The sequence below is a fragment of the Trachypithecus francoisi genome, unplaced genomic scaffold (assembly GCF_009764315.1).
Source record: "Trachypithecus francoisi isolate TF-2019V2 unplaced genomic scaffold, Tfra_2.0 Lachesis_group3, whole genome shotgun sequence".
NCBI classification, from domain to species: Eukaryota; Metazoa; Chordata; class Mammalia; order Primates; family Cercopithecidae; genus Trachypithecus; species Trachypithecus francoisi.
In genome coordinates, this window is record NW_022681468.1 from 108,607,591 (window position 1) to 108,751,769 (window position 144,179).

A 144,179-nucleotide genomic window follows, 5' to 3' on the forward strand; every position below is an offset into this window, starting at 1 on the left:
TTTTTGGCATCCTTATCAAAATTCAATTGACCATAAATGTATGGGTTTATTTCTGAGCTCTCAATTCTATTCTATCGATCTATATGTCTAGCCTTATACCAATGCTACTGTATCTTGTTTACTGTAGCTTTGTAGTACATTTTGAAGTCAGAAAGTGTGAATCCTCCAAGTTCTAAGTTTATGGAAATATAAACAATTTGTGTATATTGATCTTTTATCCAGCAACACTACTGATCTTGTTTATTAGCTCTAATAGTTGTTTTTTGGATCATTTAGGATTTTCTACATATAAAATTATATAATCAGCAAATAGAGACAGTCTTAATTCTTTCTTTCCAGGCAGGATGTCTTCTCTTTCTTTTTCTTGCCTAATTGCCCTGCCTAGAACTTCCAGTACAGTGTTGAATAGAAGTGGTAAAAATATATCTGATATTAGTAGGAAAGCTCTCCATCTTTTAGCATTAAGTATGATATTTGTGGATGGTTTTCAAAGATGTCCTTTATTAAGATAAGGAAGTTGCCTTCTATTCCCAGTTTGTTGAGTACTGGATTTTGTCAAATGCTTTTTTCCACATCAATTGAGATGATTATGTGATTTTTTTTCTTCATCCTGTTAATGTGGTTTATTACATTGATTGTTTTTCACAGTTTGGACCAAGCTTGCATTCCTAAGATAAATCCAATTTGATCATGTTTTAAGTGTTGCTAGATTTGCTTATAAATGTTGCTATTATTTTGTACAGGATTTTTGCATTTATATTCATAATAAATGTTAGTATATAGTTTTATTTTTATGTGATGTCTGTGTCAGTTTTGTTATCAGAGTAGTACTGGCTTCATGGCAGTACTTCATGCCATGGCAAGGCAGTTCTCCTATAATTAGAAGCTGTGTTTTCAGACAGTGTGAGGTCTGGTATGTTTCCAATTTTCCCTTTCTACTACTTTCAAGGATTGGAGTTGAAAGCCTGCCTGTCCTTAGTAAAATGCAGGATTGCCTGTCCTTAGCAGAATGGAGCTTTTATATTTGTCTCCTTAGCTTTTAGAGACCGTTAAAGGCTCTGTTGAGCTTCTCAACCTCTGGGCTGTTACTGAAGACTCAAAGGGAAAATATGAGCTATATATCAGGCTCGCTTTTCTGAGTTTCCCCACATTCAGGCTTTTAAGTTTTTCATCCCTCAAGTACTCATTGCCTTAATGGTTATTTCATGGCTTGAAACAGTTTGCAAAAATATTATTATTTTATAGCATTTATGGTTGTTCCTTGTGGGAGAGTTTGTGTGATACCAGCTAGCTAGTGTCATGTCTAGTTAGCTAGATACCATCATAGTTAAAAAAAAAAAAATTATTTTTAAAGTTAGTAATAAGATAAGATGGCTTGCTTGATTTACTATTTCTATTGACATGGTACTAGATAATGTTAACCCTAGAGCAGGGAATTGTAACATTTTTTTAAAAGTTATTGCTTCCCTAAGGAGCCTTTTTAGGTATTTTTTTCCAATAACTGCCACTCCTCCCCTGATATTTTTATACCACAGAAATACTGTACACATGTATATGTACTGTAGCCCTTTATAGGGTCACAAACTATATAGGTCACAGTTTGTGACCTATATATAGATCACAACTGTAATATTCAAGACTATTTTTATCCCCCATTGAATAACCAATTTTTGCCTCCATTGAAAATGTATGTCCTATTATCAGGTTGACCATTGATTGGAAAGGAAGAAACATAGCTGTCATTAACCACAAGTAAATAATAATCTATATAAAGAAGTATTGTCAAACTGTAGCCCAAGGAGCTCCTCTTTCTGTAAAGGTTCAATGGAATACAGCCATGCCCATTTTTTTACGTATTGTTTGTGTCTGATTTCTTACCACAAAAGCAGTTGAGCAGTTTTATCAAAAAACAATGTGGCCCACAAACCTAACATATTTCTTGTCTGGGTTGTTAAGAAAAAGCATGACAACTCCTGATATCAAACACCCAAACCGACTTCTAGAATGAATGAGAGTCTAGAATGAATGACAGTTGCTAAATATAAGATAAATGTACAAAATTAAGTTGCATGTCTATAATGGCAATAGGGAATGTTCTGATTATTGTTACTGTGTCAAAATTATCTAAACTTAGTGATATAAAAATATAAAAATTTGATAATGTTAACAGAATCTGTGGACCAGAAGTTTGAAAAAAATGGGAGAATGAAATGGCTCTTCTTTGCTTTATGATACATGAGGATTTACTGCAGAAGTCTCAAATAGCTGGGAGTGCTGGATTGGAAGAGCTCCATTGGCATGGAGGATCCTTTTCCAGGATGGTCTTCTAATTCACATGTGTCTTGCTATGCCTGGAGATGAGTTCAACTGGAGTTGTTGACAGGAGCACCTACTGGTAACCTTTCCATAAGGCTTACAGTTCTCATAGCATGGTGGTTGAGTTATGATATGAAACATCTCAGAGGGAGACTTCAGAAAATGGGCATTCCAAGAAAACTGGGAGAAAGCTGCATGGCCTTCTCTGACTTTGCCTCAGAAGTCATACAGCATCACTTCTGCCATAACCTACTTGTTAAAAGCAAGTCTTAAAGCCATCCCAGATCTAAGGCAACAAGAATTAGCCTCCATCTCTCAAACAGAGACATGAAGGAGAATGTACAGTCATTCTTAAAAAGCTGCCACAAAGAATAATTTGTCAGATAGTGTGATTTACAATGGCACTCCACACACACATTTTAAATATCAATAAAGATGTTCAAGATCTGTTAGAAAACTTTTAAAAATCTTCATTGAAAAATATTAGGAACATCTTAAGTAAATACATAATTAGATTGTGTCCTTGGATGGCAAATAACTCCATATTTTCAATGACATCTGGCTGTGGTAACCTGTGCCTGTAGTCCCATCAGCTCAGGAGGCTAAGGCTGGGAACGTTTGAACCTAGGAGTTTGAGTCTAGCCTGGACTACTTAGTGAGACTCCATCTCCAAAAAACAAATTAAAAATAAAGATAGCCATTTCCCAAAATCAATCTATAAATTCAATATGGTATCAATCGCAATTCTGCCAGAGATTTTTTGTGGGGAGAGGTGGGGTCTAAAAAGCTAACTCTCACAGCATATGTAGAAAGAGGACCCAAAAAGTTTTTATAGAACAAAATGTTTGGATTCACCCAACTGGAAGTCAACATTTATTTTAAAATGGTAATAATTAAGATATTATAGTATTGGTGTATAAATAGACCAAACTTCCCCAAATTAAACAGACTAGAGCGCTTAGAAGTAAGCACACACTACAGAAATTTTAATCTACAGTAGGGTTGTAATTACAAATGAGTGGGGGAAAGAATTATCCAATTGTCTTTCTTATCTCATACCATACTTAAAGATCAATTCTAGGTAAATTAAAGACTTAAGGATATTAAAGGCAAGGAACAAAATACCTAGAAGTAAATATAGGAGAATATACTTGTGCCCTAGGGAATGCAAAGGATTTTTTAAAGAAGACCAAAAAGCATAAGCCAGAAAGGAGAAGTCTGATAAATTTGACTCTATTAAAACTTTAGCACATTGAAATTGCCCAGGAGCACAGATGGAAGTCCCGAATGCTTAAAGACATGTATATTTGTGTAACCAACACAAGATTAGTATCAAGAATACATGAAGAAACTCTTAATGCTAAATGAGAAAAAAAAATAAGAAGTTGAGTACACAGTATAAAAATCATTTTACAGAAGAACACCAAATACCAGTAAATGTGAAAATGTCCTCAATATTTCTAATAATCAGCAAAATTCATATGACAACAACATTGTGGTACTATTTCATACTTCTCATGTTTAAAAAATTAAAAAGACTGACAATGCCTGTTCTTAGGTAAAACTAAAAATTAGTAAAATCAGTTGAAGACAATTTGGTAATATCTAGTAATGCTGGAGACGCACCATGGTAAGAGCTAGGATAGCTAATAGATAAATGTTTCTTTCTCAAAATGGGAAAGAGCTATTGGGAGTGTAGGAGATTTCTTGGGCAAATGATTTTTAGAAGAGATAAGAAAATTAAGAACATGAAAATGGATTCCCTTAAGACTGTGCCCATGCACTCTTCAGAAAGATTCTGCTTTCCAAGTAATGCAGTTTGAAGACCTGTGCTCTAGTAATCTTCTTTACACAGTTTGTTTATTGGATCAGAATGTGTTGCTCAGTATAATGTGAACATCTAGTCTAATCAGGTCTATTTCTTATAAGTTTATTAGCCAGAGTCTGGTTTCTCTATATATCTCTCTGGTGACATGTATGTCTGGTCCATTCTAGGTATTTCTGAATAAACAAGACTAGGACCAGATTATAACACTTGGTTATATCACTAAAATATTATTTTGTGTCTTTTTGGTGGTCATTCTGCCCCTCCTGGACAGCTTCATGCCTGACTGGACAATGAAAAAGAGGTGAAGAGATAAGAGGAGACAGCACAGAAAAACAGTAAAATAATGATGCTGAGACTAGGTAAGTGAAAGGTGAATAAAGTTCTCTGGTGTTGACTTGCAGAAAGGCCTGTGTAAAGTGTGTTTCTATTCATTAACTGAATTATTTTGTTCATTCATTCAGTCATTCATTCATACTATTTGAATTAATTTATTTGAATAGGTAATACATTTACATGATTCAAATCCAAAAAGCATAAGGGGGTACAGTGTCCCCCTCTCAGTTCTACCCTTAGCTTCCCAGTTCCATTCTCCAAAGGAAACAAATTGTTTGGTATCAAAATAGAAATGTTTCTATGAATATACAAGGAAATACATATATATATATATATATATATATATATATATATATATATAAATTCTTGCCTTTTCCTCTTGTTTACACAAGTGGAATCATACCATATACACTGTTCTAAACCTTGCTTTTTTTCCACTTAGCATAATATCCTAGAAATATTTTCATATAAGTACATTAGAATGTCCTCATTCTTTTTTATGCTTCCATGGTGCTTTATTGTGTGGATGTAAATTTATTTTTCCAGTCCCCTAATGGTGAACATTCGTTTCAAATATTTTGCTGTTCCAAACATGCTGATTTTGTGCATACATAATTATGAGCACTTTAGTGAGTGTACCCATGGCATAAACTTCCAGAAGTAGAATTGTTAGGCCAAAAGGCATGTGCATTTGTAATGTTAATAAACATTACCTAATGCCTTGTGTAAAGTCAAACCTGATGTAATTGTATCAAGAATGTATTTGAATGCCTGTCACCTCTCACTCTTGTCAATACGGTGTGTTACCAACCTTTTTGACATTTGCCAATCAGATAGGTGATAATGTTCTCTCCTTTCACTTCTGTTATTATGAGTGTGGTTGAGCCATTTATATTTCATTTTTTGTAGACTGTTTCTATGTTTTGCCTGTTTATTAAAATTTAATGTTTGCTTTATCAAAGTTATATGTGCACTCAGTTTGAAGAGTCAACTTGTTCTGTAAAACTTGTTAAGGAAAACAGAAATTCCTTTCCCCATACCAAAATTTTTCCCACTCCCTAGAAGCAACCACTCTCAAATTTTTTATTTAATTATCTTTGTACTTCAGTTTATATCTCAAATTAATATGTAGTAGAATAAATACCAATGAATAGACATGTATCCAAGAAGCTTAACAGCTCCAAGCAGGATAAACCCAAAGGGATCCACACTGAGACACATTGCAGTCACACTGCTGAAAGCAAAAAACAGAGAATCATGAAAACAACAAGAAAGAAGCAAGTCATCACACACACGGAATTCTCAATAACATTAATAGCATATTTTTCATCAAAAACCCTGAAGGACAGAAGGAAGGACAATGACATATTTAAAGTGCTGAGAGAAAAAAAAATGAACTGTCAACCAAGAACTTACATCTAGCAAAATTTCATTCAAATGAAAGAGAAATTTGGATTGTCCCAGATAAACAAAAACTGAAGTTCATCGCAAATAGACCCGTCCTACAACAAATGCTAACAGGAGTCCTCCATGTTGAAATGAAAGTTTGTCAGGTTGCAAAGAGTGGTCTATGGACTTCAGCAAGCCATTTAACCTGTCAGAGTCATAGCCTGCTGTTCTCTAATATAAGAAAATTAATCACCCTAACTTTGAACAGCAGCTTTGAGAATAAAATTGAATATACACACACACGACTTTGGCTGACATATTGTGGGTAGGGCCAGCCCATAGAATTGTGAAGGTTATGCACTGTACAACTCAGGAAATGTCATTTGCGTAGCCTGTGAGAAAATGCCAACCCCTGGAGTTGTGCAACACCATGGTCTTGGTCATGGACGTTCAATCAACGACAGCAGAAACTCACAACATCTGTCCTCTATTTTACAATTTACAGATCTGCTCATTTTCATAATGCTAAAACTACCTCCTTTGCTGTCCTCTTTTACAAAATTGGAAAAAAGAAAATGTAGAGATTATGCTGCTCTCATATATTCCTTTTTACTCATTTAAAAAACTTGTGAAGGATAATGCTTGAACTGGAGCAGGATTTTTTAAATTAAATGCCTTTTGTGCATTTATACACACCACCAGGCCAGGGTATATCTGCTCAAACATCCTGCAACGTGCATGCAAGAAGCAGAGTATCTCTCTCCACAGACAAGTGAAGAGTGCCTGGTTATTCAATTAGTATTGAATAGCTAGAAAATTTTATTTTTTTCAGTCACTTTATTATACAAGCTCTTTCCTCATTGTATTTAATCCTGAGTTAGATGAGTAATAGTCTCTATTTCCTTATCTTTGTTTTCACTGATGTAAATAAGGAGAGCAGTACAAATTTAGCAAACTCATCAGCATTCATGAATTCATTCAACAAATATTTTTGAGCACTTCCTAGGTGCTAGGCACTGTCCCGTGCACCAGGAATATGTGAGAAACACAGCAGACAAATTCCTGTCCTTGTGGATCTTCCATTTTTGAGGAGGAGGCAGATGACAAGCAATACAACACACAAATAATGTAACCAGGGAGTGATACCTATTATTTTACGGCTGTGTTTCTCTGAGTTCTCTCTTTGCTGTAAACCTGGGTAGACACCTTGAAAAGATTACACCAAATAAATATGAAAAATAAATTTTATTTCAGTTTCATTTTATTGTGTTAACCTTCTACCCTATTGGCTTTTGTATTTTTTAAACATAATTATGTATGCAGCCGCAAGTGGAGCACAAAGCAATTACTGCTTGTGGTAATTTGAGAGATGCTCTTTGAAGAGGTGTGAGGGAATCAGCAATATTTGCAGTGACTTTTAAGGAGGTGGAGTGTACTGATGAAGATGCCACAAAGAACTGATGGGAAGTTATTCCTCTCCCCAACTGCTATTGCATCCTTCCTGTAATGCTGTCTCTGCTCTTTGCATCTTGCCCAGTATATTATGGCACAAATAAAAATTCTCTTTTCATCGTATTGCAACTTGTAAGAGGCCTGAGAGAATTCTTGTGCAGGGCCCTTAGAACACCCATGGGAAGATAATTTATAAAACATTAAATTCGCATAAAATTTTCCTATGTTTTCTTCCTGTTCCACCTCATTTTGGGCTCAGATCAGAAGCTGCCTAACTGCATGGCTTTCAGGGTGTCTGTTGTAAAAACCTCAGCTCACTGACATTACACGAAGTGAACGAGAGGCTGAGAGGGGCACAGGGAGTTGAGAAAAGGAAAGAGAGAGTTCTAGACATTAGGAAGGTGCTGGCCTGTTTCTGGGAGGTGCCCTGGAGTAGGTGGCAGCATCTGGAGGGAAACGGAAGTGCCTAGGGGAGCCCAGCCTTATCATGGTACTCCTGGGTCTGCCACAGTGCTTGTGCTCAAGCAGGATATGGAAGCTGCCAACCAATGTTTCTAGAGACACCACACATGACGGGGGAAAGGCTGTACTGAGATTCTTCCCCAATGCCTCTGTTTTTCATTAGACCCTGGGAGTCACTGCACAACTCTGGGTGGGGAGTAACCTAAGAATAAATAAGCTTAAATTTTCCATCAGTTTGGGAAGCGGAGATCTGAAGTTGAATTCAGTTTATTTAAAATGTGTAAAGAAGATGGTTTTTTGAGCAGGTGGTTTTATGCACAGATTCACACCTACATATACATATCATTCATTTATTCACTCAGTCAACAAAGGCTTACTAAATAATAGCTATATGTCAGAACCTATACCAGATAATATTGATACAAAAATGATGAAGCAGAGGTTCCTGAAAATCAAATGAGGGAAACAGCCAAGTTAACAAGTATATTAGGCATCTTTTGCTATGCAACCAATGACCCAGAAATGCAGTGGCTTGAAACAACAACCATTTAATGAGCTCATGATCATGTACCTTGGCATTCTGAAGTTCTGTTCTAGGCCAGGCTCTACAGCTCCAGATGGACTTGCTCATGTGTCTGCAGTCAGCCGCCAGATCTGCTGGGGGTTGGGTCAGCTGAGGGCTGGCTGCTCAAAAAATAACTCAGCTGCAACAGCTGGATGCTGTCTCTACATGGTCTCTTATCAACCAGAGGCCTGCCCTGGGCTTGTTCCCATGGATTCTCAGGGTATGAAGAGCATCACTGCAACCCCACACATAAACTCCTTTCAAGTCTCTGCTTGCATCAGGCTTGTTACTGTCCCAGTGACGAAGGCAATCATAAGTTTAGCCTCATCCCAAAGAGGGAGAAAGACTCCTACTCTTCAAGGAACAGTAGAGTCACATTAAAAGGGTGTGGATACAGAAAGAGGAAGAACCTGTGGCCATTGTTGCATCCACTACAATTAGTAAATGCAACCCAGTGTGTTTACAGTTATGGCAAAGGGTTGTAGTAGGTACCAAAGAGTGCACATCACAGGGTGGGAAGCTCCATCAGGGATGGCTCGGAGACAGTTTTAGCTTGAAAATGATACTTGAGCCAGATTTGGAAATACAAAATTGTGGAAGGAAGCAATGATCCAGGAAACCAGTAGGGCACAGTACAAGGTGAGGGGTGCCATGGGAGGCAAGAGCCCAAGGAGAAGGAGGGGCCACTGGGGCTTTTCCCTGCATTTCTAACCAAGCCCAGATCTTCCCTGTTCTATTGTGATTCCAACCACTTGTCTCTGTCCTGCCCTCTGGAGTCACACAAATCACACCCCTCTCTTCCCTGGAGAGAGCATGTATTTTGCTGTGTATATTCAGCTTCTCCCTCCCACCACCTCAGCATTACAAACCCTTCCTCAAAGGGTTCCCACAATTTGCTGCTTCCTGTTCTAAATGGCCTACAAAACAGAAACAGAGTCTGACTCAAGCAGATCTCAGTGGGCTTTCCCCAAGTGTCTTCCTAACCCCTAAGACAGGTTGAGAACAGGGGTGCTGAGCCCCAGTACTTGGTTGTGAGATCATAATGCTATCACTGTCTAAGCAGCCCCAAGGAAAAGCATGGGCGTGCTCATTGGAGCTTCGCATTTACCCTTCCTAAGGGTTCAGGGATGGGTCTGGGGAAGTAGGGAGGGCAGTGGCCCTGGGTCCACACTTGAGGGATGGCAACTCAGGCATCTGATCAAACAGTCCTGTTCTGCACCAATGCCCATAAGGGTAGGTCTTGTGTGGGATTGTTATTCATTCACTTATTCAATAAATGCACACTGATACCTGCTCTGAATCAGGCACTGCCCTATTCTATGGGACTAAGGCATGAGGCAGACCTGTTCTCTGCCCCAAAGTTCATTCCAGTCCTTTAAGAGGAAGGGACAGGTTTGTAAAGAGCCTCCCCTCTGGCCCTTGAGTGACATGATGAGGGCTTATCAGGCTCTGAATCCATAGGGCAGGGACATCACCGCATCTGGGCACCCTCAGCAAGCTGTGACCTGCAGGGTTAACAACAGTGAGCGTTTGCATGACCATGTCCTATGGCAGCCACTGTCCTAGATGTTTTCCATGGGTCCACCAACCCTGTGAGGTGGACAGAGTGCTCTCTATCTTAAGATGTGGGGAGGGAGCAGGGAGAGGACGCTCAGGGGTCCCAGACCCCCTGGCCTGGGGTGGGGTTGGGACACAGGCAGCAGCCAGTGCAGGCAGCTCTGCGACACCCCAGGTTCTCTGAGGGAGGGCAAGGACAATTTTCCAGTCCAGGAACCAGCTGTGAGAAGACTCAGGCGTGGAGACCTGAAGGGATTCAGGGGGATCTTGCGTGACTAAGACTAATGAGAAGAGTTTCAAACAGAAGCAGGGGGAGGTCTGGGGAAAGTCACACCCCACCACAGTCTGTCACCATTCCCTGCGGCATCTCTCTCCTTGAGAAATGGAAGCTCCATGGGAGCAAGGAAAAGTTCAAGTCCATTTTGATTAAAAAAAAAAAAATTATATAATTTCCCAATTATATAATTTCCCCCTTGCCCCAAGCCCCCATCACCAGTTGCCAGGTATGCCTGTCGCTGTGGCCCACGGCACCGGATTAGGTCAGCAATGACGTCATTCAGGGCCCTGGAAGCTTGTGCTCACTCAGCAACTCTCAGAGGGTGGGGATCCCACATCTCCTGTAGGACGGGCCCTAACTACCGAGTCACGGAAACCCAGGACTGAAGCAGAGTCCCAGTCCCAGAGAGGCTGGGGCACACCTACAACTGAAAGGAGGCTTAGAAATCCTTCAGAGACTACACTATGGGTTCTTCTCCACCTGGACAGGATGAGCCAACTACAAGGAAGAGGCCTTCCTCTGAAAGGTAGGGGATGAAGTTGCCTCTCAGGGATCAGAGCTGGGCCACAGGGCTCTGATGTCCCCTGGACACCTCGTCAGAAGAGGGAACATGTAGGGTTTGGAGTGTGGGATGAGGCTGGCTGAGGTTTCCCTGAGGAAGTTCTCACTGTTGTCTAGCGGACAATTAACAAAAGTGTGTAAGGGGAAGGAATAGCTGAAGGAATAAATGAATGGGAGAACCAAAAAATTCTCCTGTGAGTCTGAAGGGCTTTCCTGAATAGGGGCAGACAACTGACTCAGGTGTTTAAGCCTGGGTCGTTATGTCCATGGAAAGGAATAAGTGGGCAATGGGACACAGGGCATAGCCAGAATGGGCGGGTAGGGGGACCTGTCCTTCAGTTCCTCATTTCTTATGAGAAAGAATTCATATGTCACTTGAAGAATTAAGGAAATAACAGCAATAGGTATGGAAGTGGGAGCTGGAGGGAGCTTACACTGATCCCGGGCCCCCGACACTGACAGGGTGAGTTCTGCAGCCACCCCCAGCCTGGATGGGGAGGAGGGCTGGGCAGACCCCAGTCCCCATGCTGCAGAACCTTCCCTTCTCCTCCTCTGTTTCCTGCCCACCTCTTCCTAGGGCTTCACAACCCCTCACAGCCAAGTCTCGCTTCAGAATCGGATTTTAAATTCTTGCTCTAATTAACTGAGCTTCTGCTATTATCCTAGTTCCGTACCCTTTCCCAGGCCAGTGTCTGAGCCCCACACCTTCTCTGGCCAGCACCTGGGCGCCTTTCCCTGGCACAGCCCTGTGTCTTGTTGTTTATTTGATCCTCTCAGCCCTCCCAAGAGCTCCTCTTCAACTGTGTCTCTCCTTGAAGATTTACACAGTCCCATCCACAAACTGCTCTCATCTGTGTTGATCCTGAACCTCCAATCTACTCTCATACCCAGAAACTAGCACAGACCCTTAGGCTGACGTATCCAACCCCAGGTCCACTCGGTGGAGGTTTTTATGTCTGGGCCATTGGCGCTTGTGGCATCAAAAGGCTCTCAGATACGGGTGTCTGTTTTCTGCCTTTTCCCTGATGGGGTCCATCTAACAAGGACATGTGAGGGAGTTTCTGTTCAGAGCAAGGCCATTTTAACTTTTAACCGTTACTTAGAAAAAGCACAAGAAAGACGTACACGTGGCAGAGTCTTAAAGTCAGAGAAGTATTCTGTGAGCATAATTCTTCCTATAAATGCCTCCTCTATATAGAGGTTGAAGCAAGGTAAGCAATTCTCCTGTTTCAATGCTAACACTAAATTTGCTTTAAAAATCACTTTTATAAACACATCTCAGATAATTACATATTATGTATGTTCAGGAGAAATTAGATTGTTTCCAAGTCCCAAAGAAGCAAATTCATTTGGCATTAAACAAATGTTGCAATACAGGAAAGAAATTATCTTGAAGATCTTCCATTACAAACCAAAAAAGTCCCAGTATGCATGATAATGTTTTCAAACAGTGTAGCTCGTTACAAGGCACTGCCACCACTTTTACTGCTGTGCACAGGAACTCTGTCTCCCACAGTGGTTCCCCCAAATATTTGCAGGCCAATGATAGATGTCGGGAAAGATGAAAGATGTCATGGGATTTCAAAAAAGGGGGAGGACAGTAGGGATGGAGAAGTCCCCAGGATCCCTGAGACCGGACAGGTTTCCCTGGGCTCACAGACAAGGACACAGGGCCAGGGAGTTCATGTGCGCTACTCTCCAATCTCAGAGGCCTCCACCCCAGGGCAGAGGGCCACGCAGCCTTCAACATCCAAATCCAAAAGCCCAGGCTTGCATTCTCCTGATGATGAGGAAGGAAAATTTCTGATTCTTAGAGGCACCGAAGTTGAAGTTCAAGTCTGGCATCTCCAGGGTGAGTACAAGCTGGGGTTTTCCAACTGACCAAAGTGATTTGGCCAAAATCTTTTTCCTTAAAATCTGCATCTTTCCAGTTAATGTCCTCCAAATGCAGTCCTGGAAAGTAGCCTTGGATGCACCAGGTTGGGTTTTCCTTTACGGCCGTCAGGAGAGGAAGGTGGGAGTGGCACATCAGAGAATCTTCTAGAATCTTCTAGTGGTTACATAGTGAGTTGCACATCGTGTCCAGTCTTCTTCCTTCCAAGTAGACAGGTACACTCCAGAGTTGTTTGCAAAATAATGCATTAACCTTTACATAGTTCTTTTGGTCATTTATAGGTATAGAGGCCAGAAGAGGTCCTTGTCTCCAAAAAGCAAGCAAGAAGTCTCTGACTTTGTGCAGTTTGTAGGTGTATTCATTCTGTGGCTCAAATCTTTAAATCTAAATTTAAAGATACTTTTATCCTTATTCAAAAAATATATCCAAAATTAAAAATATATATCTGTACTTTTAAAAACTTAGAATAGTCTTATATTCCTATTTAAACATGTTTAAAGTACAAAACTTTATAAAGACAAAGTCATAATCAGAACTGTCCCTCAAATGTAAATTGCACCTCTCCTTGAAGGTACCAGTGTGAAAAAGCACTTGTATATCCTTCTATATATTTCTCTTTGTTCAGACACACACATATATATAGTCACAGGCACACATGTACAGCTGTTTGCTTTCCTCTTTTGGAAACTAGGTCACACTCTACCCACATTGCTCTGCACATTTTTTCAATTGACTACCATGCTTTCCTGTTAAGTCAGTAGATACAGTGCTTACACTGTGTTTCTTTGTTCTAACTTAAGTCGTTTAACATAAATTAATTTCATCTATAACAAAAATATAGTATACCTTGTATACACTTACATATAACTACAGAATGAAAATACATATCTAATGCTCCACTTTATGTCCCCGTCCCACAAGTGAATCATCATAATTCATACCAATAATCTGGTAAGCAGTCTGTCTTATTATCCTTGCTTGAACAATCATACACACACACAAACGTGTATCTACTCTTTTACGCACACATAAATACATATAGGTATTCAAATATATTCAAGTATTTGTTACTTTTACTCAAATGGCCATATTTTATATATACTAATCTACATCTTGATTTTTTCCTTAAGTTCAAGGAGATTTCTGTTGCTCAATTGCTGTAGCTCTATTTCACTCTAGTGACTACCAAACACTATTGAATGATGTGGCTGTGCTATGTATTATTTTCTTTCCTTTTCTTTTCTTTTTTCTTTTTTTGAGACGTTGTCTCGCTGTGTCCTGCAGGCTGGAGTGCAGTGGCGCATCTCTCTTCACTGCAAGCTCCTCCTCCGGGTTCACTCCATTCTGCTGCCTCAGCCTGCTGATTAGCTGGGACTACAGGCGTCTGCCACCATGCCCGGCTAATTTTTTGTATTTTTTTAGTAAAGACGAGGTTTCACCATGTTAGCCAGGATGCTCTCGATCTCCTGACCTCGTGATCTGCCCACCTTGGACTCCCAAAGCTATGAATTATTTTCTTATTCCACCATCAATGGGCAGTCATTTTATTATCTCTTGCTATTATTTTAAAACTAGTACTAAACATCCTTTTGTATACGATAGCATTTATTTCTGTGGGAAATATTCCAAGGAGTAAGATTTCCCGCTCAAAGAATGCTTGAAAATTGTAGAGCCATAGCCAAGTTGCTTCCCTTAAAGCCCTATAATAATACCCATTTCCAGCTATGTCTGACAGTGTCCGTCTCCTCCGCAGCCCAGCTAGCATCAGGGGTCACTGATTTTTAATTTTGCTAGTTTCACTGACACTTTGATGGATATTTTCTTTACTACCAGTTTTTTGAACAGCGCTGATTATGTTTACTGAGCATTTGGATTTGCTCCCAGTGATTAGCTTCATTTGTTTATTTTTCAAGTGCCCAATTTTGCCTGTTTCATATGAAATAGAAAGTTATGTTGTTGCCATCTACATATAAAATAATCTTCCAAGTCTATTGTTTGTGTACTACATTGTTTTCCAAGCTTTTTTTCTCCACTTGAATTGCTTAAATGTTTTTGCTTAAATGTTTTATGGTCAATTACATCTGTTTTTTCTCTTATAGTTTCTGGGTTTCCTATCCAGGTATATTCCTATATTTCCCTTCTAATTTTCTATTAAAATTGTTAATTTGTTTTTTCTTTAATTCTGTAAATATATATGGTACAATGGTATTTTTTCCAGAATAATGATCGAGTCAGCATAATTTATGAAATAAATTACAATATTCTTGAGTTAATATTCCACCTTTGTATTTATGGTTATTAGGACCTTCTTTGAGCTCTTGATTTTGTTCCTTAGATCTATTTTTCCAGATCCTATGCTAATATATTGATTTGTTCTACTATTTGATGAGGCAAGCCTCTTGTTGCTAGTCTTTTTTATGTTTTTCTTGTCTATTCTTTGGTATTTATTATATTTTGGATCTTAATACTGCATATCATTCAGCAACTATGCCAATGTTTTAATGGAAATTGCATTACATTTATATATTCTTTTAAAGAGATGACATTCATTTGGGGAGTCTCTCCATTCAGGAATATCACATATATTTTGCATTGACTCGAGTGTTGGTTTATTTACTTCAGTAGATTGGGCTTCTTCATATAGGAACCTTACCTATATACTGCTCTAAATCCTTTTTTAAATATTTTACAGTTTTTGATACTAATTGATATAATAAAGTACAAAGGAAGAGAATGGTTTATCCCCCATCTGCATTTCCATTTGGGGGAGCTTATTTCTAGATGAGTGAGACGGCTTTGATTTTAGTATATTTGTCTTGCCTCCAGCCACTGTGTAAAAATTTTTATGTGAGTTTTATTAGTATTCGAGTATATTTCATTATAAAGAAAATTTTGTGTCTTAAAATTTGTCCTATTATGTAAATTTTCTATTATATTCATTCTCTTACACAAGCATATTGAATTTTATGTGTCTTTGTCTAGTTGCATATTTTTTTTTAAAAAAGATATTTTTAATTTAGCTCACATGCTAAGTTTTGGGATAATTTGTTATACACCAATAGATAACAAATATGTCAACCTTATTGACCACTTTGGTATTTATACCAAGTTTGCTTCTGACTTTTAAATGCTTCTACTTGGTGTCTGTTAATCTAGGATCCTAGTATTCCCATTGCTACTGGACAGCTCATTGCCTAATGTAAAACTCAGCCTGCAGCGGTTAGATATCACTGAGCTTTCCAGTGGTACTGGTGTTCCCCTCCCCTGTGCATTCCTCACTGTTCTAGTAAGAGGAGTGCCTTCAGGACCTCCAAAGAAATGATCTTATAGACAAGATCCATTCCACATACCCGCTTACTCAGACTTTCAATTCCTCTTCCTCTGTCGACCACAACAGTTCTAGCATCTCCACTTAAGAAATGTAGTCCCTTCCCTCTCAAGAATCTAAGCAGCATAATGGGATTGTTTCTAGAATCTTTGCCATGGACACAAACACAGTGTTACAAGAGATCTCTCCTGTAGTGACAGATCTTCCATTCCCAACTTTATATTCAGCCCTCTCCCAAATCAGTGAGTTCAGGATCCATTCCTAAGCATACTCTCCTGTCTTACTGGCCACATTAATCAGGTCCCGCAGCTCCTTCACTGTAGAGTCCTCTTTACTCTTAGTAGAACCAGTAGTTTCTCAGTTGTGTTATCTGATATTTATCCAAATTATGCCTGGGGACCAGAACAGGAGATATGGGTAAACACTGATGCAGTTTTCTTAGGGCTGCCATACAAATTACCATAAACTTGGTGGCTTAAAACGAGAAAAATGTATTCCCTCACAGTTCTATAGGCTAGGAACCTAAAATTAAGTGTTGGCAGAGCCATATTCCTTTTGAAGGTTCTACAGGAGACTGCTTCCTTGCCTCTCTCCTAGTTTCTGGTGACTTCCGGCAATCCTTGGCATTTCCTGACTTGCAGCTGCATCAATCCACTCTCTCCCTCCACTTCACATGATGATAGCAGAATAAAGATGACATGGGAAAAATTCACTGAACTTGAAGCTAGTTCAATAGAAATTGTCCATTCTGAATAACAGAAAGCAAAAATGATTTTTAAAAATGAACAGGACCTAAAAGGCCTAAGCACCAGTATAAAAAGTCTAACATTCATTCAACAGAGTCCCACAGGAGAGGAGAAAATGCAGTGGTACTTAAAAATGTTTTGAAGAAAATTTCCTAAGTTTGGTAAAAGACAAGCTTACAGATTTCAGAAGCTCAGCCACTTCCAAAGAGAATAAACTCAAAGAAACCCACGTCCAAACACATCCTAACCATCTATCCAATACTAAATAAAAGAAAAATGCCACGAGAAAACCCAGAGAAACAGGATACATTTCTCATAGGAAAACAACAATTCAAATGACAGCAGATTTATCATTAGAAACCATGGCTGCCAGAGGCAGCACAACCATGTTTCTTAAATGCTGAAAGAAAAAAAAAAAGCTTTCAACTCAGAATTCTATGCCTCAACAAAATATCCCACAGAAATAATCAGAAAATTATATTCTTGGATGAAAAATAATGAAGAGAATCCATCACCACCAGACTTACTCTTTCAGAGTGCTGAAGGAAATTATTCAGGCAGAAGGGAAACGATGACTGGGGAAACTGAGAATTAAAGAGACATAGAAATTGTAACTACTGGGGTGAATAGAATATATTTACATTCTTCTAAGTTTCTAAAGGTATGAGTTATGGTTGAAAGCAAAGATGATAACATTGTGAAGTGGGGTTTTCAGTGTATGTAGATGTAATATACATGACAGCTACAACATTCAGGGTGTGAGTAAAGAGACTGACATGATGGTCAGGTTTCTAATCGAAGTGCAATGTGAAAAGTTAATCATGACTCTTTATATTGGGTGGAAGAAGAAGATCCTGGTCCTTAGGCAGACTCCAGGAGTTTTAACATCCCCATCTAAGAATCCAAGTCCTGCTGTGGCAGGCGATGGTCTTAAGGAGACCCCTTCCATCCTGGCTCCAGGTCACTCACTTTGCATTCTCTCCTTAGCTCGCTTTCCTCCAACTGTTTTTAGCTCTATGTGGAAAATCCACCAAATGATCTCATTTTTGTTTACCACTCAACCTCAGTTTTTGGTGCATCCCTGGTTTGGGGTTCGCTCCCCTGCCTCTTTCCCTTCATGGTCCTCTGCCCCCACAGACCTCTATCGCCTCGTCATGTTACCCTGTCCCCTTCTTGGTGTCCCAGGCCCATTTTCTACCATAAAGCCCTTCCCCCAGGACTCTTTCTCTCAGTTCTCTGTTCTTCCCTCTCCTGATGCTTTCAGGACCTCTTGCATAACACCACTTTGACCTCACATGCACATGCTGAACTCACATACAAACATAGTTTTTCCTTGGATTCACTTTGTAATACAAAGCCTTAAATTCCAAGGCTTATACTCAGTAAGGAAAGAACACTTCAAGTTTCAATGGCCATGGACTATGCCTGTCAGGCGACAGACTATTTGTGGACATCCAACTACTTCATCTCCCCAGATAAGTATTGGTACCTAAGTAGCTGTGCTGGAAAGCTCCGTGCTGATGCCAACAAAGCCCTCACTGGACATCACTGTGCTCTCTGCCCTTTGGGAAGCTTTTCTAGTCTATGGGCAATATTTTGGAATATGCTCTCAATGGCAACTCATTATTAGAGAATGGAATTGATTTTGGAAAATGTCTGAGAGATGTGTGAATTTAGGCAAAAAAACTAGAGAATAACATTTTAGGCCCCAAATGAGAGTGCTTTCAAAAAAAAAAAAAATTGAAGCTGAATACCATGCAGCCCATAAGCCAGCTCTAAAGGCCATTTCCAGAGAGGCCTCTCAGGAACATCTAAGCCATAGCAGCATTACAAGATTTGTGAATAAACTTCCCATGGGCCTTCTCAGAAGGGTAACCAGCCACTTAAGTACAAGATTAGTGCTTTATATTGTCAAACGGCATAGTCTTGGTGAGAATTAGAATGCTTCCTTGAGTGGAGTGTATTTTCATCAGCAGAGTACCTCAAGGACAAAGTTGAATTGAAAAGCAAAGCAATTCCCATCAGCTCCTTATCTGAGACAGCTTTTGTGATGATTTCATGACACACATGAAAAAGGATACAGAAAATTCTGCCTTCTTTTTAACTCTCCATAAGAAGCAGGGACTGATGCCGAGAAGTCAGGGCCCCATTGCCCCCAAATTCCACTTCTTGTCCAGTTTCTCAATTAGATAATAAAATCAGGAACTGGCAGCCAGCTGTGAGAAGACAAACCCAGGAGATGTTTGCAAGCGGAGCACCTTTCATGTGCAGTGAAATCCAAGTCTTAAGATTAGCCAGGGAGCTGAAATCCCTGATATTCCATCCTGCAGGAAGTATGGGGTGTGGACTGGCAAGGCCTTCTCGACCCATAGTCCACCTGAGAGGCTTTGGAGGCTCCCTTGTATCATGAGTCAAATGGCACTTTCAACCCAGTCAAATAAGTTGTAGACAAAGACTTTCTCCCTTGGAATGAGAAATGGGCCAGGACCCACAAGTTTAAGGAGCTTCCCCTTGGGCCAACTTTGCAGGTTCAAGTCACACTGGTCCCTGGCTGCATTCACACCTTGCCTTTCCACCTTATCCACTCAACCTCCTCCCCAGCATTCCTCTGGCACTGTGTTCTCAAGGCTTCCAGTAATAAAGGTGTGGTTTACATAGCTCTTTGACCATTGGAGATGTGGCATAGGGCACAACCCCACAGTGCCTATTACATATTCATAACAGAGAACCTGCTAAGAAGGACAGAAGGGCCACAACACTCATCCTGAGGCCCTGATGTGGAGGCATCCAAGAGGAGGGCTGTGATGGGGACGTCTTTGGCTTCCAGAAGTGTCAGAGCCCTCAAGGGCTCATAGTCACCAGAGTTATCCCCAACTGCTGGGAAACTGAAGAGACTCTGATACTCTGTGCGTTGAATGTACAGTCTGGTAGCTCAGACCCTGCAGGACTTTTCCCACTCTCCACTCATCCAGCATTGGAGAAAGTCCTCAGCAGGGGAAGAAAATGGTATTCCTGGGAATCTTTATCCCAAGCAACTAAAAGGAGCATACACATTATTGGGAGGTGTTTTGTGAGAAAGCTGGAGGCCAAGGAGGCTGGCAGATAAAAAGGAAGCGAATTTTACTTTCACTTCCTAGAAGTCTTGTTTAGGGCTTTGCTTAGGGCCTCGAAATAACTAAGCCTCCAAACAGGCATTTATTGCTAATGTTGAAATTCCCTTTGTCACTGCATAACCCATATGTCGAATCTGGAGAGTCTGTTTTGAACTTATTTTGACAAGTTCCTCTTTCCTCTGATGGTCTGTTGACACCTGGAGATGACGGTGGAAGAAACTGAAACTCCTTAGGCCAGACCAGGCTTTGCTGCAGTAATCCTCACGGTTTAGTTCCACCTTCCTCCTAAGTCCCCCCTGGACTATGCACAGTAGGGGAGCACCACGGAAGACCTGCTCACAAGCACTCCTGAAAATCAGGGCATCTCCCACTTTAGCAGCATCAGAGTTCCCTGCAGTCTTCTAAGAAGTGCAGGTCCACAGAACCCCCAGCTGCAAGGTCCTGGACAGTTATTGGCACATAGGCCAGTTTCTAACATCTTCCATGGGCCCCTTCCAGGCTGAGCATCCAGAGCAGTCACGTGAGAGTGGGGACAAAGGAGAACCCGTGGATTCCACCTGAAGAAATAACACGGGGTCAGGAAAACCAGGCAATGGATCAGAAGCAAGATCTAGGGTAGTGTGTCACTGGAAAGGATAGGTGAAAGGATAACTGTGGCTCACGGTGCTGGGAAGAGCTGTCCTGGACAGGCACTGGCAAAAACAACTGGTGGTACGAGCTTCCTGAACCTGTTCTCCCTGGAGTGGCCATTCCGAGAATGCTAGGCTGATCATAAAACATTCAAAAAAGTCCATCTTGGCTAAATGAGCCACTTACAGCAAGAATTGTGGCAAGCAGATGACCAGGCCCATCTTCACACTGTCCCCTTGGACATGCAGCAGCTCTGGGAGCCTCAAGATCGGTGCTGTCCAGTCACAGTGTCCCCAGCGATGGGTGAGCACCCTGGGAGGCGCCCTCAGAGGACCATGCAGGCAGTCTGGAGACAGTGGTCCATGCTGCGGTGTGGCCTCTGTGGCTTTGCCTTCTACTCCGGACATACAATCTGAGGGCACAAACAAACAAACAAAATGGTCCCCAATTTGTACTATGAGGTTAACCATGTTTGGCAAGGTTAGTATTATCTACTGTGCATTAGTTAATAGATAAGTAGATAAATTAGTTATCTATTGGTACATAACAGATTAGCCCAAAACTTAGGAGGTATGGGGTCAACTGCAAAGTATTCAACATTTTAAAATAAAATTTGCAACTAGATAAACATGTGGTTATGTTTATCTCTCAACATAATCTTCATGAATTAATAAGCTAGAAAATTTGCATATCAAGTGTAAGCATTAAGAGTTTTTTTGAAAAGTTTAATGATTATGTAATGGCATACGTAGAAAACTAAAATGAAAATTTGAGTAATGTGGCTAAATACAAGACAAATATACCAAATAAATGAATTCCCTCTAAACTACAACCAAGCACTGAAAAATGGAAATAGGAGTAAGAGATATAGATTATCCTTTTTACTCTGCAACTTTTTTGTACCAAATGACTCAAAAATCTATAACTTTTATAAGAGAAAATCCAGAAACTATAAGAAAACAGAATTATCTACAAAAAATTTAAACTGTTGAAGAGGAAATGAAAAAAGCTTGTAAAATATGATATACACAATAGATTTGGCAAATTATTTGTAATGGAGATGGCAAAGGATTAATAATCATTTCTATTTTATATGAAGAAGACAAACATTAAGCACTTGAAAAATGAGCAAGGAATTTAAGCAGACAATTCAAAGCAAATCCAAATGCCCAAGAAGCATAATCAAAATTGTTCAAACACAGTAGTCATGAAAATATCCAGCAACAGTATCCATGAAATTGCCAAAATTTAAAAATTAATTACACCTATTGTTGGCTGGATTGTGGGGAAAAGATATCCTTAGAAATAGAAATGTGCATTATTACAGCCTTTTAGGGTGAGCAACTTGAAATAGCTCTAAAATTTTAAAACACTTTTAACTGAAAACCTCACTGCTGGGAAACAATCTCACAGAAATAAATACTCTAATATACACAAGCATGTTTACTGTTGTATTGTTAATGTGACAAAAAAAAGGAAAAATAAAATGAGTGCCCTTTGATGATCATACTAATAGAATAATGGAATAATCTACAGTACAGCTACATCATGTAATAAAAGTTGGTAGTCATTAGAAATAAATAGGGGTACAGAAGTTGAGTAAGAGAATCCCCATAAAATATTTATTATTGTAGGATAAAATCAAGATGCAGAATATATAAAATGAGTAAATCTGGGTGAAAACAATAACAAAACCTGAAATTATTTGGATATATGTATATGTACTATGTATGCATAAATGAGATGTGTCTATTTATATATGTGTTTGATTGTTAAGTAAGGATAAAAAAGATACAATTCACAAGGGTTCTCTTTTCTTCCCATCCACACCAACCCTTGTTATTTTCATCTTTTTAATAATAGCCAGTCGAACAAATGTGAGGTAATAGCTTATTGGGTTTTGATTTGCATTTCTCTGATGATTAGAGATGTTGAGCATTTTTTCATATACCCTTTGGTCATTTTATAATGTCATCTTATCAAAAATATTTATTCAGGTCTTTTGCTCATTTTTAAATAGGGTTTTTTTTTATTGAATTGTTTGAGTTTCTTATATATTTTGGATATTAGCCCTTTATCCATTTTTTTTTTTCCTGATCTGTGGGTTGTCTCTTTGCTCTTTTTTTTACTTTTTTTTTAAAACTCCTCTTACTCCTATTCCCAAACACTCTGTTGATTGCTTACTTGACTGTGCACACACATGCTTTTAGTTTGATGCAATCCCACTTTTCTCTTTTTGCTTTCATTGCCTGTGCTTTTGAGGTCATATCCAAGAAATCACTACCCAGACCAATGGCATGGAGATTTTTCCCTATGTTTTCTTCTAATAGTTTTACAGTTTCAGGTCTTATACTTCAGTCATTAATATATTTTTAATTGATTCTTGTAAAATGCGTTCATTTTTATTCTTTATTTGGATATCCAGGTTTCCCAACATAATTTATTGAATAGACTACATTTTCCTTCTTGGGCATTCTTGGCAACTTTGTTGAAAATCAATTGACCATAGATGTGTGGGCTTATTTCTTGGCTTTATATTTTATTGGTAAATGTGTCTGTTTTTATGCCAGTATCATGCTGTTTTGATTTCTATAGATATGAAATATATTTTGAAATCCAGTATTGTGATCCTTCCAGATTTATTCTTCTTACTCAAGATTACTTTGGCTTTTCAGAGTCTTTTGTAATTCTACATAAATTTTAGGATGTTTTCCATTTTTCTGTGAAGAGTGATTTTGAAATTTTGATAGAGATTTCACTGAATTTGTACTGGGTAGTATGGACATTTAAACAATATTAATTATTCCAATCCATGACCACAGAATATCTTTCCATTTATTTGCGTCACCTTCAATTTATTTCATCAATGTTTTTAGTTTTCAGTTTTCCTGTCTCCTCCTTTGTTAAATTTATTCCTAAGTATTTTTGATGCTATTGAAAGTGGATTTGTTTTTTGAGAATGAGTCTCACTCTGTTCCCCAGGCTGGAGTACAGTGGCATAATCTCGGTTCACTGCAAACTCTGCCTCCTGGGTTCCCTCAGTCTCCCAAGTAACTGGAATTATAGGCATGAGCCACCATGCCTGGCTAATTTTTGTGTTTTTTAGTAGAGATGGGGTTTAGTATTTTTAATAGAGACCATGTTAGCCAGGTTAGTCTCAGACTCCTGACCTCAGGTGATCTGCCTGCCTTAGACTCCCAAAGTGCTGGGATTACGGGCGTGAGCCACTGCACCCAACCAGAATTATTTTCTTAATTTGTTTTTTAGTTGGTTCATTGTTAGTATATAGAAGTACTACTGATTTTCGTACGTTGCTTTTGTATCCTGCAACTTTACTGAATTTATTTATTAGTTCTACCAGTTTTTTGGTGGAGTCTAGATTTTTCTATATATAAGATTATGTTATCTGCAAACAGGAATAATTTAACTTCTTCCTTTCAAATTTGGATGGCTTTTATGTCTTTTTCTTGCCTAATTGCTATGAGTAGGACTTCTAGCACTATGTTGAATAAAAGTGGCAGAGAATGAGCATCATTGTCTTGCTCCTCATCTGACAGGAAAAACTTTCATGCTTTCCTGGTTGAGTATGATGTTAGGTTTATGCCTTTTGTGGTGTTGAAATATGTTCTTTCTATGCCTAATCTATTGAGAACTTCTATCATAAAAGGATGTTAAATTTTGTCAAATGCTTTCCTTACATTTATTGAGATGAAAATATGGCATTTGTTCTTTATTCTTTTAATGTGGTGTGTCACATTATTAGGTTTGCACATGTTAAACCATTCTTGAATCCTTGGTATAAATTCCACTTAATCATCCTGAGAAATCTGCTGCTAGCCTTAACAGTACTCCTTTATATGTTGTTTGCTTGTTTTTTCTTGCTGTTTTCAGGATCCTCTCTTTGTCCTTGACTTACAGTTTAATTACAATGTCTTAGTGTAACCTCATTTGGACTGAATCTGATTGGAGACCTTTGACCTTCTTGTACCAGATATTTATGTCTTTTTCCAAATTTGGAAAGTTTTCTGCTATTATTTCTTTAAATAAACTTCCTACCTCTTTGCCTTCTTCTTCTCCTTTATTAACCCCTAAAACTAAAAAATTTGCTATTTCAATGCTGTCTCATAAATCTCATATGCTTTCATTTGTTTTTCTCCTATCACTGTATATTTTCAAATAACGTATGTTCAAGTTCACAAATTTTTTTGTTCTGCTTGATCACTTCTGCTATTTGTCTTCTCTATTGCACTTTTCACTTCACTGATTGTATTTTTCAGCTTCAGAATTTTCATTTGATTTTTAAAATAATTTCTCTGTTAAATCTTTTGATTGGGTCACTTATTGTTTTTCTGATTTCATTAATTATCTGTGTTTTCTTGAAGTTTGCTGAGCTTCCTTAATACAATTATTTATAATTCTTTGTCAGACAGTTTGTATATTTCCATTTCTTTGGGCTCAGTTTCTGGGAGATTATTGAGTTGTTTTAGTGGTGGTATGCCTACTTGGTTTTTCGCGTTTCTTGCAGCCTTATGTTGATGTCTGTGCACTTGAAGAAATGAAGATTTATTCTAATCTTTGCAGACTGGTTTTTTCTGGGAAAGTCCTTTACTAGTCAGCCCTTCCAGAGATTTTGGGCAGACTCTTTGGCATGATCCAAGAGAAGGCTTGTTGCTGGAGTCCTAAGGCAGGCTGGCCTAGTGCCTAGGTCCACAGAGTTCGGCCTGAAGCCTGTACCCACTGGAGTGGACCTGTTAAAGGTCTTCCAGGATGGGCCTAGAGCCTGAGTCCACAAGGACAGGCCTGGGGCTTGTATCTGAAGGGGCGAGCCTAAAGCCTGGGTCTGCAGGGGCTGACCTAATGCTGAGGTCATCCTTGAGTCTAAGTCCACAATGGCTAACCAGGTACTGGAATGGGTCTGAGTCCACTGAGATGGGGCTGGAGCCTGAGTACATGGGGGCTGGCCTGGAGCATTGCTTTGCAGGGTTGGTTTTGGAGCCTTAGTCCATGGAGGTCCAGCCTTGCATGATGGTCTTTTGGGGTGGGCCAAAGCCCCAGGTCAATAGTAGTCTGAAGCTTGCCTGGTCCTGGGGCCAGAATGGAACCTGGGTCCTCAGAGGTTGGTTTGGTGCCTAAAGCCTCTGGGCCTGGCCTGGAGCATGGGGATGTGGGGACCAACCTGAGGTCTGTGTCCCATGGGAGGAGCCTGGAGCCTGAATGTGCAGGTGCAGGCTTAGAGGCTAGATCTGCAGGGGCTAGCCTCTGTCCTGTGACTTGGAAACCAGCTTGGAACCTTAGTACACAGGCGTAATCATGGATCCTGGGTCCCTGGGAGCCAATCCAGCACTGGACCCCACTGGGACAGGCCTGAACTCCAATTCAGCTGAGGTGTGAGGCTACAGTGGACAGCTTGGCACTGGGAAGGCCTGAAGTCTCTGTTCATGGGTGCAAGCATGGTGACTGGAGCTGTGGAAGTCAGCCTGGTACTGAGGCAGGCTGAAGACTGGGGCCATGGGGGCCAGCCTGATTCTGGGGGCTGTCTAGAGCCTGAGGGGCTGTGGGATATAGCCTGGATCTGGGGCAGGCCTAAAGGCACAGACTGTAATAATCAGCCTGAAGTCTGGGGTTGTGGGGCCCTACCTGGTGCTGAGTTTCAGTGGGGCAGCCTCAGTGCCTGGGTAAAAGGCAAAGTCTGGTGCCCACTTCCCTCTCCTTTCCCCACGTGGAGAAGATCTCTCACACACTATGCTGCTTGTGGTTGGAGTATGGGTGACATGGGTAACGTAGCACTGTCTTTTCCATACTCTTCAATGGGCTTTTACTTCTGTACTACAGAAATACTATAACTGGTTACTATAACGTCTCAGCTGATTTCCTTTGCTCTTATGAAAATATTAACATGAATGAATAGTTGTTTGTATTGATGTTTCTGTGGAGATATGAGTGCTGATGTCCATCCCTGTTTTCTTTATTGCAACATGTATTTCTTGAGTGCCAAACACATAGTTCCTTTGGAACACAGAAATCACTTTGTTTCCCTAAATCTTGGCAGTAGTGTGTGATTCTCTGAGATATGCCTATGAAAGTGGTTTTCTTAGTAAATGTAGAGCATTACTATTCAAATAAGAGAATTGCTCACCTCACTTCAAACTCTTTAGAAAAGGCATTCATAGAAGAATTGTACTTACAGAATATACTTTAAGTTTCTTCCACATATAAATCTTCCTTGTGCCCTTCCTAACCAAGCAACAATAGGTTAAAAAGGCTTTTCTCTGAACACAAATTCCCTGGATACCTTGTTAGATGAGCCCCATCAGGGAGAAGGCAGAAAACAGATGTCACGTTTCTCTGATAGTCCAGACATGAAAACCTCCACTGGGTGAACCTGGGAGCTGGATATGTCTGGATATTTCAGCCTAAGGGTCTGTGTGAGTTTCCAGGTACCACAGTAGATTGGAGGTTCAGGATCAACAAAGAGATGAGGGCAGGTTGTATGGGGGGTGGGTAAAACTCTAGGGAGAGACGCAAGGTGGAGAGGAGGAAGCTCTTGGGAGGGGCGAGAGGATCAGGGAGAGAACAGGACTGAGGGCTGTGCCTGGGGAGGGCAGCCCAGGTGCTGGCCAGAGAAGGTGTGGGGTGCAGACACTGGGCTGGGAAAGGGTACGGAACTAGGATAATAACAGAAGCTCAGTTAATTAGAGCAGGAATTTAAAATCCAATTCTGAAGTGAGGCTTGACTGTGAGGGGTTGTGAAGCCCTAGGAAGAGGTGGGCAGGAAACAGAGGAGAAAGGAAGGCCCTGGAGCATGGGGAGTAGGGTCTGCCCAGCCCTCCTCTTCATCCAGTCTGGGGGTGGCTGCGAGCTCACCCTGTCAGTGTCGGGAGTCAGTGTTCTGTTCTTCCCGCCCTGTTCTGGTCACACCTTGTGTCCCACTTGCCCATTTCCTTTCCATGGACATAAGGACCAGGTTGAAACACTTGAGTCAGTCGTCTATTCAGGAAAGCCCCTCTGACTCACAGGAGAATTCTTTAGTTCTCCCATTCACTTACTCCTTCACTTGTTCCTTCCCATTACATGTTTTTGCTAATTGTCCGCTAGGCAGTAGTGAGAACTTTCTCAGGGAAACCTCAGACAACCTCATCTCACACACCAAACCCTTCATGTTTCCTCTTCTGATGAGATGTCCGGGGACATCAGAGCCCTGTGGCCCAGCTCTGATTCCTGAGAGGCAGCTTCATCTGCTACCCATCAGAGGAAGGCCTCTTTCTGTGTCACTGGTTCATCCTGTCCAGGTGGAGAAGAACCCACTGGGTAGTCTCTGAAGGATTTCTAAGCCTCCTTTCAGTTGTAGGTGTGCCCCAGCCTCTCTGGGACTGGGACTCTGCTTTGGCCCTGGGTCTCTGTGATTCAGTAGCTAGGGCCTGTCCTGCAGGAGATGTGGGACCCCCACTCTCTGAGAGCTGCTGGGAGCTGAGTGAGAGCCAGGTTTCCAGAGCCCTGCATGACCTCATTGCTGACCTAGTCCAGTGGGGTGGGCCACAGCGACAGGCACACCTGGCAACTGGTGATGGGGGCTTAGGGCAAGAGGGAAAAGTGGGTGGGAAATTTTATGATAATTATTTATGAAAATGGACTTGAACCTTTCTTTGCTCCTATGAAGTTTCCTTCCCTCAGAGAGAAAGATGCTTTAGGGAACGGTGACAGACTGTGGTGGGGTGTGGCTTCCCCCAAACTCCCTCTGCCTCTGATCAAAACTCTTCCCTTCCACCCTGGTCACACAATGTCCCACTGAACCCTCTGAGGTCTCTGTTTTTGAGTCTCCACACAGACTGTTCCCTGTGACCAGAACACTGTCCCTCCTTCCCTCAGAGAAGCTGGCAGGTGGAGCAGAGTTGCCTGCACCGGCCCCTGCCTACGTCCCATCAGCACCCTGCTGCCCAGGAAGTCTGAGACCCCTAAGAGTCCTCTCCCTGCTACCTCCCCACACCATACAATGTGGAGGACTCCACCCACCTTGCAGGATTGTAAAAGGCTGCATCAGTGGACCCATGGAAAGCATCTAAGACAGTGACTTCTACAGGACGCATCCATGAGAACATTCACTGTTGTTAACCCTGAAGGTCACAGCTTACTGACGGTGCCCAGATGTGGTGATGTCCCTGCCCTATGGATTCAGAGCCTGATAAGTGGTCATGACATCACAGTGGGGAGGCTCCTTTACAAACCTGTCCCTTCCTCTTAAAGGACTGGAATGAACTTTCAGGCAGAGACCAGGTCTGCTTCATGCCTTAGTCCCAGACAGTAGGGCAATGCCTAACACAGAGCAGGTATCAGTATGCATTTGTTGAATAAGTGAATGAATAGCAATCCACACGAGACCTGCCTTTATGGGCATTGGTGCAGAAAGGGACTGTGTGATCAGCTACCTGAGTTACTGTCCCTTAAGGATGGACCCAGGGCCACTGTCCCTCCACCTCCCCATCCCCATCCCTGAACCCCAAAAAGGGTCACTGTGAAGCTCCAATAAGCACTCCCATGCTTTTCCTTGGGGCCACTGGGACATTGAAGGCACCACAGCCTCGCAAGAAAGCACTGGAGCTCATTACCCCTGTTCTCAACCTGTCTTAGGGGTTAGGAAGACACTTGGGGAAAGCCCACTGAGCTCTGCTTGGGTCAAACTCTGCTTCTGTTTTAGAGGCCATTTAGAACAGGAAGCAGCAAATTGTGGGAACCCTTTGAGAAAGGGTTTATAATGGTGAGGTGGTGGGAGGAAGAAGCTGAATACATAGAGGAAAATGCATGCTCTCTCCAGGGAAGAGAGGGGCGTGATTCGTGTGACTCCAAAGGGCAGGACAGGGACAAGTGGTTGGAATCATGATAGAACAGGGAAGATCGGGGCTTGGTCAGAAATGCAGAGAAATGCCCCAGTGGCCCCTCCTTCTCCTTGGCTCTTCCCTCCCACAGCACCCCTCACCTTGCTCTGCACTGTCAGGAGAACTCTTGGCACTTCCTGAATGCACCAGGCCATTTCCTCTCCTCGTCATCCACTTGCATTTCCAAATCTAGGCCAAGCATCACTTCCTGGTGGAAGCCCTTCTTGAACCTACTCCAGGTAAAATTTTCTACCTGCTACTCTGTACTCCCTTGTACTAAAATGACACTTTGCTGTATCTGAGAACATCTTTGATTTCATTCACTTCTTGTGATTGTTTGCGAGAATGGCCACACAGTCTTCTTGTCTTGTATCCTCTTCCTTCTAATATCCCTGTTCAACTCTTTTCAAGAACTGGAGTCTTTTTCTCCCTCCTGAGTTGTGGCCGGCCTCGTGATTCCTTTGTTTACTGGGACAGTATAGTAAGTCTTATGCAAGCAGAGATTACAAATTAGTTTGTCCATTGGAATTCCCTCTGCTGTTCTTCAAACTTGGAAAATCAAGCCCAGGGCAGCCCTTTTGTTGATGAGAAAACATGTAGGAACAGGATCCAGTGGTTGGAGCTGAGTTATTTTTTGAACAGCCAATTCCTAGCTGACCCATCCCCAGCTGCCCTGGCAACTGACTGCAGACACAGGAGCAAGTCCAGCTGATAGCAGCTGAGCACGACACAGACCTAAAGAACCCCAAAATATCAACCTCCAAAACTGTGATCTCTAAATGGTTATTGTTTAAAACCACTATATTTTGGTGTCCTTTATTACACAGCATTAGATAACTGATACACTTGTTAATTTGGCTGTTTCTCGCTTACAATAAGAAGCCTTCTCTTAGTCATTTCTGAATCAAGGACATCTGTTGTAGGGGCTGGTATGTAGCCATTATAGAATAACTCTATCCTGAGTGAATGGATGAGTGAATGATATGAATATGCAAATGAGAATTCATGCATAAAATCAGTAGTGCAAAAAGTATATTTTTTATGATATTAAATAAAATAATTCCATTTTAGATCTTCTTGCTTCCCCAGTAGGTAGGAAATTTAAGTCCATTATTCTTAGGGTACCCCCGTAGTGTTGTGCAGTGATTGCCAGGGTCTAACAAATGACCCAGGCATTGGAGAAGGGCCTTAACACAGCCATTACCCAAGCCTGTGGTGCCTCTAGAAGGGCTGGTCCTGCAGCTTCCATTTCCTGCTTGGGCACAAGCCCAGTGGCAGGGGTCAGAGCACTCTCACAGGGTTTGGCCTACCTGGGTGCTGCCATTGCACTATGAGGTGCTGCCACCTATGCCAGGGCACTGCCCAGAGACAAGGCCCACCCCTTCCCAGTGTCTAGAACTCTCTTCCCTCTCCCAACTACTCCATGCCCCTCAGCCTCCCATTCACTCTGTGCTATCACGTCAGTGAGATTAGACTTTTACAAAAGACACCCTGAGAGCCATACACTTGGGCAGCTTCTGCCTTGCTAGCCCAACTACCTTCCTGAAATCAAATTGGGCACAAAGAAAACATAGAAAGGTTTCATGTGCAATTTTAATGTTTCAATAAATTATCTTGCCGTGCATGTTCAAAGTGCCCTGTAGAAAAGTCCCCTCAGGCCTCTTACAAGTTACAAGAGGATGGAAACAGAATTTTTAATTGTGTCGTAATCTATGGGGAAGAATTCAAAGAACAGAGTCAGTTCCATGTGAAGCTCCTAGAATAGCTCCCCATCCATCCCTCCTGGCATCTTCCCTAACACATTCTACTCCCTTGGAAGCTACTGGAAATATTAGTTAGTCCCTCACACTTCCACAAAGAGCATTTTTCAGATTCCTTCAAACAGTAGTTGTTTTGCATTCACTGCCAGCTGCATCAGCTGCATAATTATATTTTTTAAAAGCCAGAGAAATCTGACAGGTGGCTAGGTAAAATCAATAAACTGAAACTGAAATGAAATTTCTTTTTCCCATTTTTGAGTTTACAGAGTCCATTTAGAATAGCTTATTCCAGTTCACGGTAAAGAGAGGACTCTTAGTAAGGGAGAGACAGCTTGGGACACCTCTAAAACAATATGTATTCCTCCCTGGTGTTATATTATGTGTTTGCTGTTTTCCTTGGGTAGCATCTGCCTCCTTTACATAAATGGAAGGTCCATGAAGCCAGTGACTTGTCTGATCTGTTTCTCAGTGTATTTCCTGATACGTGGAACACTGCCTGGCTCCCAGGTAGGAAATGCTCAAAACTATTTGTTGAATGAATGAATGTTGGTGAGTTTGTTAACTTTGCACTGCTCTTTATTCACATTCATAAAAACAGAGATAAGGAAAGGAAGACAAAAACTCATATAATTCAGGATTCAATACAGTGAGAAAAGGGCCTCTATAATGGAGAGGTAGAAAAAAATTAAGATTTTCTGTCTGCATTAATTGACAGCAACTCTTTGCTTTCTTTGGAGGGAGACACACTGCTTCTTACACTCACATTGTAGGATGTTTGAGCACTAGGGTCCCTTGGCTTGGTTGTGCGTATAAATACACAAAGTCATTCAATTTAAAAAAAAAAAAATCCTTCTCCAGCTCACACATTGGCCCTAAGAAGTTTTTTAAACGGATAAACAAAGAATATCTGAGAGCAGTATAATCTCTACATATTCTAACTTCCAGTTTTGGAAAAGAAGAGAGTCCAAGAGGCAGTTTTAGCATTACGAAAAATGGGCAGATCTGTAAATTGTGAAAGAGAGGGCAGAAGTGATTTTCTGCTGTCGTTAACTGCATGCCTATGACCACAACCACGGCGCTGCATGACTCCAGGGGTTATTTTGTCACAGTCTGTGCAAATGACACTTTCAGGGCACAACCTTGACTGTACGTGGCGTGGCCTTACCTACAATGTGTCAGACAAAGTCTTATCTGTGTCTATTCAATCTTATTCTCCGACTTTCTTGTAAGTCTCTAATTTTCTCTTCAGTTGCGTCTAGTCCACTGTTAAACCCACCCATGGAGGTAGAATTTAATTTTTTTTTTCTATTTCACGGTTTGAAGTTCTCTGCAGATTTTCTCCATCTTGCTCTTTTTTTTCCTTGGACATAACAAGCATAGATATTTTTAAACCATCTCTGATAACACCAGTAAGGAAACCTCTGAGTCTGTTTCCACTATCTATTGTTTCTGTGGTGTTTTATCCATGTTGCTGTGTCTCCCTCCTGGCCTGCTTGTTACTGTTCGGTGCCAATGGCTGTCTTTGTAAAATTGTTCACAGAAATCATTTGGGGTCTAAAGGGTTCTTATGTTCCTCTAGAGAGGATTTGTTTGCTTCTGCCAGCTCCTTAGGATTAATATCAATCCAGGATCCCTTCAGACAGGCATAAGCACTGACATGATTTGGAGCTGAGCTCAGTCCTAATGAGAGCCTGTCTGCTGCCAGCACTCACTTCCATCTCACAGTCCTTGAAGGCACAATCCCAAACAAGGGGTGCTTACCAGGGTTTCATCCTTCCCAGATCATGGCCCAGAAATTCTTTATCTTCTTAGCAATCTGAAGCCTTAAGTTGATGTTTCTGTTTTGATTTTGCTATTTTGTGCAGCTTTTACAGTTCTCAACAAGAATATTGATCAGAATCTCCTAGCTCACCATTAGCAGGAGCTTAGCTATGCATTTTTCAAAGTTGTTTTGTTCTCTTTTATCCACCATTTGTATGTCATTGTAACAGGAGGAATATCTCCATGTCTGCTCAGCCTGATGTGTTGCCAAAACCCTGCTTTCCAAATTCTCTGCAATGAATATGTATTTTTTAAAGTTAGTAAGCAGTTATTTATAAAAATTGAGATCAAATTACTTTACAAATAATCTCACAATCCCTAAGATGAGAGCTCGAGAACTATTTTTTTTCATAGTAACCACAAAGGGCTATATATAGTTCATTTGCATTACATGTAACATTTATTAATTGCCATGTGCCCCAGGGCAGAGTGGCTTACATGCATTAAAATATTTATCTTCTCCCAAACCCCATAAGATAGACACTGTTATTAAATGCGTTTTAAAGCTGAGGAAAGTGAGCTGAGACAGTTATTAGTAACAGAACTCGAATTTTAACAGGCAATCTGATTTCAAAGCCCATACTCTTAATGCAACTCCCATACTCACACTCACTAAATCTGTGGTGCTGGTTTGCAAAAATCAAAGTTTTCAAATTAAAATAGGACCCTTTTGAGCCTCACTGAATTAAAAATAAAAGGTGTATTTGACAACATTAGTTGGTAAGATATTCCATATACACCAAGAAATATACATTGCTGAAATTTATTCCATGAATGTTGGCAGGGATATGGAGAAACTAGAACTCTCGTACCCTGCTGGTAGGGATGTAAAATGGTGCAACCACTTTAGAAAATGGAGTTTGACAGTTTAGTAAAAAGTTAAACCTGTTCCCACCATACAATCCACCCATCCCACTGTTAAATATTTACCCAAAAGAAATGAAAGCATATGTCCACCAAACACTTGTATATGAATGTTAATGGTAGTTCTATTTATTTATAGCTGAAAACTGGAAACAACCCAAATGTTCAACAGGCAAATGCCTAAATAAATTTTGAAATATTCTTACTATAGACTCAAAAATAAAATAGGAACAAAGCTATTGATACACACAATAGCATGGTTGCATCTCAAAATAATTATGTTGGTGAAATAAGCCAGACAACAACAACAAAATATTAGGTGGGTGCAGAAGTAATTGCGTGTTTTGCCATTAAAAGTAATACGTATGGAATAATTCCTAGAAAATTCTGGAAAATGCAAACCAATCTATGATGTCAGAAATCAGATCAGTGGCTGTCTGGAGACAGAGTGGGGTAAGGACCAGGGTAATTGAAGGAGGATAAATACAAAGGGCACAAAAAAATTTTGGGGGTTGATATAAAAATGTATTTTTTTATTGTGCTGTTGGTTTCATGTGTGTGTATGTCAAACTTCATCTAATTGTACACTTCAGAATGTAAAATTTATTGTACATCAGTTGTAGTTCAATAAAGCTGTAATTTTAAATATGAATGAATGTTGAGTATATGCATTTGACAGCATTCATTGGTCAGGTATTCTGTGAGTAACAAGAAAACACACATTTATGAAAATTTCTAACATGGCTTTTTAGCTTCTGATTACTTTAATTCTGAAATATATCTGTCACCTCTGTGTTTATCTGATGTCTATACTACTAGCTTAATTATGCAAATGATATATTCTTAAAATGATTTAAAGTAGCATAATTGATTTCAATGAACAAAGACTGCTTTTTATGATAAAACGTTTCCCACCATATGTTTCATGAGTCTTTTGTTTTCCCTTCCAGTATAGCATAAACCATCCTAAATATGGATGCTTTTTCTCCCTTAAAAGGAAATTCTCTTTTCTCTTCTTGGTACTCTAGGTAGCTTCCAAATAACATTTTATATTGGTTATTTGTATTTTCATCAAGCAAAACAGAGACAAAAATTTGCATATAAACACAATTATAAATACATAATAATGCCCTTCCATGTTAATTTTGTGCTTTGAGTAAACATTTAATTCCCAAGAAAATATCTGTGTTAAGTGCAATCTTTGATTTCATTGGAGTTTAAGTCTCGCATTTCTGTGCGTATTGCTAAGCTGAGTTTTTATTTTGATGCAGTTTGCACAAGGCTAAAGTATTCTTTTTTTTAATGAAAATATAGAGTCAGTGAATCAGCTTCAAAAAGTACATCAGGCAGCATCTGCGTAATGAATGGGGGAATAAAGCACAGTTATGGGTTTTCTGTTCACTAAATCCTAAGCAGCTTAATTAGATGATAAAGATGCATTTGTAATGGATGAAGTGCACTTTGTTGGGCACTGCTGCATCTGAAAGTTAATTTCTGGTTGGAAAAGTGCTGCCAAGTTTGAAAACCAGAAAGAAACTTCTAGTCCAATGGTTCTCAAACTCAGCCTGGATTAATGTTGGTCCCTGAAGATATGTTTATTAATATAGATTTTAAAAGTGCAATAATTTATCATAAAAATAAATTGATTTCAAGTGTGGTGGCTCTTGCCTATAATCCTAACAAGGCAGAAGGATCATTTGAGGCTGGGAGTTTGAGACCAGTTTGGGCAATATAGCAAGATCCCATCTCTACTAAAAAATTAAAAAATTAGCTGGGAGCAGTGGCATGTGTCTGTAGCCCCAGCTACTAGGGAAGCGGGGGCAAGAGAATCTCTTGAGCCCAGGAGTTCAAGGCTGCAATGAGCTGTGGTTGCACCACTGCACTCCAGCCTGAGTGACAGAGCAAGACCTTGTTTCTAAAAATAAATAGTTTTTTTAAAGTGACTCAATTTAAAGTCTAGAGGTCTACAAACAAACAAAAAGCCAAACATGAACAACTACTTTAGGACAAAACTATCTTCCTCTAAAAATAGAAGCGCATATACTGACATAATTCTATCTCTCTGGCAGACAGGTTTCCAAGACAGCCACCAATGGGTCCTACCTCCTAGTATTCACATCCTATGTAATCTCATCCCCAGTGTGGGCTGGACCTGGTGACTTGCTTTCAGTGAATAGAATATAGCAAAAGTGATTAACATCACCTCCAAGATTCAGCTACAGAAGACTATGACTATGACTTCCCACTTGGCCAGCATTCTCACTAATTCTTCCTGCTTACTTGTACTGAGCTGCCCTATGAAGAGGCCCATGTAGGCCTAGGTGGGGGGACCTGTGGCCAATAGCCAGCAAGGAACTAAATCCTGTTAACAACCACATGAGCTTGGAAGGAGATCCTTCCCCAGTCAAGCCAGGAGATGAATAAAGCCCCAGCCTACAGCTTCATTGCAGCATCGTGAGACACCCACAAGCAGGACTCAACTAAGCCACAGCCAGAATTCTGTGCCATGGAAGCTTCGAGACAACTAGTGCTGTTGCTTTTCAGCTGCAGAGTTTTGACATAATTTGTTGTATAGCAATAGCCAGCTAGTTATCAATAGCCACTTCTACTTTTATATAGTTATCAATAGCCACTTCTACTTTTTCTCACCACATATACATATAGTAATGAGGAAACCTCTTTAAACGAGACAAAGAATCAGAACTAATAAACAATAAGCAAATTCCTTTGAATATACATTTTAATTTTACATGGTAAAATATATCAAACTGAAAGCAACTGATTTCTATTTGCAGTTTCACAGAGAAACTGGATATAAGTTCAGCAGATGAATGGTAGACTAGAGAAAATTCTATGCATATGGTAGATAATAAATTAATATCTGTAATATACAAATTAATTTTTAAAAGGCTAAGAATACCCATTACAGAAAAGCATAGCCAAATGGCTAATCAGCCTATCAAGAGATATTCAAAACCCTTTGAAGTCAGAGAATTGTAAGACAAATAGTGTATTATCATTTTCAGCCCACCAGACTGAGAAAATTAAAATGAATTGTAAACCATCTTTCTGGTAAGCATTCAGGGAAGCCTGAAAATTGTTTTAGATCATTAGCAAACAGTCTGGCAATATGTTTTGAAACTAAAAACACACTCTTTGATCCTATAATTTCATTCCTAGGATTCTAACCTTAGAAAACAAAATGCACCAAAACATAAAATTGTATGGACAAGAATGTTTATTACAGTGTATTTGTAGTGGCTCCAAACCAGAAACAACGTACATGTGTGTCAGTAAAGGGGAAGTTGAATAAGGTGCATGAATATCCTATGCAGGATACAAAATCCTGTGTAGCAGCAAATGAGTTTGTGCATAAGTTTCCATGTTGACTGAGGACAGCAATGTTCAGGGTAGCATGCATGAGGCTATCTCATTTGTTTCTCAAAAGCAATGATCCCTCAAATCTGATTTTACTCACACACATGGTATATGTAGATAGATCAGATAGATGCATAGATACATAGACATAGATAAAAACATAGACACAGACACAGACACAGACACAGACAGAGGCATAGACACAGACACAGGCATAGACATAGACACAGACACAGACACAGACACAGGCTTAGACATAGACATAGACACAGTCACAGACACAGACATAGACACAGACACAGACACAGACACAGACAGAGGCATAGACATAGACATACAGACACAGACATAGGCACAGACACAGACATAGACACAGGCATAGACATAGACATACAGACACAGACACAGACACAGACACAGGCACAGGCACAGACACAGACACAGGCACAGACACAGACACAGGCACAGGCACAGACACAGACACAGACACAGACACAGGCACAGACACAGACACAGACACAGGCACAGGCACAGGCACAGGCACAGGCACAGACCCAGACACAGGCATAGGCATAGACACAGACACAGACAGAGGCGTAGACATAGACACAGACAGAGGCATAGACATAGACATAGACACAGACATAGACATAGACACAGACAGAGGCATAGACATAGACATAGACATAGACATAGACACAGACACAGACACAGACACAGACACAGGAATAGACATAGACATAGACATAGACATAGAGATCAGAATGGAAAAATACCCATTAAATTCTTAACATGTATTGGGCATGAGGTGTAGAGAGAAAGTGGGGAGAGTGAGTGAGAGATAGAAGAGAGGAGGGGGAGAAACAAGCAAAAAAAAATGAGAACCTAAATGAGCATTTAAAATGAAGTCTACAGTAAATGCAGCACGATCCCACTTGTGTAAATGTTATATGTGTGTGTACACAGATATGTGTGTGCATAAGGACGTACACAAAACGATGATGATTGGAAGGGTTAATGGTGACCCTGCCAGGAGGTCTGATTTCACAGGCTTGCCCCATCCCCCTTTTTTCGTTATACTGTTATGTATTGTTTTATTTTTCCCCCAACAAACATGTATTATTTATATAACAGGGGAGAGAAAAAAAAAGTCAATTTCCACTATGGAAAGAAAAGAATCCATTTGTCACTTTTATATGCTTTGTGTATTGGAGTCTCAAGTGAAGAAGATTTCACTTAAAAAAAAAAAAGAGTTATACCACAAAAAAATGTTTGCCAAACTCTGCTCTAGACAATATCAACTTTCTCCCTCACCCTCAAGCCTATGGAATTGCAGAATAGTATCTCTCTTTGCAGGAGAAAAATGAAATTTGCAGAAATGAATAATAAGCAAATGCTTATTATTAAATTATTACTTAATTGTTATAAATTATTATTATTTAAATTATTAAAACACATTGCAAATGACAATTTACAAGACAGGCTGAAACTGGCAGTCAGAGGCTGCATCCAGCTCACAGATGAGTCTGTTAAGCCCACACTGAGCTATAAAAAATGAATTCGTTAACAACATACAAAGTTAGTAGAGTCCACGTTTTTATTTTTTATTTGTATTTTATTTTATGTTATTTCATTTCATTTTGAGACAGAGTCTCTATCACCAGGCTGGAGTACAGTGGTGTGAACTTGGCTCACTGCAACCTCCGCCTCCTGGGTTCAAGTGATTCTCCTGCCTCAGCCCCTTGAGTAGCTGGGATTACAGACACATGCCACCACACCGAGCTAATTTTTGTATTTTTAGTAGAGACGGGGTTTCACCATGTTGACCAGGATGGTCTCAATTGAGTCTACATTTTTAAAAAATATCTGGAAATAGGGTTTATTTTGTAAAACCCAATTTTCTGGAGACATTGGGCCCACATTTCCACAAGACAAAATGAACCCAAGCTTCTTTGTGACTGTCCCCTTTGACCAGAACTCACGCTTTCCAATCCCCATGCTTCCTACATGGGCTGCTCATCACATCACCTGCCTAGCATTTGCCGTCACTCTAGGTGGCTACCCTGACTTACTGATATAGGGACAGAGAGGGTCAGGAAATGATCCAAGGACTCACTCTGATTGCCCAGAACTAGGACCAGGGCCCACTGGGAGCTATACACAGAACAGGCGGCTTCAGCTTCCATGGGACCTAAGATTCCCAGGCTCTAGGAGTCACATTTCCAGACAACTGCTGCTGTAGACTAAATGTTTATACTCCTCTTCATATGCTAAATCCTAGTTCTCAAGGCAATAGCATTTAAAGGTGGGGCCTTTGGAAGGCAAAGCTCTCATGAATGGGATTAATGCCCTTATTAAAGAAGCCTCAGAAAACTGCTATGCCCCTTCTACCACCTGAGGGCACAGCAAGAAGACAGCCAAACCTGGAAGGGGGCCCCACTGGGCGTAGAATCTGCTGGTACTTTGATCTAGGACTTCCCAGCCTCCAGAACTGTGAAAAATAAATTTCAGTTGTTTATAAGCCACCCAGTCTATGGTATTTTGTTATAGCAGCCCAAATGGACTGAGACAACTCCTCTGACAGCTGCACCCAATCCACACTGCTGGTTGAAGCATGTGTGAGTCCTTTGCTCCAAGGCTGCTCGCCCATGTCCTACACAAGAGGCCAGCAGAGGCCTGAGGAAAACACCCTCCACCTCACTGTGTGTGTGTGTGCATGGCAGAGTACCCTGCCCAAAGCCCTCTCCGCGAGGGCCTTGGGAAGAGGGAGACCTCCATCCTCTTCTCTTACTAATCCTACCTTGGTAAGTTCCTCCTTTCCAAAATAAAGCCTATTCCTAAACCTGTGCTGGGTGATGTGGAATTTATTTGAGGAGGCCCTGTTGCCAGACAGCAGCAGCACTGGTCTTGCAATCCCTCCTCCTTAGGGAATTCTTGTCCTCTCACCCAGGGGAGTTTCAGGCAGTAGCTCTGTTCTGGCTGTGCATGGCCCTTGGCTTATTCTGTCACCCTTGTTCTGCACGACTTTTCTTCCACCCATGTCATCTGCTCCTGCTTCCCAAGCTCGCTCGCCCAATGGGCTGGCAGCATCAGAACTGACAATTTGGTGACAGAGCATTCTCAGCCTTTTGATCAGCACATGAGCTAAGTATGATCTGATCCCAAGAACAGAAACTGCCTCAGCCACGTAGGTTTCCCCAGCTGAATTTCTCTTGCTCTTAGCTGTTCATAACTCAGTGCGATGGGGTCTTGGTTGTCTTCACTTGCATTGTGCTAGAATTCCTACTTCTATGGAGGAAGGCATTTCTCTCATTTGATTTAAAGAAGGAAAAATTATGTATCTGGGGCTGAGTGCTTCCTGGAAGAATCCTATGATTACTCAGACATTCCTTCTTCTCTGATTCTGTCTTATTTCTCTCTAGAAAGTCCCTGTCTTTAACATTGAGGGCTTGTTGCAAAACTTTCAGTGTTGGAGCCACTATCTGTGGGCTATTCTAAAGTGATCAGGCATCTTGGGGTGTAGTTGTAATATCTGTACTGTAGAAAAGTGAAAAATAAGAGCCAGTTCACAAGAACGCTCCCAACTCCCCACGTACTAATTCACTGTGACCATCTACATATGTCTGTAATAGTCATTTGGGAACAGAGCTGGGTCAGGGAGGGCAGGTACAGAGCTTGGAGGGACAGACTTTCTCTTCTAGGGTGTTCACAGGGTTTTAAGGAAAGTTCTTCTGAAGCCTGGGCTGTTGGGATTGTGTGGACAGTCAGAAGTGAATGTCAGACCAGGAAGTAGGAGCCCAAGTGAAGACCAGGGAGAAACACCCAGAGTCCAGGAAATATTGACAAATCCTGAAGGTTAAGCACCTGGACAAGCCAAAGGAAAGACAAAGTTTCAAAGAGTGCTCAGAAATGACATTGAGGAACAGGTGGGTGAAGTGTCTACTGAAGACGGGCAATCCATTAAGCAAATGGGTAACAGATTCCTATAACACAGGATATGCTGAAGATTATGTTCTGCTGCCCATAATTTTTCAGTCAACTCAGAGGACCAGTGCTTAATGGTCAGCAAAATAATTAATGATCTTATTGGACTCGGTGGATTGCAATATCTCCTTGTCCTTTGAGCCTTACAGGAGCTATTTGTTTTAGAGTAAAGATATTAAATTCATGCTTGAGAGCATTAAAGAAGGAAGACAAATGGCCTCAAACGAAATCAATTATTTCTAAAAGAAAATTCTTCTTGAGTTGCTCTAACAACTAATCTTCAACAAAACATTTCAGAGTTTGAATTAGAAGCGCTGTTTTGTTCCTGCTTCTGTTTGGACTGAGAGTCTTGTTGTTCTCCAAATCCCTTTTTTTCCCTCTCATTTTGCATGGGCCTTGCAGAGCTGGGTTCTTTCCACTTTGAGTCAGTCACTTCTCACATCCAGATTCAACCCTTCATTTGTGAAATGGGGGTGGGGGTATTGGGAGGAAATGGTATCTCAGCCTCTTCCAGCTCTGACATCTAGGGATTTTGTGATTTTCCATCTAGATAATCTCTCAGCCTTATTTTTGTGTATTATTGATCACAGAATTAGAAATTAAAGTATTAAATGTTAGGAGGTATGCATTTTTACAGCATACAGCTGGAGTGGACCATGCAGGTTTATTTGAAGAAGGACATGCATTTGCTGAAGAGAACACATCCAAGTTCTTCTTTTACTTAATTAAAAAATAAATGCCACGGCCTGAGTACTTTTAAATTAGGCTTATTAAACTGCAGACCACACTCTGAGTGCATATTAATGTGCTGTCGAGCTCTCCATTTTATTTAATATCTCTAGGAATAAATGTGATGAAGTTACACTTAATATTTCAGTTGATGGCAGAGGAAGTTAGATTAGGCAAGCTTGCTGGAAATTAAAAACTAAATAGCAGCCCATGAATCACTGCCATTCAGGCACAAATCATTTCTTTTACATTTTCCATTTTCTATCTCAATCACTTTTCAAGTCATGACCCTCTGATTTTGAAATCACTGATCTAAAGGAATAAAAGGCTGTAAAACCCAAATTATTCCACTACCTTTGACCTGTCATCATCTGTCGTCGTCTGCCTGTCGAGTCTGCCTGTCTGGTCACAGTAATCACTCAGTCAGTTTCCAGAGCATGGCACAGAGCAATGTACTCTCTGGGGACGCAGTGGGGTGTGTTCCACCCGGATGTCCCTTGTACTTCTCCTAGAAGGGTCCAAGTCCCACTTACCCAGCAAAAGGCATTCAGTTCACCATGTGACACTTTCATTTCTGGCCTGATATGGTGACAATACCAAGGGTCTGCTTCCTGCTGAGCTCTGTGCTGGCCACCAACACCCCAGAGATGAGGAGCCATCCCCACCCTCGAAGGCCACAGGCAGGCTGAGAAGCTCCCTGCAACAGGAAAGGCTTCCCTTTTCCCTTTCTATCCCCATCATTCTTTGTTCTCCTGGTGACAAGAGAGCCTGTGGGGTGTTTAGTTCCTGTCCTCACCCTTCCCTCAGATCCTCAGTGTAGCATGCCTGTCTTCACCTTGGTATCCACAATACCAAGGTTAGAGGCTGGCAGATAGTAAATCCTTGAGAATCAATGAGTCTATGTCATGTCCCGAGTTTCCCCCAAATAGTGCTCTGCACGTGTAAGGACCTCAATAAGTATTTGTTGGTTACTTATTCAGTAGAAGCCTCCAGTTAGTGAATACCAAGGGTATTATAGTGACAGCAAGGGCTTTGAATGGAGTCAGATCATATTGACTGTGTTGACGAAAGGAAAACCGCTGTGTACGCGGCAGGATGTTTAAATTACAAAGATGGAAAAAATTTTCATTAAAACAGCAGCATCAAATACATATTACCTACAATGTTTACAGGGCCTTCTCATAACATAAAGCAGAATGATGAAGAATATATCGGGAGTTCAGAGGAAAAAACTAGTAGTGTAATATTTTATATTAAATAATGGTAATATAAATAATATTGATAACTGGTACAATTAATTGGGAAGGTGGAAAGTCATTTAAATTGAGAGGTATAATGAACAACAAAGGACATGGTCATGAAACTATATATAAAATGTAAAAAATATATAAAGTTAAATTTATCTGGCAAATAAAGAGGAATTAAATCTTGTACATTGGCTAAAATATAGCAGGCGTTCAATAGTGATGTCTTCTACGATTTTTAAACAATTTGCAGTATCACAATTGCAATGGGTTTCAGACTATCCATACAGAAGGGTTTTGACAGTAGCATTCTAGTTGGAAGAACAGCCTGGGGGACTTAATCTTGAAGCTGTACGTGCACGGCAAAGAAGATTTTTTATTTAGGTTGTATGTTTCCTTGGAATTTCGGAAGTTGGTGGCTGATAGAGGATAGAAAGGAATGAAAACCCTTCCCAAAGCTACCCATCGGCACTGACTTTACTCACTTACTGTGAGATTTTAACGCAGCGCTCTCGATGCATTACAGATACAACCACTAAATAAGAGACTTTAAGGAGTTGAAATGATTATTGAATCAACAAAACTATATGTGTGTATGCAAGTAGACAATATACATATCAAACTTTATACTTTGCAGGATAACATCCATATTTTCAAGTTACAATCAGTTGTAAAAATTCATCTTGAACTTTAAGATTCAAAAAGTAGGAATCACAGGAGCCACACTTAACACTCTTGATGCAGTGAAACTATAAAATGTACAATTAAAAATTCAACTGGATATTAAGAAATACTCTTCCAAAATCTACTGGATGAAGGAGGAGAAATGTTACTAGGTTAACATAATTGAATAGCATCAGTCATTAGAGATTACATTTTCAAATGTTTTTGATATGGGAAAATGTTCATAATACAACTGTGAATTAAAAATTCATAAATATCCTTTACAGACAACATGCCTCAAATAGACCTAGACATGGGTAATATAGATATAATATGCATATGGATACAAATAGAAACAAGTAATGGTAAAGTGGACCCTTGACTTGGCTGAGGGACATGGCCTGATATCTTCAGCAGCTTCCATCTCTGCTAATATTTAACAACTGCATAAAGATATAATACAACATTAGAACACTTTACATTTTCCCCACTCATATCATCAGTGTAACAGTTGGTTTGGGTCAGGTGTATGGGGAGGGAACAATTACCAGGAAACAACGTCTTTATTACTTCTGAGCAATTAGCAGTATGGCCAAATGAATAAAAAGTGTCAATGTCAATGAGCTACAGATGCTGGGCCATTGCCATGCTCTCTTACCAGCTAAAACATTTGGTCTCATGCAAATGCCTCATAGTGTATGTACTAGTCAGGACTCTTCTGGTGGCAAATGACAGAAACTAAGTTATGGGTGGAAAATACCAGAAAGTAGAATATGTTGATTCTTATAACTGAAAAGTCCAGAGACTTCCAGACTCAGGCAAAACTGTATCCAGGCGCCCAGAAAAGGTGGTCTGTCCCCTTTCATCTCTTGCCCTGCTTCCCTCTCTGTTGGCTTCTTTCTTAGGCAGCCACCCTCCATGTGTGGTTAGCAACGTTCAGCAGCAGATGCAGACTTTTATTCTGTAGCTACCACAGTAGAAGAAGCATGTCTCTTCTCTAGCAGTTGGTGAAGTCCAGGAACCGGCTATAATTAACCCACTTTGGTCACATGCCCAGTGCTGATTGGAGAGTGGACTTTGCCAATTGGTCAGACATGGATGACTTGTGAGCCAGGTGTGAATTCAGCTCTACCAGAGTCACACAGACTACGATGGCGGGGAAGTTCTTCCTTTGGGGAGGTTTGATTATCTTTTTTACATTGCTCCGTCTGGCACAGACACATACCTAAATAAGCACATAGATGCTCCCATCCATGTCAAGGGCCTTCAGGATCACTGAGATATAGACAAACCCTGAAGGTCTAATGTACAGACAATATAGAATGAGTGTGTATCCATAGGAAATATAATATGAGCCACATATGTAATTTTAATTTTTCTAACAGTCACATTTAAAAAGTAAAAAGAAACAACTCGGGTTAATTTTAATAATATTTATTATTATTTCAGCATGCAATCAATATAATATTTTTGAGCTATTTTACATTTTTGCATGCTAAATCTTCAAACTCCAGTGTGTATTTTGCATTTATAGCATACCTCAATTTTGACAAGCCATGTTTTCAAGAGCTTAACAGCCACACGTGGCTACTAGTTAGTGTATTAGACAGTGCTGGTACATATTATGACGAAGACACTAAAATGATAACAGTGTCGTCTGGGTGCAGTGGCTCACACCTGTAATCCCAGCACTTTGGGAGGCCGAGGCAGGAGGATCACTTTAGGCCAGGAGTTCAAGACCAGTCTGGTCAACATGGCAAAATCCCATGTCTAGTAAAAATAGGAAAAATTAGCCGGGCATGGTTGTGTGCACCTATGGTCCCAGCTGCTTGAGAGGCTGAGGCATGAGAATTACTTGAACCCAGGAGGCAGAGGTTGCAGTGAGCTGAGATTGTACCACTACACTCCAGTCTAGGCAACGGAGCAAGATGCTGTCTGGGAAAAAGAAAAAAAAAAGGAAAACGTTAACAGTGTCTCTTCTGGAGGGAGGATTTTATTTTCTCTTTCATATTTTCCTATATATTCTAAATTTTCTATAATGAGAATGTATTTCTTCCCAAATAATGATAAAGCACTAAAAAAGTGTGTTAAGGGCCCATCCCATAGAGTGCTTACTAATGGGATAATGCCAGCTTTTGGGAAATATCTCCTGATCTGACCCGAAGGTTCTGGCCTTGGCATTCAATTTTCTTTTTTCAGTGATCAAAATGAGGATGGGTGATTCTGACTATCTAAATTTGCCATTAATATGATGCTGAAACCCCTAGAGGCCACTGCAGGTGCCAGAAACAAAAGCCAAAATAATCTCAACAAGCCACAATGATGGTGGAAATCTAGTAAAACAAAATGTACGCATGAAACAATATACTCTTAATTGAGTACAAAAATCTGATTTTTCATGTGGCAGAATGTGGACATCATAGCCAACCGAGGTCACCATTCAAAGGGGTTTAGGCCAATTCAAAATTCAGTATCAGTCAATAGTTGAAGAAGTTGCTAATATAACTGAATGTCTCAGCCTCCAAATGCATTTTAAAACTTTTTCTTTCCTTTCTTGCTTTCAACCTTGAAACAGACTTTGAAACTCTTTGTTTCTCCCTTTCCTACCAGCCACTTCGGTTCACAGTGCTCTCTTATCTAATTACAGGCTTGCTTAGAAATTCTAGGGGCCAACATTGAAACAAACTAGGCAGAGAGACCCAATTGCTGAATCCTCCTTCTCTAGGATTCTAGGATTCGTCTCTAGGAGAATGACGAAGTTAGTCCACCACTGCTGGGCAGAGTCAGGATGACGTGCTTAGGGCCTCCAGACAGGTGATTACTCAAGATAGCTATGGGAACAAGACACACAGGTCTACACCCTCCGGCACCACCCCTGCCTATCCCCCACACCTTCTTCCTTCTTAAACCCTTTCACTTGGCCCAAAAAGTGGGGATGGTCTGTGATATGATTTGACTGTGTCCCTAGCCAAATCTCATTAGGAATTGTATTAATAGTTCCCATAATTCCCCCTTCACTGGAGACTCCTTCTTCTTCTCCCTGCTGCTCTGTGAAGAAGGACTGTGTTTGCTTCCCCTTCTGCCATGATTGTAAGTTTCCTGAAGGGCTCCCCAGCCATAGAGAACTGTGAGTCAGTTAAATCTCTTTCCTTTATAAATCACCCAGTCTCGGGTATGTCCTTATAGCAGTGTGAGAATGTACTAATACAGTCTGTTAAAGGCATGAGCCTGGCCCTTCCTCAAGTGCTAGCTTGAGGAAGTTAGTTTTTCCTTTCACCACACCTTGTTTCTCCTGTTTTCGGCTTCTGAGCAGTGCGCAGCTGAATTTGAACTGGTTACATGAAGACATGAACTGCACTTGAAGTGAGCCCCCAGGAACCTGTCTGCTCTGATTCCAGAGCCTTCTCTCTCTTGCTCCACAACACAAAAACGTAACCCAGTCTGAAGGGGCAACTGTGTGACTGTTGGTTCTCCCAATTAACTGACATGTAATGATTGTATATAGATTATTGAAACTCAACAGTGACTGCAGCAATTACCTAGAATTTAGACCAGTCAAATACATTGGGGGCAGGTAAGAAATATTTTATCATTGACTGTAGAATTTCCCATTCATGATATCAATAACAAGCACACCAATTTTCAGTTGGTTTTGTTACTGGGTATATAAATATATATACACGCACACACACTTTAAGTTTTGGGAAACATGTGCAGAACATGCAGGTTTATTACATAGGTATACACGTGCCATGGTGGTTTGCTGTACCCATCAATCTGTCATCTACATTAGGTATTTCTCCTATTGCTATCCCTCCCCTAGCCCCCCCATCCCCCGACAGGCCCTGGTGTGTGATATTCCCCTCCCTGTGTCCATGTGTTCTCATTGTTCAACATCCACTTATGTGTGAGAATATGGGGTGTTTGGTTTTCTGTTCTTGTGTTAGTTTGCTGAGAATGGTGGTTTCCAGCTTCACCATGTTAAGTTTTGTACAAACAATGCATCCCTTGTTACCTGCACCAGGGGGCAGGCTTCCCCTGCCTCCCTGCCCTCGGTATGCTGCCAGGAGGGAGTAAACATCCATAAAATGCTCCTCTGGAAAAGAATGTGGAACTATCTATCCAATTTATAAATGTGTTCACTCTTTCATCCAACAATTCACTTGTGAGATGTCGTACTGCAGATACACATGCACAGAATAACATATCCACCAAGTTATTCGCTGTAGCATTAAGTTTGTAACACAAAAAGATTCGGAATGACCCAAAAGTCCATCCAACACAGTTTGTTTTTTTTTTTTTCTGAAAAATAAAACATGGAAAATGTGCTGTATCCACATGAAGAAATATTCTGCCTCTGAAGGATGAAAATAAATCTTGCTAAATTAGAGTTAAAAAGAACAAAATCATGCCAAATAATGTGACTAATAAGCTACCTTTTATATAAAAGAAAAGAAAAATATGAACTTACATTTATATTTGTTTTTATCTGCACTCTGGAGAGATTTGTAAGACATTAATGAGAGTGATGGTGGAGATGAGGAGATAGAAATAGTAATGGATGGATGAAAGAATGAAGAGATCATATAAAGATACATAGATATTCAAAAAGAAAGAAATATCAGAAGAGATGTATGAGATATCTTCATTTCTATGCAAAGCTATTTACTTCATACTTATTCCATGTGTTTCCAAAGGATAAATGTAGAACATTTAGGCTGAAGTTGCAACAAGTAGTGCTGACAACAAGTAGTGCTCAATGTCTGAAACAGAGGAGAAAGAGAAAGAGAGGAAGGGAGCGACAATGAGAATGAAGTCAACTCAGCACTTGGTCTATGTTTTGAAGCTCAAGTGATTTTACTCAAACTTGGAGGTTCCTAAAGGAAGTCCACTAGTCTTGTCCTTGAAAGATTAGCAGAATCAAGGAGCCGAGATGGCCGATTAGAAGCAGCTCTGGTCTGCGGCTCCCACCAAGAAGAACGAAAACAGTGAGCGAATCCTGCACCTCCAGCCGAGGTGTCCAGGTTCTCTCATTGGGACTGACCAGGAGGTTGGCTCGACCCATGGAGAGTGAGGAAAAGCGGGGTGGAGTGACAGCCCACCCAGGACCTGCCTGCATGAGGTAAGGGGAATTCCCACCCCCAGCCAAGGGAGGCAGTGAGTGATTAAGCTACCCTGCCAGGGAAACCATGCATTTGCCACCTATCTGTGGAACCCACTGATCAGAGATCCCCTTGTGAGCCCATGCTGCCAGGGCCTTGGGTCCCAAGCACAGAACTGTGCAAACTCTTAGTGGCCACTCGGGAGGCCAGTGGCAGCATGCTGGAAACTACCTAAGATGACCATGTTGAGAGGGGCGGCCACCATCACTGTGGACCCAGTGGGCCATTTTCCCTGCTGGGCCAGTGAGATTGGGCAGTTTGGACTGGGAGAAATTTCTCACAGCGCAACACAGTGACTGTGGCAGATCGTGGCCAGATTGTTTCTTTACGTGGGACCCACATTCATCCCTCTTTGCTAGACAGGGCCTCCCTGTGGGAACTTCAGCAACTCCAGCCAGGAATTCACAGATAGAACTCTGATCTCCCTGGGACGGAGCCCCTGGGGGAAGGGGTGGCCACTGTCTCTGCAGTTCAGTGGACCTAGTCTTTCCCTCTGCTGGCTCTGGAGAGGCCGGGCAAATCTGGATGAGAAGATTCCCCTCAGCACAGCACACCCGCTCCACCAAGGGGTAGCCATACTGCTTCAAGCAGGTCCCTGATCTTATGCCTCCTGACTGAGTGAGACCTCCCAACAGGGGTCACCAGACACCTCACACAGGAGAGTTCCCGTGGGCATCAAATCAGTGCCCCTCTGGGACAGAGCTCTCAGAGGAAGAAGGCAGGCAGCCATCTTTGCTGTTCTGCAGCCTCCACTGGTGATACCTCCAGGTGTGGAAGGGACCCAGGTGAATAGGGTCTGCAGTGGACCACCAGCAAAGTGCAGCAGCTCTACGGAAGAGGGGCCTGACAGTTTAAAACAAACAAACAGAAAGCAACAACAACAACAACATCAACAAAATGACCCCACCAAAACCCCATCCAAAGGTAAGCAGCCTCAAAGATGGAAGGTAGATAAACCCACGAAAATGAGAAAAAAAATCAACGCAAAAACACTGCAAATTCAAAAAGCTAGAGTGTTTCTTCTCCTCCAAATGATTGCAACACCTCTCCAACAAGGGCACAAAACTGGGCTGAGGCTGAGATGGATGAACTAATGGAAGGTGGGTAATAATGAACTTCGCTGAGCTAAAGGAGTATGTTCTAACCCAATACAAAAAAGCTAAGAACCATGATAAAACATTACAGGAGCTGTTAACCAGAATAACCAGTTTAGAGAGGAAAATAAATGACTTCATGGAGCTGAAAAACACAACACAAGAACTTCACAATGCAACCACAAGTATCAGTAGATGAATAGACCAAACAGAGGAGAGAAGTTCAGAGCTTGAAGACCATCTTGCTAAAATAAGGCAAGCACACAAGATTAGAGAAAAAAGAATGAAAAGGAGCAAACAAAACCTCTGAGAACTATGGATTGCATAAAAAGACCAAACCTACAACTGACCATGGTACCTGAAAGAGACAGGGATAACAGAACCAAGTTGGAAAACATACTTCAGGATATCATCCAGGAGAACTTCCCCAATCTAGCAAGAAAGATTATCATCCTCAGGTCTTCTTGACATAAATCACTTAAATAACTTGCATCTCAGGCTTTCTCTTTGCAAAACATCACAAATTCTACCAAATCAAATGAGCAACCTGTATATTAGTAGTTTAACAACTTTCAGCATAGGATTGCTTTGCCATACTGAATACATGGCACAGATAAATAGCAGGCATACATTTTTATCTTTTGAGTTTGTGTTTTTCATTAGGAACCCATCTGGTTTATCTTTCTGACAAATGAATTTAACCCTCCTTTCACAAACTTGGAAATGTCCCTATGACTTCCCGTCAATCAACACTGATGGACTCAGCACAAAAGTGTAAATTATAGATGAAAGCGCACATTCTCCACCTCATTTGACACCAGAAATTGCTTCTCATGATACAGCAGAATCCATATTCCCTTCAGACCAGTGGGACATGTAATCATCCATTATTGATAATTCATTGTCCTCAGCTATTTCTAGCTGGCTGAGTCTAATTGCATTTTATCTGTGCATCTGTATGAGCAGGATGAAAATTGGCATGGACTTCAAATGCTGCCAAAAAGAGAAGTAAGGCAAATGAGAGTAGCAAGTGCCAAAAAAGAGCAAATCATATTAACTCAGGTGTTTGGTTATGTTCACATGTGACTGAAAGTAAATATAACATTGGTCACAGTTTCATGTTTGCCTAAAGGACAGAGAGGGCCCTTTAGAGAGGATGATTTCAGAACACTGCAAATTTGTTACAGAATCTTGGAAAGTATCACCATTAGGACAGGCACTGCAAGTAGAAAAAAATCATCTTGGATGAAAATAAGCAATAATTTCCAATAGTATCCACTATTTTGTTGTAACTGCATGTTTTTCAGGGAAATAAACATTTTCATTAGCATAAAAAGCACTGCAGCTCTTATTTCTGTATTCCCTTCAAATATCACTGATTAAAAATTAGTTTGATTTTAGGGATTTTTAAAGCAACCACAATCCTTACTGAACCAGAAGTAACTGCAATTTGAGCTATTTCTATCTCTGTGAAGATCTCGATACTTTAGTCCCCTTTAGTTTCATTTGCAAAGGGAAATGAAATATTTGGCCACTTATTTGACTTTGTCTTCTGTTAAAGAAGGGGTGAATTTGGCTGCAACATAATACGTTTCTTAGAGAAATAGTAGAGGAATAGAAGAGAGGCTTTTATAATAGTAGATGAAGTAGACCAGGAAACATAAATTTCAAAAAGCATTACAAGAAGTAATACACAAGTTCAGCAGAGTTACACAGTACAATATCAATATACAAAATTTAGTTGCATTTCTATACACTTGGAATGAACACTCTGAAAATGAAATTAAGAAAACAATTCCATTGACAATAACATTAAAAAGAATAAAATACTTGGAATAAATTTGACAAAAGAAGTGTAAAACATACTCTAAAAATTGTGAAACATTGTTGAAATAAATTAAAGAAGGCAGGCATAAATGAAAATGCAATTCGTGTTCATGATTGGGAGGCTTAATATTGTTAAGATGGCAATACACCCCAAATTCATCCACAGTTTCAATAAAATCCCTACCAAAATGCTAGCTAGCTTATCTGTAGAAATTAACAAGCTAATCTTAAAATTCATATGGAATCACAAGGGATCCAGAATACGCAAAACAGTTTCGAAAAAGAAGAATAAAGTTGGAAGACTCAGACTTCCTGATTTCAAAACTTACTACAAAACTATAGTAAAGAAGATAGTGTGGTACTGGCATAAGAACAGGCATATAGATCAGTGGAATATAATTGATCTATTCACTTGGCATTTGTATTATGTTAAGTGAAAGAAGTCCATGAATAAACCCTTACATTTATGGTCAATTAATTTTGGACAAAACAATTTAATGGAAAAAGGATAGTCTTTCAGCAAGCAGTGTTGAGTGAACTGTATATTCACCTTGGAGAGAATGAAGTTGGCAGAAGACAAGAAATAACCAAATCAGAGCTGAAGTGAAGGAGATAGAGACACAAAAAAAAACAAAAAAGATCAACAAATCCAGGAGCTGCTTTCTTGAAAAAATTAGTAAGATATATAGACTACTAGCTAGACTAGTAAAGAAGAAAAGAGAGAAGATACAAATAAACACAATTAGAATGATGAAGAGGATGTTACCACTGACCCCACATAAATACAAATAACTGAACAGCTCTATGCATACAAACTAGAAAATCTAGAAGAAATGGATAAATTCCTAGACATGTACATCCTCCCAAGACTGAACCAGGAAGAAACTGAATCCCTGAACAGGCCAATGATGAGCTCTGAAATGGAATCAGTAATAAATAGCTCACCAAGCAAAAAACCCAGAACTAGATGGATTCACAGCCAAATTCTGCCAGATGTACAAAGAGGAGTTGATACTGTTCCTACTGAAGCTGTTCCAAAAAACTGAGGAGCAGGGATTCATCCCCCAACTCATTCTATGAGGCCAGCATCATCCTGATACCAAAACCTGGCAGAGACACAACAATAAAAGAAAACTTCAGGCCAATATCCTTGAATAACATAGATGCAGAAATCCTCAACAAAATACTAGCAAACAGAATTCAGTAGCACATCAAAAAGCTAATCCATCATGATCAAGTAGACTTCACCCCTGGGATGCAAGGTTGTCTCAATAGATGCAAATCAATAAATATTATTCATCACATAAACAGAACTAAAGAAAAAAAACACATGACTATCTCAATAGATGCAAAAAAAATTTCAATAAAATTTAATTTCCCTTTATGTTAAAAATCATCAATAAACTAGGCATTGAAGGAACATACTTCAAAATAATAAGAGCCTTCTATGACAAACCCACAGCCAACATCATACTGAACAGGCAAAAGCTAAAAGCATTTTCCTTGAAAATTAGAACAAGACAAGGATGCCCATTCTCACCACTCCTATTCAACGTAGTATTGGAAGACCTGACCAGAGCAATCAGACAAGAGAAATAATTATCATCCAAATAGGAAGAGAGGAAGTCAAAATGTCTCTGTTTATAGATGACATGATTCTATATCTACAAAACCCCATAGTATCTGCCCAAAAGCTCCTTGAAGCTGATAAGCAACTTCAACAAAGTTTCAGGATATAAAATCAATGCACAAAAATCAATAGCATTCCTGTACACTAACAGCATCCAAGCTGAGAGGCAAATCAGGAACACAGTCCTATTCATCATAACTGCCAGGAGAATAAAGAATACCCAGGAATAAAACACCCAAGAATATTGCTAACCAGGGAGGTGAAAGATCTCTACAATGAAAATTACAAAACACTGCTCAAAGAAATCAGAGATGACACAAGTGGAAAAACATTTCATGCTCATAGGAAGAATCCATATCATTAAAATGGCCATACTGTCCATAGCAATTTGCAGATTCAATGTGATTCCTATCAAACTAACAATGACGTTCTTCACAGAACTAACACAAAACTATTCTAAAATTTGTGTGAAACAGAAAAAGAGGCCAAATAGCCAAGGCAATCCTAAGCAAGAAGAACAAACTGGAGGAATCATATTGCCTGACTTCAAACTGTACTACAAGGCTACAAACTGTACTACAAGCACAGTACTGGTACAAAAAAAGACACATAGACCAATGAAACAGAATAGAGAGCCCAGAAATAAAGCCACACACCTACAAGCATCGGATCTTTGACAAAACCGACAAAAACAAGCAATGGTGAAAGGACTCCCTATTCGACAAATGGTGCTGGGATGACTGGCTAGCCATATGTAGAAGATTGAAACTAGATGCCTTCCTTACGCCATATATAAAAATTAACATTAAATATCCATCAATGACAGAGTGAATAAAGAAAATGTGACACATATACACCATAGAATACTATGCAGCATAAAAAAAGAACAAGATCATGTCCTTTACAGGAACATGGAGGGAACCGGAGGCCATTGTCAGTAGCAAACTAACCCAAGAACAGAAAACCAAATCCCACATGTTCTCACTTATAAGTGGGAGATGACTAATGAGAATACATGGACAAAGGAGAAGAACCACAGACAGTGGGGCCTACTTGAGGGAGGAGGTTGGGAGAAGGAAGAGGTTCAGAAAAAAAAAAGTGTCAAGCGCTATGCTTAGTAACTGAGTGATGAAATAATCTGTACAACAAACCCCTGAGTCATGAGTTTACGCATGCAACAGAACTACACATGTACCCCTGAACCTAAAATAAAAGTTAAAATTTTTTTTTAATTCTAGACATAAAAAAACAACAAAAGAATGAAGTTGGGCCCCCTACCTTACATCATATACAAAAAATAAAGTGAATTGAAGGCCTAAACATGTGAGCTCACCTACAACACTTTTACAAGATAATTTATGCATTAATCTTTGTGACTTGGATTAGAAGTGATTTCTTAGATGTGGCACTAAAATAACAGGCATCAAAAGAAAAGAACAGATAAATCAGACTTCATAAAATTTAAAAATTTTATGCTTGAAAGGACACCATCCACAAAGTGAAAAGGCAATCCGCTGAATAGGATAATATATTTGCAAATCATTTATCTAATAAGGAACTTATATCTAGAGCATATAAAAAGAAACTCAATACTCAATAGCAAAAGACAAATAACCCCATCAAATAATGGGCAAAGAGTCTGATAGACAGTCCTTCAAAGAAATACATGAATAGCCAATAAGCGTATGAAAAGATGTCTTAACATTAGCCACTTCACACCCATTTGGATGATCATAATAAAAAAGACAGATGATAACAAGTTTTGGCAAGGATGTGGAGAAATTGGAACCCAATTCTATATTGCTAGTGGGAATGTAAAATGGTGCAGGTGTTTATAGTAGTATTGTTCCATGATAACCAATAAATCGGAAAAAAACAAATGTCTATAAACTAATGAATGAATAAATATAATGTGGTATATCACTACAGTGGAATACTACTTAGCACCAAAAAGGAACAAAGTACTAACACACACCAAGATACACCAAGGTACAACATTAATGTATCTTGAAAACATTATCCTAAATGAAAGAAGGTGGTCACAAAAGACCGCATATTGTATGGTTTCTCTTATGTGAAATGTCTAGAATAAGCAAATCTACAGAAATAGAACACAGTTAACTTATTGTCTAGGACTTGAGGGGAAAATGGGGAGTGACTACAAGTGGGTGGGTTTGAGAGGGGAGTGATAAAAATTGATTGTAGTGATGATTGCATAACTGTGCCTGTACTAAAAACCATTGAATTGAACACTTTAAAATGGTGTATTGTATGGTATTATATGGTATATAAAACCTCAGTGGGGCTGTTACCAATAAAAGCATTACAGAAAGTGATCACATTAAAAAATATATATATATATTTGCCAAGAGTATTGTTACCAAAAGGCTGGAGGAGGGAGGTAGTGAGAGCACAGAGATGAAAACAGATTAAGTTATCAGAAAAGAGGTAGACCCTCATGGAGGACACTGTGAAGAATCACATGCTTTCCTTTCCAGAATCTAACAAAATTAGACACTCACAATTTCTGGGAGGATATTATGAGATTAAAATAAAATTAGAAGAAATAAATAATACGCCGAAATTTATAACCAACCAAGGCAATTTGGCGTAGATGTTATGAGCACAGGTCTGTTCCCCAGTGCTGGATTTGAGTCTCACTTTTGCTACTTGCTGGATGGGTGAACTCCAGGCAAACTCAAAGGTCATCTCTGCCTTTCCTGATAAGGACCACTTCTCACCAGGGGCCGTAGGTGGTTAACTGACGTCAACAGAGGTGACCTTAGTGGAGATGATGAAGGAAGGACAAGGGCTCAACTCTCCTGAGCCCCTCTTACCTCTTCATTGTTAACATGTGATCTCATCTCTCTCATCTCCTACTTTACAGAGAAAATGGAACCATTCCAAAAGAAATTTTCTCAACATCTTGCTCCCAAATTTTTAAACATCTCATCCATGGCACCTACCTTGTCTCCACTTCCCACTGCTGCGTGGGGGACATTCCTCTTCCATCCACTCCCTTCCACCTTGCATGGGACCTTCTCCCATCCTTCCTTCTTAGGAAACCATCCACTGAGTTTCTTTACCCTCTCATGTGTCTTCAATATCTCCCTCTCTTCTAGCCTCATTCGATTAACAAGTATGCACGCTCATTCAAATTCTTCCCATCTAAAAAGCAAAGAGAAAACAACAAAATCCTCTTATTGATCTCCTGTCATTCCTCTAGGACTATTACCCAATTTCTCTCTTCTCCTTCTTGAATCTCTTTAACAGATTGTTAATTGGCTTATGCCTGTGATGCTAGCACTTTGGGAAGCCAACATGGGCAGATCACTTGAGGTCAGGAGCTTGAGACAAGCCTGGCCAACATGGAGAAACCCAGTCTCTACTGAAAATACAAAAATTTGCTGGGTGTGCTGGGGTGCTCCTGTAATCCCAGCTACTTGGGAGGCTGAGGCAGGAGGATCACTTAAACTTGGGAGGTGGAGGTTGCAGTGAGCTGAGATCACGCCATTGCACTCCAGCATGGGTGACAGAGCAAGACTCCATCTCAAAAAAAAAAAAAAAAAAAATTGTCATTCACAGTCTGCCTCCCTTTCTCCCTTCCCATTCATTCACTTCTCAAACCACTCAGGGGTGGGAAACTCTTCCTATAAAGGCCAGATAGCTGACAGCTATTTTGCGGTTTTGTGGGCCATGCAGTCTCTATGGCTGTAGTCTACTCAGTTCTGCTGTTGCATCACAGCAGCAGCCAAAAACAACACAGAAATGAATGCGTGTGGCTGTGTCCCAATGAAACTTTATTTTCAAAAACAGCCCACCAGACTTGACTCATGGTTTCTACTCCCATTACTCCTCTGGAGCTGTTTACCTCTAATACTTATTAATTAAGCATGCTAAGTAAGTCTTGAGCAACCTCGACCTCACATTGAATCCATCTCCTCTCTTGGTCCTTCTGCCTTCACACGCTGCTGGTTTCTCTCCTATTCCTTCTGCACACTCTTTTATGGTTCCTTCAGATGAGGCATTAAAGGCTAGAGTTCCTCTGAATCTCTCCTCCCTCTCTCTGTCTTCCCTCCAACCCCTCTTCTCCTTCCCCTCTTTTCTCATCCTCCACTGCCATCTATGTGCCAGTGACCCCAAAATTTCCCTCTTCTGAATTCCTAACTTACTTATGCAATTGTCAATCTGACGTGTCTCCTTGAAGATACCCTAAGTGCCTCAAGCTTAGCACAACTAAACTTGAACTTGAAATCCCCCACACCTCCACCTGCTCCACCACCTGTCTTTCCAGTGTCAGTATTTCATACCACCAGAAGCTTCAGAGATCCAGCATTCACTCTTGGCATATCCCATACCACACATCAAACCACTCACCAAGTCCTCTATTATATTTTCTGGGACCTAATCAATATTTGTTGAATTAATAATTGAAAGTCACTAAAGGGATGGAGAGCCATATTCTTTAATGCAAATACATAACTTACATATTCCCTATGCAAATTATTGGACTTCTTGGACTTGTTTTGTGCAGAACATGAAAGAATGATGACAGATAAAATTATGAAGATGGCAGCCATGAGAATCCTATCATGAGTTACAGGGACTTTAGAACACATTGAGATTGTCAAATAACACACTGGAATTAGATCAAGTTTATAGCACATTAAAAGGATTCAACAAGCATGCAAAGAAATACCTTTTTTGGTGTGGCACACATTCAAATACTTTCCAAAGTATATAACTCCATTGAGAATGACAATGAATAATCATTTAAGAGACATAGAAGCAGGATTTTTCTTTTGTTTTTAGAAATTATAGGATAGTGTCATTAAGACAGAAAAATAAAATGAAAGATCAGTGAAATAGGAGGTGTGATGGTTGATTTGGGTGTCAACTTGACTGGATGAAAGGATACCCAGATAGTTGGTAAAGCATTACTCATTCTCAATACTTCCGTAGGTACTGAGCCCATTCCTTTTCTGCTGAAAGGAAACACAGGTGGTTCAGCATTTGATTAAAATAGCTGGGCTGCCCCAGTGTGTCCTTGAGTGTATTTGCAGAGGAGACTGGCAGGTGAGTTGATAGACTGAGTGAGGAAGACCACCCTCAAGGTGAGCAGGCATCATCCAGTCAACTAGGAGCCCAGATGAAACAGGAGGAGGAAGGGGGGCTGTGATGCCCTTCCTCTCCTGCCCTTGGACATCAGAACTCCAGCTTTTCTGATTTTTGCACTCTGGAAGTTGCGTCAGCAGCTCTCTAGGCTCTCAGGCCTTCTGCCTCAGTCTGACAGTTACACACCATCCATTTCCCTGGTTCAAGGCCTTGAGACTTGACCTGAGCCATGCTACCAGCATCCCTGGTTCTCCAACTTGCCAATCACCTTGTGTGGACTTCTCAGATTCGATAACTGAGTGAGCCAATTCCTCTATGAAATCCTTTCTCATCCCTCTCTCGCTCTCCCCCTTTCTCCGCCTCTCCGTCTCACTCTCCCTCTCCCTCTCCGCTCTCTCTCCATATGACATCAGTGGCTGCTGCCATCATGCCAGCTGCAGCAGGGAGGGGCAACTGGGGCTGCATACTCCATGGAGCTGGTGCCTCGCTCTCCTGGATGGGGCTACAGCTGCCCAAACTATGGCTGTGGGTCCCAGCCTCCCTGTGCTCTTGTGAGAGGTGAAGCCAGTTGAACTTCCTGCATCCAGTGAGTATTTGCAGAACTTTTCTGTCTTACAAGAGGATTGTAAAATGCACCAATCAGCACTCTGTAGCTAGGATTGTAAAACACACCAATCAGCGCTCTGTAGCTAGCTAGAGGTTTGTAAAATGGACCAATCAGCACTCTGTAAAATGGACCAATCAGCACTCTGTAAAATAGACCAATCAGCACTCTGTAAAATAGACCAATCAGCACTCTGTAAAATAGACCAATCAATCAGCAGGACATGGGCAGGGACAAATAAGGGAATAAAAGCTGGTGGTGCGCACCTACAGCCCCAACCCTCTCCAGTCTTCTTCCATGCTGTGGTTGGTTTGTTGTTTTGCTCCTTTTGCTCTTTAGGATAACTTGCTGCTCAGGTTTGGGGTCAGTGCCTCCTTTAAGAACTATGATAACTGCTAAGGTCCGTGGCTTCATTCTTGAAGTCAGCGAGACCAGGAACCCACCAGAAGGAACCAACTCCGGATACACTTGGAGAGGGCCAGAAGCAGGCAGGATCAGCCCTCTTTGGTGCAGCTGCGGATCTGGGCCTCTTGCTCCAGGGAGCAGCCAGGAGCCCAGACAAGCAGGAACCCTGCCCCTTCTGAGTTGTCGGGGCCAGAGCTCCCTGAGTGCAGCTGCAGCTGCCATCGCAGGCACAGGACCTAAGCATCTCTGCTTGCATCCTCTGGCCGGGAAGAGTTCCTCCCCCGCCCCCTCCTTCCACCCCTCATGTTTCCTGGCTCCGGGATGTGTGTTCCACCGCCTGGTCTCTGTCTACCTACACCCACTCCAATCTGGTAGCAGGGTTGGGGTCTAGCACCAGGGCCTTGAATAGCAGGAGGCAGAGCCCTTGGTTGAGGGGTTTGGGTCCTCAGTAAGGCCCCACTTTCAGACCGAGGAGGGACTGAAGGCTGGGGGATGGGCTGCCAGTAATCGGACTAGAGTGGGGACTCATGGTGCCTCTTCTGGGCTACCCATGGCTGCCCATGGACCAGTCAGCACATATTTCCTCCCCTCTGAGGTCTGTACAACCCTGGGCTCAGCCAGAGCAGGCCGGAAGTTAGCCAGAGGATGAAGAAGGCAGAAAGACAATAGGATGACCAGGTGCAGAGAGGAGTACCATCTCCACTGAGAGCTTCAGAGACCTGCAGAGAAGACTGAATGGCTTGCCTGCAGAGAGGAGCCACCCTCTCCAGGGCCGCCTCGCTGCTGAGTGCTGAACACTCGACAAGCCGACCTGCCTGCAGAGAAGAGCTGCACACTCCTATGAGCTGTTCTAACACTAAATGAAACTCTTCTCCGCCGTTCACTTGTTTGCGTGCCTCCTGCACACAGGACAAGAACTTCGGCAAAGTACTCAGGTAAAGGTGACATAGCCAAAGGCATCCGCCACAGAGGTTTCCGGACAGAAAAATAAAGACCCGAGAGATCCCGTAACACACACACATATATATGTTGTTCACTGTCTCTGGAGAACCCTAACTAAAAACAAGATGTGAGGTCAGATCCAGCCCTGAGGCTTTGAACAAGTCGCTTCTTCCTTGTATACACACGTATTTGAAGGGGCTGGGGCATGTGATGCTGGACTGATAATGTGAACTTACATGCTGTGATTCAAAGTCCTTTAAAGCTCAGCACCAGTGATCATTTTTATCTAGTTTCCTGTCAGGGAAAAGGAGGAGGAAGGAGGAGAAAACAAAGCACCTGGGATACTGGCTGTTTAGAAGATCTGTCAGGGGTTGGGCGTGGTGGCTCACACCTGTAATCCCCGGACTTTGGAAGGCCGAGGCAGGTGGATCATTTGAGGTCAGGAGTTCGAGACCAGCCTGGCCAATATGGTGAAACCCCGTCTCTACTAAAAATACAAAAATTAGCCAGGCATGGTGGCGTGTGCCTGTAATCCCAGCTACTGGGGAGGCTGAGGCAGGATCATGCCACTGCACTCCAGTCTGGGAGACAGAGTGAGACCCTATCTCAAAAATAAAAAAAGAAGAGCTGTCAGGGAGACAGTTGAAGGGACATCCTAGTCAAGGAGCAACTTAATGTGGAAAAGGACAGGAGCGGCCGGGCGCGGTGGCTCAAGCCTGTAATCCCAGCACTTTGGGAGGCCGAGACGGGTGGATCACGAGGTCAGGAGATCGAGACCATCCTGGCTAACACGGTGAAACCCCGTCTCTACTAAAAAATACAAAAACTAGCCGGGCGAGGTGGCGGGCGCCTGTAGTCCCAGCTACTCGGGAGGCTGAGGCGGGAGAATGGCGTAAACCTGGGAGGCGGAGCTTGCAGTGAGCTGAGATCCGGCCACTGCATTCCAGTCCGGGCGACAGAGCAAGACTCCGCCTCAAAAAAAAAAAAAAAAAAGAAAAGAAAAGGACAGGAGCACAGAAGCAACACCTGCTTCAGAGGAAATACAGGCAAAACCCAGCTAGCCTGGGGTCACTCATTCAGCCATCAACTGGGACAATAAGAAATTAACAAAAGTGTCTGGGCTTCAATGTCCAGTGCCAATAATGGAATTTGAACCATACGGCTTTCCGATCCCTTCCTGCAACACTCAAGGTGCACAGATCTCTATCCTATTCCTGGAAATCTCATTCCCCATTGTTTAAAAAAAGAATGGATAAACGAAAGAAAAGAGCATTAACAAAGTTTATTAGAGACAAATGCTATCAAAGGCAGAAATACATTTTGGGGGATTCCATTGGAAACTGCAGTGAGTATTTAAAGAGGCATAACTAAATCTGCAATGAGAAGAAAATATATGGCATGTAGCACATTCTGTAATTCTTCTGTTAAATGACAAATCCGTTCTCATTTTAAAGGTAGGAAATGACAGAATACCTCCAGTTTGGCATAAGGTTAAACAGTCTCAGGCCGGGTGCAGTGGCTCACACCTGTAATCCCAGCACTTTGGGAGGCCGAGGTAGGGAGATCACTTGAGGTCAGGAGTTTGAGACCAGCCTGGCCAACATGGTGAAACCCCATCCGTACTAAAAATACAAAAATTAGCCAGGCATGGTGGCACACGCCTGTAATCCTAGCTACTGGGGAGGCTGAGGCGTGAGAATTGCTTGAGCCTGGCAGATGGAGCTTGCAGTTAGCTGAGATCACACCACTGCACTCCAGCCTGAGCAACAGAGCAAGACTCTGTCTCAAAAAGAAGAAAAGTCTCAGGTGGCCAGAAGTCATCGGGCAGGAGGATGTTTTGCGGGTGAACTAGGAGAGTTCTGGAAAACTGTCCTGATGAGGTCCTTGGATGTTTTGTGAATAGGCCTCAGGAGCAAGGGCCAGTAGGGGAGCCAGGCTAAAGAGGGCACGGGGGCCAGACCCCCACCACTGCTGAGGGAGACCAGGGTTAGGAAGCCTGCGCCCTTCCACTGGGTGTTGGACACTTGGCCTCTCCTGCAGCCTTGTTCCCAGATGTCAGTGGTGTCTCTCCACAGTCTGCTTCTCCTTACATGGGGAGCTCCTTTGACCACATAATTTTTTTTCCTAATCACGTACATTTTATTGCACAAATCGTATAAAATTTAGAAATTTACAGAAGAGCAAAAAGAAGAAATTTAAAATCATCTATAATCCCACCATGCATAGATAAGGCACCTAACCATTCACCCTATTTCGGGGGGTGTGTGTGTGTGTATATATATATATATATAAAATATATATATACAGAAAAATATATATGTACATATATATACTGAAATATATATTATGTATGTAAAAATGTAATTTTATAGTAATGGGATAAGTTCAACATGTACACCGAGCCCCTTGTTATACTTGGAGATTTATCTTGACCATTTTTTCTAGAACATTAAGTTTTCTTTTGCATCACCATTTTTAATGATGGCATGTTCTTTCCTCAAACGAATCTGCCGTCGTGTATACAGTCAATATTTCATTGCTGGGCATTTAGGTGGCTTATTCCCATGAATATGCTTGTAGTTAAATCTTTGGGCACATCTATGAGGGTAGATAAAATTCCCGAAAGAAGAAATGCTGAGTCAAATGATGTGCACATACACAGATTTCAGTGACACTTCAAAAAATACCAGATTACCTCCCAGAAAATAAGTCTCCTATCTCCTCCCAGCATTTCAGAGGCCCTGCATTTCTATGACTTCGCCTTCCCACTGCTGTTTTGTTGTTTAAATTTGAATATTCAAGAAGTCTGAGCATACTCTCCTATTATCAACCATTTTAATACTTCCTTTGTGATTTGCTCATTTTTACTGGGGAAGGATTATCGTTCCCTTGTTGATTTGAAAGTGTTCTTTATAAACTAAAGATATTATTTCTTTATTGTATATGCTGCAAATATCCTTTCCAGTGGGGACTAAAATGTTTTGTATAACAAAATTGTTTCAAAAGCAGAAAAAGCTTTAAAAGTATATGTACTGAAGTTTATTCATTTATTCTTGGAAAAGTAGATACTGTACTGTTACTGCTCTAAATACTGGACCAGACGGAACAGCAAACCATGGAAGCTGCACTCCAGTGACCACACCACTCGTACAAATAGCAACGTTTCTTCTTAGTGCTTCTATGGTTTCCTTTTTAACATTTTTACTTATTTTAACATATAAATATTCCCTTCACCTGGAATTAATATTGACATATATGTCTGAGACTCTAGCTTTTTCTTTTTGATTTTTTAAAATTCATCTTATTTTACTTATTGCTGTGAAATGCCATCTTTATTATACACTAATTTCTTTAAAATATTTAGTTTCTTTTCTGTTTATCTGCCTATTCCTGATCCATAACCAAATTATTGTAGCTTTGAATCAGTATTCGTAACACAAGTACTGGTGAAAGGTGAAGCCAGCTGGACTTCCTAGTTCAAGTGGGGACTCCGAGAACTTTTCTGTCTTACAAGAGGCTTGTAAAATGCACGAATCAGTGTTCTGCAAAAACGCACCAATTGGCACTCTGTAGCTAGCTGTTTGTAAAATGCACCAATCAGTACTCTGCATAAATGCACCAATCTCTGCTCTCTAGCTAGCTAGAGGTTTGCAAAATGGACCGATCAGCACTCTGTAAAATGGACCAATTAGCAGGACATAGGCAGAGACACACAAGGGAGTAAAAGCTGATGACCTCAGCCAGCAGCTGCAGCCTGCTTGGGTTGCCTTCCATGCTGTGGAAGCTTTGTTCTTTTGCTTTTCACAATAAATCTTGCTGCTGCACACTCTTTGGGTCCATGCCACCTTTAAGAGCTGTAACACTCACTGCAAAGGTCTGCAGCTTCATTCTTGAAGTTAGCGAGACCACAAACCCACCAGAAGGAACCAACTCCAGACACACTGGCATTATTATTTCTGTTTCCTCAAAAATTTCTTGGCTCTCTTTGGGCACTTATTCTTTCAAATGAACTTAGGGTCTCTTTCACAAGTTCAAAAAATAATCTTGTGTTTTCATCAGAATCACATTCAATTTGTAAATTAGTTTTGGGGGAATTGATTATCTTGGCAATAACTGTTCCATTGCCTATGTGTATCTCTTTAATTATTCAAGTAGATTTTTATGTCCCTCTGTAAAAAAAAAAAAAAAAATACCACTGTTAAAAATACCCAGCTAATTTCATGTTAAATTTACTCCTATGTATTTTCTAAATTGCATTGCTATCTGTTCATAGAGTCTACTACATTTTCTATCTAGTTATTCCTAGAACAACTATGGATTTTTGAATGTTTATTTTGTAACCAGTCACTTCATATTAACTCTTCTAGTTTTTCTACTTCTCTTAATTTTCTAGGTAGGCAATTAAATTACCTGTCAGCAAGTCTTGGTACTTTTTCGTACTCGTTCTCCATGATCACACTTCTTTCACTTTCTTAGCTGATTGATAGAGAACTTTCAAAACAAAGTATTGATAACAGTCATCTTTCTTTTGTTTCTGGTTTTAAGGAGAAACCCATCATACATTCCTTTCGGTTTTGAGAGTTACTGTCCCTTGTGCTGAAGAATCCTTTTTTTTTTATATACTTTAAGTTCTAGGGTACATGTGCATAACGTACAGGTTTGTTACATGTGCCATGTTGATGTGCTGCACCCACCAACTCGTCAGCACCCATCAACTCGTCATTTACATCACTTTTAACTCCCAATGCCATCGCTCTCTCCTTCCCCCTCCCCATCATAGTCCCTGGTGTGTCATGTTCCCCTTCCCATGTCCAAGTGATCTCATTGTTCAATTCCAACTTATGAGTGAGAACATGCAGTGTTTGGTTTTCTGTTCTTGCGAAAGTTTGCTGAGAATGATGGTTTACAGCTGCACGTATGTCCTTACAAAGGACACGAAATCATCCTTTTTTATGGCTGCATAGTATTCCATGGTGTATATGTGCCACATTTTCTTAATCCAGTCTGTCACTGATGGACATTTGGGTTGATTCCAAGTCTTTGCTATTGTGAATAGTGCCGCAATAAGCATACGTGTGCATGTGTCTTTATAGCAGTATGATTTATAATCCTTTGGGTATATACCCAGTAATGCGATGGCTGGGTCATATGGTATTTCTAGTTCTAGATCCTTGAGGAATTGCCATACTGTTTTCCACAATGGTTGAACTAGTTTACAATCCCACCAACAGTGTAAAAGTGTTCCTGTTTCTCCACATCCCCTCCAGCACCTGTTGTTTCCTGACTTTTTAATGATTGCCATTCTAACTGGTGTGAGATGGTATCTCATTGTGGTTTTGATTTACATTTCTCTGATGGCCAGTGATGATGAGCATTTTTTCATGTGTCTGTTGGCTGTATGAATGTCTTCTTTTGAGAAATGTCTGTTCATATCCTTTGCCCACTTTTTGATGGGGTTGTTTGTTTTTTTCTTGTAAATTTGTTTGAGTTCTTTGTAGGTTCTGGATATTAGCCCTTTGTCAGATGAGTAGATTGCAAAAATTTTCTCCCATTCTGTAGGTTGCCTGTTCACTCTGATGGTAGTTTCTTTTGCTGTGCAGAAGCTCTTTAGTTTAATTAGATCCCATTTGTCGATTTTGGCTTTTGTTTCTGTTGCTTTTGGTGTTTTAGACATGAAGTCCTTACCCATGCCTATGTCCTGAATGGTATTACCTAGGTTTTCTTCTAGGGTTTTTATGGTATTAGGTCTAACGTTTAAATCGCTAATCTATCTTGAATTAATTTTCATATAAGAAGGCAAGGATCCACTTTCAACTTTCTGCTTATGGCCAGCCAATTTTCCCAGCACTATTTATTAAATCAGGAATCCTTTCCCCATTTCTTGTTTTTCTCAGGTTTGTCAAAGATCAGATGGCTGTAGATGTGTGGTATTATTTCTGAGGGCTCTGCTCTGTTCCATTGGTCTATATCTCTGTTTTGGTAGCAGTATCATGCTGTTTTGGTTACTGTAGCCTTGTAGTATAGTTTGAAGTCAGGTAGCGTGATGTCTCCAGCTTTGTTCTTTTGACTTAGGATTGTCTTGGCGATGCAGCCTCTTTTTTGGTTCCATATGAACTTTAAAGCAGTTTTTTCCAATTCTGTGAAGAAAGTTATTGGTAGCTTGATGGAGATGGCATTGAATCTATAAATTACCTTGGGCTGTATGGCCATTTTCACAATATCGATTCTTCCTATCCATGAACATGGTATGTTCTTCCATTTGTTTGTGTCCTCTTTGATTTCACTGAGCAGTGGTTTGTAGTTCTCCTTAAAGTGGTCCTTTATATCCCTTGTAAGTTGGATTCCTAGGTATTTTATTCTCTTTGAAGCAATTGTGAATGGAAGTTCATTCATGATTTGGCTCTCTGTTTGTCTATTACTGGTGTATAAGAATGCTTGTGATGTTTGCACATTAATTTTGTATCCTGAGACTTCACTTATCAGTTTAAGGAGGTTTTGGGCTGAGATGATGAGGTTTTCTAAATATGCAATCATGTCATCTGCAAACAGGGACAATGTGACTTCTTCTTTTCCTAACTGAATACCCTTTATTTCTTTCTCTTGCCTGATTGCCCTAGCCGGAACTTCCAATACTATGTTGAATAGGAGTGGTGAGAGAGGGCATCCCTGTCTTGTGCCAGTTTTCAAAGGGAATGTTTCCAGTTTTTGCCCATTCAGTATGATATTGGCTGTGAGTTTTTCATAAATAGCCCTTATTATTTTGAGATACATTCCATCAATACCGAATTTATTGAGAGTTTTTAGCATGAAGGACTGTTGAATTTTGTCAAAGGCCTTTTCTGCATCTATTGAGTTAATCATGTGGTTTTTGTATTTGGTTCTGTTTATATGCTGGATTACGTTTATTGATTTGCGTACCACGTTTATTGATTTGTGTATGTTGAACCAGTCTTGCATCCCAGGGATGAAGCCCACTTGATCATGGTAGATAAGCTTTTTGATGTGCTGCTGGATTCAGTTTGCCAGTATTTTATTGAGGATTTTTGCATCGATGTTCATCAGGGATATTGGTCTAAAATTCTCTTTCGTTGTTGTGTCTCTGCCAGGCTTTGGTATCAGGATGATGTTGGCCTCATGAAATGAGTTAGGGAGGATTCCCTCTTTTTCTATTGATTGGAATAGTTTCAGAAGGAGTGGTACCAGTTCCTCCTTGTACCTCTGGTAGAATTAGGCTGTGAATCTCTCTGGTTCTGGACATATTTTGGTTGGTAGGCTATTAATTATTGCCTCAATTTCAGAGCCTGCTATTGGTCTATTCAGGGATTCAACTTCTTCCTGTTTTAGTCTTGGGAGAGTGTATGTGTCCAGGAAATTATCCATTTCTTCTAGGTTTTCTAGTTGACTTGCGTAGAGGTGTTTATAGTATTCTCTGATGGTAGTTTGTATTTCTGTGGGGTCGGTGGTGATATCCCTTTTATCATTTTTTATTGCATCTATTTGATTCTTCTCTCTTTTTTTCTTTATTAGTCTTGCTAGCAGTCTATCAATTTTGTTGATCTTTCAAAAAACCAGCTCCAGGATTCATTGATTTTTTGGAGGGTTTTTTGTGTCTCTATCTCCTTCAGTTCTGCTCTGATCTTAGTTATTTCTTGCCTTCTGCTAGCTTTTGAATGTGTTTGCTCTTGCTTCTCTGGTTCTTTTAATTGTGATGTTAGGGTGTCAATTTTAGATCTTTCCAGCTTTCTCTTGTGGGCACTTAGTGCTATAAATTTCTCTCTACACATTGCTTTACGTGTGTCCCAGAGATTGTGGTATGTTGTATCTTTGTTCTCATTGGTTTCAAAGAACACCTTTATTTCTGCCTTCATTTTGTTATGTACCCAGTAGTCATTCAGGAGCAGGTTATTCAGTTTCCATGTAGTTGAGCGGTTTTGATTGAGTTTCTTAGTCCTGAGTTCTAGTTTGATTGCACTGTGGTCTGAGAGACAGTTTGTTATAATTTCTGTTCTTTTACATTTGCTGAGGAGTGCTTTACTTCCAACTATGTGGTCAATTTTGGAATAAGTGTGATGTGGTGCTGAGAAGAATGTATATTCTGTTGATTTGGGGTGGAAAGTTCTATAGATGTCTATTAGGTCCACTTGGTGCAGAGTTGAGTTCAATTCCTGAATATCCTTGTTAACTTTCTGTCTCGTTGATCTGTCTAATGTTAACAGTGGAGTGTTGAAGTCTCCCATTATTATTGTATGGGAGTGTAAGTCTCTTTTCTTTCTTTTTTTTTTTTTTTTTGAGATGGAGTCTCGCTCTGTCGCCCAGGCTGGAGTGCAGTGGCGCAATCTCCGCTCACTGCAAGCTCCTCTGCCTCCCGGGTTCACGCCATTCTCTGCCTCAGCCTCCCTAGAAGCTGGGACTACAGGTGCCCGCCACCACGCCCGGCTAATATTTTTTGTATTTTTAGTAGAGACGGGGTTTCACCATGTTCGCCAGGATGGTCTTGATCTCCTGACCTCGTGATCCGCCAGCCTCGGCCTCCCAAAGCGCTGGGATTACAGGCATGAGCCACCGCACCTGGCCCTAAGTCTCTTTATAAGTCTCTAAGGACTTGCTTTATGCATCTGGGTGCTCTTGTATTGGTTGCATATATATTTAGGATGGTTAGCTCTTCCTGTTGAATTGATCCCTTTACCATTATGTAATGGCCTTCTTTGTCTCTTTTGATCTTCGATGGTTTAAAGTCTGTTTTATCAGAGACTAGGATTGCAACCCCTGCTTTTTTTTTGTTCTCCATTTGCTTGGTAGATCTTCCTCCATGCCTTTATATTGAGCCTATGTGTGTCTCTGCATGTGAGATGGTCTCCTGAATACAGCAAACTGATGAGTCTTGACTCTATCCAATTTGCCAGTCTGTGTCTTTTAATTGGACCATTTAGTCCATTTACATTTAAGGTTAATATTGTTATGTGTGAACTTGATCCTGTCATTGTAATATTAGCTGGTTATTTTGCTCATTAGTTGATGCAGTTTTTTCCTAGCATCGATGGTCTTTACATTTTGGCATGTTTTTGCAATGGCTGGTACTGGTTGTTCCTTTCCATGTTTAGTGCTTCCTTCAGGGTCTCTTGTAGGGCAGGCCTGGTGGTGACAAAATCTCTAAGCATTTGCCTGTCTGTAAAGGATTTTATTCACTTATGAAACTTAGTTTGGCTGGATATGAAATTCTGGGTTGAAAATTCTTTTCTTTAAGAATGTTGAATACTGGCCCCCCACTCTCTTCTGGCTTGTAGGGTTTCTGCCGAGAGATCTGCTGTTAGTCTGATGGGCTTGCCTTTGTGGGTAACCCGACCTTTCTGTCTGGCTGCCCTTAACATTTTTTCCTTCATTTCAACTTTGGTGAATCTGACAATTACGTGTCTTGGAGTTGCTCTTCTCAAGAAGTATCTTTGTGGCGTTCTCTATATTTCCTGAATTTGAATGTTGGCCAGCCTTACTAGGTTGGGGAAGTTCTCCTGGATGATATCCTGAAGAGTGTTTTCCAACTTGCTTCCATTTTCCCCCTCACTTTCAGGCACATCAATCAGACATAGATTTGGTCTTTTCACATAATCCTATATTTCTTGGAGGCTTTGTTCATTTCTTTTTCCTCTTTTTTCTCTAGACTTATCTTCTCACTTCGCTTCATTCATTTGATCTTCATTCATTGATACTCTTTCTTCCAGTTGATCGAGTCAGTTACTGAAGCTTGTGCACTTGTCACATATTTCTCATGTCATGATTTTTATCTCTGTCAGTTCGTTTATGGCCTTCTCTGCATTGATTGTTCTAGTTATCCATTCTTCCATTCTTTTTTCAAGATTTTTAGTTTCTTTGCACTGGTTATGTAGTTCCTCCTTTAGCTCTGAGAAGTTTGATCAACTGAAGCCTTCTTCTCTCAATGCGTCAAAGTCATTCTCTGTCCAGCTTTGATCCATTGCTGGCAATGAGCTGCGTTCCTTTGGAGGGGGAGATGCGCTCTGATTTTTTGAATTTCCAGCTTTTCTGCCCTGCTTTTTTCCCATCTTTGTGGTTTTATCTGCCTTTGGTCTTTGATGACAGTAACGAACTGATGGGGTTTTGGTGCGGTTGTCCTTTCTGTTTGTTAGTTTTCCTACTAACAGTCAGGACCCTCAGTTGTAGGTCTATTGGAGATTGCTTGAGGTCTCCTCCAGACCCTGTTTGCCTGGGTATCAGCAGCAGAGGCTGCAGAAGATAGAATATTGCTGAACAGCGAGTGTTGCTGTCTGATTCTTGCTCTGGAAGCTTCATCTCAGGGGTGTACCCCACCGTGTGAGGTGTGAGGTGTCAGTCTGCACCTAGTGGGGTATGCCTCCCAGTTAGGCTACTCAGGGGTCAGGGACCCACTTGAGCAGGCAGTCTGTCTGTTCTCAGATCTCAGCCTCCATGTTGGGAGATCCACTGCTCTCTTCAAAGCTGTCAGACAGGGTCATTTACCTCTGCCAAGGTTTCTGCTGCTTTTTGTTTAGCTATGCCCTGTCCCCAGAGATGGCGTCTACAGAGACAGGCAGGTCCCCTTGAGCTGCAGTGGGCTCCACCCAGCTCGAGCTTCCCTGTGGCTTTATTCACCTGTGTAAGCCTCAGCAATGGTGGGCGCCCCTACCCCAGCCTCACTGCTGCCTTGCAGTTAGATCTCAGACTGCTGTGCTAGCAACAAGGGAGGCTCCATGGGCATGGGACCCTCCTGTCCAGGTGTGGGATATAATCTCCTGGTGTGCCGTTTGCTAAGACTCTTGGTAAAGTACAGTATTGGGGTGGGAGTTACCCGATTTTCCAGGTGTTGTGAGTCTCCGTTTCCCTTGGCTAGGAAAAGGATTCCCTTCCCCCTTGTGCTTCCCAGGTGAGGTGATGGCTCGCCCTGCTTCAGCTCTCGCTGGCCAGGCTGCACCAGCTGACCAGCACCGATTGTGCAGCACTCCCTAATGAGATGAACCCAGTACCTCAGTTGAAAATGCAGAAATCACCCGTCCTCTGTGTTACTCGCACTGGGAGCTAGAGGCTGGAGCTGCTCCTATTTGGCCATCTTCCTCCGGGATCCAAGAATCTTTTTCTTTCCAAATGCTTCCAATCTCCAGTCCAGCTCTCAGAGCTTTCCTTGGGGAGACAGCAGTGAATGCAATGTGCAGATGCCGGGCCCCTCCTCACTGCATTTCTTTTGTTTTCTGCATTTTCTGCACTTCCTGCACCTCCTTCAGTGCTCTGAAGATAATGGATGTAGAATTATGGCAAAAATTAGGCTAGGACCCAGGCCACCTCCCTGACAGCACCTGTGGACAAAGGAAAGCCTGCCAGAGGGTATGGCTGGTTGGGTAGAGGCTCTGGTCACATGCCACAGAGACAGGGAGAAGTGGAAAGTGTTTGCCTCTTTAGGAGCTCTCAGTTTACTGGAAGGAAGCCCTGGTTGGGCGTTTCCTCAGTTCCACTGCATCTGCCTCAGGTCACCTAGAAGTCTCCACTTTCTTGCCTATTTCTTTTTTGACTGGTTGAGCCTTTTTTGACTGGATCTGCCGCTCCTTAATGAACTGATCTGACATTTGCTCCTTACCTGCTTCAGCGCTCCTCTCCCTCCAAGCTGTTCTGATTTCAGTGAGAGATCACCCACTCCTGCTTCTCTTCCCTAATGTGTAGTTGACCTGAACCTAGTCCATATTCAGTAGGCTTTCCCTGTAAGCTTGGGGTGTGGAAGGGAAGACTGCTTCCTGCAAAAGTGAACAACTCAAACAGAATATTGTATTCTTGCTCTAAGATTCTTCAGCGACTCCTGACACAGGGTGTTTCTCATCCAGAATTTGGGCCTTGTCTACCTTGCTCTTTCTCTGTCTTGACATCACCACTTCCCTCTGTTTTTCAAATCCCTGTCTCCCCAAAGACTTTCCCACAGGCTCCTTAATCCTCCTCATTTCTGCTGTCACAGGGCAGGCTCATCCAGGCTTTGCAAAACCTAACATAGCCCACAAGATCTTGGCTTAAATAAAAGAACTCTCAACCTCAGCGAAGAATCTTCCCACTGCCCTAGAAGGTGTCCCCCAGAAGCAGCTTAAGATTTTTTTGTTGTTGTTTTGTTTTGTTTTTTGGTAGAGTCTCAGTCTGTTGCCAGGCTGGAGTGCAGTAGTGCGATCTCGGCTCACTGCAATCTCTGCCTCCCAGGTTCGAGCGATTCTCCTGCCTCAGCCTCCTGAGTAGCTGGAACTACAAGTGCACATCACCACACCCATCTAATTTTTTGTATTTTAGTAGAGATGGGGGTTTCACCATGTTGGCCAGAATAGTCTCAATCTCATGACTTCGTGATCCACCCACCTTGGCCTCTCAAAGTGCTGCGAGTACAGGCGTGAGCCACCACACCTGGCCAGGATTTTTTTTTAACAAGTTTATTTTCCCCTTCCACTTATACTTATTAATATTGGGATTCCTTGTAGACTTTAGAAATAGGTTGACCTTCAGACCTATTTTCTTGATGGGTGGTTAGTGCTGGGTTCTCTTGATCTCTCTGGTTTAGTCTGCAAGTATTTTAGTGGAAAGTCATCAAGGCAAGTCAGAATCTGCTCACCAGACACCTTTTTGCATCACACATCTGGGAACTCGTTCCTAGTCCTCAAATGCATGTTTGCTGAGGGATGTACCAGGGACTTTGTGTGAGGGCGGCTGCTTCATACCTGCAGCTGACTCAGGGTCGTGGTAAACTATCAGCTTGAGGTGTGTGGCCTCTCATAGGAACTATCTACCCCAGGCAGTTATTTAGTGCAGAAGAGATCATGAAATGTTATGGCTGAGAGTGCTAATTGTACCCCACTATTTGTTCTTCCTTTAACAACTGTCTATTGCTGTGTGACAACCCACTCTAAAACTTAGTGGCTTAAAACAAGAATTTAATATTTCTCACAGTTCAGTGGATTGGCTGGGCTCAGCTAGGTTGTTCTGCAGAATGTGGTATGGACAGCAGACACTCATGCATTTACATTTAGCTAGTAGGTAAATCTGGTGCCTTAGCTGGGGTGGCTAGAATAGGTCGGAGCTCTCTGGGTCTCTCTCTCTCTCTCTCTCTCTCTCTCTCTCTCTCTCCCCCCCCCGCCTCTCTCTGCAGTCTCTCATCATTCAATCATCTTGTCTGAGCTTATTTATATGGAGCTGGATCCCAGAATAGTGACAAAGAAAGCTGCCAAGCCTCTTAAGGACTAGGTCTAGAAACATCACCTGATTTTACTGGTTAAAGCGAGTCCCAGGACAGCATCAACAGAATGTGTTGACGAGAGACTTGTTAGCATGATGGCTTTGTGACCAGACCCCCCATAATGGAATAGACCTTTATGGAGAGCAAAATAAGCCTCTGTCATTCTGCATCTTTGTTATACATCTCTGTTGTTTGGGGCATCTGTTATATGCAGTTGAGCTTATTTCCCAAGTAATACGCATGTGTTCTAATAGAAAATCCCTCTGTAGAAAATCCTTCTATTTGAATTTCCATTTTTCCTTAGCTCTGTTTTATTTTATATTTACACAAATGTATTTATTATACATTATATAGTTTATAGGTATATTTGTACGCTGAGTTGAACCTTTTGTGGAGAGAGGTAAGTACATTTTACAATTAGATCTTAGAAGTAAAGTCATTTGTAAACATTACAGCACCATGCTACCGTAAGAAGTTGTCATTACTTCTAATAATAATAGTTTCCCACATCCTTAGACAAACTGAAGACCCAGCATAATTCCCCAAGTTCCTCCTAGTTCTCAAATATTTACTCCTTGATCATATGCCATGCCCCACTCTCTAAATCAGCCTACTTGGCTGGGAGCGGTGGCTCAAGCCTGTAATCCCAGCACTTTGGGAGGCCGAGAGGGGCGGATCACGAGGTCAGGAGATCGAGACCATCCTGGCTAACACGGTGAAACCCCGTCTCTACTAAAAAATACAAAAAACTAGCCGGGCGAGGTGGCGGGCGCCTGTAGTCCCAGCTGCTCGGGAGGCTGAGGCAGGAGAATGGCGTGAACCCGGGAGGCGGAGCTTGCCGTGAGCTGAGATCCGGCCACTGCACTCCAGCCTGGGCGACAGAGCGAGACTCCGTCTCAAAAAATAAAAATAAAAATAAAAATAAAAAATAAATCAGCCTACTTGATTTTTTTTATCTTCTATTTAAAAAAGGTAACATAAAATTTGCCATCCTAACCAGTTTAAGTATACTATTCAGTAGCGGTGAGTAGATTTCCATTGTCGCACAGCCTCTCTCCAGAACTTTTTCATCTTGTAAAACTGAAACTCTGTACCTGTTAAACAACAGCTCCTTATTCCCTCTTTCCCCCATGCCCTCACAACCACCATTCTGTGGCTTTAACTACTCTCGGTGCCTCATGTGATGTAATCATATAGTATTTGCCCTTTTGTGACTCGTATATGTCACTTAACATAATGTCTTCAAGTTTCTTCCACATTATAGCTTATGTCATATGTCCTTTTTAAGGCTGAGTGGTATTCTCTTGTGTCTTCTAATATCTACCACATTTTGTCTATCTATTCATCCCTAGGACATATGGGTGCTCCCACCTCTTGGCTTCTATGCAGCCTGCCTTCTCTTTTCCTTGACTTCACCTTTTCACATACACCTGTGCACCAGCACCTTAAGCCCAAACGTTCATTCCTAAACTCATAGCAATGTCAATTAACTAGCTCTGACCATTTGCACATCCCACACTGGGTGATGACCCTCTGTTTGGTCCTCCACAGGGAGATGGGCTATTGTCCCCACACACAAGCAACAATGAATTGCATTTAAAATGAAGGACAACATCATACTCTAATATTCTTCTCCTTTTCTGATTTTGCTTGGGCTCCATAAATGGACAGGTGAAGGTGTCCTCAGAGATCGTGAGGGTGAGGGTTAAATGCAGACATCAGGGCTGCAGAAAAGCAGTGCATCTGATGCCCTTCACAGGAATTGTAAATGAGTCCCCCTTCTCCCAAACTCTCTGTGGGGAATGGCTTCTGGTGATTGGGCATCCCTGTGGTCTCAGGTCATTATCCAGCCTCCATAGGAGGGGTGCTCTGTTAGATCCAGAGAGAAAATAGTGGGGAAACTAACCAAGGAAAGAGGCCCGGTGGTCAGAGGGAGTAGATCATCTTATCCCTACTTCCAGGAATAGTGAAAGCCAGATGGTGCAACCAAAACAGCATGGCTCACACTGGAGACTCTAGGGGACAGTAAAGTACTCAGAAAACATCCACTAGGTATTAAGCCCTATGCCAGGTACTAAGAGCCCAAAAGTAAAAAGGGCATTGTTCCTGCTCCCCAAGAACTAACAGTCTATGGAGGGAAAAGGCTTGTAGCTAAACAACTGCAAGACACTAAGTGTTACTCAAGAAGGAGCCATTGCAGGATGGGAAGCCCCAGGCTAGACTCCTTCCCTGGCCTGAGGCCCTGGCAGGGTAGGAGTTTGGCAGGATGGGTGGAAGGATTTCCAACAGAGGGGAGAGTACACAAGAAGTCAAAAAGGCATGAAGAGGCACAGTGACACCATGTGCCTGGAGAGAAGGGACCAAGACAGAAATGGCAGGATAGGAGCTGCAGCAGGTCAGAGTGCAGTGTGGGTGTCCTTGAGGGGTGTTGGGTTGCCACGTGGTAGATGCTGCTAAAGAAGGGGCACAATGTCAGACTTGACTAAGAAGTTCTTTCCAATTGTAGGAGGACAGACAGAGGGGTCAGAGAGACTGGAACCAGGAGGACCAGTTAGGAGACTATGAAGACTCCATTTCAACATAGTGATTGAATCCAGAGAGTAAACCCTGCTTCCTCCCAAATCCTTGTTGAATTTTTTAAGATATACTTTTTAAAGTTCTTAAAAGAAAAAAACAAATTCTGCATTTATACCAGATAAAAATGAAATGGTGTCATCAACAAGCCAGAAAGAAAGGAAACTTCTTCAGGCGTTGCTAGAGACTAATAATGTGTCCACCTGTCCAGGATTCTCCACCCACAGCTTCCTCCTCCCACAGGGGCACAGTGGAGACTGGAGTGAGGGTGGCATGGGGCAGATCAAAGTCTTCAGAACAGCCCAGGGCCTGCTTTCATGGTGAAGGCCACGAGACTCCCTGGAGCCTGTCCCTTGTGCAGGCATGAGCTGGGTAAAGCGGGGCCCTGCTGAGGCAGGATGTCCCATTCGCCTCACCATGAGCCACCACAGCTATCAGAAAAGCAACTGCCCAGCCTGCTGAGGACACTTCTCAGCCACAAGGCTCTGCATTCCTACTCCTGTTCTTGGCCCACCAGACCTCCAAAAAGCAACCTAAATACACACACGCACACAAAACATGAGCTTCCCCTTCCCTTTTATGCCAGAGAGATCCCATATGAACCCTCAGTACTGGGCAAAATGAAGATGAGCAAAGAGAAAAATGGACAGATGCCACCATTTCATTTCATTTATCAAATACTGATGTAGTGATGCAAGAGTCAGGACTGTTTTAAAGTCTACATGAATATTAAACTCATCTGTTTACAATGACAGCCGGTACCCATTTTACAGATGTGGTAGCTGAGGCTCAGAGCAGTTAAGTCACTTGCCCAAGGTCACATAGCTCCACGTGGTGGACTTGGCCTTAAGCTCAGGGGGTTAGTCTTGCCACAGAGTCTATGACATTCACCCTCACACATGCTGCTTCCCTAAGCAGGAGCCAATCTGATGGATAAAAACACAATCCCCCCCCCATAAAACAGATTTACTTTTTAAAAAATAGGAAAATATCTTCCCCAAGTCTCTAATTTCTCTTTTTAATAAAACATAATAGAAAAATTTGTATGTACATATGCAGAAAAAAGAATCTGACAACAAGAAAGATTTAGATGCAAAATACATGGTTGAATTTTAAAATGCAGAGGTGAGGAAAGTTAGAAAAAACAGGCCGGGCGTTGTGGCTCACACCTGTAATCCCAACACTTTAAGAGGCCACGGCGGGTGGATCACCTGAGGTCAGGGGTTTGAGTTCAGCCTGGCCAACATGGTGAAACTCCGTCTCTACTAAAAATACAAAAATTAGTTGGACGTGGTGGCATGCACCTGTAATCCCAGCTACTCAGGAGGCTGAGGCAGAAGAATTGCTTGAACCCAGGAGGCCAAGGTTGCAGTGAGCCAAGATCGCGCCACTGCACTCCAGCATGGGAGACAGAAGGAGACCAAAAAAAAAGAAGAAGAAGAAAAGAAAGTTAGAGAAAATATTCAGTAGGCAGAGCGAACAGATAGGGTTCTCAGAAAAATAGGATGAACACAGTCACATTTCCCACAATGTAGGAGAAAAGAACCAATGCAAGAGTATAAGGATAAAGGTATAAGACTGGGTATTTAGAGCTCCAGCAAATGGACAAAAGTAATCCCAGAAATAAAGAAGAGAGGGGATGGGGAAGGAATAATAGTCAAAGAAAAAACAACACACACACACACACACACACACAAAGAAAAAAAAACCACCCAATTTGCTGCACCGGAAAAAAAAAAAAAAAAAAAAAAAGGCAAGACTGAAAAGACAAAGACAATGAAAATAGACTAATACCCAGACATATCCAAAAGAAAAAAATAAATGTACAAGCACTCAGTTTGGAGGGGAAGGAAGCTGGGATAAAATTAACTGTCAAGGGTGAAAGACAGGTGAAATTATGGTATTGCTCCACAGTGCTAAATGCTGCAAGACGAGAGCATGAGATTTTTCTAATGTGAAAGAGCACCGAAAATATGACATTTATTTATCCTTCCTAGAAAAAAAGTGACTTAGGAATTCCTCTGTATTGTTGGCCTATTATTAATTCATAATAAACTACCCCCACCCACAGTGCATTAGAGTTCCCCAGAAAAGAGAACCAACAGGAGATACAGATATAGAAATAGACAGATAGATATAGGCAGACATAAAATGAGGTTTATGGTTCATTGGGTAACACAATTATGGAGGCTGAGAAGTCCCATAATCTACCATCTGCAAGTTGGAGACTCAGGAAAGCTAGTGCTGTAATTCAGTCCAAGTCCAAAGGCCTGAGAACCAGGGATGCCAATGGTGTAAATCCCAGCTTGAGGGCAGGAAAAGGTCAATGAGATGTCCCAGCTTGGGCAATGAGGCAAAAAGAACGGGCACATTTCGTTCCTCTTTCCTCCATCTTTTGTTCTATTCAGACCCTCAATGGATTGGATGATGCCCATCCACACTGGGGAGGACCATCTACTTTACTGGATCCACCAGTGAAAATGCAAATCTCATCTGGAAACACCCTCACAGAACCACCCAGAAACTATGTTTAATTTGCGCTTCCGTGGTGCACTCAGGTTGACACGTAAAACTGACCATCACACACAGTCACTTGTTAGCACTCATGCATATGTGGGTGCTGGGCCTGGCAGATATAGAAGGGATGGAGCAGGACAGCACAGTTTTTCTCTGTGGTCTGTAGGTGGGCTGGGAGGTCTGTTCCATGTCTCTCATCTCCTACCTGGGACCAGCAGGTGATGAGGGAAGTGGGCAAGTAGAAACAGCTAAGGGCTTTTGTAGTTCAAACTCAGCATTTCTGCCAATGTACCGCCAGCCAACACAAGTCCCATGGCCAAGGCCAAGGTCAAGGAGAAATGCACTCTGCTCCCAATGAAGCTGTGCCAGAGGTGTGGATGGGCCGGGGGAGAACTGAGGCCAAGCTGCAATGCACATCACACTCCATGCAACCCCCAAAAATGATTAAATTAAAGACTGCAAGAACGGCAGAGACATATTATAAAAGTTAAACCTGTAAAATGAATAGTTAGTGTTGAAATAATGTCTGCTAATATGAATGTTAGCTTAATGTAGACATTAACTATAGCCTCAAAAAATGTCATAGAAAAAAAGCCCACTAATAATAGTCTGGCTCTAAAAGCCTAGATTGCTTAGCAAAATAGAGTGTTAAATGGAGGAGAGAATGAATGTTAAATGGAATATTTAAAAGCATATTAAATTTCTTATTTTACTTACAGAGTTATTTATTTAGTTAGTTAGTTATTTAGTTTTTTATTTTATTTTACAGATGAGGTCTCACTTTGTTGCCCAGGCTAAAGTGCAGTGGCACAATCGTAGTTCACTGCCACCTCCAACTCCGAGGTCAAGTGATCCTCCTGCCTCAGCCTCCCATGTAGCTGTGACTACAGGCATGCACTACCATGCCCAGCTAATTTTTTTTTTAAAAGAGACAGAGTCTCTCTGCATTGCCTGGGCTGGTCTTGAGCTCCTGCCCTCAAGCGATCCTACCACCTCAGCCTCCTGAGTAGGTAGGACTATAGGCATGAGCCATTGCATCTGATGTATTTTTTTTCTGTTTTCTGTTTTTTTCTTTCCTTTTCTTTTCTTGTTTTGTTTTGTTTTGAGACTCTGTTGACCAGGTTGGAGTACCAGTGGTGCCACCATGGCTTACTGTAGCCTCGATCTCCCAGGTTCTGCCTCCAGTGTAGCTGGGACTACAGGTGCGTGCTACCACGCCTGGCTAGTTTTTGTATTTTTTGTAGAAACAGGGTTTCACCATGTTGCCCATGAGGGTCTGGAACTCGTGGACTCAAGTGATCTGCTGGCATCAGCCTCCTAAAGTGCTGGGATTACAGGCATGAGCCACCATGCCCAGCCCCCAAGCTCTTAAAATCCACTATTCCAATTGTTGACTTGCTGGTCATCACATTAATTTACCCTTTATTCCCTTAGCTTATCAATGATCACATTAAGTCTGAATCGCTTCTCCTCTCCTTTTTCTTTTCTTTTTTTTTTTTTTTTGAGACGGAGTCTCGCTCTGTTGCCCAGGCTGGAGCACAGTGGTGCCATCTCAGCTCACTGCAAGCTCCGCCTCCCAGGTTCACGCCATGTTCCTGCCTCAGCCTCCCGAGGAGCTGGGACTACAGGCGCCCGCCACCTTGCCCAGTTAATTTTTGGTATTTCTAGTAGAGACGGGGTTTCACCGTCTTAGCCAGAATAGTCTCAATCTCCTGACCTTGAGATCCGCCTGCCTCAGCCTCCCAAAGTGCTAGGACTACAGGGATGAGCCACCGCGCCTGGCTCTCCTCTCCTATTAAAAGACATTCTAAGCAAACTATGCACAACAACAAACAAACAACGACAAATCCAGTTCTCGTGTTAACAAGGGACACAACTAGAAGTAAAATGCCCTGGTGATTCCACATATAGGAAGGGCCAAAATATATATATATCTGGAAAATGTATACAGAGAAGAGGGGGTTCAAAAAAATGAGGGTTTTAACTCAGACAGTGATAGAAGGTGTTGACTAAAGGCAAAAGAGCCAAGCTTTTAAAGACTTCAAGTTGGTTTTCTTCAGAAGCCTTCCTGAGGACTGTAGACAGAGGCCGGCAGCCCAGGAGCCACCCTTCAGGTGGTCCTATCAGTTTTCGGTACAGTGTTTTAGCCACGGCTTAAATGCAGGTGGCGGGGTCAGGTACCTGCAAAATCACACCAGACTTGCTGAGAAGTGACATTGAAGCAGAATCACATCAAGGTTTGGGCCTGAGAGTGCATCTGGTTAGAGATTACAGAGGCGTCCTCCCTCACTAACCCTGGCAGACATCGTCTTACGTGTAGGGAAAGGCAAGGATAAGGGTCATTTATCTTGTAGGGATAACAGAGACTCAGGCAAGAGACCTGGGGGTGCTATGTGCTCTGGCCTGCTTTGTCTTCAAAGCATCTTTCCGGAGCGCTGCACATTGTCACAAAGTCGGGGCTTTGTGGAATTATGCCGGCAAGCAGAAATGAGCGGGCATGGCTTCTTTCACTTGCTACTTTGTCTCACAAAGAGAGGAAGGGGAAGTAGGACCAGTAATGTGTTGTGAGGCCAAGGCTGAGAAAAAGAAAAGCTTCAGAGTGATCCCCAGGTAAGTAGTATCATATACCAAGTTAACAAACCCAACCAGAAGAGTAGGTCTGGGGAAGAGATGCCACCGCCACCTGTCCATTCATTCACTGAACCACCATTGACACCGTTTCTAGGCAGTAGAGACGCTTAGTGAGTGAACTCAGCTCACCTGCCTTGTAAACAAACAACCACTTAACTAATTGTAAAACTGAAAGTGTATACATCTTAAGAAGAGAGGAAACTGGGTGCTACGAGAGCTTACAATAGGGGCAGCAGGGTGGTGACCTGGTCAGGGAAGTCAACAAATCTTCCTGGGAGAGGTGATGTCGGAGCCAAGATCTAATGATGATGCAGCATCTGGGGAAGAGAGTCCCTGACACTGACCTTCCCCAGTGAGTTCATATAAACAGCAACCCCACTCTCACCCTTTTGTTCCATCATTCTCCATCCTCCTTATCCTGTTTATTCTCAAATCACTTGTCACTTCCCAAACATTCTTTATTGATTTGCCCCTAGCCGGCCCTCTATCCCCTGATAAACTCTAAGTTCCAAGATAGTAGGACACTGGTTGCTTTTGTCCACTGCTGTGTCCCCAGCCCCTAAAATGGAGCCTGGCTCATAACAAGCATGTGATAAATACCAGCTGACTCCACGGGAGGAGGACACGTGGACGGACTGGGTATGCAGAAGAGACTCTCTGACTGCAGACTTGGTTGCCACACATAGAAACGTCTGCTCCCTGGACTCTCAGACTGCCTCGGGCACTCCCCTGTGAAACCCACTCCACCATCCATACACACTCCCATGGTATCACCCTCGGGAAGCATCAAGACAGCTTGATGCCGGCAGTAACCGTCCATAAAGAGGGGAAGAGTGACAATGCAGGAAAGAAAAGGAGACCGAAGACGCAAAGTCCTCAGGGGGCGAGGGTCACCTTCTACCAGGCCAGAGAGCAGGGTGTGTGGGAACAAGAGCAGGCAAGCTAGCGGGGGTGGTAATTGAAAGGCGAGGATGCTCTCAGAATTGGAATATAATTTCCATCTAGGGAAGGAAGTGTTCCCTTTAGAGTAACAACACTTTGGGCACACCATTAACAAATGACAGACTTGGGCTCTGCTGCTTAGAGAACTGAAGTCAGGGGATAGCACACGAATTCTTAACTGAGAAGTTCATAAGAGCTGTAAGAACTTGCACAGTGTTTCCTGGAAAGTACACGGGAACAGGAACCAGGAAATCTGAGTTTGAGCCCCTTTCTTGCCACCAAATCCATCATCAGATGACACTTGAACATACTCCTTAAAGGATGAGGTTAGGCAAGGTCATCTGTCTACCAAACCCTCTTTTCTCACTTCCCAAGAAGAGAGATTGCCTGGTCCTGCTTGAATGTCACAAACAGGTGTGCTGAGGAGTCTAGCCTGGACCAGGTAGCTCCCATCAGGACAGAGCTGCCACCTGCACATGGAGACCCTGAAGCTTTTTTGGCCTTTAACCAACTCCTGGGCTGCTGCAACTCACAGAGAAAGGAAACAGCACAGTGGGCCAATGACAAGTTATATCATTTGGTTGAAACTTAAAACAACAGGACCCATATGGATCGGAAATTAATTTAAAAGGACTCAAATGTCTAATTTACATAATCTATGTTTCTTGTTCATATTTGTACCTAGTGGGTGGTTATATGAATATTTGAATACTTGAAGACTGATTAATAGAATATAGTTTGCCAGGACCCCTCATTGTTGTGAAGGGTTTGAACCAACTCCCTTTTTTTTTTTCTTACCCCATATATGGAAGAAAGTAAAAAGTTTCAGAATGAGTTTAGGAAAATTATATTACATCTTAAATGTTTACATTTACCAAAATGACAGACAAATGCAACACATCTATGTATAAGCCTCATTGGAGACAGTGTCCAAGGTCCTCTGTGAGACGCTTGGTGACTCTGGTCCTGACATTCATCCTCCCCTACATGTCAGGGTCTGTTATTTACATCGTACAATTTGGCTACAAATCCTCCAGCTAAAACTCTCACCAGATCGGCCATCAGACAACCAAGAATGACTCCCCACCCCCAACTTCGTTCTTCCCTCAATGTGTCACTTTGGGCAGCATCTTCCCTGGGCCTGGAAAAGGAAAGGATTGCCTTGCAGTGAACCCCAGCAACGTAACTAAGTTCACTTTTGACTCCTGATAAGCTTTTTCATCAAAAAATTTAATTTGGCTTCTTCATCAAGAATTTTAATTCCCCTAGCGGCTGGGTGCAGTGGCTCATGCCTGTAATCTCAATACTTTGGGAGGCCGAGGCGGGTGGATCACGAGGTCAGGAGATCAAGCCCATCCCGGCTAACACAGTGAAACCCCATCTCTACTAAAAATACAAAAAATTAGCCAGGCATGGTGGCAGGCGCCTGTAGTCCCAGCTACTTGGGAGGCTGAGGCAGAAGAATGGCGTGAACTGGGGAGGCAGGGCTTGCAGTGAACCGAGATCGCGCCACTGCACTCCAACCTGGGCAACAGAGTGAGGCTCTGTCCCCCCGACCAAAAAAAAAAAAAACCACACACACAAAAAATTTTAATTCCCCACACACCACAGAGCTGGTTTTATTTAGGTCAATCTAAGCCTTAGGCCAAATTTTCTCCCCCTCACCCACATGAACAGCCTTGCTTTGCCTCTTACTCTCACCACATCTGCAACAAGTCCGCCGTGGGTCAGGGCAGCTCCCTGAAGATATTGGATTTGTGGTGCAGAGGGGGACACCCTTCCTGAGAGTGAGACGGGAGGTACAGGGTGGGCCAGCCTCCTGCAAAGACTCCACCAGACAGGTGTAAATGTGTGCCCAAGAAGGATGGCAGGGAGGCCACATGTGGCACCATCACACTTTATCATGATGGGTCCATGGCCCTTCCTCCCAGGGGACCTAGCCTTGGGAGATTTGCAAAAAAGGAAAGTGACAAATATGCAAAATTTCACCATGAAATGAGCATTGGGCCTGCCAAGGCTGGCCTTGGTAGCATCCTTCCATGTCCCCTTCCCGTGGGTTGCAAGAACCACATGCTTGCCTGCTTCTAAGCACTCTTTATATATCATTAGAGAATTTATATCATTAGAGAATAACTTTACTCCTTCTTCTCTTTCAATCTCTCTCAATCAATCTCTCTCTCTCTCTCTCTCTCTCTCTCTCTCTCTCTCTCTGTCTCTCTGTCTCTCTGAAAGCAAAGTAATGGAAATGAGTCAACAGAAATACTGTAGATGACCTGTCTGAGAGGCCCCAGGTCTCTAGTGTGGGCAAGGGACATGAAGCCTGAAGTTTTTATCTATTTGCACGTTCCCTAGAGAAACAGGAGGAAAATTATTCCAGAGATGCCCCACAGCACATGTGTACTTTATGTAGATAAAATCATTTAAAATCTCATGAACATGGCTCAAAATATGAGTTTACATGTTGAATATGTGTGGGGGTCTCTCAGATGTGCAAAGAACATCTATCTCTTCGCACTTTATGATTTAATCTTCCTTATGAGCCTCCCGTAGGGGGGCAGGGGGTGATGTCAGTGACATTGACGTCCCTTTAAGCAATCCCCATTCATCTCTTATAACAGCCTGGTAGGTGAATCTCAGCCTTGCAGATCTCACTCCTGTGCCTTCCTTCTACTGGACACTGGAGGTCAGAGGTCTTGGCAGCCTGAGCAGAGGGAATGCTGTGCTGAGTTGGAAGAACAAGAGTGGTAATTTTGTCCCCTTTCTCCATCCATGTCAGCCTCAGTAACAGCTCATGCCCGTGTGTGGCACACATTCTGTGCCCAGGCATCCGTGCACCCACACCACATGCCTACCCTCTGATGCTGCCAGTGAGTTCTCCAGAAGCAGATGCTGAAATGGAGCTGGGGTTCGCACGATGCTGATGAGGGGTTACAGCTGACAGGCACAGGCCTAGGGAAGTCATCCTGTGCTGAGGCCCAGCACAGCCCCTGCCAACCAAGCTGGTCACTGCAGGGTGAGAAGTATCATCAGAGTTGTACAGCATCAGGCTGACATTGGCTGGGTCTTTGTACCCTTGGTGAGGTGGGTCTCTGAGGCTGAGGCTATCCCCGAGGGGCCAACAGCAGTGGCCACATTCCAGAGGTGGGCAGCAGACCTTCCCCAAAAGGATCCCAGCATCCGTGTCTGCACCTGGCACACTGGCCTGTGAAATTCCTGCTATGCCAGTGCTGGGGCAACTTCCCTCACAATGAAGAGCCAAGAGGAGGCCCGTGTGTCAGCATGGGAGATGTTTGGGCACAGTCTCCTGTCAGACCCTCAGACAGGAAGAGAAGCAGGAGCCCCTTAGCTTTCAGGACCTCGTCACTCCCCCACATCCAGGATTTGAACCTGGAGAAAGGAAATGATGACCCGTAAGTCAACCACATGTCCCCTTTGTCCCTTCCACGATGCCCCGACCAGAAAGGACAGCTACTCCCAACTCCCCCTTCCTGAGGTGGTGTCACCCTGACCCTTATCCCTCCTGGTGACCAATGCAGAGATAGAAAGCGCCTTAGAGAGAAACAGAACTTGAGGGATCTTCCAAAAACATACTATTTGTCACCTTTATCTTCACTGAGGCCAGAGGTGACTCCTCAGTAGCCCCAGTCCCTGAGATTGGGCTTCCTTGGTGACTAAGCTTGTCCCTCTGTCCACACAGGGCTCCAACAGTGGCTCCTGTTGGAAGCCTCAGAAACCTCTCTAGCCCATGCAGCCAAAGTGGAAGAATTGAAGGCAGCTCATGGCATCCAAAGGAGAGCTGAACACCCAGCTTCAGGAAGCGGGGAGCCAGGGTGGTTTCAGAGGCCTGGGTGCTGCAGGGTGGTTTCGATGCCATTGCCACAGACAGACTGGACCTGTGACTCTCTCTGTGTCTCAGAGTCCCAACACAGAGAATCAGGTGCCCCAGCTGGGGTCAGCGGTGACCAATCAGCCTGTGGCCAGGGGCCAGGTCCCATGGGACCGACACACTGCCAGGGTCTTTCTCAAGGGAAAATGGCTGTAAGCCAGGCTGCCCCCAGATGGTGTTGATGAGAAAGTAAATGAGAAATAATAGAGCTTCTCTAGGATCGTGAGGACTGGGGAGGGGTGAGTCATCTTTCAGTGCCTGGGAGGCCTTTTCAGTCTGGCACATGGCAGATGGTGCTAAGGCCAAGACCAGGAAGTTACTCAATTCTGCAAACAAGATGCCACTCAAACTCCAGCCCAGCTGATTACAAATAGATATCCTTAGTCACTGAAAGATGGTCCTCATTTTCTCCCATTCCAAACCCTCCCTATGCATCCTGGTCAAGTGTGTCAAGTGTGTCTTGCCAGGCCACACTCAACTGTTATCACTGTCATAATAAGATTCTTCAAGGGACCTCACAGACCCCAACCTACTATGAGTTGGTTCCAAGCTCATCCCATACCATACCTGCCACACTGTCCTAATCACTGCTTCTTTTTGTGTGTAATAGCTTTGTTGAGATATAATTCACACACCATGAAATTTTCCCTTTTAAAGTATACAGCTAAGTGGTTTTTAGTCTATTCGTAGAGTTCTTTGGCCATCACTGTTACAGGAATGTGAAGTTCATCTTTCCACTGCATCCAGTTTGCATCCAGTGGGTGGTCTGAACATCCAGTGTGTAGCAACAGACCAATACACTGAGACAACAGGGCTTGCAGAAAAGAGTTGAATAATCTCCAGGCCACTGAGTGAGGAGATGGGAGGAATCCTCAAGCCTCAAATCCATCTCCCCAGGGAGTTCTGGGCAAAGGTTTACAAGGGGATCATGGAGGGAAAGAGGCTGGAAAATCGGGGTTATTGATTGGTTGGGATAAAGGGAATAAAAGTATTAGAATGTGGAAACTGCATTTTCCCATAAGTCAGCTCCCTATTGGGCCCTTCAGCCCAGTTGGCACTGGTAGTTTTATCAGTATGCAGGACCCAAATGAGAAACTCAAAACAGAATGCTTATTATTTTATAATGTCTTAGACTTTACATAACAGAAAAGGAGCAAAGAGCCTTGTGACAGGGCTATGTTATCCTGGGGTAGTAAGAAGCAGCTAGCTACAAGGAAGCAGGCCAAAGGGTAAAGTGGATTGCTGATTACTGCTGATTGTGCTGCAAGCCTAGTAGGATTTTTTTCCCTAGTTGATTTTATAAAATTTTATTAGGGACAGTTTCACTGCCACTATTTAATTTCAGTTTACTTTTATTACCACAAAAAGTAACCCTATACCCACTGACAGTCACTCCCCAGTTCCCCAGCTCCTGGAAACCACTGATCTGCTTTCTGTCTCTACAGATTTTCCTATTCTGGACAATTCATATAAGTTGAATCACACAATATGTGGCCTTCTGCAACTGGCTTCTTTAACAGAGAATGTTTTCAACATTCATCCATGTTGTAGTATGTATTGGTAATTCATGCCTTTTTTGTGGCCAAACATTCCATTGTATGGATACACCACATTCGTTCTTCCATTCGTCAGCTGATGGACTTTGGGTTGTTTCCATTGTGTGGGCTAGTGTTAATAATTGTCTTAGTCCATTTTGTGTTGCTATAATGGAATACCTGAGGCTGGGTAACTTACCAAAAAAAGAGGTTTAATTGGCTCACAGTTATGCAGGCTGTACAGGAAGCATGGTGCTGGCATTTGCTTCTAGTGAGGCCTCAGGAAGCTTTCAATTATGGCAGAAGGCAAAAGGGGAAACAGATGTGTCACATGACAAGACAGGGAGCAGAGGTTCCAGGCTCTTTTAAACAACCAGATCTTGTGTGAATGAATAGAGAATTCACTCATTACCAGAAGGGAGGCACCAAGCCATTCATAAGGGAACTGTCCCCATGACCCAGCACCTCCCAACAGGCCCCACTTCCAACATTGGAGATCACCTTTCAATGTGAGATTTAGAAGGGACACACATCCAAACCGTATCAATAGTGCTACTATGAACATGCTTGTACAAGTTTTTTTGTGTGGAGATATGTTTTCAATCTCGGGTATATTCCTAGGCGTGGAATTTCTCATCAGATATTAACTCTTATGTTCAATATTTTGGGAAACTGCAAAATTGTTTATTGAAGTGAATGCACCATTGTACATTCCCACCAATAGTTCATGAGGGTTTCAATTTCTTCACATTCTTGCCAAAACTTACTGTCCATCTTTTCTTATTTTGGCATCCAATTGATGCCAAAATAAGTGGCATCTCATTGTGGTTTTGATTTGGATTTCCCTAATGCCTAATGATGAAATCATCTTTTCATGTGCTCGTTGTTCATTTTGTCTAGTTTGTGTGAATATACACCTACATATACCTTTGGAGAAGTGTCTATTCAAATCTTGTCTCCATTTTTAAATTGGGTTGTCCTTTTATTGTTGCATTGTGAGTTCTTTGTGTATTTTGGATACAAGTTCCTTATCTGAAGTATAATTTGCAGTCGTTTTCTCCCATTCTGCAGGCATCTTTTCACTTCCTCTTTAAGTGAATTCTGCTTACCCTTTAAGACTCAGCTGAATTTCAGCTTCTCCAAGATGTCTTTTTTGACCAGAGTAACCACAGATCCTTTCCTACACTTTGGCATAGCCACAATAATTTATTCAATTATTTATTCATTCATTTGCTTGTGTATTTATTATGTTTATTCAAAAACTATGCATTGAGCACCTACCATGTTCTAATTGCTGGGTTTCATGAAAGATGTAGCCATGAAAAAGAGAAACATGAATTTTGCTCTTTGGGAGTTTCCCATCTAGCAAAATTCAGACACGTAATTAAAGTGAGTGGCTCAAGTGCTACGATGATGATTATAACATGGTGAGTGCTTACTCTATGCCAGGTCTGACTGGGAGGGCTTGACTCTTGGGCATTCTCTCGTTCTCCATGGGAGCAGGGCTCAGATATGTCTCCTTGAAGAAGAGGCACTTCAGCTGACACCTAAGGGATGAGCAGAGTTGGTGAGCACGTGCAGAGGGATCAAGAGAGCAGAGAGCACGGCTGCTCTCATGGGAATTGAAGGAAGGCCTGCATGGCTGTGGCAAGAGCAGAGAGTGGAAGAGAAAAAGAGGCAGCAGATGGGGTCAGAGAGGTGGCAGCAGCCAGATTGTGGAAAGGCCTGAAGCTCCTCCTGGGGCACCAGGAATCAGCTTCCCACGGGCCTGTGTCCCCAGCACTCACCATGCTGTTAATAATGTTTTCTCTTTCCTGTGAAAAGACATTATCGATTTGTCATTGAACTTAAGGCATAGTGTATTCGTTTGTTCTCATGTGCTAATAAAGACATACCTGAAGCTGGCTAATTTATAAAGAAAAGCGGTTTAATTGACTCACAGTTCTGCAGGGCAGGGGAGGCCTCAGGAAATTTACAATCATGGCAGAAGGGGAAGCAAACATGTCTTTCTTCACTTGGCGGCAGCAAGGAGAATTATGAGCAAAAAGGGGAAAAGTCCCTTACAAAACCATCAGATGTTGTGAGAACTCATTCCTTATCACTATGAGTGATAACTGCCCCCATGATTCAATTACCTGCCACCAGGTCCCTCTCACGACATGTGGGTATTATGAGAACTACAATTCAAGATGGGATTTGGGAGGGGACACAGCCAAACCATATCACATGACATAATATGTGTATGCATTTTTAGGAAAGATATATTTCACATATTGCAGCAAATATAACATGCAATGTTTATAAAACCAGCAGGAAATCTTTTAGTGTAGAAATTATGGTAGCTTTCTGTCTATTATAAACCGTGGAATAGACCCTTCCCACCGAACCCACCTCCTATGAAGTAATGAAGGTATCGTTAAATGTCATCATGGATTATCAACCATTTTTGCCTTGGGAAGGTAATGAAGGACTTAAAATACTTTCTATTTTTGAGGCAGCTGTCCAGTTGCAGGCAAAACCTTCTGGGTGTGACCATTCCCTCCAGAAACGAAAGATACGTATCCAGAATTGCTCAGACTTAAAAAAAAAATTATTCAGAACAACTGAATCAAATTAGCACAGCTGACCAAAGCCAGGGTGGGCAATATCTGAATGTCATTTGAAGCTGTTTATGGCAGAAGGTAAAGAGGATGGTAGAAAACTCCTTGGATTCATCTCTGTATCTCCATGTCTTGAAATTTCCTCCTTATGACTTTATCATAAAAGAGTCAAAATTAGGCATAAAAAAAGGACTCAACATTGATTTCAGTAAGATCCTAAAATACTTCTATATTAATTGATTTTACTTTACCACAACGGAGATTGGAGCCATTTAAAGACCTTAAGCAGGGGAATAATATGATCTAATTTCCATTTTTAAAAATTGCTTCAATTGCCCAGTGAAGAAAGGAATGGAGAGGGGCCAGCCTGCAAATAAGAAAACAGCTGGGGGCAATGAGGCAGGTGAGGGACCTTGATGGTTCAGAGAGGAGTGGATAAATTGGAGGGCTTGCGGCGTAAGCACAAAATAGGTCTCGTGAATGACTCCTACACTTCTGAATTGAGAAAATGGATGGGGAGCGATGCCACCCACAAAGATAAGAAACACAGGAAGAGGAGCAGGTGTAGAAAAGATGATGAGTTGGGTCTGAGACAAGTGGAGGTAGAGCTGCCCCACATTCATCCAAGTTGTCATTGGGTATGCGGGCCTGATGTTCACCAGATGGGAGTCTCAGGCGGGGAGTTGGGGCATTCTTAGCACAGGATGGTCATTGGAGCCTTGAGAATGAACAAAGTGACCAAGCGATAGTGAGCTGACGAGGCAGGAAGAGTGTGCAGTGAACAGAGCCCTGGGACCATTGAGCCCTACAGAAAAGTACACACCAACCAAGGAGGCTAAGAGAGAGAACAGAGAGGAAAGCAAGCAAGCTACAGGAAACAGCATGAGATCAATGAAAGAAAGAGGACAGGGAAACTGAGCTAGATATTGACAAGAGGTAAAGAAAGAAAAGAAGGAAGGAAAGGAGAGACAGAGGTGCCCGTTAGATTGAGAGACATTTAGAGTCACTGATATCCTTGGTGGAATTAGCTTTTTGAAGTGGTATGAGTGGGAAGCAAGATTTTAGTAAAGTGAGTAGTGTGTGGAAGATATAGACAACATTAGCAAGGAAGGGAGCAGAGTGACAGGGCAGCTGAAGAGATGCAGCTAGGGGATTGGTAATATACAGTCTTGTGCTCTATTTTCTGCATTGTCCAGAATTTAATGCCCTGCTGCTAAATGTTATTTGATTGTGTGTCTGCCTCTCCAGCTGGCTCCTGAACACCTCAAACCCAGGGCCAGTATTACTCATATTTATGGCCCTAGAAGCACCTAACATACAATAGCTACTCAATAAAAGTTTGGGGATTTTAGTTTCTATTTTCTGAATGACAGGTAGTATCTGGGTTAGACCACCCTGTGCCTACCTACAGGGTGAAATACGTGTTATGTGACTTGCTTCTGTGGAATTTGGAATGATGGAAGTTCTTCCACTTGAGCAAAAAGCATATTGTGCTGGATCAGCCACGCTGGGAATTTGTTGTTCCTTCCACCATATGGTCTGGTGCTGAAAACGACTGGCGGTTGAGGCTTCCAGCTCCCACGAGCCGCAGAATATGCATGAAGAGGTGCAAACTGAGGGCTATAACACAGCGAGAGCTGGAAGGGGCTTTGTATCTTGCCTAGTCCAGATCCTAAATATCTAATCATCCTGCAATGGCAGCAAAAGCTGTAGACCCTCGGGCTGCTTCCATTGTCATATGGAAACATTGACCTCTGTGCTCACCAGGATGGTGGGACCTAAGGCCCTGCTCCGCTGGCCCAGAAGCTCTGTGGAAATGGCACCCAGGTACCTTTGCACACCCTACTCATAATTTTTGCAGCCTTGAAGGCAGCTGAGACTGTGACGTTTTGCCATGTCATTCTCCTGGGTGGTCTGGTAGAGGCAGGAAAGAGTATGGGTCTGGGAACCAAGCAGGCCCCAACTCTGAGTCTAAATTACACCTGAACTGAATTGTCAAAAGAAGATTGGTTCTGTGGATTCTTTAGATGAGACACATGGAAGGATGAAGAATTGGGATTTTGGGCGGTGTGGTGTCTCACGGCCTCTTCCTGTTCCCCATTACAGACCAGCTGGACTATGCTCACAGCACCAGACGACCCAGTCGGTACATGAGAAAGGGGCAAATTCTCATACTTTAAGTCTCATACAATATGACTTTTATCTATTAAAAATATGAATCAGATGAAACACAAACATTGTGAAGGCAAGGATGTCAGTGTACTTACTGCATTTTTTTTAAAAAGTAAAAATTAAGAGAAATAAGGCAAAATGTTAGTAGTCATTAAATAAGTGGCAGGTACATGGGTATCTGTTACAAAAAGCTCTGTACTTCCCCGTGATTTTTTTCCAGCATCCTGATGTAGCAGAGAAGGAAGTGGGTGGATCCAGCATGGTATTGGAGGGAGAGCTGGGATAGTGGGCGGTGATATTTATGTCAGCTGCCCTTGGGGTCTGATTGCAATCATGATGTTAGGGAGGCGTGAATCTAGGCTCACTCTGCAGTGTATGCCTTAGAAACATGGTTTGGGTGGTGGTGCCAAGGATCCAGATAAGAAACTGGGAAGGGTGGGTGAAAAGAGAGAGGGGTCTGTTTGGTTTTGGTATGCGTAGTGTACGGTGGCTGAGGGCCATTGATGGGGAATCTTTTCATTATCCCCAAACCTTGTTGCCAAAAACGCTAACCTCTGACAAACACCTCTCCCTAATACATACTTGAACCCTTTTTCACCCTTTTGAATCTCTGACCTCTCCTCTGACTCCCTCACTCTTTGAGAATAAACTTGCCTCATTCTTCGTAGAGAAGATAGAAGCCACCAGACAGGACATCCTTTAGCATCCTGCTACATCTTCCACAAACCTGCCTTTATCTGATTCCCTCCACTCACTCATGGCAGGCACCTATTCTTGTGAAGGTCATCCTTGACCTTAATGTTGCTAACCCCCAGGATGCTTTTCAGTCCCCTTGATACTAGATTTGCTCAGGTTTCTATCGCATTAGCCACTCCTTCCTTCTTGCAGGAGGCTCCGTTGTTCTGGGCAACGCTTTTCTGCCAAGGTTTCCCTGGCTCCTCAATGTCACTCCCAGCCCATCTTCTTAGCCAATTCTTCCCTGTATACCCAGTATTTAAACACTGGTGTCCCAGATTTAGCCCTCTGGCCACCCCTCCCTGTAGACTCTGATCCCTTCCCTGCAATCTCAGCCTGGTACATGACTTCAGTTACCCACAGCATCCCCCAGTTCTCTCTCTCTCCTGAGCTCTAGCTCTGTGCATCTAATCACATCCATAGAATCTCCACTTGAACATCTCACAGACATCTCAAGCTTGACATATTAAGTCTGAACTCATGGTGCAATGCACCTCAAACCTGCTCCCAAGTCAGCAAATGAGTCCCTCTGCTCCTTGCCTCACCCTTGCCCAATTGTTCAAGCTACAAACCTGAGCACTGTCCCCGAGAGGCACCTCTCCTGAGACCCCTACAAGTAGTTATTGGCAAGTTGGCTCCACTCCCACACATCCCTCCTTCTACGTCATCTGTCCCCATCACCACCCAAGTTCAGGTCCATCATCTTGTGCCTCTGCGTTGACCTCTGCATCCATCATGCTAACTAGTACGTTCTCCCTATGCTAGTTTAAGATGTCACTTCTTCCTTAGGCCATCCATTATTCTTAGAATAGGGTCAAGGCCTCCATGGTGATTGGCATTTGACTCCTGCTCACCACTCTGGCTTTATTCCCTGCCACACCCACTCCAGCCTAGCCCTCCTTCAGTTCTTCCTTTACCCCAAACTGCTGATTACTTCGGGGCCTTTGCACACACTCCTATGTGTATCTGCCCTTCGCACATACTCCTTTATGCGTCTGCCCTTTCCCCATTGCTGTCCTGGCTCCTGCTTATGCTGCAAGTCTCAGCATGAATATTGCTTCCTCCGGGAGGCTTCCACAAATGCCCAAATTTGGTCAGATCTCCTAACATATCTTCCCCCAGCACTCTGTTCTTCTCCATCACCCACTTAATGCAATTGTAACCAGATAGTGTGTAAATGTTTCTTGAATATCACTCTAACCCAATGGGTTGGAAGTTCCACGAGAGCAGGGACAGCGCCTTCATTATTTGCCAGATGTGCAATGGGAACTCGGTAGATACTCACTGAATGGGGGTTGGGGAACAGATACATATGTGTGTGGCTAGGGAAGAAAAAGATAAAATGAGAGTGAGGAAAATCTTTACCATCCCTTTGTAGGCTTGTGGGGAATATGGTGTTACTGGGCACAGTGACAGGAAATAGCAGATGCACACAAATAGGGGTCCTGCCCTCTTCCCTGGCTGGAGATGGCAGGGTGTTATCCTGCAGTCTGGAAAGCCGGGCCCCTGAGGCAGGTCATCCTGAGGACATCAGCAGTGGTGGTGGGATGCACAGTAAAGAATATCTATGAGGCTCACCCTCCCACTGCCTGGTTAACCCTTTTCGATGGCATTCATTAACCATCGAATGAATGGGGATGAAGACAGGGATGGATCACAGACAGAGATTGAGTGGCTTGAGATTTCATTTCAGTTCCTCTCCCTTTCTGTCTCAGGTTCAAAGCTTTTTATATGTCTCATCTCCCAGTTTTTCCTCTCTTCTGTCTGGCCTTTCCTTCATGGGACACAGCTTGTTTGGATTAGAAGTGCATCCCATCAGGTAGGAAAAGCTGAGGTCTAGAGCCTGGAGTTAGAAGATGTGGGGAGATGCCAGCAGTGCCTGGAGCTGCACTGTGACCATCAGGAGGATGAATGAGGAGTGAATAGGAAAAGGTTCCTTCTCAGAGTGGGGTCCCTCAGTGCTTTTCAGTGTACCACAGTGATCCAGGCAGGCAGAAGCATCCGTCCTGACCCACACACAAGGAGGACAGTCAGGAACCACAGTCCCAGGGTTTGGACTGCAAGGACTCCGTGAGCTCTGGAAACCACCACTCCACCCACCTCCTGCCACTTGTCACAGCCTTCTGCTTACCAAGAGGATCAAAAGAAGCTCGTTAAAGCAAACAGCCAGCATGTTTGTCTCTGGAGGCAATGCAGGAGGGAAGCCAAGGGATCTCCCACTCCAACAGAAACCCCAAGAGACAGAGTTGTGATGGTACCGAGCTCCTAGAGAAGTAGGAGCAACTGCAGACTCCAGCAGGAAGGAGAGTCCACAGTAGACTAGGGCTCTGCAGCATCGGAGCTCCTGTGGTGTCAGCAACCCGCATCATCTCTCCTGGGAGCAGGTGCATCTCAGCACCACCTCTCGACAGAGTCCCCCTATGCCCTGCATGCACACACACACACAAATATGTACACTAATGTGGTCACCTATTCTGGGCTGAAGCAGGAAATGAGAGCCCAGTGATCTGAGCTTTCTCTGCCTCAAGTGGCACAGATCCCAAAGAGCACAGACTCCTCAGAGTCAAGCTTCTCAAACTTCATGGTGCATGCAAATCCTCTGAGATTGTGTTAGAACAAAGATGGCCCAAGCCCAGCCTTCCCAGAGATTCTGATTCAGCAGATCTGGGGTGTAGCTCACGAACTGGCATTGCAGACAAAAATGAAAATTCTCAGGTGATACTGAAGGTGATGCTGAGGTCTTAGGACCCACACTTGGAGTTCTCAGAGACTTTTATGGTAAGTCTATAGGAAGATCACTGTGGGAGTGGCCCTGGGAGAGCCTGGAACAGAAAAGAGTCATGGAAACTGACATCTGACAACTGGGAAGAGGCCTTAACAAAGATATTGAAGCAGGAATGATTGAGAGGGGTCGGATGGAGATTAAGTTCCTTTCTCTGGAAGGCTCTAAATAGTCCCTGAGGCTCCACCAGCCGGAAGCGCCTTTATGCTCTCTAAGAACCTGCTTCTGTTCCTCAAAAATTAGAGATACAGTTACCATATGACTCAGAGATTCCACGCATAGGTATGGATTCAAGAGAATGGACAACAGGTGTCCACACAAAAACTAGCACACGAATGTTTACAGCAGCTTTGTTCATAATAGTCAAAAAGGGGAAACAACCCAAATGTCTACCAAGTGATGCATGGATAAACAAAGTATGGCATATCCATACAATGAAATATTACTCATCCATAAAAAGCAATGATGCCTGCTATAACATGCATCAATCTTGAAAACATTATACTAAGTGAAAGAAGCCAGACACAAAAGGCCACATGTTGTATGATTCTATTTATATGAAATGTCCAGAACAAGCAAATGCATAGAGGCAAAATGCATTGTTGTTCCAGAGGCTAGGGCTTGGGGAGGAAGGAATAGGGTGTGATTGTTTAATGGTTATGGGGTTTTGTTGAAGGGTGATGAAAATATTCTGAATAGGATAATGACAATAGTTGCACATCGTTGCAAATTTACTAAAAGCCGCTGCATTGTATACTTCAAAATACTTAAAATGGTTATTTACATTGTGTATATTTTACCTCGATAAAAACATATTTTAAGTATTTGCTTACATCTTCTGTCTAGATCTCATTCAGGAGGGCTAAACTTGAATCCAGGACTTACTGAGAAGCAATCACACAGAAAAGAACAGACACTTTGAGGGAAGTGGCTTAGAATGACAGCCTTGAATTCATTTACTGTGGCTCGGTAGCTCTGACTCGTATAGCATTTGGGAAGGAAGAATGATTGCCTCCATCCCATGTAACAGAGCTCATATTATACAGAAGGAGAAGGCAAACCTCCTTCTCTCAAACCTCTAAAGCTAAAAGCAAATCTACCTTACAAACACTGGCTTGCTCCTGATCAGTGCCGTGAAGGGACCAATGCTGCCTGATGTATGGAGTCAGTAGGAGGATGGGCAGATGGCCACTAGCATCAGTGATACTGCAGCCTGGAGTGGATTCAACAGACAACACAGGCTTCCCTTCACTCTCATCCCTGCCCCCACCAGGGGAACTGAGTCACTGGCTTAACTGAGTCACTGAACCTGGAAGGGACCACATCCTCCTTCATTCACTCATTCTCTCAGTCAGCATTTACCTCTATGTGTCAGGCACTGTCATGACTACTGCTCCAGCAATAAATAGGACAGGGCCCCTGCCCTCCAGGAGCTTTCAGTCCAGTCAGGGCTACCCCTTCAAAGCCACCCCGCTGCTGGAGAGGCTGGATGTTAGGTAAGGTTCCACATCTGTTACTGTTGTAACCTGATGATGTCACTTACTCCTCGTGTCTTGGTTTCTTTATCTGATATGAAAGTCTCGTGACTTGCTGAACAAATGCCATAACATTTCATTTAACACAATTTATAATGTTGCGCTAGTCATCAGATTCACTGAGTTCTTCAAAAATCTATCTCTCTAACAAAATTCATTGTTAAAAAATAAATAAGTCATTGTAAGCAATTTTTATAAATTTAGTTTGTTTTTATTCATTCTAAACCATGGATTGCCCTTCAGACATAATAAAATAATGATTCTAGGGTTCTTAGAAACATGTTACTTCTTTCCTTTCTCATCCCTCTGGATGTGAAGTAAAATAATAACTTAAATAACTTGAAGTAAATTATACTTTAAAAAGAATCTCAGCCAGGTGCAGTGGCTCACAACTGTAATCCCAGGACTTTGGGAAGTCAAGGTGGGTGGATTACTTGAAGTCAGGAGTTTGGGACCAGCCTGGCCATCATGGGGAAACCCTGTCTCTACAAAAATACAAAAATTAGCCAGGCGTGGTGACGTGCGCCTATAATCCCAGCTGCTCGGGAGGCTGGGGCACGAGAATCGCGTGAACCTGGGAGGCAGAAGGTTGCAGTGAGCAGAGATTGAGCTACTTCACTCCACTCCAGCCTGGTCAACAGAGTGAGACTTCATCGAAGAAGAAGGAGGAGGAGGAGGAGGAGGAGGAGCAGAAGCAGCAGCAGCTCAGATTTATAAGATGAGAGATTCAGAAATATTTGGTTTCCAAGATCTAGGCATATTTGGTTTCAGCACCCAAAACTTTGGACAGCAGCCTCCTAATTCTCTCCTGGTAGAACTGACTTGAGAGAAAGCCTGGTTAGGGCTGATTCCTAACATCTCTCTTTAACCAAGGTCATCTCAATTCGAGGAAGGAGAGTGTGCCCCTGGCTCAGATTAACCAGTGAGAGTTGAAGGGTACCGAGGACAAGGTACTAAGATGACAAGACTGGGGAAAAGGTGCACTGTGGGCAGCAGGAAGTAACTGGACCCACATCAGAGCCAACAGCAAATATTCACACCATAACTCTGAATTCTCTGATCCCAGGAAGACTCTGACTTCCTCAGAACCCCACTGTGATGTCTGAGCCTCTGGGCAAGGCTTGGATGTCTCAGTGGGCTCTCCTGCTTACATGTAGTTTGAGTCACTCCCTTGCTATTTTGTAGCATTTCAGCTAAATCCTGTGCATGGGGTATGGGGGTTTCTTTAGACCTTGAGCCAAAGCTAGAAACCAGATTTCAAAAGTTCTGTGAGCAGCATTGAGAAGCTGTTCCAGGGAGAAGCAAGGACCAGGTTTTTCAGTCAAGCATAACTGAGCTGTTAAGACACAGGAGACTCAGGCATCTGCCTGTCCACATCCGTCTAAGGAAAACTCAGCACACATTGCTGCAGCAAGCAGAGGTTTGGACATGGGATGGGCTGGATTATACTGTGCAGAATTTAACCAACACATATCGGTGGCTGAATGCTACAAAATCCACTTCTTGCTCAAGTCTTACATGACCAGTAGGGGGTCAGCAGGGGGCTCTTCTCCACACATCCTTCAAGGACCCTGATGGAGGCTGATGGAGGTTCTACCACAGCATGGCTGCACCATCTGGAATCCATGGCCTCCTGGGTCACCTGGCAGGGCAAGAAGAAGGTGAGGAGGCTTTGCACTGGCAATTAAATGCTGCAACCTAGTAGGGACACACTCATTTCCTCCCACAATCTACTAATCAGAAATAGTCAAACATGATGGTCCCCAAAAAAGGGAAGAGCTGGCTATAGCTGAGTGCTAGAAGATTCTGCCACAGTTCCTGCTATGAGTGAGTCCTCCTCCCCTTCTGAGACCACTCATTTCTTCCTGCATATTTACTATACAAAAATATCATAACAATACAAGGAATAAAAACGGAAAGGAAGCCCTCCACAATTCCATCACTCTAACAAACCAACTGCTTTTGTTGTTCGTTGTTTCTTTTCCATGCTCTATCCACCTGTGTAAACAATTTTACATGATTTAGTGTTTGTTTCATGTGTTACCCAATATTATAAGCCAAACATTTTTCCACATTGCTCTATGATCTCCATTAGCATTCTCTAATGACAGTCAACTCTTTGCATTTTTGGGTCCACCTTCCATGATTTAATGGCTCCCTTGCTGTTGGCACTGGGCTCTCACTGAACACCAGGCTCAGCACTGCAGCTTTTCACGTGTCATCTGGCTTAATCCTCATCGCATCTCTAAAATCAGACCCTATTGTATCCCCATTTACAAGTGAGAAATGAGGGACTTAGAGATGGTGAATGAAGAGCTCAGACCTTCTTAGACAATAGGTAGTGGAGACAGACTTTGAACCCATGATGGTAGCCAGGTTTTCTCTATGGTGGATTGTCATTGCTTTCAGAAGCCTATCTAGGGCCTCATGCCTCCCAAACCCCTTGTCTTTCCTGGCACTCCCAGAACCCCAACTCACTGGCACAGTAAGACCCTCCCTAGAACAGGCTCCCAAAGCACTCAAGGTAATGTGGCTCTTTACTGAAGGTTGTGAGGGTAGACAAGAGAAGGTGACATTGTGTACCTCTCAGCAGGACTTCCTAAAAGTATGTTTTAATTGTGTCTTTCTCTCTTGACAAAATTGTATCTTTCTCTCTTACAAAATGTCACACACACACACACACACCCCTACTTAAAATTCCCTCTCTCCCACCTAGCTTCCTCCCTCTGTCCCTTTACTCCCTCTCTGCCTCCCTCTCCCCCACTGCCTCCCTCCAAAGTCCCCCTTCTTTTCATGCTTCAACCTCAGCTCACAAACCTCCTTCAGGGCCACCTGCCCCAGTACAAGCTTCTCCTCTGCTTCCCATTTCTCTCCCGGAGAGTTTCTGCTGACTATCTTTTTCCTTAAGCAGAACAACTTGTCCCTGTCTTGGCTTTCCAGCTCTCTTCTCCATGCTCCACTCAGCATGATGTGATCCTAGATGCAAACCCAAGATGCAGGCCAGCTAAGAGTCCTTCCTCTTTAGAAGGTGACAGAGGGCAGTGCACATGTTTATAAGCTAAACAGATATTTTTTCAGTCATGCCTTTTCCTCATACTTTGTGTTTTTCCTTAGAGCACACCCATCTGGAAACAGGGCACAGAAGAGCAGCACATCCCTTTTCAGGTGACTGCAGGTATGAGGGAGAGCATTCCTGGGCTGAGCTGAAATCCACCTCCCGGTACCTCCTCTTGCTGGATCTAGCCCCCTTCTCTGCACCACAAGCCTTCAGGGACCCACAGCAGAGAAAATCTTGAGTTTTCCTTTCCAGCTAAATGTCCTAAGCCCTTGGAATGGCAGAACTTAGGGAGGTACTATGTCAGTCCATTTTTGCATTTTTATAAAGAAATACCTGAAGCTGGGTAATTACAAAGAAAAGAGGTTTATTTTGACTCACTGTTCTGCAGACTGTACAGGAAGTATTGTGCTAGCATTTGCTTCTGGTGAGGCCTCAAGTAGCTTTCAATCATGGCAGAAGGCAAAGGGGAAACATAGTGTGTCAGACAGTGAGAGAGGAATCAAGAGAGAGAAGGGAGGTCCCAGATTCTCTTAAATAACCAGATCTCAAGTGAACTCATTGCAGTGGGGAGGATGCCAAGCTATTCATGGGATGCCAAGCTGTTCCTGAAGGAGGCCACCTCCAACACTGGGGATCACAGTTCAACATAAGATTTGGAGAGGACACACATCCAAACCATATCAGGCATTAAAGCAGGGGGTATGATGCTACTGAGCCACACAGTAACAACTCCAATATCAAATGTTCAATCTGACAATGTGCCATGGGAGGTACTTGGATGTGGCAGAAACTGCACCAGACATGGACTCCAGAGACTTGGATGCTAGTTCTGGAATTTGCTGCTGAAGTCTTGAGACTTTGGACCAGCTACTCAACTGGTCTTTGTCCTCAGTTTCCTCATCCGCAAAGCAGGCATAACGCACTGCCTGCTCTGCCCTGCCTATAAAGCAGTGGTTGGAAATGCAGATGATGTACGAAAAAGGGCTTTGCAAACCCTGAGGCTGGTCCAGCTCTCCTTTCCTTGAGTGTCTTCATTTAGGATGGGGTCATCCATCAACCCTCCCAAAATGCAAAGAGGAGGGACCGGCTATCACCAATGCCTGCTTCCCCGCTGCCTTTCTGGCCTCCTGAGGGCATGAATCAGCCTGCAGGCTGTGACCCTGAAGTGCAGAGCAAGGGGTGGGAGGAGAAGCTGACCCCACAGTGGCCATGCTGTGTCATCTGCAGAGGCAGGGAGCCCAGAGGAGAAACATAAACAGAACCTTAGATGCAAACAATGGCCAACAGCTGGGAATTTTCCAAAGCTTTCCCTCAAAAGCTGCCTCCTTGGCCCATCTAGGGATAGATTAGGAAATGTCAAAGTGGGCAGAAAGCTCAGGGCTCCCCATGCCCTTGTCCAGTGGAGAAAAGGAGGCTAGAGATAGAGAGAGAGAAAGCAAGGGGCTGCCTCAAAGTCACCTCCAAAGGAGCTCTGTCTAGTATGCCCTTTCCAAGCTACCTCTTGAAGTAGCCTTTGAGATGTTTTCTGAGGTCTTTAGGTCTCTTAACTAGGTCTATGAGGCTCTCAGGCTGGGATCAGGTTAGGAACTGGCCAAACAGGGCAGGATCCCAAGGCTGAACTTTCACGGGGAGACCCTCTCCTAGGAGCCAGCACCTACCACCCAGCATGCCAAGGATGCCAAGGCCTGTCCATCCTCAGGAGGCTGCTGTGCCAGGCACCCCATCTGAGCATCCATGCCCCCAATTGGGGTCAACCCCCCATGACACAGAATCCAGGAAAACAAAGTCCCTGCCCTCATGATTATGCAATCTGTGGGCAGAAACAGACCACAAATGATTCTACAAGTAAGTACATCACAGGTCAGGGGAGGGGAGAGGCTCTAAATGCAGTAAACAGGTAAAGCAAGGCCAGTGAGACAGAGTGAAAAGGAGAGAGTTATTGTTTTGTACAGAACAATCATGGAAATTACTTGACAGGGGAGCCCAAGAAGAAGGAAGAAAGCAGTCCTTGCATATCTCTGGAGAAAGAATAGTGCAAACAGAAGCACCAATACGTGTAAAAGCCAGGATCTGAATGAACCAGCGAATGATAGGAGAATCACTCATTGGTTGTCCTGGCTGAAGAAGCATGAACAAGGGAGCCAAAGGAGGTCAGAGAAGAATAGAAGTGATCTTTTCCGGGGTTATATGTCATATTGAAAGACTGATTTTCAACCTGAGTGAAAGTAAAAACTTGTTTGTTTGTTTGTTTGTTTGTTTGTTTGTTTTCTGTGCAAAGCAGTGGTAATTTCTGACTTAGATTTTAAAGGGATAACGCTGGCTGCTGTTTGGAAGAATGGTGGCATTCAGAATGTATTTTATAGAGCCAATTTAATTAACTAGTAATTGTAAGTGGGAGTAAGAAAAAGAGCATCAAAACGTAGATTTGAGGCAGAAAGAAATTTGCTGCCCGAACCTCCTTACATGTGGCAAAACTGGTCTACCTGGATGTCCTCCCCTTGTGAGACTCAAGAGAGGACTCTGGCCAGAACCATGAGTCTGCCCACCACATGCAACAAGTCCCCTTTCTGCAGGGCAGTCAGGAGCCCCGGGCCTAGAAGAAATGTCACAGATCTGCTGGGACAACTTTCCCCACCTAGTACCAGAGTTGAAGTCCCTCGGCAGCCCTCCAGAGAGTGGCCATTCACCAAGGCTGTGCTGGGAAATGTTTAACAGCTGGTTTGGGCTAGGGATGGGGGACTCTGACCTGTAGCATTTACCAATTTCTGAGGTGTAAATACTCCCACTGTAGCTGATTTCAAGCTACCAATGGCTTAAAAACCACCTGGCAAAATTTCTGATAACTTAACAACTGTGTTCTACAAGCCAGTACAAGCTGGCCATAGGGCGTTAGTGCCCTTCATCCTCTTGCTACACATCTCCTCATACAGAAAGCCCTACCATCCCAGCCAAGTGCTTGGGAAAATTTTTTATGAACTGGCTTCTTGTGAGTTTCACTGTTGAAATAAACCCCTGAGCCTTTGGCAGGAATTAGGCATGAATAAGTTAGAAGGACATGTCTGCTTTGTGACATGGTGGTCACAGATGCAAGTCGCCTGCTGTGTAGAAGGTGCTGATACCTATGAATGTATCAGGATCCCACAGATAAAGACTCTGGGCTTTTGATGGTATCTCTGGGTACAAGCTCATGACAAAGGCAACACTTCTGTGCAGGACAGAGCAAGTAGATTGGTCTGGAAGCTACCGTTGGTGCCATTCTGGGGCTTTTTGTCCTTACCACAAAGAAAGTAGGCTTCTACATAAGCTGGCTCAGGGGCTGAAACACCCACAGAAACCAGGTGCGAGTGAGACTTAACTAATTCTGTTGAAGTTGACCTGTGTTTTGAACTTTGGGAGTGACAAAGGCAGTGCCACAGTTAATAACTCAGACATAAATTGGAGGGATTACATTGGTTTACTCCCAGTGGACACTAAATAGGAACAGGTAGGCAGCTTTATCTCTTTTTAAAGGTTAATAATAAGGGCTGAGCTCACCTATGACATTCTTCTAGATGGCTTATATTCAAAGTTACATTTGATCTCTACAACAGTCCTGCAAACATTGCTATCCCAGTTTCATGACTGAGAAGACATTAAACACGGGTTGAACATCCTAATCTAAAGATCTGAAATCTGGCCAGGTATGGTGGCTCATACCCGTAACCCCAGCACTTTTGGAGGCTGAAGCAGGCAGATCACTTGAGATCAGGAATTTAACACTACCCTGGCCAACATGGCAAAACCCCATCTCTACAAAAATAAAAAAATTAGCTGGGTGTAGTGGCACATGCCTGTAGTTCCAACTACTCGGGAGGCTGAGGCAGGAGAATTACTTGAACCTGAGAGACGGAGGTTGCAGTGAGCCGACATTGCGCCACTGCACTCCAGCCTGGGTGACAGAGTAAGACTCTGTCTCTCCCACAAAAAACAAAACAAAAAACATTTGAAATCCAAAATCTGAAACTTTTTGAGCACCAAAATTCCACTGTTAATCTCATGTGATGGGTCTCAGTCAAAACACAGCCAAATCTTGTTGGATGCAAAAAATTGTTTTAAAATTTATATAACATTGCCTTCAGCTTTTGTGTATAAGGTGTATATGAAATATAAATGAATTTCATGTTTACACTTGAGTCTTATCTCCAAGTTATTTCATTATGTATATGCAACTATTCCAAAATCTGGAGCATCTGAAATCCAAAACACTTCTGGTCTCAAGCATTTTAGATGAGGGGCACTCAATCTGTACCACGACTGGGCCGTGATTATACACGTAGTGAGTTGCAGAGCCAGAACTTGAACCCAGACCTGTCTGACTCCAAGTCTAGCTTTCTTCCCAGGTGTCCCCAAGGACCGCTTAGCCTACTTGCAGTTTCACAGAGTCTGTTAACTGAATGATCACTCTGGTCAAGACTGATGCAATTGTCTCCCCAGTGTTCCTGCCCCCTTTTTCTGCACAGAGCTGTATCATAACATGGCATCCTTGTCTGTCCCATCCAGTGGTTGTGGTGATCAATGTCATACTCTATTAGGACCCCATCCCCTTCCCTTGGCCACAGTTTACGGGTGTGTGAAGCTATATTGTTGGCTGTATTGTTACTCTGACAGAGCTGTAGACTTCCCTATCCCACTGGTATTAGACTTGGTCATGTGAATTACTCTGGTAGCAGCTTTAAGAGTTAGCCCAAGGTTTCCTGTGTCTTCTCTTTTCCTCTGCCATGAGACCAAAATGCTCCAGTTGTAAATTACTTCTTCCCAAGTAAAGTTCCCAACATGGAGCCAAGCCATAGCCAACCCACAATGGACATGAAGCACATGCAAGAGGTAAACTCTGTCGTCCTAAGGCACTGAGATTTAGGAACTGTTTGTTACTACAGCATAACCCAGCCTATCCTGACTGATTCTCCCAAGTTGGGTTAAAGAAGCCCTGGTCTGGAAATTTTAAACCTAAGGACCAAGAAAATTCGTTTCTTTGGCTGACTGAAGATGTTACATAAAACTCAGGTGACTGCCATATTTTCATGGATTGAGGAGAAGAGGACACCAGTGTAGAATGAAACAGATGAAACTGATGCCCAGACAGAAGCAGAAACAGGGAGTAGAGGGAGAAACCTTAGAGGCGATGATGACAGCAGTTCTCTAGAATAAATTGTATCTTGGTTCTTACTGTGCCTTGGTTGTCTTACTCTCTCTGGATTCTCTAAACCTTCCAGAGGATATGCCTTATTTTTTAAACCAGTGTAAGTTGTATTAAGTAATTTCTGTATCTTGCAATTAGAACTCTAACCTATATATCTAACTTTACAGATTAAACACTAGTCATAGAGAATGGGTGGGACGTGCCAGTGTTCTCAGCACCCTTTTTGATAGCAGCAAGATTCACTTGACATAGTCCAGTGCATGATCTTCTTCAGCCAGTCAGAGGCAGCAGGAGGGGCATGGGGGATACTTTGGGTTCACCTGCTGCTGGGAACTCCCATGATCCTCCAGGCTGAGTCCTAGCCAGGTATCTCAGCTGTCAGAATTTGAAGGGAGAAATAACAAGCTTGCAGAAAGCCTAGACTATCAAGACACTAAAGCATGGAATCATGAAATGGGAATTTCCCCCAGGATTTTGTTTTCCTGTTTTTCCAAATATTTTAAAAATATATATTCTTAATACCAAAACCTAAGTCACTTAGAAAAGTACAATGAAGAAAGTAAAAACTCTCCTGAAATCCCATCACTCAGAAAGAAAGGTTGTTAATATGCCAGTGATTATTCATCCAGATATTTCTCTCAGTCTATAAGTATAGCCACATATAAATAGATTCAATGCTATGCAAATGGAATCATACATGTATGTGGTTTTGAACTTTTCTTTTTTCACTTAACAATACGTCATAAATATCTTCTATGTCAGTAAGTACAGAATTATATTGTCATTTTTAACACCTATTTGGTATTTCACACTATGAATACATTTACTCTGGCATGCTATCATGGGATTCCATTCAGTACACAACACTGCATAATAGCTGAGATTGTGATCTCTGGAGCGACAACACGTTGCTTTAAATCCTAGTCCTCAATTTTCCACCTGTAAGACCTTGAGAAAGTTGCTTTCCTCTCTGTGTGTTTTGTCTTCTGCAGAATGGAGATGCTAATAGTACCTTCTTACTCACAGTGTTTCTGTTTTGTTTTGTTCTGATGATTAAACAAGTTAATACACAGGAAGTGCTTAGAATAATCCCTGCATCGGCCCAGCTCTGTGGCTCATACCAGTAATCCCAGCCCTTTGGGAGGCCGAGCCAGGAGGATCACTTGAGCTTAAGAGTTTGAGACCAGCCCAGGCAACATGGCAAAACCCTGTCTCTACCAAAAACAAACAAACAAACAAAACAGAACAAAACAAAACAAAAATTAGCCAGATGTGGTGGCGTGCACCTGTAGTCTCAGCTACTTGGAAAGTTGAGGTGGAAGGATCACTTGAGTCCAAGAGGTCCAGACTGCAGTGAACTGAGATCACACCACTGCACTCCAGCCTGGATGACAGAGGGAGACCCTGTCTCAAAAACAAAGAATTAAAAACGAATAATGCCTGCATCACACAACATAGTAAGTCTCATTGCATAGTACTATCATTTAATTGTATTTCAATAACTAATTCCCTATTGACAGATATTTGGGTTGTTTCCAATTTTCTACTATATTTCTGCAAAGCAACAAACATCTGCTATATATATATTGTCCACTTGTCAGATGATGTCTTTAGATAAGTTCTTGAAAATGAATTTGTTTGTATATAAAGCATTCAACTTGATGTTTGTCCTCAGACTGCTTTCTAGAAATATTGTAGTAAATCACATTCTCATAAACAGTGAGAGAGACAGCCCATTTTTCCAGACCCTTCAGTAGCACTGAATTTGTTCAATATTTTAAAATTTGCCAGCTAATAGGTAAAAAGTACAACTTCCTGAATTTTTTATTTGCATTTATTTCACTGCTAGAGAGGATGGTTATTTTCTCCTGTTTGGGACCTTTATATTTCTTTTTTTGTGAACTGCCTGCTCATCTCTTTTATTCTTTGTTCTATTGTGGTGATCATATTTTTAAAAAAATGATTATAAGAGTTCTTTGTAAGATATCTACATTAAAATGTTGCTGTTATGTTAGGGCTACCAGATTAAAATGCAGGACATCAGGTTAAATTTGACTTTCAGACAAATGATGAATGGGACATAATGATACTAAAAAGTTATTCGTAGTCTATCTGAAATTCAAATTCAACCAGGTTTATAGTTCTATTTGTTAAACTTAGCAACCCCATCTCTTATGGATAGCAAATATTTTTCCAGTTTGTTGTTTATTTTTGAATTCTGTTTATGGTGTCTTTTTCCATGAAGATGTTTATTTGGATCTTTTATAATCATATATATCAGTCTTTTCCTTTATGGTTTTATGATATATTTAGAAAGGTTTTCAGAATTCTAGATTTATGATGAATGTTTATGTACATATTCATCTAATTATTTTTTGACTTCAGTTTTTTATGTTCAATTTATGATGGATCTGGAATTTGTTTTGGTCTGGGGAACTAGGTAGAAAATGTGCTCTCCACACTTTCACTAATGACTATCTAGTTATTCCAATATCATTTATTTAAAAATCTATCTATCTGGGCCAGGCTCGGTGACTCACATCTGTAATCCCAGCACTTTGGGAGGCAGAGGTGGGTAGATCACCTGAGATCAGGAGTTCAAGACCAGACTGGCCAACATGGTGAAACCTTGTATCTAACAAAAATTTGCCAGGAGTGGTGGCGCGCGTCTGTAATCCCAACTACTTGGGAGGCTGAGGAAGGAGAATTGCTTGAACACAGGAGGCAGAGGGTTGCAGTGAGCCAAGATCATGCCATTGCACTCCAGCCTGGGCAACAAGAGTGAAACTCCATCTTAAATAAAATAAAATAAAATAAAAACTATCTATCTGATTAACATGAAGTGCCACCTTAAACACCACAGTTTCTCATGTACTTCTAATTCTGGGCTCTTCATCCCATTCCATTGAACAGTCATGTCCGGGCCAGTAATGTGCTGGTTTTTGCTTTGTGACAGAGGCAGTGTCGTGTGATGGGGTTGAAGCATATAGACACATAGTTTTTACAGGCCGAATGCCTGCATCAAACCTCTGATCCCGTACTCCCACCTGTGTGACCTTGGGTGTGATACTTACACTTTTGGGCTTCCATTTCCTATCTGAAAATGGCAGCAGTATCAGTACCTACATCATACAGTTGTTGTGATGAATAAAATGTATTAATCCATGTAGAGCACTTCCTTAAATAGTAAGCACTCAGTCAATGTATTTTATTTATTCATTTATTCATTTATGCATGCAAGCATTTTTTCTTTTTAATATCCAGCAGGGCTAGCTTCCCTTATGCTCTTCTTTATCAACATTTTGTTGCCTGTTCTCTTTATTCTTCCACATGACACTAAGAATTATGTCAAGTTAAAAAGAAAATTCTACTTGGAATTTGATAGAGATGGCACTGAATTGACAGATAAATAGGACATCATAGGATTACATTGTTTACTTCTTCTTGTCCAAGAATAAAGTGTGTGTCATAATAGATTCGAGTCTTCTGTAGTCCCCCAGTACAGAAGGTTGTTTGTTTTGTTTTTTTTTTTTTCACACTTCATGATAAGTTTATTTTCCTAGCTACTGTGGCTTGGCTATTAGTGAGAATGGGATTTTTTATTTGCCTTTCAAACTGGTTAGTAAGTGCACAAGAACACTGTTAATTTGGTATGTTTATTTTGTAGCCTGCCAGTTCCTTGGAAAAGCTATTATTTCAACAATCTTCAGTTTGCACTTTCCAACTACACAATCACATCCGCTGCAAATAGTAATCATTTTTCTCCCGCTTCACCTACGTATAATATATATACATATATACACATATATAGAATATATATTTTTTAACAAAAGCACAACTTCAGTGTGTTTACATCTTATTTCCTTCTCTTGTCTAATTGCATTGACCAGACGTCCCAAACCGGCCCCCTGCTCTTGCCCCTAACTTTAATGGATATGTTTGGCTTGCTGTTAAACACACTGCAGGAGAAGGCTTTGAGAGGGTTTTGTTGTCGCTGTTGTTTGGGGGGATTTTTTTTTAACTGTAAAGGGAATATCTGAAGAAAATGCATTTGAAGAGCATATTAGAATAGACCAGATTGGTTTGTGCGCCTGCAAGGAGCCCTTGAGCCCCCTCCCCTCGCTGCCAACGCTCTGCCCCGGGGGCTGAAGTTTCTCTCTGCGTTTCCGCTTGAACAGCGTCCAGCTGCCTCGCCTTTAAAATGACAGGGCAGCCGCGGCTCCGCTCAGAGCCCCCTCTCGGCTGCTGGCCCGGGCTCGCCCGCGCCGCCGGGGCTCTGACTCAGCCGCAGCCCGGCCGCTCCCGCCGAGCCGGGCCTGGGCAGCGCCCCCCGCGCCTCGCGCGCCCGCGCCCCCGGCACCGGAAAACGTCGTAGCCAGCGATCCGCGGTCGCCCTGGGCTCGGCACCGGCCCAGCCAAGACCCCGGGAGCGCACGGGACGGGCTTCGCCAGGTAAGGACCGCGGGAGCATCCCGGGACCTGCCGCCGCGGCGCCTGCGGGGCTGGAGCGCAGCATCGTCGGTGCCGCCGGGGCGTCGCGCGTGTCACCGGCCACAGGCAGAGGATCTGCTCGCTGAAGTCGGGCCGAGCCCTGCGCGGCCGCGAGGGGACCCGCGTGGACACCGGGACCGATCCCCTCCAGGGCGGCACTGCGCCCGGGGCGCGCCTCGGTTGTCCGGGAGGGCCGGACCCGCGCTGCAGGTGACAGCAGCCTCGGTGGGAGCCGCACGGGCGCCGCGTCGCAGCGGCCCGAATTCTACTGCGGGGCTCAGGGCTCGGAAACCGGGAGAGTGTGGTGCTGTGCTCAGGCAACCTGGCTGTTCTGAGCCTCGCCTCCCCATTCGGGGATCTTTGGCCTCTCTGCTATTGAAGGGTTTGGGGAGTGTGAGTTGAAACTGAATCAAAGTTAGAAAGTCCTTCTCGTCAAGTTCACTGCCTAAAATTCCGTCTCCTGCGGCTGACAGTCACATAGAACAGATTTTTTCTCAATGTAACTGATGAAGGTCAGCACGGATGTAACTTCTGGGAAAAGTTCTGTTGGTGGCAGCCTTTCTAAAGAAATGTCAAGTCTTCGTTGGATTTTGTTCTCATCTATGGCAAAAACCCTAATCCACGCTTTCATATATTTTTCCATATCAGTGGAGGCGTGGAGAATGATCCTGGGTTCTAATGTTTTGGGGAATGTATTATGGAGCCGAATTTGATAAGAGTCTCCATGCCCGCAGGGAAAGTTCTGGAAAGAAACCTGTTAGAAAGTCCAAGCTGAGGCATCTCCTCACCAGGTGTGCAATAGGGCCACAGTGGCCTGTCAGGGTGTGGCTCGGGACCCAGGAAAAAAGCTCCATCGAAGCCTGTGCTGCCTTCGTGGGGAGAAGTTCCATTCTAACCCACTCGTGCATCTGCAAGCAGGTTCTTCTCAGTCCTTCCCTAATTCTAATCAGAGGATTCGAGTTTCTGGATTAACACTGTGATACAATCTTACCCTTTTCCATAAAATATATATCCAGTGAACTAAGGGGTCTAGTTCCCAGGGTCTAGAGTTGAAGTCTTCTATTCTTCCCTCACCCTCATTAAGCCACCTCTTGAGAGGAACTGTAATAATCTGATTTGTGGTCTTTGCAAACCTGCAAAGTGTGTTTAAGACCTCATAAAGCCAAACATTCAAGGCCTTAAAAGTAACTTATAGATTAGATTTTGATTAAGGCTACCTTTTCAGGGATGGCTCAGCATAAGATACATACCAGCTTTGAGGAGGCATTAGGGAGGAAAAGCAAAATCTTACCTCCTTGGGAAAACTGTTCTGAAACTAATGACTTTACATTTATCCAAAACAGAAATTGTGGGTAAGCCATTTATTTATTCTGTGTAATCATTGCATTCATATATCCTTGTTTCAAAGGATTAATTTCCCAATCAGGTTTCCCAGTAATACTGTTTATGATTTTTTAACAGTATGCAGGTAATGAATGCATAGAGCATAATGTGTCTCTACCCTAAATACTTGTGGAAAATTATAGCAAATTTCTGGCCATTATATGTTTAAGATGCAGATTTAAAATAAAGTTATGGCGGAAAAGGAGTTGTTTTAAAAATAATATGAACTTTAATTGGCCTAAAACAAAAAAAAAAAAACTAGTTCAACTAGAAGTTCAATTGCTGCTTGCTTATAAATTGTGATTTACAGAATTGCGTGTGTCTTTCCAGTTTCTTTCTCACAGGGTTAATGAAAGAGGCAGCCATTCTGAATATACTGCCTTCCTAGTTAATCTTTGTCCAGCAAATATTTACACTACCAGGGCACAATATTATAGCACAGACTCAAAATCTGCAACCCTAAGGTAGTTTGTGTGTAGTACTGCCCAAATTCAATACTATTTTTGTGACTTAAATAGAAAATGAAATGATACCAAGGAAAATGTCCTTAAAGTATCCTGTCTTGCCATAATAGAACAGTGTTTATAAAACTGACATGGTTCCAAGACTGAGGTTAATGCTTCTAATAAGTTCTGATGTAGAAGAAAACCATAATGACTCTGAATTTTGGCATTGAAGGCTCTGGAACCGGTTCGTGTCCATAAATTTTTTAGATACGTTAAGTTTGCTATTAAAAGTGACAACATTTAGAACAGTTTTGGATGGAAATATTTCTAAAGCATATTACACGCTTTCTACAATCAGCGAGTCAGCGAATGGGAATTTGTGTGTTTCCTGACAACTCTAAGATCAGCGCTGTGAATGTCAGTTGCCTTGTGGACATCAGGGGAGAAGGAACACTGGCATCTGTGGGGACAGATCAGCGTTTAGTCCTGGCTCTGCCACTAGTCAGATGATCTTAAGCAAGCCACCTTTTTTTTATCTTCAGTTATCTTATTTGTAAAACCCCAGAATCATCAATACCTAAAAGTCAGTTCCATTTATTAAGCACTTAGTGTATACTAAGCATTTTATATATTCCATCATTTAATTCTCAGAATTATTATTCCCACTTTCCTGATAAGGAAACTAATGATCAGAGAAGCAACTTGAATTACCCAAGGTTAACTGAGGTAGGAAAACTGGGATTCTGAGCAGGGGTCACCTGGTTTTGAAGCTATGTTCTTCTCACCTATGTTGAACCTGTGGTATGGGGTTGCTCAGAGAAAAATAGCTTTGATATAAAGTGAGCACTCAAAAACATGTAGCTACACTTAACTTTTGATGACCAGTTGCACTGAGTGAGGATGAAGTGAGATAATTCATGTTTTGGGCCTGCAGTGTGGCCCCTCTAGAAGTCATCACGGCTGCCTCAATTATCCCCTGGAACCTCCATGCCTCTGAGACTCAGCTTCCCCGTTTATGACTTAGGGAAGCATTGCCTTCCTTGCTGGGTTGTTATGGGACTTGTAGTTGATGTATGTGAGAGCCTAGCACCTAATAGGTGTTTTACAAGCAGTCCTTGTAAACCGTTCCCTTCCATAGTCTGTTCCTTTTGCTTCGTTATGGACCTCAGTGCTCTGTAGATTTCTTTAATCTACATGTCCTCAAACACATGCCTCTAAGGCTGGACATTCCCAGAAGGGTCCCTGCTGTGCCCCAGTGACTGTGATACTTCAAGTCCCCCCAAGGTGGAGGCCCCTGGGAAAACACATTCAGAGGGAAACGTAGGAAAACAGTATCATGGATGGGAAGGATTAGGTTGGGATCCCTAACCCCAGAATCCCCAGCCCATCACTCATCCCTAGAGCCACAGGCTTCTAAGAGGCCCCTGCAGTATAGAGGCTTCTACACATATGAGCATCCATTGGTGTTTCTGTGGCTGTGGCCTCAGGCCCCTCTGCTGGTGCCCTGCCCGCTTACCAGCCCAGTTCTGCTTTTAGCCCTCACTCAAGGTCTAGTCTGAAAGCAGAACAAGTGCCTTCCTGATCCTCTTCTCAGGGCCACATCATCACCCTGGCCCTCAAGTTGTTACTACTCATGTGGCAAGGACAGGCCCAGACAGGGGAATAAAAAGAAAGGGACCTTTCTCATTTAAACCAGAGCCGTCAGATTTTCCCGTCGACAGAAAATGTGACCCTGGGGTCTCAGTAAATGACTTCAAGACAGCACAGATTTCATATTCGGTACAGAGTTTATGTTCTGTCTTTATGGGAATTTTGTATCCTTCCTCTAAAAGATCTGACTCCTAGTGCCCTTGTCCCATTAGAATCCCGCAGACTCCAAAGTGGCGGTCTATCCCTGTCCTTAGGATGGCGTGATAGAAAAGAGCTGAGTTCCCCTGAGACTGGAGCAGGGTCAAAAAGACAGAGAATCGAGGCTGGGCACAGTGGCTCAGCACTTTTGGAGGCCAAAGCAGGAGAATCGCTTGAAGCCAGGAATTTGAGACCAGCCTGGGCAACAGAGTGAGACCTTATCTCCACAAAAATTTTTTTTAAAAATTAGCCAGGCGTGGTGGTATGCCTATAGTCCCCACTACTTGGGAAGCTGAGACAGGAGGATCACTTGAGCCCAGGAGTTCAAGGCTGCAGCGAACTGTGATTGCACTACTACACTCCAGCCTGGGCAACATAGTGAGACCCTGTCTCTACCAAATTAAAAAAAAAAAAATCAAAAAAGGAAAGAAAGACAGGGAATTGCAACCCTGCAACCCGGGCTGGTGGCAGACATGGGTAATTGAAATACAATGTTCTTTCCATAGACATGAATCTCCATGCCCAGGTGGTTACCACGACTTGACCAGAGGTGGCAGGCATACTGACACCTGTTATTTAGAGGCTGATATTAATAGCTGACAAGTGGCCTGACACTACATGGCCTTTATCATCACATCCAGTTCCCACCGGCTACCCTGACTTCTTGGCTCAGACGGAGCTCCCTGTGTTCTAGAAAACTGCAAATAAATGGCATACATTTGTCACACCTCCCTCTCTTGCCTAGAGCAGACATTGCTAATCAATCATGATATTCTTTCCCCTGGAGCCAGAACGAGGCCTCAGAATCCTTTTCTACAACTGCCTGGAGTTGGCTTAGGAAATGGTATCTAGTTAGGTACTGCAGACAATGGGGAGACATTGAGGAGTTTTAAGCCAAGAGAGTAATGTGGTGGCAAAACTCCTGAAAGTGTTTCCCTAATGTACCTTTCTTTCTCTCCTTACCCGTTCCACTGCCTCGCCTATAAGCCATAGGAACATCTATAGAAATGACTCCTGTGCAGGCAAACCTGCCCCAAGATTCCCCACGTGAGATGCAGGCTATCTTGATGCTAGGCCTGAGAGAACACGTCTGTGCCCAGGTTGGGCTGCCTGCATCGAATCAGTTATGACTTGCAAGACCAGGACATCAAAGACAATTAGACTTTAGAACTGGTTCATTTGTGTATGAGAGGGCATAGTCTAGGCTGGCACCGCAATGAGGTTCCATGCATGGGAATAGCCACAAGCCTTAGGTCCCTGGAGGACATAGGAGGGCATCCTCTCCATCAAGAGTAGGCCGTTCAGCTCCCAAGATGACCCTCCTCTTGGAAGATAAGTATGGTGCCCTCTACAATAGCTGATGTTTCAGAGGGTTGCACTTTTTCACTAGGTCAATTGACTTGACAAACTGCCATTCCAGATTCAGCTCCCAAGAAGTGACCTGGGTTCCATCCGCAGCAACAGTACGACAGAATCGTGCGGTGATAGTCAGAGCATGCTCCCTTTCCCTGGGCCCCAGTTAAAATGTTAATACATTCATTCTCAGCGTCTGCAGAAGAATAGAGAAAAGTTGCTACCTTTAGGAAACTAAACTGTGAAATCCTGCCTCTCCCTGGTGACCACATTTCCATGTGAACAAGGAAATTCCTGTTAATCAATATGCATGCCCAGTGAAATCTAACTCTCCTAAAATGTGTCTTCTTGTTCAGCAGTTTTTCTGGTTTCTGAGGATACTCCTCAGAAACATAATGGGTTTCTATGTTATTGTGGGGAGGGGGATTTGAGTGTTCCAAGGGTAAGATCTCAACAACCTATGATTGAATTCCTCCCCTACCACCCCCACTCCCCACCTTCCCCAGGAGCACCCAACCCCTGCAATTCAGAAGAGGCATTCTTCATCTGTGATTCCAAGGAGGGGACTTCTGCCTCCACTGGAGACCAGCAATAAAGACTTTTACTTTAACTCTTTGACTATTCACACAAGACAAAAGGCACCCCTCTTAGAGGCACCTCAGAAGCATAGGTGATGGGGATGAGGGACAATTTAAGGAAGCTCCTACAAGTGGAATGTTGCTAAGGTGGTGGAAGGATGGGGAAGGGAGAGATCTAGTCATCAGTACCTTAGCAGTTGGACTCACAAATTGTGAAACCCTGGAGATATTCTCCTAGGGGAGCATGGGGACCTCCTGGTGTCAAATTCACCTGACCTGGCTTCAAATCTTAACTCCACCACTTCCAGTTGCGAGACCACAGACACATTACCCCACTGCTTTGAGCCTCGATTTTCTCATGGGTAAAATGGAAAGAGGAATACTGACCTCCTAAGTTTTAAGACAGGCTGACAGAGGAGACTATGTGAAATTAACCAGCACCGTGCTTGTCACACAGCAGGCCTGGGAAAATGTATGTGACATCTGAATCTGACTGTGAGGACAAACCTTTCTGTGTAAGTGGGCAGCAGAGAAACACCCAAAGAATCAACTGTAAGGCTCATTGTGAAATGCAGATTCAGGGACCCAACCTCAGATCCCTGAACCGGAACTTCCTGGCACAGAGCTGGTAACAGACATTTTTAAACAAACTCTGTGAGAGATTGTTAGGCATGATAAACATTAGAGTCTAAAATCTGAGAATCACTGACCCAGCTTGGGCAAATTAGCACACTTTGCATACTTGCTTGACTCAAACTCCAAATCCCCCAAAGTCCACAGCTCATTCTGCCCAGGCAGAAAAGTGAATGCCCTCTTTCTCCTTCTAAACACAGAGAGACACACATTAACTCCCACAATGGGCTTCACACAAGGGCACTTTATAATTGCCTGCTTCCACCAATGGCATGATGCAGTCGGCTGTCAGCACTGCCGGTAGCCAAAGCTTCCCTGTCCAGGCTCATGTGGCTCCGATCTTCATCGTACCAGCCCTGGAAAATCACAAGAGGATAAACAGCAAAGCCCAGATCTGATGCCAGGGTGTCTTTTAACCATGACTCTTCCACAACAAAAGTCCATAATTACACCAATTTCAATCTATACACTAGGAAGTTTCTCTCTCTTCTTATTTGATCTCATAGTATTTTTTCCACCTTTATGCAAATTGAACTTCGGAATTTCAGAAAATTTGCTTCTTTGGAGGACAAAGACTTTAGTAGCTTAACAGCTGAGTCATTTGAATGTAAAGCAAGACATGTTTACCATTTGTTTTTTAAGTGTACTTTTTGGGGGAAAAATGTTTTTCTCATTATACAAGTTATAGATGTGCTAGGTGGAAGTTTTGGAATACTGAAAATTATAAAAGAAGAAAATAAAAACTACCTATGATCTCAGACACATAACTACCATGTTAGCATTTCCTCCAGTTTTGTCTCCCTGGTGTTTTTCTGGTGGTGTTGTTTATTTGATTTTCATTACAAGAGTGGAATCTGTGAGAATGACACCTAATAAATTGTGTTCGTGAGGCTTGCGGGGTTGGGGGTTGTTCATCAGTAGCAAGGGGGCTGGCCAGGAAAGATCTTGGAGAGCATGGAGTTAGATGAGGCTTTGAACAATGGACAGATTTGGGCAGCAGAGGTAGGCAGGTGGCGTTTCACAGGGAGCGGGTGGTGGCAGAAAGGGGTGGGAAGGGTGAGAGCCTCAGAGTGGTTTTAAAATACATCCGTAAGTTCCTTGACAATCCATCAACGAAGAGGTGGAGTCCATGCCCCCATCCTTGAACCTGGGTGGCCTCTGTAGCTGCCTCAATGTATAAAATGAGGTGGAAGTGATGTTATATGATTTCAGGGCTGGGATAGAAAAGGCCACATGGCTTCTGCCAGGCTCTCTTGGGACACGTGCTCTGGGAGCCTTGGGCCGCCATATCAGGAGCCAGCTGTCCCAACCAGGATCTGAAAGTAACTGCATGACAGAGCTCCATGCAAGAGCTGCCCAGCTGAACCCAGTCACCCTCCAGATTTCTAAGCAAAATAAATGATTGTTAGTGATTTATGAATAAAGAACCAGAATTCTCTCTTCGGGAACAATGTTTACATCAGTCTCGATGTAAACGCAAGCTTGCTACTGGCAATGTGCCCGGTGAAGCTGGCTGGGGCAGAACCTAGAGGTCTTGATGCCTGCAGCACTGAGAGGTACCAGAGGCCCCAAACTGTTCAGCTATGAGCTGTTGCCCATGAAGGGATTGCATGATCATGATAGCCGCTGGTGTTAGTCTTACCATCCCTCTGTGTAGGTACTGTCCTCAGTGCATTCCACGAAGTCATGCCTCTGATCCTCACACCAACTCTGTGAGGCTGGTACCCTAATCCTCACCCCTATTTTACCCATAAGAAGTCTGAGGCACAAAGAGGTGAATGAATTCACCCAAGTCCTGTTACTGATAAATGGGATTTGGGCTGGGATTCAAAACCCAAGAACTAGCTCCAGGCCCCACTCTCAACCCTTACACTCGGTTCCAGCTCAGTGGAGGTTGTTGGAATGCAGAAGAGATGATGAGATTGTGTACCTGATAGTGCTTTAAACAGTTTAAGGTGCCTGATGGTGTTAGGGGGCTGAACTTGCCCTTCCCTGTAGGAAAGATCTAGCCCACAGGGTCATAGACCAGCAGCATCAGCATCCGCAGGAAACTTATTAGAAGCACAATTCCTAGTCATTTGTGTCCCCTTTGCCTCAACCACAGAGGGCAGTGTCTGGGACTGATTCACTCTTTCTTGCAGCCAGAACTATCCAAAGCCACCAAAGTCCTTGCTGATGGGTTCACCTTGCACCCCTCCGGTGTGAGGCCTTCTGCACAGACTCAAAGGAGATTCTGCCTGATCTTCAATCAGAGTGCTCCTTTACTTTTTCCTAAATAGAGATCTCAACACACGCTGCACATCCCCCTGGAAGACTGGGGTCCAGCCAGTGACACACCTGAGGAACAGGTGGTTTCCAGCCCAACCTCCCATGGCCAGCCCTGTGTTGGGCTGTGCCTCCTCGTGGTTCAATTTTTCAAGAATAATGTAGGCCGGGCGCGGTGGCTCATGCCTGTAATCCTAGCACTTTGGGAGGCCGAGGTGGGCGGATCACGAGGTCAGGAGATCGAGACCATCTTGGCTAACACGGTGAAACCCCATCTACTAAAAATACAAAAAATTAGCCCAGCGTGGTGGTGGGCGCCTGTAGTCCCAGCTTCTAGGGAGGCTGAGGCAGGAGAATGGTGTGAACCCAGGAGGTGGAGCTTGCAGTGAGCCGGGATCGCGCCACTGCACTCTAGCCTGGGCGACAGAGCGAGACTCCGTCTCAAAAAAAAAAAAAAAAAAGAATATGTAAGGATCATTACAGCTTCAGCTGACTTTGATACATCCTTTGACAGCATATCCCTCACTGTCCTGAATATGGGCTTAGAACATAAATTTTCAGGCCTCATCTGTTCATTTAAATCTCACTTGCTAGGCTCAGAGGAAAGAAGGCATTAGCAGAGTATCAGTAGGATTACCTACGTTCAGCAGAACACAAGCAGACAGTTTCAAGGACTCTAAAGAGAGAAAGGTAATTAATAACAATGGCTGTATTGAGCTTCCCATTTCCCACCTACTTGGTGAGCAGGACTGGAAAAGTCAATCTTCCCTCCACGAATGCAGAGATGCAGGAGATGGAGGAGATGGGCAGGATGACTGAGCCCTGGGCTCCGCAGTGAACTTCAGCAGAGCCTGACTGCTCGTTGCCTTCCAGATGGCCCAGAGCATCAGACTCCTCCAACATCCACTGCTCTCCTCCCAGGAGCCATTAACACAGCTCTTTCCACTTATTCAAAATGCTCTTCCATGTTGACTACACCATCTAAGCTGGTAGCCCCAAAAGAAAGGGTGTCATTGCTCTATTATTATGAGAAGGGCACAGAGACTCAACGACTGAAGGGACTCATCTCACTGGTGACTGGTGGACTAAGTCCAATGTGAGATAGCCACATCTACACACTCTGTCTGCCTCATCTCTCTGGCTCTCAGCTGGGAGGCATCATTTACCCTGGGGTGCAAGGAGAAAGATGCCTTTGCATCTAAATTTTGCAGGAAGAAAGGAGGGAAGATGATGATGGTAAATAGTCTGGATTCTCTTAGTGTGTTACTACCTGCCTAGCCCTCAGAAATAACTCTGACCCCTTGTCCAAGGCATCTGCTATAGCTACTGGGGCACCACCCTGTGAAGACTCTGCCATTGCAGGGTTCTACCTGCCCCCACCTCTCACCACTCACCCCAAGAGTGGCCATCATGCCTTCCCTTTTAGGGCTCTTGGGGCCTGACCCAGAGAATATGCTAAGGTGACAATTGGCAAAGGGAGTTCCCTGTGCAGGAAAGTGTCTTAATGCCCATTAGAGTAGCCACTGCCTAATGTCCAGCTTACACCATACCCCAGGCTTGGTAGGTATAACTTGGGAATGTAACTTTGTGTTCACCAGCCTGTGATGGCTTAACACAGCCCTCAACAACTAGGCCCTGCAGGAGACCCTGAGGCTCCCAAAGCTGGGCCTGGCTGGCAGCATTGACTGGCATCTGTTCTGGGTGGAGGGTCAAGGGAAACAGGCAGATGCACTTGGCACGTCTTCCTTCCTGAGTGAAGAGGAGGTAGTTCAAAGGAATCAGAGGGTTGGCAGACGGAAGCTGCAGCTCATGTGGTCACAGATCAAGTCTTTCACAAGTCCAAGGCTCCTGACCTCCCTGTGCAACAAAGATTGGAAATTCTAACTCACAGCCTACTTCTTTAAAGCCACACATGCATGAGATGGTGAAATCAGATGCCTACAGAGGCTGGGCAGATGATGTAAATGACCAACGCTGGCTGGGTCTGAGCCATAGGGAGTGGTGGGGACTGTGAAAAGCCAACTCCATGAGTAGTGTGAAGGGGACTCTGGCAGCTCAGCTCCACCTGCGCATTGTGGGACAGAAAGGCAGCCCCAGTGTAGCCAGAAAATTTTCCAAAAGCAGAAATCCTGAATTTTATGTGAAATTCGCCAAGGGCCATCTCTTTCAAGGTAAAACAAAATTAAACGTAAAGCCAGTCTGCAGCCCAAACATAGCATAGCTTTGCCCCGCTCTACCAGAGGGCCCTGTGTTGTGACCTGGGGTTTACACGCTCCTCCCTTGGCATTGACTAGTGAGGCATTGTTTATGCAAATTTGCAAACTCCAGGGGAGGTGGAACTTGTTTCAAACACAGTCCCCTGTGATACTGTAATCTAGAAAACAGAAAATCTGGAGCTGTTCTGGTTGAGGAGGAGCCAGATGGGGCCATATCTCTGCCTCCCCTTCGTGCCCAGCGTGCCTAAACCCTGAGATCTCAATGGTAAGGCTTCCACATTGTTTAACTTCTTGCCCGGGCTCACAGGAGCCCCCTTGTGGGCCAGGAGAGTTTCTGCCCATTTCAAAGACATCTAACTTGCCATCAAGTCTTGAAAGCACAGAGAGGACACCTGCGGTGCAGGAACTTATTTTAGGACCTCCCCTCTCCTTCCTGCCTTTCAGCATAGGGGATAGTCACTCGTGCAGCCTCTCTGTCTCTCTTAGGGTGTCGCCAAGTCTTCTCAACCTACATAACAGAATAAAGGCACTCAGTTTCTCATCCATAAAACAGGAATATCCTGTCCAGACTAGGTAGCCTCTCTGAGCCTTGGTTTCCTCGTCTATAAAACAGGAATGCTCACTGCTCTGACTACCTCACAAGGGTGTTATTGGAATGAAAAAGTGGGATATGGACGTGAAAGTGTTTTGGAAGGTGAAGCCAGGCAGGGGAAAGGGCTTATCGTTTTGCGTATGTGGGTTTTTCTACGGGTGGGATGGGAAGAATGGACTTTGGTGTTTCTGCTTCTCTTTCTTCAATCTGCACTAGGCAGGTTTCCAGGAAACGGTGCTGTGGGTGGAAGGGAGGGTAGGCCAACAAGCAGCTGTTTCCCCCAAGGGCCAGTGCACCTGAACTCCGTGGGCACCTGGGGTCTCTCCAGTCATGAGGCCCTATTCCATCATCCCAGCTCTGTTGGGGAAGGTGGGACACAGAGCTGTGCTTGCTGTCCTCACTGTGCATGGTCACTGAGCACCCACCTTGCCCTGCAGAGCAGAGAAGCAAAGGAGAATGGGGGCCCCTGCCCTCATGGCAGCTGAAGCCCTTACATGTCTGAGCATGTAAAACCAAGAGGCATCAGAAACCCAAAAGGGGGTCCTCAGTTCAGATCAGAGCAGGTGATTCTTGAAGGTGGTCCTGAAAGATTTCCTAGGGGCCACTACATAGAAAGGTCTGTTGAACAAAGAAATGAAAAGGGGTAAAGTTCCTATTTCGTTTGAGAAGCCCAGTGTTTGGAGAATAATATATGAGAAAAGAAGGAACAGGAGGCAGGAAAGGAAGAGAATCCTTCTCAGACAATGGTGCTGCGGGGCCCCTTTTTCCCTTAGCTCCTGAATCCTGACCCTGGAGAGTGGTCTAGGGAGTCACACACGGGGTTTTTCTGTTTTCTGCCCACAGATGCACGCACAGCTCCCACCTCCATCGCTTAACTCTTGTTGGCTGGTAATTGCCCCCATCTCTTTGTTTATAACACAGGGATAACAGACTTCCCTCACAAGGGATGGTGAGGGTGCTAGGAGCATCAACAAAATGTGTATCATATGCTAGTTTAAGGATTCCATGAGCAGCAGCATTTCCGCACTTTCTCTGCAGTAGAGCTTGTCTCTGTAGAACTTGTCTCCCTTGTGGGTTCCCCTCACAGCCTGGCACAGAGCAGGATGAAAAGGCAAAGGAAGTCAGCTTTGTCCTGGGGATTCTCTGGGTACCAGGATATCTGGGTGCTCTGACTGAGATTCATATGGCTGTCTGGTTATTAGGAAATAACATCCCTCATTAACAGCTACTGAAGTCTTTATTCACTGGATTTATCTTCCCTTGAATGTGACATTTGCCACTGATTTTTATATCTTGTACAAAGTGTCTCCAATAAGCAGATGCATTTTCAAGAGCTCTTATCAATGAATCTGTTAAACAAATTAGCTTCCAAATTCCAAATTAGCTTCCCCTTAATAGATGTCTGGAAAGTTCTCAGGACTTCCAGAAGAGTCTTCGGGAGAGACTTTCCAGTCTACACAGTAATTAGGAACTGATTCCATTGCTAAGAACTTTTTATTTGTTCGGTGGTAGGGGTTGTTGGCAGGCACACAACAGTAAGTCAAGCATGCAATTCAATTTAACAAATAGTGCAGGCCTGTGTACCTGCTAGGGGACCTAGGCCATGTTTCAATCTGGGATACCTGGCAGAACAGGAAAACAGAGTAGTAGAGAGAGGGAGACCTTGGTCCTACTTGGAGATGAGGGACGGGGCAAATTCAGGTTTTATGGGCAGGCAGCCCGCTTAATAAAGTAATACAGGCCGGGTGCAGTGGCTCCCGCCTGTAATCCCAGCACTTTGGGAGGCCGAGGCAGGCAGATCACCTGAGGTCAGGAGTTTGAGACCAGCCTGACCAACGTGGTGAAACCCCGTCTCTACTGAAAATACAAAATTAGCCAGACATGTTGGTGCGTGCCTGTAATCCCAGCTACTCAGGAGGCTGAGGCAGGAGAATTGTTTGAACCTGGGAGGCACAGGTTGCGGTGAGCCAAGATCATGCCATTGCATTCCAGCCTGGGCAACAAAAGCAAAACTGTATCTCAAAAATAAATAAGTAAATAAAGTAATATAAAATTATGAAAACAAAAGTAAGCATAAAAGTGAATATTTGGGATGAGAAAATAACAGCAAATTATCAATAATAAAAAAGATTTAATTTTTTTAACTGCCAAACAAGATAAAAATACAATAGACATCACAAGGAGACAGGGAGACTTGGGTGGAGCCAGAGCATGGTGTTCCTTGAATGCTTGCCCAAAGGGACTAGACTCTGTGGATGATGGGGAGCTGTAGCAAGTCGGTGATTGTACTAGTCTGGGTTCTCTTAGAGGGACAGAACTAATAGGAGATATAGATGAGTTTTTTAAGTATTAACTTACACGATCATAAGGTCCCACAATAGGTTATCTGCAAGCTGAGGAGCAAGGAGAGCCAGTCTGAGTCCCAAAACTGAGGAACTTGGAATTCAATGTTAGAGGACAGGAGGCACCCAGCATGGGAGAAAGATGTAGGCTGGGAAGCTACACCCATCTCTCCTTTTCACATTTTTCTGCCTGCTTTATAATCACTGGCAGCTCATTAGATTGTGCCCACCAGATTAAGGGTGGGTCTGCCTGTCCCAGCCCACTGACCAAATGTTAATCTCTTTTGGCAACACCCTCACAGACACACCCAAGATCAATACTTTGTATCCTTCAATCCAATCAAGTTGACACTCAGTATTAATCATCACAGTGATTAATGCAGCAATTTGGGGTGGATGGTCGCCAGAGGGCATAGAGTGGAGAGGTGGGGAGCAAGAGACCATACAAGGGACCCAGACACAGAGGACTGTGGGGCTCAGGGAGGACCTGGAAAGCCAGAGCTGGTGGGAACAGCTTCAGATGGCAGAGCCTCCAGGACTGGCATGGGCATAGGTGTTAGCAAAAATCAAGAGGTCAAGGAGAGCTCTGACACTCCACTGCTCTGTCGCTGACTCTGCTCGGGATGCCAGCAAGTGTGACTTGAAAGAAAACGGAGAATTCAGTTCAATTCAGTCACGTGGTGCTTAACAATGGGGATCCGTTCTGAGAATTGCATTCTCAGGGGATGTCGTCGTTATATGAACATCATAGCGTGTACTTACACAGACCTAGGTGGTAGAGCCTACTACACACCTAGGCTATACGGTGTAGCCCATTGCTCCTAGACTACAGGCCTGTGCAATATGTTACTGTACTGAATACTGTAGGCAATGGTAGAACTTGTTCACTGGGTTTAACACAGTTGGGCAAAGTCTGCCTGCTGCTTGTTATTGTACAGCCCATGAAATAAGAATGGTTTCTACATGTTTTAAATGGTTGAAAACAATAAAAGATTGAAGTCATGACACATAAAAATCATATGACACAATTGTAACACAATGTTAAGTATTTATATATCTGAACGTATCTAAACATAGAAAAGGTACAGTAAAAATATGGTATAAAAGAAAAGAAGTGGTATAGCTGTGCAGGATACTTACCATAAATGGAACTTGCAGGACTGGAAGTTGCTCTGGGTGAATCACTGAGTGAGTGGTGAGTGAATTTGGCCTAGGACATTACTGTGCACTAGTATAGGCTTTATAAACACTGTACACTTAGGCTACACTAAGTTTATTTTAAAATTTTTGCTTCTTCCATAATAAATTAACAGCTTACTATAGTGTTTTGCTTTATAAACTTAAATTGTTTTAAATTTTTCTTTTTCTTTTTTTTTTTTTTTTTGAGATGGCGTCTCACTCTGTCTCCCAGGCTTAAATGCAGTGGCGCAATCTCAGCTACTGCAACATCCACCTCCCGGGTTCAAGCGATTCTCCTGCCTCAGTCTCCTGAGTAGCTGGGACTACAGGCGTGTGCCACCACACCCAGCTAATTTTTGTATTTTTAGTAGAGATGGGATTTTGCCATGTTGGCCAAGCTGGTCTCGAACTCCTGACCTCAGGTGATCTGCCTGCCTCAGCATCCCAAAGTGCTGGGATTACAGGCATGAGCCACTGCGCCCAGCCTGTTTTAACTTTTTTACTGTTTTATAATAATATTAACTTGAAACACAAACATATTATACAAAATATTGTACAAAAATATTTTCTTTCTTATAGTCTTATTCTCTAAGGTATTTTCTACTTAAAATTTTGTATTTTTGCTTTATAATCTTTAATTTTTTTGTTAAAAACTAAGACACAAACACTCACATGAATCTGGGCCTACAGGGTCAGGAGCATCAATATATCTATCTTTCACTTATCCTGTCCCACTGGAAAATCTTCAGGGGCGGTAACACACATGGAGCTGTCATCTCCTAAGATAACAATGCCTGCTTCTGGAATACTTCCAGCAGGACCTGCCTGAGGCTGTTGTATAATTAACTATTTTCTTAACAAGCAGAAGGAGTATCCTCTTAAATAACAATAAATAGTATACCAAATACATAAACCAGTAACATTTTTGTATGTGTACTAGACACAATTGTAAGTGTGATGCTTTTATATAACTGACAGTGCTATGGGTTTGTTGACACTAACAGTGCCACAAACACGTGAGTAATGTATTGCACTATCATGTTAACAGGGCTACCATGCCACTAAGTGATAGGAATTTTTCAGCACCATTATAATCTTTGGTTTTTGTTTGTTTGTTTGTTTGTTTGTTTTTGAGACAGAATCCAGCTGTATCACCCAGACTGGAGTGCAGTGGCATGATATCGGCTCACTGCAACCTCTGCCTCCCGAGTTCAAGTAATTCTCCTGTCTCAGCCTCCCGAGTAGCTGGGACTACAGGTGCACACCACCATGCCTGGCTAATATGTATATGTTTAGCAGAGATGGGGGTTCCACCATGTTGCCCGGGCTGGTCTTGAACTCCTGACCTCAGGTGATCCACCCACCTCAGTCTCCCAAAGTGCTGGGATTATAGGTGTGAGCCACCGCGCCTGGCTCAGCTCCATTATAATCTTACGGGACCACCGTGGTTGATGGAAACATCATTATGCATTACCATGACTGCAAAACTAGATAGTGTCTGTCCCAACTACTCAATTCTGCCTGTCAGAGTGCAAAGGTAGCCATAGACAGTGTGTAAATGAACAGGCACTGCTGTGTTCTCGTAGAACTGTACATTCGCTAAAATCCCAATGTCACATGATTTTCATGTGTCATGATTTTAATCGTTTTGTTTCCTACCATTAAAAAAAGTAGAAACCATTCCTATTTATGTCTGTACAGAAACGAGCATGGGCCAATCTTGAAAGGAAGGAAAAGGAAGATGTTCCTTTTTCAAACGCAGTGAGAGTATCCCAGAGGGGACCATGACATAGAGTGTTTCCCAAAAGGCTGAGCATCACTGGGGTGTTCCTCACCCTGTTCCATCAAGCATATTCTGGGAAATGTGGTGCTAAGAATTTGAACTCGCAGGATCTAGTATGGTTCCCAATACAAGGTAAGTTCAGATGGAAAGCTGGTAGAGGGATATTTACATAGTGCTGACTAGCAACCTGACACTCTTCTAAGTGCTTTATGTATATTAATTCCTCTAAGTCCTCATCATCATTCCATGAGGTAGTTACTTAGTATCCCCATTTTGCAAATGAGCAAGCTGAGGTTCAAAGGGATGAATGATTTGTGTCAGGCTACCCAGTCAGTGAGGGGCAGAGCCACATTGAAGCCTGTTGAGGAGAAGGGATTGGTAGGGTAGTCCTGTGATAGTGGCAGGTGGGTAGAGGGGAGGTGGTTCTGGGTCGTAACTACAGAACTATACGACAACAACTTTATGGACCCAAGAGCAACAGCGCAGGACATCCCAGTGAAGATGTCCCACTGGCAAGATTGGCCCTCAGGAGAGAGTTAAGTCTGAAAATAGCAACTGGGACTTGATTTCTCCTGCAGCCTTCCACAGTCTCGTTATGCCACTCCCAGTATGCTTGCTGTCCCTGTCAACCAAGCCCACAACTATGTTATGCAAATGAGCACAATTTAGGGCGAGCTCTTTCGGAGATGCTAAACTAAGGACGCCAGCCATCTTGGCCAGCACTCCACCAGGGTCACATGCGCACCTCAGCCCCTGGATTCGGAGGGCACCTGACCTGCATCCCTTCTGCAGCTGGCCTTATGATGTACTTTGGGTACCTGCAGACAGAAACGTTTCCCCCAGGCTTCTGGGGCTCAGGCTATCTATTAGGTCCTGCCAGCCCCTAAGGGTTGACTCCATAGGACACCCTGAACAGAGGAACACAGGCCAGTTTTTCATCTGCTCTGCCAGGCTGGAAGGGCTGCCTTATGATTCAGTAGCTGAACTACCACAAGGGCCCCTTTCCTTGCCTCTCCCACAACCCTCCAGGGAAGAGCAGCTGAGAGGCAGAGGAAGAGCCCTGGTTGCAAGACACAGAGAAGTCATGCAGCCTGCCCAAGGTCACCCAGCCACCAGGGGGCAGAGTCATAACTCAAACTCCGGGGACTGAACCTCAGCCTTCTGCTCTCTACATCTTGCTGTCGCCGCTTCATTGAAGAAGGCCATTCCCCAAAAGCAGGAAACAAAACACGGCAGGTTTCTGTCCACAACTGGCCTGAGTGATTGTGCACTGTGCAACTGTTTAGATAAAAGGGACATTTTGACCCAGGCGATGGAACACAGCCCCATCAAAAGAGCATGCTCAAGCCAGGAGCAATGGCTCACGCCTATAATCCCAGCACTTTGGGAGGCCAAGGCTGGCAGATCACCTGAGGTTAGGAGTTTGAGACATGGTGAAACTCCATCTCACCAAAAATACAAACATTAGCCAGGTGCAGTGGCATGCACCTGTATTCCCAACTATTCAGGAGGCTAAGGCAGGAGAATCACCTGAACCCGGGAGGTAGACATTGCAGTGAGCTGAGATTGTACCACTGCACTCCAGCCTGGGCAACAGAGCAAAACTCCATCTCAAAAAAAAAGAAAAAAGAAAAAAAAGAGCATGTTCCAATTGTGCAATAATACGTGTTATTTCAGCATGCTGTGTGTAATACACAGCCCTGTCTCACCCTATCCCTGAGCCAACCTCTGCCCTGATTCCCACCCATCCCTGACCCTAATCATTCTACTGATTTAGCCCATCGCTTGGATGAAAATAAAACATATTTAATCATTTGTTTTCTACATTTCATCCAAATGTCCCCTGGTCTCAGACGAACAGCCTCTAAAATGTCAGGTTTCCATAATCAATCTCTATCTGCAAAGCCTTCCCCCAAGAAGTTGGTAGATGCATTGAAGTAAGATGGCTGGGTTTTCTTTGTTTTCTTATTTCTGAATGATGCTCTGCACACAAAGGACCTAATCCTCCAAAGCAATGTGCTGGTTTGGCTGGCGAAGACCGAGGCTCACTCACTTGCTCAAGGTCACTTAGCTTCTCCACCTCAGGCTTGCTCCTCTTCTGAGGGACAGCTTTTTTACCTCTGTTAATGGGGATGGAGGAGGTAGGCAGGGAGCCCCATGGTGGTGACCCCATTCCTGCGTGCTTATGGAACCCGTGGGCAAGTTGTATGGGTTCCTGAGGGTCATGGGCCACCCACAGGGTGTCATCTGTCCCATTAAATGTCTTCATGGATGCAGATGAATCCTGCAGTTCAGATGTGCACAGCCACTGCAGCTGCCTGCCTTTGAGGTGCCATTAATTTCAGGGAGATTAATTACTCCGCAAGACAGCCAAGTCAGTGACTTGCAGGTTGCCTTTGTTTGTCTGAGTCGCTGTGGCGGAAGTAGGCTTGTCTAACTCCCCTAGTCTCTTTGTAGGGCAGAATCCAAGCCTGGCATGGTGCAGCCCCCAGCCCTCTGAGCTCACTTTGATCAGGGAGGAAGAATCCTTGGGAGACTTGGTCATTCTGTGATGTCTCCTTGTTAGAGGTAACCAGCAGCTGTTTTCTGTGGAAGTCACCAAAAGCCAGGCAGTTTGCAGCCTGAAGGACAGAAGCATCCTGTATTCCAGCAGCCAGATTGGAGGCTTGGGCACCTAGAGAGGGAAACTGTAAGAACCAAAGCAAGAACGACAGCTAATATTTTAATTGAGTAAATATGTTACTATGCTAAGTAACAATGCTAAGCACTTTAGAAATATATTGTCATTTATTCCTCCCAGAGATCCAATGAAATTCACTGGGATATTATTTTCTCCATTTTAAAGATAAGGAAACAGAGACTTAAAGAAGTTGCGTTGGCTGGGCACAGTGCTTCACGCCTGTAATCCCAGCACTTTCAGAGGCTGAGGCAGGTGGATCACGAGGTCAGGAGTTCAAGACCAGCCTGGCCAAGACGGTGAAACCCGTCTCTACTAAAAATACAAAAATTAGCCAGGCGTGGTAGTGGGCGCCTATAATCCCAGCTACTCAGGAGGCTGAGGCAGAGAATTGCTTGAAGTCGGGAGGTGGAGGTTGCAGTGAGCCGAGATCATGCCACTGCAATCCAGCCTGGGTGACAAGAGCAAGACTCCACCTCCAAAAAAAAAAAAGGAAGTTGCATTGTTTGTCTAATATCACACTGCTGGTAGTTAGGGAGCCAGAACCTGAGCCTGGACATTATGCCCAGTACCTGAATTTCCAACGAACATTCTTTAAGTAGTCTGGCTTCTGTTTTTCACTTGGGAAGGGCTTTGGGATTTTAACTATGGTCATGGGAAATCATTGCAAAGGCATACACACCTGAGTCTGCCTGAGTGTCTTGTGAAAGATAAACTACCTGCTGGTGCTTTGGGGAGATGGAGAGTTTTATCTGGGGGCTTCAGGGCACAGACAGAGCAGCACAGGTTCAGGGAGGCCTGGGCCTAAGGCTGTTGTTGGGGCTTTAAAGGGCTTGAAGGAAAGAGCACCTTGAGCAACAGCGGTTGTGCCAGGACGACTCTGCTGCTCATGCATGGGGTTCTACTCAACTTCATTATTTGGAGAAGAAAGATTGATTCTTTCCATTAAAAACAAACAAAAAAAAATTCATTACAGGCTGCTTGTTAGTGTTAAGTAAAATAAAAGGGAAATAATTACATAGGGGCAACTGATGAAATTACAATCAGGTTAGAAACATGAGCTCGATTTCCTGAGCATTTCTTTGGCCATGGGTCTGATCTAAAATAATTGGATATCTCTAAATACGTGAGACTCTGTAAGCGATTCCTCTGTTATTCAAAAGCATTGGGGGCAGGGAAGTATGCAGAAGCCAGGGGTTACCTCTTTTGGTCCAGAATAATTTCCCACATGGCACATCTTCATTGCCTGTTTCACAACTCTCTCTCATTGAGCAGTTGCATGTTGCCAGCATTCCGGGCTTATCACAGTCAGATACCCCCTGCTCCTATAGCCTCACTCCACTTACGCCCATCCCTAGTCTTTCTCTCCAACCACAACCAGAACCATGGCTGATCCCCACGGCCAGCTCCCACTGTGGCCCCAGAAGCTCCACATCATCCAAGTACCTGAGACTGGGACCTTTGTGAACCTGCTTAGCCTCATAACTGTAACAGCCCAATTGTTCATGCTTAAACAACGCCGTGAATGGAAAAACCTCTTCCAAAATATAAATTATGCACAGATAGCAGCTGCTATTCTCAGTGTGGCCAGACTTTTCTCTTGTTGTAAGATGGAAATTTTTTTTTTTTTTTTTTTTTTTGAGACGGAGTCTTGCTCTGCCACCCAGGCTGGAGTGCAGTGGCCGGATCTCAGCTCACTGCAAGCTCCGCCTCCCGGGTTTATGCCATTCTCCTGCCTCAGCCTCCCGAGTAGCTGGGACTACAGGCGCCCGCCTCGTCGCCCGGCTAGTTTTTTGTATTTTTAAGTAGAGACAGGGTTTCACCGTATTAGCCAGGATGGTCTCGATCTCCTGACCTCGTGATCCGCCCGTCTCGGCCTCCCAAAGTGCTGGGATTACAGGCTTGAGCCACCGCGCCCGGCCAGGAAATTTTTTAAATAAAAGTTAGTATGCTTTTCTCTTTCTCATTCCTGGGTATGTGACTTTCAGCCTAGTTCATCCTGGGCAATACTCTGGCTGGAAGGAGATTAGACTGTTACAGGAGGCATGCAGAAAAAAAGGCCACAGGAATAGTTCATTCCTGACAATCAAAAATACAATTATGCAGCAGAATAATAGCCTTGCAAGCCAGCTATTTTCTAGAGAAGAAATTTTCCAAACTCCCTTATTTCCTTCTTTATTTAGCATATCACGGACCAATTTAGAGGAGTTGGCTCATAAATTTCTCCCATGGTTTAGAGCCATGTTTATGTCCTGAATGAGGTATTTGCTGCATTCAGGAAGAAGTTGACACAGGAGAAGTTTTTTCTTTTCTTTTCTTTTTTTTTTTTAAATGCAGGATAAAAATGGCAGGGATGATGATAAAAGACAGAGAAAGAGAAGGTGGCAAGGCTCTGTCATTCAATTTCTCTTCTCCTAGCCTAGATTTGGATGGGGCAAGGTGCATGAGATAATGAGGGAGCATTGAGGGCTTGACCGTGCAGGACTGAGCCATCTTAAAGACTGCCCATGTGAATCTGGAGAGAGGTAGGCACAGAGAAGTAGTGATCAGGCTCCAGAGCAGAATTAAGCTAGATAGCAATAACAAGAAGACACACACACCAAAAACAAATCTCTAAATGCTTGGAAATTAAGCAACACACTTTTTTTTTCTTTTTTGAGATGGAATCTTGCTCTGTGGCCCAGGATGGAGTGCAGTGGCACCATCTCAGCTCACTGTAACCTCTGCCTCCAGGATTCAAGCGATTCTCCTTCCTCAGCCTCCTGAGTAGCTGGGACTACAGGTGTGTGCCACCATGCCCGGCTAACTTTTGTATTTTTAGTAGAGATGGGGTTTCACCATGTTGGCCAGGCTGGTCTCAAACTCCTGACTTCAGGTGATCCACCTGCCTCAGCCTCCTGGAGTGCTGAGATTATAGGCATGAGCCACTGCACCCAGCCAAATTAAGCAACACACTTTTAAATACCCATAAGTCAAAGAATAAATCACAACGTAAATTAGAAAATACTTTGAGCTTGTGGGTTACAGCCAAAACATTACTAAGAGGAACATTTACAGCTCCAAATGCATATGTTAGAAAAGAAGAAAAGTCTAAAATTAGTGATGTAAGCTTCCAACTTAGTAAGGCTAAAAAAAAGAATAGCAAACAAAGCCCAAAGAAAATCAAAGGAAGGAAATAATAAAGATAAGGAAGGAAATCTATGAAATAGAAATCATACAACAAAGTTAAGAACTGATTCTTTTAAAAGATAAATAACATTGATAAACTGATGAAGCAAATGAGAAAGAATATTACCAATATCAGGAATAAAAAAAGGTATGACTGGCCAGGCATGGTGGCTCACATCTGTAATCCCAGCACAGAAGTGTGTGAGTGCGTGCTTATGTTTGTGGGAGGTTGTGAATATTTAAGTAATAGGAACTAAAAGTACTCCTTATCAGTGGAGACACCGCCCCTGCCTTCCAAGAATCATTTAGAGACACATCATCACACTTTCCTGCACAGCAAGATGCACTGTATGATTCCACTGCTGCGGATCTGGAAACAGAATTGATTTTCTACCTTACACAATCCTACCAACTTAAGAATTATAGAAAGTCATTCTAGAAATTAATTAATTAATTTGGGGAATGTCTATAAACGTATCTAGAAAGTAACTCACCAAACTTTATTAATTAAAGAACATTGGTTCCAAGTCATTCAAATAATTCTGACCATCACCAGGAGTCCTACTGCCCATCCTTACAGATGCTTATCCTGTCACCCTAATTGCTCCTCTTTCCTTACCTCAACACAGGGCCTTCCAGCCTGAGGTGAAAGGAGAATTTTAATACTTAGCATTTTCCAACCTGGATAGATCTCTCTTTGTTTGAGACCAATTTAAAAAGGGATATTTTAGGAACTCCATGTAATGTATTTTTTGTATTTTTGTGCAGCTAACCTTCTTCCTAGTTGCCCAAAGCACACTATACCAGGAATGCAAAAAGAAAGAATGGCTCATTCAGCTTTTGACGAGCATGCACCATATCAGAATTTTTTAGTCAAGACGATATTGCTTTTCAAAGCCAAAATGCCATAGGAACAAAGAATATTTTGACATCCTTTAATTTGCATCAGAATATCAAAATCATAGAGTTTCAATGGAAGAATGGATGCCTGCACATGAACTCTTGTGGTGGCCAGGCCGTGAATTTGCAGTGAATGACCTGTTGTTGGCTTTCTTCCTAAATTTCCAGTCTGTCATGGACCTGAACATGGTTTGCCTGGTCAGCACTCAGCATGCAATGCGTATGACTCACACATAACTGGCCTATGCCCTGCTCAAAGAGAGAGTACACTATCACACACTTAGACGCACTGCAGCATCATATTGCTTTAGAGGTTTCCTAACACTTATTCTCCAACTCTGTATTCACCTTGGTGTGACCAGCAACCACAGTTCCAGAATGAACATAAAACATTGATGTAAAAGACCCAGAAACCCTGAAACCTGTCCCTTCCAGGTTTGGCAGGGGAGGGGGTCTTGAAAGAAAAAGGAGACAGGAGAGTGGGGATATCAGGTGGCAAGATCTTGTTTCCCAGCCTCACCCAACTCAAGGTCAACTAAGGTGTATACTTTAGGGGCTTTCAAAATATGGGTGGAGTGTCCTTTATCTGAAGCGCTTGGGACCAGTAGTGTTCAGATTTTGAAATGTTTGCATTAGGCCGGGCGCGGTGACTCATGACTGTAATCCCAGCACTTTGGGAGGCCAAGGTGGGCAGATCACAAGGTCAGGAGATCGAGACCATCCTGGCTAACACGGTGAAACCCCATCTCTACTAAAAAAAATACAAAAAATTAGCCGGGCATGGTGGCGGTTGCCTGTAGTCCCAGCTACTCGGGAGGCTGAGGCAGGAGGATGGTGTGTATCTGGGATGGGGAGCTTGCAGTGAGCTGAGATCGCCACTGCACTCCAGGTTGGGTGACAGAGCGCCACCCTGATTAGTTAGTAGCCTTCAACAACTAGGCAAGACCCTCCACCAGCAAAAATGTTACAACTTCCTGAAGCCTCAGATGATTAGTAGCATTTTTTAGCAATAAAGTATTTTTTAATTAAGGTATGTACGTTTTTCAGATGTAATGCTATTATAAGCTTAATATACTACAATATAGTGTACATATAACTTTTATATGCACTAGGAAACCAAAAATTTCCTTTTATATGCACTAGAAAACCAAAAATATCACTTTACTGTAATAGTCACTTAATTGTGGTGGTCTAGAACAGAACCCACAATATCTCCAAAGTATGACCCTATATATAGCCAGATGTCTACTTGAAGAGGAGAAAGAAGAACAGGCAGAATTCTGAGAGCCTGCATGTTTACCTAAATAAATCATGTTTATCATTGAAATCACCCTGAATGAGAAAACTGGATGACTATTTAAACTGAAAAGAGACTTTTAAGTGTGGAAGACTGTGGTATTAGTAAGTTACCTTCACTACTCAATGAGGTGGGTGCCTATAAAGGACATTTAATATGTTATAGGAAACAGAGGTGCATTTTTTTTAATATCAAAGGTTCTGTGAACACACTACTTGTGTACCAGTTGTTTGCTTGATTTGCTTTTCTTTGTAGCATTTGAAAAAAAAATGCTAGAATTCAAGAGTCAGAGGAAACTTATAGAAAATGATGTATTTCACAAAACAGAAGTAAATTTTAAACAGCATCTGCTATGTGCACTCAATAAAACTCAATAAACCATGATCCCTATGAATAAGATATGAAGAGAAGACTAGTTAATAGGCAAAGAGCAAAGAGATGGGGAAAGAATCCTGCTCATGTGGCAGGATTTCAGAATGGTGAATTGATTACTCTCTTCCTTCTCTTCGCTCTTTACATCCCACTGAAATTACTAAAGAAATAAAAAATAGATGCAAAAGTCTGTAGCAGTCATGGAAAACAAGTCAGGGCATTCTCAATGCAGCAGACAGGTATAGGAATTTTGGGAAGATATAAAGCAGATGGGGTCAGATTGACAATCAATGGCTGAAGGCTTGACTCTCATGTCAAAGGTTGATCAGGGTCAGGGGGGGAGTGGATGGCTGTCCCTAGTAGAGCAGCAGAAGGCCGCCAGGGTCAGAGTGTCAGGCCAAGGCCACCCTGGATCGCTCAGCTGTGGGGAGTTGGGAAAACTGGAGAATTCAACATGAGAGTGTTCTTTTCACCTGAAAGGCTTTCTATTTGCCACAGGGCCTCAGGCGCGGACTGTCTCCTAAATGAGGCAGAGCATTTGTTCTGGGAGGTTTCTAACACAAGCAGGAGGGCCAGAGAGAGATCAGGGAGGGACAACTTGGGGCCATTACAGCGGATACTGAGTGGGAGGGACACTCTTACAAAAGAAACATGTCCTAATTTTTTTGACCTTCATTGGAATTACTTCCTTATTTTCTGCTATAACATTTTTTCAACCGAGCAAAAAGACCCTCTTGAGTCCTCAACAGCAGGTTTAGGCAGGTTGACCTGAGAACAAAAGAAAGTGTTCATAAAGCTCTGCTTTAAATCCATTAGGGAGCCACCAGCTCAGGCACTCACCTCATTCTCTTTTTACTGACTACAATTGGACAACTGGAGATTTCCTCCATAGTAGCTTTGAGCTACCCACCTTACCCTGATGGAGTGAGAGGAGAAAAAACTTAACCTCCTCTTTTTGCTTCTGGCCCAAGCCCAAGCACCCTAAATAAAATCCACCTATTGCTTCATCCTCTAGTCACTGTGCTGCGGATAAACCCTGCCCATGGACCCTTAAGCTCTTGGAAAAGATAACTAGGGTATAAACAACAAGGCAGTTGCTGGAAACGCCCACATCAGCTACCAATATAAATGAATCTACACCTCCATTTATAAACGTGAACAGAAAAAATAAATAAATAAATAAGGATAACCAGCGTCTCAGCAAGCTGAGCAATTAGAACAAATGGCCTCTAATTTTAAAATGGCAATGAAGGAATGGAAGGAAAGATTAAATTCTAATTGGTATGCTCAGTAAGATTGATTTTATGGAGTGATAGCATACCACTTCAGAAAAAGAGAGCAAGAAAGGAAAAAATCCTTGAAATTGAAAGCATAATGGATTTTCAGAAGCAGTGAGTAGCAACATGAAACATGGCTGAAAATGAAATTATTGATTTAAAAGACCAACTTGAGGAATTCCTCAAGGACAGAGAGATGGGAAAAGTAACAACCTATAAGAGAAAGAAATAAGATATGGAAGATAAATCCATAAGATTCACTATCTGTATATTTGTATAATAAAACCAGAAAGACAGACACAAGGAAATGGTGGGGGAAAAAGGGAAAAAGTTTCTCTGAGCATTTCTTCTGCTTGAATTTTTAAATAAAAAGTGCCCACCAGATGAAGAAAAAAGAAATGAAAAGAAGACACACAAAAACACACACATTAAAAATCTCCTGGTAAAATTTTTGGATATTAAAAATAAGGATTACATCCTATAAGCTTCCAGACTGGTAAATAATATATTTGCTGCCAACAATGGAAAGAAAAATAAGACTTTTTTCATCTGTAAGACTACGTGCTAAAATCGCAGACAATAATGAATCAATAGTTTTAAAGTTCTGAGAAAGGAACATCCTGAACCTATTTGTGGACATATTTTTAAATTAGCACATTAACCCTCATATACGGTTGCTTTTTTGTTTTGGGTATTTTTTTTTTTTTTTGGCCAAAAAGAATATTAAAAGGTTCTAATTTCACATCAGAGAAATGCAAATAAAAACCACAATCTACCCACCAGAATGGCTGGAATTTACAAGGCCAAACCTACCAAGTGCTGACGAGAATGCAGAGCAACTGGGACTGTTGACAGGAGTGCAAATTTGTCCATCCACCATGGAAAACTCTGCCCATAACTGCAAGAATTAAACATACACCTATATGGTCCAGCAATCTGACATCTAGGTATACAACTAATAGAAATGGATACATATATCCACCAAAAGATAAACAAAGACAGACAAGAATTTCCTAGCAGCACTATTCATCATAGTCCCGAACTGGAAACAACCCAAATGTCCACTAGTTGTAGAGTGAATAAATCGTGATGTAGTCCATTTCATACAATGGAATACTTCACAGCAAGAAAAAAGAACTACTAATACATGCAAAAATATGAATAAATCTCTGCTGGGCATGGTGGCTCACACCTATAATACCAGCACTTTGGTAGGCTGAAGCAGGCAGATCACCCAAGGTCAGGAGTTCAAGACCAGACTGACCGACATGGAGAAACCTCGTCTCTACTAAAAAAATACAAAATTAGCCAGACATGGTGGCACATGCCTGTAATCCGGCGAATCGCTTGAACCTAGGAGGCGGAGGTTGTGGTGGGCCGAGAGCATGCCATTGGATTCCAGCCTGGGCAACAAGAGCAAAATTCCATCTCAAAAAAAAATAAAAATAAAAATATGAATAAATCTCATAGACTTTATGTTAACTGAAAGAAGCCAGACACAAAATAAAACACTCTGTATAATTCCATTTATATGAAGTTTCAGGACAGGTAAAACTAATCTGTGGTGATATCAGAATAGTGGTTTCTTCTAGGGGACAGGATACAAATGTGTGTCCGTATGTATTTGTGTTTATTTGTTTATTTGTAACAAATGTATGTAAGAAACATTGTCATACGTGAATCCATTGTAAAAGAAAAAACACACTCAAGGAAATACTATAGCAGATTTAGTGAAACAAAGAAACAATTTTTTTTAAAAAATACAGTAAAAAATAAAAAGCATTAAAGAACAACAATAAAAGTAAAATAATAAGGCAAAAACTGTAAGATAAACAAGAAACTTGGCAGAATTAGAATTATACTCATTTCAAAAACATTCCTATTAATTGCATTAAAAAGAGAGGAGGAACAGTTAATAACAATTAAAAGAGATAATGTGTAAAACTCATTCATATCTTAATTCAAACAAACCTATTTTAAGAAAACAATTTTGAGAAAATTGGGGAAAATTGAACATGAATTGGATATTGTATGATATTAGAGAGTTAGGATTACATTTGTTAGTTATGATAGAAGTATTACAGTTATGACTATTTAAGAAAAAGTCATTAATTGTTAAAGCTTTAAACTGAAGTATTTTACTGGCAAAATGATACGTTACCTGGGATTTGCTTCAAAATACTCCCAAAAGTGGGGGTATGTTGATGAAATAAGAGTGGTCTCATTGATCATTATATCAGTTGATAATCTGGATGATTGGTACATGTGGATTTATTATATCACCATCTCTACTTTGTGTATGTTTTAAATTTCCATAAAGTTTTAAATTCAAATTTCCCCTTACAAAAAAAAAAACCTTAAAATTGGATGGATCAAATAGCCATGAAGAAATAGAGGATTCTAATAGCATAATGAATAATCTTGATTTAATGAATATATCTAAAATCACATATGCCCCCAAAACAGAGAATATTATGTTTTTATAAATGTCTATGGAATCATTTCAAGAAACTGACTATTTATACACACACATATGATGCAAAAAGCAACACCTATACAAGCTATATTCTCTGACCACAGTGCAATGAAACTAGAGATTAACAATTAACAGAAACCCCAAATAAAATTTTCTAGCTACTTAATAATTTTTGAGAAACATATTTCCAAACAACATTTAAATCAAAATATCAACTTGAGACTACATAAAAATTAATAACAGTTAGAACAATGGTTTCCAAAATCTATGGCATGCAGCCAAAGTTATACTCAAAGAAATATATATAGCACTAAAAATTATTTTTCTATTAAGCAAAAAATATTTAAAATAAATTTACTAAACTGTCACCTTTAGAAGCTAGAAAAACAACAAAAAAATTACTAAAAGTAGGACCAAAGGATTAATATTGGTTAAATCAGACTTACCAAAAAAAATCATTTTTATTTTTAAGGATAGGGTCTCTCTCTGTCACCCAGGCTGGAGTGCAGTGGCGCCATCATAGCTCACTGCAGCCTGGAACATCTGGGCTCAAGTGATCCTCCTGTCTCAGCCTCCGAAAGCACTGAAATTTAAGGCATGTGCCACCATGTCGAGTCCAAACAAATCATTTATACAATGAAAGATTAGTAATATTTCTTTACAATAAAGAACAAGACAAGGATGCCCTTTATCATCCCTACTATTCATTATTTCACTTGTGGTCTGAGCCAATTCAACAGGAAATGAAAAAAGTGGCAATGTGCAAAGAAAGGGACAAAACTGTTCTTTGCGGGCACTATGATTTCCTAAATCTAAATCTTCTAACAAATCAATTAATAATAGAGCTCAGTAAATTTTCCGGATTTAAAATTCATATCTAAAAACTTATATTGTTCTTCCATACCAACAATATCCAATTATAAGATGTAAAAAATAATCAATACTATAAACCACAAAGTACCTAGAAATAAACAAACAGAAAATGTGTATTCCCATGGGGAAAATTATAACACACGATTAACGGACATGAATGAAAGTCCGTTATCTGAATACCTTTATCACAAATGGGAAGACTCAATATCATAAAGATGATAATTCATTATTAATTAAATCATAAACTCAAGTAATTCCAATCAACATCCTAATAGAGTTTTTCATGAACTCAACAAAGTGATCTTATATATGAAAGTGTAAGGAGTCAAGGCACTCTTGAATAAAAATTACAAGGTGGAGAACTTGGAGTAGCATATAACAAGATGTATTATAAAGCCATTTAATGCTATTTAACACAGCATGGTGTTGGCAGAGATAGACAATAAACAAATTCAAAAGGATAGGAGCCCAGAAATGGACTCGTGTAGCTAGAAACTAGAAGTGGCATTACAAATCACTGGGGAAAGACAGATTTGTCAATAAATGGGGATGAGACAATTGTTTATGTGTATAGCCACACAAAAATCTATCTCAGATGGATTATAAACCTAAATGTGAAAAACAAAGTTGTAGAATTCTAATATAGATAGATAGATTAGATAGATAGATAGATAGATAGATAGATACATAGATAGATAGATAAAGAGTATATTTGACATCAGGACAGGAAAGGATTCGAGAAGTCACAAAAAGCATAAATTGTAAAAGAAAAGATTAATGTGGCTTACTACATTAAAATTTGAAACATCTGAACAAATAGGATTCTAAGAACAAATCTGAAAAACAAGCCACAGATTGGGGTGGGCGGGGGTTGCAGAATAGCAAAGTACAAGACCAGTGAAGAAATGATATTTAGAATAAAGATAAAGCCTAAAAGACAAACAAGAAAGAGAAAATTAACATAGTAGTTTATAAAGGGGAAAACTAAATGCCCAATAAAATTATAAAAAGATGCACCACATCGTTAGAAAGCAGAGAAATGCAAATTAAATCCATAATGACATACCATTCACACGCCCCATGATGGCAGAAATTCACGTCTGATAATACCAGCTCATGCCAAGGGGTGTGAAGTGGCAGGAGCTTCCAGGTACTGCTGGTGACTGTGAGATTAGGAATAACCACTTGGGAGGAAAAATTGGCAATATCTAACAAAGTTAGAGATATGCCTGCTTTACAACTCAGGAATTTCATACCAATTAACATAGCCTAGAAAAATCCTCGCCCAAGTGTACCTGTGAAGCATTGTTTTTATAATTTAAAATTTTGAAATAACATAAAAGCCCATTAGTTGGAGGAGAAATGAGCAGTGAACAAACCTTGTTTCAACCACAGAATACTATGTAGTAGTGGAAAAGAAAGAAATAAAGTTAAGTGTATTGGCATGAGGAAAAGTCTCAAAGTCATCGAGTTGAATGAAAAAGCAAGTAGCAAGATGATACGTACTCGATAATCTTTAAAGTTTTAAAAACCAAAGAAAATAGCTAGGCACAGTGGCTTATGCCTGTAATCCCAAGTACTTTGGGAGGCCAAGGTTTAGGAGGATTGCTTGAGCCCAGGAGTTTGAGACCAGCCTGGGCAACATAGTGAGACCTTCACTCTACAAAAAAAAATACAAAAACAAAAAATATAATTAGCTGGGAGTGGTAGTGCACACCTGTAGTCCCAGCTACTAGGGACACTGAGGTGGGTGGGTCCCTTGAGTCTGAGAGGCAGAGGCTGCAGTGAGCTATGATGACACCACTGCACCAGAGCCTGGGTAACAGCGCAAGACCCTGTCTCAAAAAAAAATAAAAATAAAAATAAAAAACACAGAAAACACTCAGTATGGTGTATGAATACATTCTTTTATATAGTAAAAATATAACAATATGCATAGGAACGATCCACAACTTCAGGAGGGTACTCACCTCTGGTGAAGGAAAGTGGAGAGTGGGATCCAGTTCAAATACATACTGGGCTTCACTTACATCTGTAATGTCTTTCCTTTTAAAAAAGGAAACAAACAGGGTGAAATACTAATACTGGTTAAAGCTGGATAGTAGATATATAGATACTCCGTCAGATTTCCTACGCATTTAAGTATTTCAAATAAAATATCAACGAAAATATATATATATATAATATTAAGAAGAAAAGTAAAATAAATAATAAGAAAACCATTGGAAAGCAAGGAAAGCATACAATTGATCTGTAATATCAATACTTTTAAAACATCAGCAAAATGCAGAAAGTTCTGGAAAGCCTAACCAAGAGAAAACACAAATAAATAATATATGCAATAAGAAATAAGCAAATAGGCCAGGAGTGATGGCTCACACCTGTAATCCCAGCACTTTAGGAGTCCAGGTGGGAAGATTGCTTGAGGCCAGAAGTTTGAGACCAGCTTGGGCAACATAGCAAGACTCCACTTCTACAAAACACTGTTTAAAAACATTGCCAAGTGTGGTGGTGCACACCTGTAGTCCTAGCTACTTGAGAGGCTCAGGTGATAGGATTGCTTGAGCCCAGGAGTTCCAGGCTACAGTGAGCTGATTGTGCCACTGCACTCCAGCCTGGAGGACAGAACAAGACCCTATCTCTAAAATATATATATAATAGTAAGCAGATAATCACAGCCAGGAAGCACACCAAAAAGTAATGAGAATACTACATACAATTTTATACCACTGAAGTTGAATACATAATATGGACAATTTCCCATGAAGTTATACATTTCCCAAATTGCTATAAGAAAAGGTAGAAAATCTAAACACATTGGCATCCATAGAAGAAACTGAAAAATATTTCCCATCATTTGTTTCCAGAAAAGATCCGAGTCACACAGGGTCTTTTAGAATTCAAAAAACTTCTAAGGAACAGATAATTCCTCTTAAACTATTAGTGGGCTGGCCACAGTGACCTACACCTGTAATCCCAACACTTTGTGAGGCTGAGGCAGGCAGATTGCTTGAGCTCAGGAGTTCAAGACCAGCCTGGGCAACATGGTGAAACCCTGTCTCTATAAAAAATACAAGAATTAGCCCAGTGTGATGATGTGCACCTGTAGTCCCAGCTACTTGGGAGGCTGAGGTGGGAGAATGGCTTGAACCCATTGGGTGGAACTTGTAGTAAGCAGAGATTGCGCCACTGCACTCCAGCCTGGGTGACAGAGCCAGACACTGTCGCTAAATAAATAAATAAGCAAGCTTTTGGAGAGCACAGACACATTTATAAATCTTTCCAATTTGTGCTAAGAAATTAGCACAACCTTGACACAAAAATTAACAAAATCATACCAAAAAAAAAGCAACAATAGATTCCATTTTACTTAGTAATGGTTGTAAGAATCCTAAATAAAATATTAACATTTGAATCTGACAGTGTATTAGAAAACAGTATATCAAGTAGGATCTATTTCAGGATGTAAATTTGGTTCAATATTAAGATATCTATTTGCAGACAAAGAAGAAAACCCATGTGGGGGTTTTGTCAGTTTCCTAGACCTTTCTTTAACTCCCCAAGGCTTGATGTGTTGCTATTCAACCCACAGCAGAAGAGAGGTTCAGCTTGCAAATTGGCATAGAAAAACCCCAAGATGAATGTTTTTTCCCTTGTGTCCTGGCACTAGAGCCTACCTTCTGCTATTGGGACCAATTCAAGGAAAGCAGAGATTTAGTTGCAGCTATCAGGGATAGTGTGAAGTCGCTGCACTCACCAGTGACTAGAACTCAAGAGTTCTGGCCCATATAAGAAGAATCTTTGATCAAATCGTTTGCCCTATCTGAACCTTGTTCCATCAAACTCTAAAATAATGGAACGGGCCAGGCACGGTGGCTAACGTCTGTAATGCCAGCACTTTGGGAGGCCGAGGCAGGTGGATCGTTTGAGGTTAGGAGTTCAAGACCAGCCTGACCAATATGATGAAACCTCGTCTCTACTAAAAATCCAAAAATTAGCCAGGCATGGTGGTGTGCCCCTGTAGTCCCAGCTACTCAGGAGGCTGAGACAGGAGAATCCCTTGAACCCAGGAGGCAGAGGCTGCAGTGAGCCAAGATTGTGCCACTGCACTCCAGCCTG

General features: G+C 42.6%; 1 long non-coding RNA gene across 1 annotated transcript; it reads left to right on the top strand.

Annotated features, from left to right (window-relative positions):
* The first annotated feature begins 10,496 nt into the window (after window positions 1-10,496).
* On the top strand, window positions 10,497-99,626 carry LOC117071580. Its single transcript, XR_004432363.1, has 3 exons — window positions 10,497-10,705; window positions 74,127-74,165; window positions 96,986-99,626. It is a non-coding gene; the product is annotated as an uncharacterized LOC117071580 (long non-coding RNA).
* The last annotated feature ends 44,553 nt before the right edge of the window (window positions 99,627-144,179 follow it).